At 45.0% G+C, this 144179-nt stretch overlaps 1 protein-coding gene across 1 annotated transcript; it reads right to left on the reverse strand.

Annotated features, from left to right (window-relative positions):
- Window positions 1-31967: 31967 nt before the first annotated feature.
- On the reverse strand, window positions 31968-102051 carry LOC144821904 (uncharacterized). The gene is made up of 3 exons (XM_078679052.1): window positions 101666-102051; window positions 32353-32568; window positions 31968-32265 (listed from the first exon to the last, which is right to left on the reverse strand). Exons 1-3 carry the CDS (start codon window positions 101807-101809, stop codon window positions 32002-32004), a joined length of 624 nt encoding a protein of 207 aa, XP_078535178.1. The 5' UTR covers window positions 101810-102051; the 3' UTR covers window positions 31968-32001.
- Window positions 102052-144179: the final 42128 nt, after the last annotated feature.

Consider the following 144179-nt stretch of genomic DNA (forward strand, 5'->3'; position numbering starts at 1 on the left):
GTCAGCGTGGAGATGCAGGGGTGCCAAGATGTGAAATACAACAAGGCCTCATTAACATGCAAATGGTCTTTTAAAGACCTGTGAAGTGCTCGGGTGCTGGCTGTGTGTGCCTGGGAAGCTGTCTCAGCCCGGGCTGAGGACTGACACACACACACAGGGTGAGATGACAGAGGGAGATAGAGGGAGAGGGAGGGAGGAAAGGAGAAGGAGGGGGGAAGGCGAGGGAGGGAGACAGAGAGGGAGGGAGACAGAGAGAGGCAGTGGGGGGGAGACAGAGGGAGGGAGGGAGGCAGAGGGTGACAGAGGGAGGGAGAGGGAGACAGAGAGGGAAGGAAGGAGAGGGAGGGATGGAGGGGGAGGGAGGTAGGGAGGGAGACAGAGGTTGACAGAGGGAGGGTCCTCAATGTCACAGAAACGAGCCCGGCTGACCAGTCAGCCCTCTTGTCCCTAGATGCCAGGATGGCCTTTGATAGTGTGGATAGTTACTTTCAGATGCCGTAACCCTAGCCTAGAGTTACTTTCAGATGCCGCAACCCTAGCCTAGAGTTACTTTCAGATGCCGCAACCCTAGCCTAGAGTGACTTTCAGATACCGCAACCCTAGCCTAGAGTTAATTTCAGATGCCGCAACCCTAGCCTGGAGTTACTTTCAGATGCCGCAACCCTAGCCTAGAGTTACTTTCAGATGCAGTAACCCTAGCCTAGAGTTACTTTCAGATGCCGCAACCCTAGCCTAGAGTTACTTTCAGATGCCGTAACCCTAGCCTAGAGTTACTTTCAGATGCCGCAACCCTAGCCTAGAGTTACTTTCCGATGCCGCAACCCTAGCCTAGAGTGACTTTCAGATACCGCAACCCTAGCCTAGAGTTAATTTCAGATGCCGCAACCCTAGCCTGGAGTTACTTTCAGATGCCGCAACCCTAGCCTAGAGTTACTTTCAGATTCAGTAACCCTAGCCTAGAGTTACTTTCAGATGCCGCAACCCTAGCCTAGAGTTACTTTCAGATGCCGCAACCCTAGCCTAGAGTTACGTTCAGATTCCGCAACCCTAGCCTACAGTTACTTTCAGATGCCGCAACGCTAGCCTAGAGTTACTTTCAGATGCCGCAACCCTAGCCTAGAGTTGCTTTCAGATGCCGCAACCCTAGCCTGGAGTTACTTTCAGATGCCGCAACCCTAGCCTAGAGTTAATTTCAGATGCCGCAACCCTAGCCTAGAGTTACTTTCAGATGCCGCAACCCTAGCCTAGTGTTACTTTCAGATGCCGCAACTGTAGCCTAGAGTTACCTTCAGATGCCGCAACCCTAGCCTAGAGTTACTTTCAGATGCCACAACCCTAGCCTAGTGTTACTTTCAGATGCCGTAACCCTAGCCTAGAGTTACGTTTAGATGCCGCAACCCTAGCCTAGAGTTACGTTCAGATGCCGCAACCCTAGCCTAGAGTTACTTTCAGATGCCACAACCCTAGCCTAGTGTTACTTTCAGATGCCGCAACCCTAGCCTAGAGTTACGTTCAGAGGCCGCAACCCTAGCCTAGAGTTACTTTCAGATGCCGCAACCCTAGCCTGGAGTTACTTTCAGATACCGCAACCCTAGCCTAGAGTTACTTTCAGATGCCGCAACCCTAGCCTGGAGTTACTTTCAGATGCCGCAACCCTAGCCTGGAGTTACTTTCAGATACCGCAACCCTAGCCTAGAGTTACTTTCAGATGCCGCAACCCTAGCCTAGAGTTACGTTCAGAGGCCGCAACCCTAGCCTAGAGTTACTCTCAGATGCCGCAACCCTAGCCTGGAGTTACTTTCAGATACCGCAACCCTAGCCTAGAGTTACTTTCAGATGCAGTAACCCTAGCCTGGAGTTACTTTCAGATACCGCAACCCTAGCCTAGAGTTACTTTCAGATGCCGCAACCCTAGCCTGGAGTTACTTTCAGATGCCGCAACCCTAGCCTAGTGTTACTTTCAGATGCCGCAACTGTAGCCTAGAGTTACCTTCAGATGCCGCAACCCTAGCCTAGAGTTACTTTCAGATGCCACAACCCTAGCCTAGTGTTACTTTCAGATGCCGTAACCCTAGCCTAGAGTTACGTTTAGATGCCGCAACCCTAGCCTAGAGTTACGTTCAGATGCCGCAACCCTAGCCTAGAGTTACTTTCAGATGCCACAACCCTAGCCTAGTGTTACTTTCAGATGCCGCAACCCTAGCCTAGAGTTACGTTCAGAGGCCGCAACCCTAGCCTAGAGTTACTTTCAGATGCCGCAACCCTAGCCTGGAGTTACTTTCAGATACCGCAACCCTAGCCTAGAGTTACTTTCAGATGCCGCAACCCTAGCCTGGAGTTACTTTCAGATGCCGCAACCCTAGCCTGGAGTTACTTTCAGATACCGCAACCCTAGCCTAGAGTTACTTTCAGATGCCGCAACCCTAGCCTAGAGTTACGTTCAGAGGCCGCAACCCTAGCCTAGAGTTACTTTCAGATGCCGCAACCCTAGCCTGGAGTTACTTTCAGATACCGCAACCCTAGCCTAGAGTTACTTTCAGATGCAGTAACCCTAGCCTGGAGTTACTTTCAGATACCGCAACCCTAGCCTAGAGTTACTTTCAGATGCCGCAACCCTAGCCTGGAGTTACTTTCAGATGCCGCAACCCTAGCCTGGAGTTACTTTCAGATGCCGCAACCCTAGCCTGGAGTTACTTTCAGATACCGCAACCCTAGCCTGGAGTTACTTTCAGATGCCGCAACCCTAGCCTAGAGTTACGTTCAGAGGCCGCAACCCTAGCCTAGAGTTACTTTCAGATGCCGCAACCCTAGCCTAGAGTTACTTTCAGATGCCGCAACCCTAGCCTGGAGTTAATTTCAGATGCCGCAACCCTAGCCTAGGGTTACTTTCAGATGCCGCAACCCTAGCCTGGAGTTACTTTCAGATGCCGCAACCCTAGCCTAGAGTTACTTTCAGATGCCGCAACCCTAGCCTAGAGTTACTTTCAGATGCCGCAACCCTAGCCTAGAGTTACGTTCAGAGGCCGCAACCCTAGCCTAGAGTTACTTTCAGATGCCGCAACCCTAGCCTGGAGTTACTTTCAGATGCTGCAACTTAGGGATAACGTTGCAGTCCAAAACCCGAGAACTCTGTGTGACATGCAGGTTTGCTCTTCTGTCTGAAACCTGAGACTGAATGTTCACCAGGACCCCAGGGCACCTCTGAGTCCTGACTGAGCATGTAACTCTCTACACAGAGGCCTGGCAGATGTGTGCACTGCAGGGGGTATCTGTGGTGTCCTGGGCCGGCGAGGCCCTCTTAAACTGATGACTAGCTCTTCTAAGAGACCTTCGCTGATGTCGTTACCACGAAAGTATGAGTGAGGCGCGACAGGTCTGCCTGAGCTTGTCAACAAGTCTGCGACCCAATGGGCAGCTTCGAAGGACTTTGATAATGACATCATGTTTAAAGCCGGCACTTTATTAAATACGTTTGTCATGTTTGAATTTCGGGAATAGTTGTAGTCCTCTGGTGACAAAAAAGCAGAGCTGGACATCCAATCAGAACGCTCCCTCTGAGGGCTGTAGATCATAATTCAGGTGATGCCATGTGGGGTGACAGGAAGCCTTGTTCCCTCTGCAAACACACATTCATCCCTGTTGCTATGGCACAGGAGCAGAAAGCAGCTCCCACGCTCTGCAGCACGATTCTTTACAGAGTGGCAGAGTCACGAGCTCCGGACAGGGCTGGGTCACGTGCACTAATAGTGGGCGGGCACGAGTGCACGAGCGTCCGGGGCGGGGTCTGCACAGGCCACAGATAGAAGGTTTATTAATTCGGTAATTAGGAGCTCCTGCATCTCAAGACATGCGAGGGCACGTGGAGGAGCGCGCCTGCCCCCTGGTGGAGGAGGGCGCTCACTACACCCCCAGCCAGGGTCACACTCGAGGGACCCACGGGGGCCAAGCAGCAGGGCCTGCAGATTTATTTATTTATTTGTGCGTTTTTATATAGCGCGGACTTTACCCGGAGGTGTCAGAGCGCTTCACAATAGGAACACAACTGATACATGAGAACATTACAAGTGAACAAATTACAAAAGCAAACGTTACATTATAAGAGGCAAAAGTGACAATGGTGAGCAAACAAAATACAAGAGGTAGCAAACGGTGCATTACAGGAGGAAAAAATGACGTGTGCAGGTTACAAAAGCGTACAAAGTAAACATAAAGGTATAATACTGCAATATAAGGAGGGCACTCAAGCACAAGAGCAAACGTTACGTAGGCAATGGTGGTACTTGTGCAGGTATCGAAAATAAACAAATGTAAGAGGTAGAAAACAGTGCGTTACAAGAGAAAGTGACTGGTGCATGTTACACACGAGTACCAAACACAGGTAGAAAGATAATATTGCAATAAATGGCAGACTCTCAAACCACAAGAACAGACTGGGAAGACACTTCCATAGTCATGTAAAGTATATTTTTCTATAATTGAAGGGCTTCCTTCAGATAATAGAGAGGGCATGGATTACATTTGGAAGTGTCTTTGAAGGAGGAGAACTTTGAGGTTAGTTTTGAAGGCCTGGGAGGAGGTGGTGGTCCGGAGCTGCAGCGGAAGGGAGTTCCAGATTCACACTGCGTTGCCTGAAAAGGATTGTGCCATCGTTCTTTCCTTCTTGAAAGTGGGAGGTTCAAGCAGAAGATTTTCCGCATTACGTGATGGTCTAGAGCCTCCAGAGAGTTTCAGTTTATTCGCCAGGTAGCGAGGAGAGGAGGAGTGCAAGGCTTTGTGGGTGATACAAGCAGTCTTGTAGATAGCTCTAGCCTCGATTGGAAGCCAGTGGGGGGTGGATAACATCGGTGTGATGTGGTCGCTTCTTTTGGCCCCATAAATGACCAGCGATTGCATAAGGGTTATAAGGTCCTGCTCCGGGAAGAAGCGACGGATTCCCCAAAGAAGGCGCAGATGGTATCTAGCAGACTTTGCAATGGAATTGATGTGGGGGGTTAGATTGAGTTTTTTGTCGAGAATGACACCCAGGGATTTTGCGCTGTCGGCAATGATGGGTTTAGTGTTAAGTAGATTCAACTGATCCATCCATGATTGCACCGGGGGAGGAGAGATTGAAGAGGAGAAGAGGAGGAATACGGTTTTGGAGGGATTCAGAATCAGTTGATGAGTAAACATCCAGTTATGAATGGAGTCAAGAGTAGGGCTTAGGATAGAGACATCGTGAGTGGAGGCAACCTTGAGGTAGATTTGAGTGTCGTGAGCATAGAGATGATAGTGGATTCCGGATTTACTTAGGAGATTTCCCAGTGGTTCTAAATAGAGATTGAACAATGTGGGTCCAAGTATGGAGTCTTGAGGAACACCTTGACCTACCGCCAAAGGAGATGAAAGAATTTTCGCTATTTTGATCATTTGGGATCTGTCAGAGAGGAAGGATGCAAACCATTTAAGCACAGTGCCCTCCATGCCCATTCTCTGTTTAAGAATGTTGAGGAGGGTGTTGTGATTGACAGTGTCAAAGGCTGCAGAAAGGTCAAGGAGAATTAGAAGACAGGACCCCCCCGAGTCGAGGATCCTCAGAGCGTCATCAACCACTTGCAGTAGGGCTGTTTCAGTGCTGCAGTTTTGAATGAAGCCAGACTGGAAATTGTCAAGAAGATCATTGTCCTTGATAGGACGAGAGAGTTGTTTCGCTACACATCTTTCTGTAATCTTCGCAAGAAAGGGTAAGTTAGTGATGGGGCGGAAGTTGTTGAGGTCAGACGCATCAGCAGTTGGTTTTTTAAGAAGCGGGGTGACCTGCCCAGTTTTGAAGGAGACAGGAAGGGAGCCTTGACAGAGGGAGAGGTTAACCAGAGTGGTCCAATAGGAAAGAGAATGGGTATAGAAGGCAATGGCAGTGGGGATGGGGTCCAGATGATGGTTGGAGGGCTTTGTTTCGCGGATGCACTTGAGAAGGGCATCTTCAGATATGGGGTCAAAGTTTTGCCAAATGGCTAAGGATTTGGACTCCTCTGGAGGGGTAGGATGAGCAACCTGATCCACAAGTGATTTCACTTTTTCGTCGAAGAATATAGCGAAATCCGCTGCTCTCTTTGCAGAATCCTCCAATTTGGAGGATGGGGGAGAGCAGTCAGGAATCTTGATGAGATCAAATAGTTTTTTGGGTCTATTTTTGGCTGAGTCAAGGAGGGTTTTGAAGTGCACCGCTTTCCCAAGGAAGATGTGTTTGTGGTACTTGGATCTTGCGGAGCGAAGCGTGGACAAGTTATCGGTGGAGGGCACTTGCCTCCATTGTTTCTCCAGGAATCTTAGCTGCTTCCTTTCTTCATAGACGGATTTGTTGAACCAAGGTGCTGAGGGGGTGGGCCTTAACCTTTTGCTTTTGAGTGGAGCGACGTTATTGATTTCATCTGCAAGAACTGTGAGGCATTGGGAGGTGAGATCGTCAACATCTAGGTTCGGGTCTAGCCTTGGAAGTGATAACAAAGCTGATTCACAGAGGGGACCGACATCAATATTTTTAACATCACGGAACCAGGAGATAGCCCTCTTGGGTTGGCCAAGTGTTATAGAGTGTGATAGTTGAATAGAGAATGGGATGAGGAGGTGGTCAGACCAGTCTACGTGAATAGGGGTAGCGATAGAAAGCATGCCTGCTTTAGAAATAACAAGGTCCAAGATTGTGCCCTTAGAGTGTGTTGATTCTGTGCAGTGTTGGATGAGATCGTTTGCAGAGAGGAAGGTGGCCAGGGAGTTTGCGGAAGAATCTTGCGGTAAGCCCCAGTGGAGATTGAAGTCACCCACGAAGGTCTGATTGTCACTTTGTGAGTATTGGTCACTGATGAAGTCAGTGAGTTCCTCCAAAAAAGAAGGGCCATTATGAGGCGGGCGGTAAATGGCGTGGAATCTAAGGGGTGAACGGTGGTGCACTTGTAACTCAAGAGAAAGGCATTCAAAGGTGATAGGAGTGGCCTTAAGTTGAAGGGGGTTTCTAAAGATGACTGCAACACCTCCCCCCGCGCTGTCAGTTCTGTCATTCCTAAGTATAGAATAGCCTGTAGGTAATAGGAGATCAAACATAGAATGCGAGGTATCTTTGAACCAGGTCTCTGTGAGGAAGAGCATGTCAATATTGTGGTGGGTGATGGTATCTGAGATTTCAAGTTTGTGTTTTACTGCAGATCTGCAGTTGTGGAGCAGACAGCGCAGCTCTGTCAGGACTGTTTTGGTGACGGGGGCACTTGGGCTCTGAAGGGTGATTAGGATGTTGTGCTTATGTGGGGGTGCTCGGGAGGGTTTAGGTGGATGCTTGGTTCTGACAGAGGAGATGGTTCAAATAGTGTAGAAAGTAGGGTTGCTAGGGTATGCAGGTTGAGGAAGGGCGGCGTTCAAAGGCTTGTGCGAGTTAACGAAGTTTGCAGACGACTGATGGAGCTTGGCTAAATTGAGGTGAGGGGGCGAGGTGCATATCGTGGGAAGTTGGGAAGGAGAGGGGGTGCAAGGAAAGGTGAAAATCTTAGAGCTTAGAAGTGAAATTGCAGCTGTAAGCTGGGAGATGGAGGTGATAAGGGAACCTAGCTTATTTTCCAGCGAGGGTAATGCAGAGCACGGAAGGTTGGGTGGATCGATGGAAACAGGGGGGGTGGAATTGGTGGTGGAAGGCAGGGAGAGGTGGGGGGATAGGAGGTGAGTTGGGGTGTAGGGTTCAAAAGTGGGGAAAGGTGGAGGTTGAGAGCGGGAGTTAATGAATCGGAGGTTAAGGGAGAGTTGACTTTGTTGGTGTTGCAAGAAGGAGAGGAATTAGGGATAACTTTAGGGGGAGAAGGGTGCGGAACACAGCAGTAGGGAAGAAGGAGAGGGGAGGACTGTGTGGAGTCATGGGCATGAAGGAGGTTTGGGAGGAAAAGAGGTGAGGTGGTTGTGGAGGGCATGTCAGGTAGGAGAGGAGGCTGTGAGGGAACAGGCATCTGGCAGAGTGGGGGGGGGGTTGAGAGAAAGGGAAGTTGGGGAAAGGAAGTGGTACTGTTGGACCCGAAGGAGGGAAATGGACTGGGTTACCAGGGGGGGAAAGGGAGTAGCATAGCATTGCTGGAGGAGTGGGAGGGAGGAGAGAGATGCAGTGGGATTGTGGAGAAATCTGGGTGAATAACGAGGGGAGGGGGAGGTGGACGGGAGGTATGGAAGAAGGGATAAGGGGAGCGGAGGGAAAGTTCACTGGGGGAGAAGGTTGGAGGAGAGGTGGGGTGACTGGAAGGAAAATGGGGGAGGAGAAGAGATTGGAGTACCGGGATGATGCAGATTGGACGAGGAGCGCATTAGCTAGAGGTAAGGCTGAAGTGAAGTGGGAGGGGGCATATTGTGAGGGGGGAGGAATAGGAGAGGAGGTCACAGGGGAGGGGGCGGGAAGAGGGCCGACCTGTGATTCTTGAGAGTGCAGCCAATTGAAGTGTAGGGGGGTCAGGGGAGGAGAGAGGGAGTAATGGGTGGAGCTAGGAGAGTCGGGGGAAAACCCAGTCGCAGAGGAGGGGAGTAGGGAGGGGAAGAGGTGGTCAAAGAGCGAGAGACAGGTGTCTTTGCCTTGGATCATGACAGTACCGTTGTTATAGAGTGAGATAGTGAGGGAGCCGTTGAAACCCGCAGAGGGGGAGATTTTTAGCTGTTTCCCATGAGGGATAGAGGAGGAGGAGGTGACGTTAAGGGAATTGTATAAGCTCATGGACCAAGAGGGGGTGTCGTGAGTGAAGAAAATGAAATCATTTTTGAGCCTCCCAAAAAAACTATTGTGAAATTGATCAACAAAAAGGGAATCCGGGAAACGTTCAATAGTGTTATGCTTCAATTGTTTTGTTGCAGCTTTTGTCCGGCTGGGAGGATAAATGATTTTGTAGCAATTAGTTCCAACCTTAAATCGAGTGGTGGCCATGATGGGAAAATGTGGCGGTGGAGGGTGGGGGGGATAAGAGGAAGGTGTTACTGGGAAAGCGGTGGAGAAGAGAAATAAAAGGGCATAAAGGGGCACATAATCCAGATGTTAAGGTGAGGATATCAGAGCTAATGTGCCGTCCGGGACTAGCAAAGCCTAAGTATGCACAACAGCCTCATCATCTTAAGACCACCTGTAGAGGTGCTCAGAACAGGGTGCGGAAAACAAACTACATGAAAAGCAATTTCTAGCACTAACATATATGTACAGGCCTGGCGCCCTACAAACCTTGCAGACTCCCTGGCCAACTGGCCATCTCAGAGGGGGACTCAAGTGCCCTGAAACCATAGTGTCAATGGTGCTGTCCCTGCAGCAGGACTCCAACTTAATCAGACCTGTCCCCACGGAAAAGTAACTTAAAAGGTGCAGCTGGCACTAATAGGCGCGCAGCTGAAAAAGGTCTAAACAATGCAGCTGGAAACAGCTCAACTTGCTGCACATCTGTTAACGGCCTAAACGATGCAGCTGGCACTACTTGCTGCGCAGCTGTAAAAGGCCTAAACGGTGCAGCTGGCACTATTTGCTGCGCAGCTGTGAAAAGGCCTAAATGAAGCAGCTGGCACTACTTGCTGCGCAGCTCTCACTGGTAGTCCGGGGCTCCCATCCCAATGCAAGCCCTGTGCCTTTAACACACATTTTATTTATTTATTTATTACAACATTTCGGGGCTGGTAAGAGGGAGATTTGGAAATAAAATCGGGGGAATCCATTTTCCCCACTGAGGCGGTTTTAGGCAGGACTCGAGGCACCTTAAATAAGGCCATTTTGTGTTTTAAAACATCAGGAGTCTCCCGCCTGTCTGTCGGCCTGCCTGCTTTAGCACCTGCTCTGGATACACCCGGCTTTAGGCGGAGAAGCGTTCTAGTGGCGGACACTGAACATACATGTCTAGTCACTGCTTTAAGTGGCATGAAATGGGTGAAGTTCTCAAAGTTCTCAAAGTTCTCAAAGGGGGCGTGTCCATGAAACAACCAGGACTCCTGTAAAGGGGTATGGCCTCTGTGAAGAAGGGTGTGACCAAATGGAGGGGACTGGAATCCAGTGTTGCATTAAGTCCTAAACAGTTCTTTCACAACATTTTTAACAACAATACTAAAAAAACATAAAAGTCCAGTTGCTCTATGTTTCAGAAAAGCAGGACATTCTCCTTTCGTCTGATCAGCTGAAAACGTGCTACCAGCCATCAGACGCTAACGACTGCCTCAGTGTTACATTTAGAGCCTAACATAACATATACTTTTGTATAGCGCACATATCACCCGAAAGTCTCAAGGCGCTGAATAGCAGATGTATATTGTTACCCACTCAATGGTACTCATTTTATCGACCTCAGATGTATGAAAGGCTGAGTGGACCTGTCAGGAATAGAATCTGTGACCATGAGGTCGAACACCGGCTCCTACAGTGGATGCATTTGTCCACTGCGCCACGAGACCCCTGGCTCTGCCCACCACTTCTCGTGAACCCTGCAGAATTCTCGGTGTGCCCTTTCAGATCACTATCAGGTGATCGTAGCTCCCGATCTGGTTGCATTCAAAGGTGTCTCCTCGAGATTCCATCAAAGCCCGGAAAGGGTGGTACTTCGCGGAGGTAATACGTTTCATCCAGAGGGCAACAGCAACAATCATTGGCAATGCAATAGGTCTCGCTTTTGAAAGACTTTAAGCTATTGGCATTGTAAATGATAATGCCTTTTATTTTTCTGTTATGACAATTAAGACATAAATAAAAGGCATTGTTACTTACAATGCCAATAGCTGAAACTCTTCTAAATGTGAGACCTATTTCATTTCAAAGAAGCGGCCGCCATTGTCCCGGGTTGCTTGGAAAGTTAAATTGCGCATGGCGTGCTAAATGTTGCATGATGGCATGTCTGCCTGTAGTAGGCAAAACTTATTAAAAGAAAAAGTGCTGACAGACTAATTAGGACCTAACGTGTAACAATAGAGGTAAAAGGGCCTGTCCTTATGGGAGGTTACAAATGAAGGCCTATTAACGAATCAGAAGCCAGCATTAACAAAGGACAATGACACAAGCCAATGAAAAATATGGGCGAAGAGAGGGCAGAGCTTCAACTCCATACTCAAATACAGCATGTCTCGCAGAGCAGCGCATGCGCTGCCCAAGCTTAACCTACTAACAAGCATTTTCAATGCAATAGGTCGTGCATTTACAAGACTTTGAGTTATTGGTATTGTAAATGAATTTTTTTTATGTGTTGAGTTGTAAACAAATAAAAGGCATTGTTATTGATAATGCTACTAGTTTAAAGTGTTGGAGAGCGAGATCTATTGCATTGCAAATGCTTGTTTTTAGATGCTGCTCTCATATTTACGTATCGTGAGCAGTGTTTAAACAAAGGGTTGTGGGCAACATTAAAGTAAAAGTGGGTTGGAACTTTTTATTTTTTTAAATAGTTTTTATTAGTTATTATTCATAAAAGCAGTAATTTCAATTAATCCAGAAATCAAAACATTATGACCAAATACAATTCATCATTTTTCCATCTATACATTTACATATATAAATTATTCCAACCATAATTAACTTCCTATTAATTTGCCATATCTATTTCTTCAAAGAACATGGAGGCAAAAAGAAAAGAAGAAACGAAGAAACAGAAGGATAACAAAAAGAAAATATTAAAAGAGGTAGAATTTTTGATGACAAAGCCAGCTCGTCATGGGCGTTACCTGCGCTACGCGGATGACGAGCTGGCTTTGTCACAAACCGCGCATTTTTCAAATTCCAGCGCACAGCGGGGAAACGCGGTAGCGCGGTAGCGGTTAAAGAATGAGACTGAATCATAGGAGGAAACACCTTTCAGCCAGACAAATTAATTAAATATTCCTATTTCCCCTCTTACTCCATCAAAGGCCCCCATACTTGATTACTCCTTTTCTTCGCTCTCCTACCTTTACATTTATACAACATCATATTCAAGTTGTACACATGAAAAAGTCTAGCATACCACTCCTGATATGTCCGAGGGCCTACATCTTACCATTTTGAGGCAATCATTATACGGAAAATTGCTGTTACCATGAAACATAAATATACTTGGGTCAGTTCCATCTGTAAGCTCTCATCAAAGCCAAATAATATCATCGCTGGAGTTAATGGGACCGCCCGCCCTGTAATTTGATGCAAGAAAGTTTCAATCTTCCGTTTCAAGATATGCAATTTGCTACAATTGGAAAACATGTGAACCATATCTGCAGGACCCTGTCCACATCTTGGGCAATAGTTTTCCCTTTCCCCCAAGCTAACACTTTTGCTGGAATAAAATCTAATCTAAATACTGTTTTAAAGTGTTGGGCTTTGAGATTAGCAGATAGAAATTTCATTTTAGACAGCTTTAAAGATCTACACAGATCAACATCCTGATTCTCAAGTTTATCTGCCCAAGCACTTTCTCACCTGAATATGTCATCTTAGTTAGCACTCAACAGCATTGAATACAAATCATTAACACAGGGCTGCCTGTACAATAGACATTCTAACAGCGGGATTGGAGCTAGACTGGTAAACTGCGGAACAACCGATTTAATTGTCTCCCTGATTTGTACATAATTAAAGAATGTCCAAGGGTCTACCCCATATTGTTCCTGGAGTTCTCTAAAGGACATAACCCCGTTCAGGTAAAAAATATATCCTATATTATTAATTCCAGCCTTACACCAATCATTCCAGGCTGCTCTTAGGGGCTTGAAGCGTGTTCTCTTATAATAGCTACCCTCCAGCTGCCTCAATACAATTCCTGGTGCTTCGTCCCCTATGGCTAACTCATAAATGGAAGGGGGGGATCTCCCTATCCTGCCCTTCCAACATTGCTTCCGACCATATTTTAGGTTTCAATAAGATGGTCATTTGCTGCAACGTTATAGCCCAATAATAATATAATAGATTGGGAACGGTCAACCCCCCACGATCTTGTGGTAGAGTAATTAATTTCAGTGATTTCCTAATCTCCTTATAGCCCCATAGAAATTGTGAGAAAATCCCATCTATTTAAAAAAAAAAAACATATTTGATGGTTCAAGTGGTATGCATCGGAGTAGATGCACATTTTTAGAGAACATTGTCATCTTTAAGACATTACATCTACCTATTATGGAGAGATGTAGATTATCCATTCTTTTTAAATCCTCACCTAACTTCTTTATGAGAGGTGCCAAATTGATATCCCAAATAGTCCCAACCTCCGCAGCTAGGTTTATCCATAAGTACGTAGCTACCTCTGTCGTCCATGGATCCTGACATAGAGTGGATTTAGAGCAGACAATCTTTGTTTTATCGTTATTTAATCCATAGCCCGACTGCCTACCAAATTTCAAAGCAAGGTCTTCAATCCTTCCTACAGCTTCTAATGGGTCTGGGGTAATAACTGCTATATAGTCAGCATAAGCTAACACTTTGGTGTTATATCCCCTAACCACTACTGGTTTGAAGGCCTGATCGTTTAGCATTAATCTGATTAAAGGGTCATTATAGAGAGCAAAAAGGATAGGGGAACAGGGGCAGCCATGTCTTGTGCCACGAGCGATCTTAACTCTTTCCGATTCCCTTCCCCATCAGCTGTATCTTCACGTAATATTGTACATACATTGCTCTTAGGGCTGTTAATACGCGTGGGCCAAAGCCATTAGTTCTCAGATTGTTCCACACGTATGCCCACTCGACCTGATCAAAGGTTTTTTGTGCGTCCAGTAGTATCACATCTGCCTCAATAACCTCGTTCATTGAGATATCTTCTTCTAGTTCTTGAATGATTGGGGGCGTTACATTGGTTCCTGTGCGTACTGTCGTTAGAATACTACCCCTGGAGCTATACAAATCCTCATAGAATTCAGTGAATATTTGTAATATGTCTTGGGGCTCAGTAGCCATTTTACCATCCTTCCTATTTAGCCTTGAGGTATTGTTTGCTGCTGCCCTTTGTTTTAACCGGAGTGCCAAATGTTTCCCTGTCATCTCTCCATATTCACAGTTATCCCTAACACAGGTTTGGAACATTTCAGCAACTGTTTTATTGTAAAATCTGTTAACTTTAGCCTTGGTGCTTATGACTTTTAATTCTAGCTGATTTTGTAGCTCCTCCTGCTTTCGAACTATAGCTACCGTATGTTCTTCCTCATATTTAGATAGTTCCTCTGTGAGTTGTTGTAACGCCTCTCTCTGCTTTTTCCTATGAAACCCTACATAGCTGATTATGTACCCCCTAAGCCCTGCTTTGAACGCGACCCACACAATTTCCCTTGAGGTGCTGAACCTATTCACATCGCAGAACTGCCTGGTCCCTCACATGTTCCATAAATCCTTCAGTGGCTAAGAGTTTCCGATTAAAGGACCATTTTGTGAAAGATCTTTCATGTCCCTGAGCCTCAATTTCCAGCAACAGAGGGTTGTGATCCAACAGGACCTTAGGCCATTTCCTGATGTTAGCCCCCTCTATAAGAGAGGCCGAGACAAAAAAGTAGTCAAGCCTGGCATACTTCCAGTGTGGACACGAGAAATAGGTGTACCCTGAGACCCCAGATTATTTATGAGACCACATATCCACTAGCCAATGACTGGCCACCAGAGCTTTTCATGCTTTAAAACATGTGGCTTCCTGCCCTGATACCCTCCCCTAACGGAACCGTGTGCATCTAAATGGGTATTAAAGTCACCACAGATAATAAGGAGGGATGGCCAGGACACCAGTTCGAGTTCTAACAGCAAATCTGGATCATCGAAATTCGACCCGTAGCTCGTACATAATGTTAAACCACTAGGTATTGAGGCACTCGCCCACCTCCCCCATTTATCTGACAGGGTTTGCTTGATGGATGGCTTCTGATTAGAGACATGTATTTCAACGCTTCTTGTCGTGGTAGACTGTGATGAGCTGATAACCTGACAAGCAGAACACAGAGGGAGACTTCACTCTCATATGGCTGATAAGAACATTTTTACCAACCTGCTGAAAGAATACAAACACTCTATTCTTCAAACCAAAATTGATTATTTCTCTAATAAAGTCTTACACTCAGCTAGTAAAACGAAAGAAATCTTCTCAATAGTCAATGAGCTTTCTAAACCTGATAGACTTGTACCAAAACCTTACCCTTCACAATCTTTTTGTGCCTCTCTCAATATATATTTCATGGAAAAAATCACTGCCATTAAGGCTAGTATTCCGACCTCTGATACTCCTGTTAACACTCTTAATATCTCTGGTCTCTCGCCTCAGCTGACCTTGATTCCCACTATCACCTTGGAGACCTTTCTGGGCTTACTTAAGAGAGTCGGCTCTGGCTGTCCGACGGATTGTTGTGCTCCTCATGTCTTCCAGGAAGCCTTCTCCAAATGCCCAGACCCTCCACCCTCTCTCCTCAATAAATCACTTGAGTTGGGCATAGTTCCTGACCTCTTTAAAAGTGCGGAAATCATTCCCATTTTGAAAAAGCCAGGTGCGGACCTGTCTATTCTTGGCAATTACCGCCCGATTTCATTATTACCTTACCTGAGCAAGGTTTTAGAGGCATATGTCCCAACCCAACTAAACACTTTTATTGAACAGTCTCATGTCCTGGACCCCCACCAGGCCGGATTTCGACCCTCTCACTCCACTGAATCTGTCATTCTGACAGTTATGGACAACCTCAGAGGACTCACCCAGGCCCTGGTTCTCCTGGATTTGTTAGCAGCTTTTGACACAGTCGATCATAACATTCTGATTGACCGTGTCAGCAATGCTGGGATCCAGGGCCTGGCCCTTAAGTGGCTCTCCTCTTTTCTTAGTAACCGGTTTCAATCGGTACGTCTTGCTAACTTCTGCTCAAAAAAGATGGAACTATCTTGTAGAGTGCCCCAGGGCTCCTCCCTTTTCCCGCTTCTTTTTAATTTGTACCTCCTTCCTTTAATTTCCTCTCTTCGGGAAAGGAAAGTCCTGACATATAATTATGCGGACGACCTCCAATTAATTTTTGGCATTAACCTTCTTCTGTGTCTCATTTTCAAGACACCATGATTTTTATAAGTGGATGAATGAAAATCAACGGAAGCTTAACCCCGAAAAAACTGAGCTGATCCTTACTGGTGGACTTGCTAACCCTTGGAACTCCAACTATTGGCCGTCCACCTTAGGCAACCCTCCACTTCCGACTAGCTCAGCCAAGAGTCTGGGTATAGTGGTGAGCAATGATCTATCAATGGAAGCTCAGATCAATTCGGTGGTTCTGCTGGGTTTTTTCAAGTACGCAGAATTAAGAAGATTAGCAGATTTTTGCCTTAGGAAGCTCTGACCTTAGTGATCCTGGCCTTGGTCATCTCCCGACTGGACTATTCTAACTCTCTCTATGTAGGCATTCCGGCCTACCAACTTAGACGCCTTCAGCTAGTCCAGAATTAGGCTGCCAGATTGATCTTCCATCAATCCAAATGGCACCGTATTCGGCCCCTGATGAAAAGCCTTCATTGGCTCCCTGTGGCCATGCGTGGCCTGTTTAAGATGGGATGTACAATCTTTAAAGCTCTCCAGGGCACAGGTCCAGCTTTTATTTCTTTCAAAAGTCTACGCTATGTTCCCACTCGAAATTTACGATCTTCCCACCTGAATCTGCTAGCTACCCCAATCTTTAAACGTAAGAAACATGGAGGCCCACGTTTTGCAGTTCTAGCCCCTCAGTTCTGGAACTCGCTTCCGATGGAGCTAAGATCGGTCTCCTCCTATGCACCGTTCAGAAAGCAGCTGACGACATGGCTATTGCATCAGGCATATAATAACTAGGTCTCCTCCCTGTACTGCTGCTTTATGCCTTCCTCAGCGCCAAGAAGCCGTTAGTGAACGAGCGCTTGATAAGTTCTTTTTAACATAACATAACATTTTAACATAACATATACTCTGGGATGACATTGAGCCCTCTGGGTTTCCTGTTGGCATATGATATCAGCACCCAATGTTTGTAGCACTTCACCTGTCCTACCTCTCTTAACCCTATTATTCAAGCCCCCAATATTTCAGTCAGCCTACCCATCCCTAAAATTTGATTGATGCCCGGTTTGCCCCTTGAACCATTCATTCAAATTGAATACAATCCACCTCTTCAAGTTACGACAATGCTTCTTTTCTGAATTTTTTACCCACCTCCCCACCCCCCTTCATCTCTCCCCCTCTCCTCACCCCACCCTCAACCCCTCCCTGCCTTGTGAAGCGACAGACCTACCTAGGTCTGTGGTTGATGAACGGTGGTGCCCTCCTGATGGTGACATGTGTGATACATATGTGTGTCTTTATAGTCCCCCTGTGCCTTTAATATCTCCTAACACTTTTTATCTACTGTTACCTACCCCACCTTACTAAGCGCCGTGAGGAGAAGAAAAAAAGAAAGCAAACAATCAAAAAACCAAAAAAAGACAAGCTGCTTATCACTATATACTTGGAACCCTACTTAATCACGATCCCTCCTGTCCCTAGTCAGGAAGTTTCTGCGTGAAAGACAAAGTTGGAGGAAACAAACAAGAGGAAAAAGTAATCTCCCCCTGCATTTAAAAACTCCTTTGCCTTGATCTCCGACGTGAAGAATCTAGTCTGATTGTTCCAGATTACTTTCAGTCAGGCCGGGTTTAGTAGAAAAGACTGTGCCCCTTTCTCCTGAAAGTGATTGATCCTTTGGCGCAGATGCCAGCGATGTTCCACAGTAATGTGGCAAAAGTCTGGTCTAGTAAAAAATGAAATCCCTTCTGCAACTCGCTGCGCTTCCGATCTCGCCTTTTCAAACACATTTTGTCTCAGTAGGTAATTTCCGAAATAGACCAGAAATGCACTTGGTTTGGCATCTGGGCGAGCTGGCTGTTGGAGAGTAAACGGACCTCGGTACGCCCTTTGAATTTCCTGAGGCCAGTTCCAGCCTTCCAATTCCAGAAAGGATTTTTGCAATTACTGGACCACGTATAATCGTGTATCCGACCACTCTTTTCCCTCCGGACTACCCAGGAAACGCAGATTATTTCTTCTCTGGCGATTTTCACTCTCTTCCAGTTTCCACTGGATGTCCGTAAGTTGTGCTTCGTGGGCTTCTACTTGTTCCTTTGAACCTGCTATGTCCATCTCCAGAGAAGCTGTCCTTGACTCAAAAACCACCATCCGGTTGCTGATGGCATTGGAAGTTCTTGCGACTTTCCTTACTGTTCCTTGAAGTTTATGGGAGGCATTCTGAGATCGATTACTCTCCATACAGGATTTGTCCCGGTGAGCTACTACACACTGCAAAATGAATTCCAAAGTTGGGGGTGCTGCAGAGGATTCTTCACTGGGGGTTTTGTTACTATCCCCCATCAATTGATCTCCAAGGCAATGATCCCATCTCAGATCCTTTTGCCTTTGGTTGTCATTTCTGCCCACTCTGGAGTATGTCTTCCATGTTGTTACAATAGTGTCTTTACCTCCTGTGCCAATGCCCGATGCACTATCTTCCTCACTAGCAGCCTGATTCATGTACGGGCCGTTTTGCGTGTCCCTAATAGCGATTAATAGCGACTCGCTATAGAGGAAATGCAAAACGGCATTCATGTACTTTTCGGGGGAAAAATAGCGACTCGCACGCGGGCGCTAAAGCCGTTAGCGACCTACAAAAAACGCAGAAAAATCGCTATTCCCGGCTACGTGCGATCGGGATTGCGACTCGCAATCCCGATCGCACGGGATTGCGACTCGCAATCCCGTGCGATCGGGAATGCGAGTCGCATTCTCGCGCGATCGGGAAAACGGGGAGACGCATTCCGAGCACCGTGATGACATCACAACCAGGAAGCAGCCAGTTCCCACCCCCAAACACCACAGTGACGCTATCCTTCGAGTGTGCACGACGGAAAGCAGACGCTAAACCACAGTTAGCGACTCCAGAAACGGCAATAATAGCGACCGCCATGTCTGAGGAACCTGTCCCTGGCCCCAGCAACAGCGCTGGACGAAAGCGCAAGCTCAAGTTCTCCGAGCAGGAGCTCGAGAACCTGATTGAAGGGGTGGTGGCCAACCATGACAGGCTGTTTGGCCCCAACTCCAGGAAGGTCCCAGAGCAGGACAAGCGGAGGATCTGGCTGGGGATAGCCTCCAGCGTAAACTCGGTGGGCGTGGCGGACAGGTCGTTGGAGGAGCTGAAGAAGCGCTGGTACGACCTCCGAGGTCGTGCCAAGGAGAGGGTGGCGGAGCGCCTTGGTGAGGCATCGGGCACTGGAGGTGGCGGACCGACTGTCCCACCCAACACACCCCTGGAGGACCAGGTTGAGAACACCTTGGAGAGGGAGGCGTGTGTTGGCGTGACCCCTCTGGACTCCTCCCGCCCCACCCAAGACACCCAAGGTAAGTGGCATGCGACTGCGACCCTGTCCCCTATGACCGTCCCTGACCAAATAGGCTCACTCGTTGGCCCTTAGTCATGCCTATGTTGTGCATCAGGAAATGCCCTGAAGCATTGTGGGAGATGTAGTATGTCCACAATGTAGTAGTACCACAATGCGGCCAGAAAGGTTCCAAAGTGCGCAAATCCACAGCCATCCAGGGAATGACACCCAGCATGCATGTAACATCTGCACGTCTGACAGTCACATGCACCTAATGAGTATCCACTTACCCTCACAGGTGGCGATGATAGCGGTGACAGCGAGAGGCTGCAGATTGATGAGGAGGCCCAGGAGGAGGAATCACTACCCGAAACCCAGCCACCAGCCCCTGCCGCTGCACCAACACCAGCAGCCAGGCCCCCCACCGTACCTGCTCCTGCATCTGCCGCTGCACCAACATCAGCAGCTAGGCCCCCCACTGTACCTGCTCCTGCATCTGCCGCTGCACCAACACCAGCAGCCAGGCCCCCCACCGTACCTGCTCCTGCATCTTCCGGCCAACCGGCTGCCAAGGCCAGGCCCCCCACCGTACCTGCTCCTACATCTTCCGGCCAACCGGCTGCCAAGGCCAGGCCCCCCACCGTACGTGCTCCTACATCTGCCGGCCAACCGGCTGCCAGAGCCAGGCACCCCACCAATGTGCCTCCAGTTCCTGCCGCACCAGCAACACCAGCTGCTACACCACCTGCAGCTCGTGCAACCAGATCTGGGCCTGCCACAGCCGCAACACAGCGGCCGAACAGCAGGAGGGGCAATGGGCATCTCCATGCCTGCATGAGCGTCGAGCGGCGCATGCTCCGAATCCACCAGCGCCAGTCGCAGCAGCAAGGAGCCATCCAGCTCCAGCTGCATAAAATTGGCCGCAATGTGGCGGGAGTTGGAGAGCGGATGGACCGCATGACGGCGGCCATGGACCGCATGACGGCGGCAATGGAGGACAATACTGCTGCACTCGTCAAGCACCGCAGTGTTGCAAGCAGGCACCACCACCAGCTGATGAGCCGGCTGTCGGCCTATAGTAGGTCAAATTATGTGGCAGCAAATGCCACCACCCAGCTGTCGCGGCGCTCCCTCACCCAGCAGCACCAACTGGTCCAGTGCTGCGAGGACATCACTAGGGTGCTGGAGCACCTGACCACCGCCGTGACGGCACTTCATACACCTGTGCTACCGGCCATTGTAGGGGGAGACGATGCCAGTGAGGGTGCCTCCAGCGTGAGCAGCCACTCTGCCACGCAGGTCCCGCCACCTAGGCGCAGCACCAGGGCTACGCCTGGTACAGCTGCCCAGGATGAGGATGAGCCTCAACGGCGCCTGGGCATTACGCGCCGGAGGCGCCAATGACACTGTGTGAGGGACACTGGCGCAGGCTGACGCTAAGCCTGCCATGAACCTTCACATGCAGTATGCAGGAATACTGTAATTTGTAAATAGTTGAAACCATAACCTTTTTCTTGTGAATGAAACAAATACATTTATTTTGCTGCACACATTAGCCTTGTGTAATCATTACATTTTGCATGCAATTGTGATATGTGGGGTGGGGGAAGGGGGTGGGCTAGAAATTGTTAGCTGTGATGTGGTTGCGACGTCTGTGGCCTTCAGCTGGGTTCTCCCCGCGTGCATGGTGCGCATGTGCTGGTGGCCGGTCGTCCCCCTCAGATTCACTGCCTGAGATGTCAACAGGTATCCGGCGCTTGGTTGCAATGTTATGAAGCATTGCACAGACAGCCACAATGCGGCAGCACGCTGCAGGACTGTAATACATGGCCCCACCTGTCTTGTGCAGTATACGGAACCTGCTCTTGAGCAGGCCAAATGTCCTTTCTATACAGTTCCTTGTCCGGATGTGCGCAACATTGTAGCGCCGTTGCTGAGGTGTGGCAGGGTTGAGGTAAGGGGTCAGGAGGTATTCCCGTAGGGCGTAGCCACTGTCACCTGAATGAGAGGAGCAGATGTTGATTGCCTGTGCAGCGCAGTTACTTCATAGCAATGTGACATTGTCGACAAAGTGTACTTACCAAGTAGGTGTCCTTCCCCAAACTCTCCCCTGATCAGTCGTGTGTGGAGTCCGCTGTGCCTGAAGATAAAGGAGTCATGGGTACTCCCTGGGTACTGGGCCACAATGTCAGTGATGATGGTCTTGGCATTGCAGACCATCTGTATGTTGAGGGAGTGGTAGGACTTCCTGTTGCGGTACATATACTCCGTGGCAGCTGGTGGGCAGATGGCGACGTGGGTACAGTCTATGCAGCCGAGGACATGGGGAAAATGGGCGACATAATAAAATTGTAGTTTTGTCAGGTCCAATTCCTGTTGGCTCGTGGGAAATGTGATGTGCCGGTGGAGCTGGCTGAGCATGGCGTCAACAAAAGTGTGGAGGCAGCGTGACATGGTGGGCTGGGATATCCCCCCAGCAGCGGCTACTATGCCCTGGAAACTGCCGGAGGCCAGGAGGTGCAGGCTGCACAATACCTGCACATGTGGAGGCACCAAATTGTTTCGCCTTGTTGGGTGCTGCATGATGGGGTCGAGTTCTTGTATCAGCCAGGTGATCATTTCCCCATTCAGCCTGTATTTAGCATAGATCTGTTCTCTGGTTTGGCCCAGCAAGGTGACCCGCTGCCGGTAAATCCTTTCCTGCCTCATGCGTCTCCTCCGTGCTGCTCGCTGTAGCCTTCGCCGCCTCACCACCATGTACATCCCAGGCATTGTGGAACGCCTAATGCTGCTGCTGAATGTCCTTATGTGTGATTGGTCAGGCCTGGACCTGTTGGTGATTGGCCAACAGTTTTTCAAATTTTACTTAATCATGGCTTTTATGGTTACCACCTGCTTTGAGTTGTCCTTAAATTGCGCCGCGCAAACGTGCGAATTAGCGCTTTTTCGCTATTGTATTTTTTTCATGAATGCCGATTGAGACAATATTGCGTTTCGCTATTCATTTCGCAGATTCCGTGGTTGGTCTCTATTTCCGTATCGCTAATGCTCGAGTACCCGGAGTCTGCGACTATTATAGCGTAATCGCTATTTGAATCGCTATTCTGTGTTTGCGAATTCGCTATTTCGTACTTGAATGCCGATTCCGTGTTTTGCACCCGCAATTGCATTTTCGCAGCCATTGCGGCCGCTATTTAGCTTCATGAATCAGGCTGTAGATTCTGTGTTGGACCCGGAATCTGACCCCGATCCTGACCACGTGGCATCTAATAGCAAGAAATAGTCGTTCGCCTCCGAGTTGAAATCCCTTTCCCTATGATCCTGTGGGGTTCAATGGATCCTTAGGAGTCCCTTGGGTTTTGACTTCCGTCTAGGCTCTTATATGGGAGGGTTCTACTCAGCTGCCCCCGGTAGATCAATTGGGCCCTTATTGAGTCCTTTTCTTCCCAAGATCTTCCCTTTCTTATCTGTGTTCTCTTTTCTTAATTGGGTCACCCGCTAACTTATTTCCTCGTGGTCTATCAGCTGTCTCCTCGAGATTCCATCAAAGCCCGGAAAGGGTGGTACTTCGCCGAGGTAATATGTTTCATCCAGAGGGCAACAGCAACAATCATTTGCAATGCAATAGGTCTCGCTTTTACGAGAGTTTAAGCAATTGGCATTGTAAATGATAATGCCTTTTATTTTTCTGTTTTGACAATTAAGACATAAATAAAAGGCATTGTCACTTACAATGCCAATAGCTGAAACTCTTGTAAATGCAAGACCTATGCAAAGAAGCGACCGCCATTGTCCCGTGCTGCTTGGAAAGTGAAATTGTGCATGGCGTGCTGAATGTTGCATGAAAGCATGTCTGCCTGTAGTAGGTGAAACTTATTTAAAGAAAAAAGTGCTGACAGACTAATTAGGACCTAGCGTGTAACAATAGAGGTAAAAGGGGCTGTCCTTATGGGAGGTTACAAATGAAGGAAAGGCGGGACTATGGAAGGACTAACAAGACTATTAACGAATCAGAAGCCAGCATTTACAAAGGACAATGACACAAGCCAATGAAAAATATGGGCGAAGAGAGGGCGGAGCTTCAACTCCATACTCAAATACAGCATGTCTCGCAGAGCAGCGCATGCGCTGCCCAAGCTTAACCTACTAACAAGCATTTTCGATGCAATAGGTCGTGCATTTACAAGACTGAGTTATTGGTATTGTAAATTATTTTTTTTAATTCATGTGTTGAGTTGTGAAACATAAATAAAAGGCATTGTTATTGATAATGCTACTAGTTTGAAGTGTTGGAAAATCGAGATCTATTGCATTGCAAATGCTTGTTTTAGATGCTGCTTGCATATTTATGTATCGTGAGCAGTGTTTAAGCAAAGGGGTGTGGACAACATTACAGTAAAAGCGGGTATGGAGCTGTTTATTTAAAAACAATTTTTTATTAGTTATTATTCAGAAAAGCAGTAATTTCAATTAATCCAGAAATCAAAACATAATGACCAAATACAATTCATCATTTTTCCATCTATACATTTACATATATAAATTATTCCAACCATAATTAACTTCCTATTAATTTGCCATATCTATTTCTTCAAAGAACAGGGAGGCAAAAAGAAAAGAAGAAACGAAGAAACAGAAGGATAGCAAAAAGAAAATATTAAAAGTGATAGATTTTTTTTTAAAGAAGAGTGGATGAATGAGACTGAATCATAGAAGGAAACACCTTTCAGCCAGACAAATTAATCCAATATTCCTAGTTCCCCTCTTACTCCATCAAAGGTCCCCATACTTGACTAACTCTTTTCTTTGCTCTCCTACCTTTACATTTATACAACGCCATTTCCAAGTTGTACACATGAAAAAATCTAGCATACCACTCCTAATATGTCCGAGGGCCTTTATCTTTCCATTTTGAGGTAATCATTATACTGAAAATTGCTGTTACCATGAAACATAAATATACTTGGGTCAGTTCCATCTGTGAGCTCTCATCAAAGCCAAATAATATCATCGCTGGAGTTAAGGGGACCGCCCGCCCTGTGATTTGATGCAAGAAAGTTTCAATCTTCTGTTTCAAGACATGCAATTTGCTACAATCGGAAAACATGTGAACCACATCTGCAGGACCCTGTCCACATCTTGGGCAATAGTTGTTTTCCCTTTTCCCCCCAGGTGAACAATTTTGCTGGCGTAAAATGTAATCTGAATACTGTTTTAAAGTGTTGGGCTTTGAGATTAGCAGATAGAAAAATCATTTTAGACAGCTTTAAAGATCTACACAGATCACGATCCTGATTCTCAAGTTTATCCGCCCACGTACTTTCTCACCTGACTATGTCATCTGAGTTAGCACTCATCAGCATTGAATACAAATCATTAACACAGGGCTGCCTGTACAATAGACATTCTAACAGCGGGATTGGAGCTAGACTAGTAAACTGCGGAACAACCGGTTTAATTGTCTCCCTGATTTGTACATAATTAAAGAATGTCCTAGGGTCTACTCCATATTGTTCCTGGAGTTCTTTAAAGGACATAACCCCGTTCTGGTTAAAAATATCTCCTATATTATTAATTCCAGCCTTACACCAATCATTGCAGGCTGCTCTTAGGGGCTTGTAGCGTGTTCTCTTATAATAGCTACCCTCCAGCTGCCTCAATACAATTCCTGGTGCTGGGTCCCCCATGGCTAACTCATAAATAGAAGGGGCGATCTCCCTATCCTGACCTCCCAACGTTGCTTCCGACCATATTTTAGGTTTCAATAAGATGGTCATTTGCTGCAATGTTATAGCCCAATAGTAATATAATAGATTGGGAACGGCCAACCCCCCACGATCTTGTGATAGAGTCATTAATTTCAGTAATCTATTAATCTCCTTATAGCCCCAATATAAATTGTGAGAAAATCCCATCTGTTTGAAAAAAAACATATTTGATGGTTCCAGCGGTATGCATCGGAGTATATACAATTTTTTAGGGAACATTGTCATCTTTAACCCTTTGGATGCTGGTGACGGAACCACTCCATCACCAGCCACGGGTGGGCTGTGCTAATGACGGAGTTGTTCCGTCACGGCTTGGCCGTCGCTCCTGCACGGCATTAATATTGCGCCTGCACGGAGCGTTCTATTAGGCGGGCAGGGCCGTGACGGAACCACTCTGTCACAAGCACAGCGTGCCTGTGGCTGGTGACGGAGTGGTTCTGTCACCAGCATGGCAGCGCCGCTCGGCCCCACTCCCCCCCAGCGCCGCGGCGGAATTACCGCAGCGGCCTAGGGGTTAAGACATTACATCTACCTATTATGGAGAGATGTAGATTATCCATTCTTTTTAAATCCTCACCTATCTTCTTTATGAGAGGTGCCAAACTGATATCCCATATAGTCCCGACCTCCGCAGCTATGTTTTCCCTAAGTATGTAGCTACCTCTGTCCTCCGTGGATCCTGACGTATGGGCACATGCATCAAAGGAAATTGCATTCGCAAATTATGCGAATCGCAAAATTCGGCCGTTTGCGAATGCAAATTCCATTTTTGGGATGCAGTAACATTTTTTTATTTTTCGCAATTTAAGAAATCGCAAAATTGCGATTTCTTAAATTGCAATTGCATTTAAGGAATCTCAAATTGAGATTCCTTAAATGCAATGCATCAAACTCCAAAAATTTGCGAATTCACAAATAAGGGGAACAAATTACCATGAAGTTGACCTTCATGGTAATTTGCGAAAACTTTGAAAAATGCACTAAAGTGCATTTTTCAAAGTTCCATTTTACACACACACATGTCCTTGGGGCATGTGAGTGTGCAAAATGTACTTCTAAGAAGATTTCAGGGGTGCCACAGGGTGTCCTGTGGACACCCCTGCACCCATGAAATTGCATTCTTAATTTGCGAATTTCTAATGGTGAATTGCAAATTAAGAATGTCTTTCCATTCATTCCTATGGGCCTCTAGGCTCATAGGAATGGATGGGGAGGTATTCCTTAATTGCGATTCTCAATTAGAGAATCGCAATGAAGGAATTTTAAGAAATCGCTAATTTTATAGCGATTTCTTGATGCATTGCAGTTTGCAATTCCATAATTGCGATTCCTTATTTTTCACAATTAAGGAATCGCAAAATGCAATATTGATGCATGTGCCAGGTAGAGTGGATTTAGAGCAGACAATCTTTGTTTTATCGTTATTTAAACCGTAGCCCGATTGCCTACCAAATTCCAAAGCAAGGTCTTCAAACCTTCCTACAGCTTCTAATGGGTCTGGGGTAATAACTGCTATATAGTCAGCATAAGCTAACACTTTGGTATTATATCCCCTAACCACTACTGGTTTGATGGCCTGATCGTTTTGCATTAATCTGATTAAGGGGTCATTATAGAGAGCAAAAAGGATAGGGGAACAGGGGCAGCCATGTCTTGTGCTACGAGCAATTTTAACTCTTTCCGATTCCCTTCCCCATCAGCTGTATCTTCGCGTAAGATTGTACATACATTGCTCTTAGGGCTGTTAATATGCTTGGGCCAAAGCCATTAGTTCTCAGATTGTTCCACACGTATGCCCACTCGACCTGATCAAAGGTTTTTTGTGCGTCCAGTAGTATCACATCTGCTCTCCTGAAGCTTCCGCTATATCGAATAATGATATTACGCGACGGACATGGTCCGTTGTTCCTTTACCTGGAATGAAGCCAGGCTGCCATGGACTCACCAGGGAGGCAGTTATTTTTGCTAATCTAAGCGCAATAATCTTGAAGTATAGCTTCTCGTCAGCATTTATCAGAGAGAGGGGTCTATATGAAACTGGATCCTCTGCAGCCATTCCCTTTTCAGACAGATGACTTTGTTAGTCTCCTGCCAAGATTGCGGCGGAATCCCCTTCTGCTGGACTGCCAAGAACAGGTCTAACAATTGGGGGGCTAGCTCTATCAGTAAAACTTTGTAGACCTCCATCGGGATCCCATCTGGGCCGGCCGCCTTACCCGAAGCCATTGCCTGGAGTGCCACAATAACCTCGTTCATTGAGATATCTTCTTCTAGTTCTTGACTGATTGGGGCGTTACATTGGTTCCTGTGCCTACTGTCATTAGAATACTACCCCTGGAGCTATACAAATCCTCATAGAATTCAGCGAATATTTTTAATATATCTTGGGGCTCAGTAGCCATTTTACCATCCTTCCTATTTAGCCTTGAGGTATTGTTTGCTGCCGCCCTTTGTTTTAACCGGAGTGCCAAATGTTTCCCTGTCATCTCTCCATATTCACAGTTATCCCTAACACAGGTTTGGAACATTTCAGCAACTGTTTTATTGTAAAATCCGTTAATTTTAGCCTTGGTGCTTATGACTTTTAATTCTAGCTGATTTTGTAGCTCCTCCTGCTTTTGAACTATAGCTACCATATGTTCTTCCTCATATTTAGATAGTTCCTCTGTGAGTTGTTGTAACGCCTCTCTCTGCTTTTCCTATGAAACCCCACATAGCTGATTATTTACCCCCTAAGCCCTGCTTTGAACACAATTTCCCTTGATGTGCTGAACCTATTCATATCACAGAACTGCCTGGTCCCTCACATGTTCTATAAATCCTTCAGTGGCCAAGAGTTTCCGATCAAAGGGCCATTTTGTGAAAGATCTTTCATGTCCCTGAGCCTCAATTTCCAGCAACAGAGGGTTGTGATCCGAGAGGACCTTAGCTAATTTCCTGATGTTAGCCTCCTCTAAGAGAGGCGGAGACAAAAAAGTACTCAAGCCTGACATACTTCCAGTGTGGACACGAGAAATAGGTGTACCCTGAGTCCCCAGATGTTTTATGAGACCACACATCCACTAGCCAATGACTGTCCACTAGAGCTTTTCATGCTTTAAAAATGTGTGGCTTCCTTCCCTGATACCCTCCCCCAACGGAACCATGTGTATCTAAATGGGTATTAAAGTCACCACAGATAATAAGGGGGGATGGCCAGGACACCAGTTCAAGTTCTAGTTCTGACAGCAAATCCGGATCATCGAAATTCGACCCGTAGCTCGTACATAATGTTATTCCACTAGGTATTGAGGCAATCGCCCACCTCCCCCATTTATCTGACAGGGTTTGCTTGATGGATGGCTTCCGATTGGAGACATGTATTGCAGCGCTTCTAGTCGTGGTAGACTGTGATGAGCTGATAACCTGAATATACCCTGGGATGACATTGAGCCCTCTCTTTTGCAAAGGAATCTGGGTTTCCTGTTGGCATATGATATCAGCACCCAATGTTTGTAACACCTCAGCTGTCGTACCTCTCTTACCCCTATTATTCAAGCCCCCAATATTTCAGTCTGCCTACCCATCCCTAAAATTTGCTTGATGCCCGGGTTGCCCCTTGAACCATTCCTTCAAATTGAATACAATCCACCTCTTCAAGTTACGACAATGCTCTGCTTTTCTTACTTTTTTCCCACCTCTCCACCCCACTTCATCTCTCCCCCTCTCCTCACACCGCCCGCACCCCATCCCTGCCTTGTGAAGCGACAGACCTACTTAGGTCTGTGGTTGATGAACGGTGGTGCCCTCCCGATGGTGACATGTGTAATACATATGTGTGTCTTTATAGTCCCCCCCTGTGCCTTTAATATCTCCTCAAACTTTTTATCTACTGTTACCTACCCCACCTTACTAAGAGACTTTAGGAGAAGAAAAAAAGAAAGCAAACAATCAAAACACCAAAAAAAGATAAGCTGCTTATCACTATATACTTGGAACCCTACTTAATCACGATCCCTCCTGACCCTAGTCAGGAAGTTTCTGCGTGAAAGACAAAGTTGAAGGAAACAAACAAGAGGAAAAAGTAATCTCCCCCCCTGCATTTAAAAACTCCTTTGCCTTGATCTCCGACGTGAAGAATCTAGTCTGATTGTTCCGGATTACTTTCAGTCAGGCCAGGTTTAAGAGAAAAGCCTGTGCCCCTTTCTCCTGAAAGTGATTGATCATTTGGCGCAGATGCCAGCGACGTTCTACAGTAATGTGGCAAAAGTCTGGTCTAGTAAAAAACGAAATCCCTTCAGCAACTCGCTGCGCTTCCGATCTCGCCTTTTCAAACACATTTTGTCTCAGTAGGTAATTTCCGAAGTAGACCAGAAATGCACTTGGTTTGGCATCTGGGCGAGCTGGCTGTCGGAAAGTAAACGGAACTCGGTGCGCCCTTTAAATTTCCTGAGGCCAGTTCCAGCCTTCCAATTCCAGAAAGGATTTCTGCAATAACTGGCCCACGTATAATCGCGCATACGACCACTCTTTTCCCTCCGGACAACCCAGGAAACGAAGATTATTTCTTCTCTGGCGGTTTTCACTCTTCCAGTTTCCACTGGATGTCCGTAAGTTGTGCTTCGTGGGCTTCTACTTGTCCCTTTGAACGTGCTATGTCCATCTCCAGAGAAGCTGTCCTTGAATCTAAAACCATCATCCGGTTGCTGATGGCATTGGAAGTTCTTGTGACTTTCCTTACTGTCCCTTGAAGTTTACGGGAGGCATTCTGAGATCGATTACTCTCCATACGGGAGTTGTCCTGGTGAGCTACTACACACTGCAAAATGGATTCCAAAGTTGGGGGTGTTGCAAAGGATTCTTCGCTGGGGGTTTTGTTACTATCCCCCATCAATTGATCTCCAAGTGAATAATCCCATCTCAGATCTTTTTGCCTTTGGTTGTCTTTTCTGCCCACTCTGGAGTATGTCTTCCATGTTGTTACAATAGTGTCTTTACCTCCTGTGCCAAGGCCTGATGCACTATCTTCCTCGCTAGATTCTGTGTTGGACCGGGAATCTGACCCAGATCCTGACCATGTGGCATCTAATAGCAAGAAATAGTCGTTCGCTTCCGAGTTGAAATCCCTTTCCCTATGATCCTGTGGGGTTCTATGGATCCTTAGGAGTCCCTTGGGTTTTGACTTCCCTCTATGCTCTTATATGGGAGGGTTCTACTCAGCTGCCCCTGGTAGCTCAATTGGGCCCTTATCAAGTCCTTTTCTTCCCAAGATCTTCCCTTTCTTATCTGTGTTCTCTTTTCCTAATTGGGTCACCCGCTAACTTATTTCCTCGTAGCCTATCATGGAAAATCCTATATCTTGCTCTTTTCCCCCACTATCTGCCTTGCCTGGAATCTCTTCAATCGGCACTGCCAACCCTGTTTCCTGAGCCCGGTAATCCCCCTCCTGCTGTATTTGTTCATCGTTTAGGTTTCCTGGGGACCGACTTCAGGACGCCCTTTTGTGTGTAAATTCAATGTCTCATCCTCCAGCGACCCCCCTTAGCTCCCCCTAACCCATGTGCGGCTTACTAGCCTGTGACAAATATTGCCCGCTTGCCTCTTCAGTGGTCTCCATCCGCTCGCCCCGCTGAGCTTCTGTGGAGCTGCTCCCTGTTCCCCTGAGCATGTCAATCACTGAAACAGCGGTGCGAAGTGGTTGGGGCTGCATGCCCACGCCCATCCCCTTCCCATCCAGGAGATTCTCCACCAGGGTCCTCTGCCTGCATCCAAGTTTCTCTGTGGGGATCCCTAAGGGCCGGCGCGGAGTGCGCAACTCTGCCTTTTGCGCCTGTCTTTGGACCCATAGTTGGGGATCCGTCCCCCCTGCTCCACATCGAGGTATGGGCCAATTCCTGCTCGAAACCTCTGCAACCGGCAATCAGCTGTTCTGCAATCTCCACCAGCACTGCAACCCAGCACTTTAAACCAGGTAAGGCTCGACCAGTCTCAGCACAACTGCTTGCTCTTATGCTTCACACTTGGGGGTTCGACATTTTAGTATTTCATCTTATACTTTTTTGAAGAATATCACCGTTACCTCGGGAGCCACGTACGGCTGAATCACTCAGCCGCCATCTTGCTTCCCAGGTATGGAGCTTTTACAAAATAGTTTTTAAAAAAAAGACATTTTAAAAGCTGCCTTATTTTTTCTGTCCTAGCTGATGGATTGTGGTAAGTATGAATGAGAACAAGCTAATGGGTGGAAACTATTTGTGTGTACCTGGGAGAAAATACATGTTTTTTTAAGACCCTCACCCACAAACCTAGTTGGTGGCATGCTTCATCATTGGGTCTCACCCAAGGTGCAGAGTGTACCTCGGGTGTGCTTCGACGCCTGATTACAGTGGAGCTGGTATTGTGTTTGTGAGAGTGCACTGATGTGAATGGTAGTGATGCTTGTGTAGTTTGTATGATAAACAATGTGTTGCACTTACTAAGGTGTGGAGTAGTACTGGTGGTGGTATTGGTGGTGGTGGTATTGCTGCTGGTGCAGGTAGTGGCGGTACCGGTGGTGGTAGTGGTACTTGTTGTGGTATATGGTGGTGGTGGTAGTGGTACTGGTGGTGGTTGTGGTATTGTTACTGGTAGTGGTAATGGTGGTGGTGATGGGACTGGTACTTGTGGTGGAGTGGTAGTGGTATTGGTGGTCGTGGTGGTGGTACTGATGGTGGTGGTGAGCAAAAAGTGTTGCTTGTAGTATAGTATAGTAAAGTGTAGTAAATGTTTTGTGAGTTGTGTTAAAGTTATGAGTTGTGTGTATAGCAACAGGCGGTAGTACAATTTTGTTTCGAAATTTTATGTTTATTAAGAATACATGTGTAGTATGTACTATGTATTAGTAATGTAATTAACGTAGATGTGAACATATCTGTTATGTACATTTTTTATTGCATTAGTAATAGGTTAAAGCTGCTCAACAATTTCAGTAATGCATCCATTTGAAAATAGTACATTTAATGTAATTGGTAAATGTGGCATTAAAGCGTCTCCAAAATCATCCACGTCAATACTTATCTTTAAAAAGTCCATTAGGACAGTATTATTGACGTCCATTGATTGAAAATGTTCTGTGTTTTGGACTTGTGCTGTTATTGTACTTAGTTCCTGTTTTGTTTTTTCCAATCCATATATAGTTATTGTTATTTTTTCTTGTGGTGGCTCAATGACCTGTGAAGCAAAGAAATATAAAAATTATTAAATATAGCAGGTAGCATTTTTTTAATGTAAAGTTGTATTTTTATTAGTTGTACTTACTTGAAGTTGTGTATGTTGAGTTGTATTTAATATTTTTTCTCCATTAAACTCATGTAGAGTTAGATGAGTTATTTTTACGTAGTTTCCAATTTGTATTGGAAAGTCTGTTGCTTCTCTCCATAAAGTAATTTTTACTGAGTCTGTGGTATCATTCAATGTGATGGATTTAAATTTTGTTTCTTGCCTTTCAATAAATAGTGTTTTAGTTGTTTTTTCCTGCAATATAACAAAAATTTGTAATTTTTGGTGGGGATTTTTAATAGCAATTAAATGATTTTTTTTTTGGTAATACATTTTGAATTTAATTTGGAAATTTTTACTCGGATATTAGTATATCCACAAAAGTACAAGGTGCAACAACTGATGGGAGTACACATATGTATGTATTACTTATAAAAACATTAATGTAATATCGTATATAACAAAACACGCTAAGAAAAGTAGAATAAGAATGAATTAAAAGCCCTATAAATGTATTAGGTGTTTGATCCATTAGGACTGATGTTGGCATAAAATAGAGTGGGAACCGTTTTTTGTTGTTAATTTTGCAGATATTTTTTCGTGAGTTGAGGAGAGATTTATGAAAATTATTCATATATAGTAAAAAAGCAGTGAGCTCAGATATAGTTTTGCCTTATCCCTTATTTCCGTAGAGTAGAGTGTTATTGAGTGCAGTGGTGGAAAGTGGCATAGAGTGCATTGGTGTAGAATGCAGTGGCATAGAGTAGATTGGTGTAGATAACAGTGGTGCAGAGTCGAATAGAGGGGTATAGAGTGCAGTGACACAGATTATAGTGCAGTGGTGTAGAGTATAATGGTGTAGAGGGATTTGGTGCAGAGTACATTGGTATAGAATGCATTTGTTTTAAGTAAAGTGTCGTAGAGTGCATTGGTGTAGAATGCATTGGTGTAGAGTGCAGTGGTGTAGCGTGCAGTGGTGTAGAGTGCAGTGTTGCAGAGTAGGGTGGCATAAAGTAGAGTGGTGCATAGAAGAGTAGTATGGGTGAGAGTGCATTGGTATAGAGTAGGGTGGAGTGGTGTAGAGCAGAGAGGAATATAGTGGAGTGGTGCAGAGTAGAGTACAGTGATGCAGTATGAAGAGGAGTGGTGTGGTGTGGTGACGGTTTGAGTAGAGGGCAGTGGGATGGAGTGATGCTGAGTAGAATAGAGTGGGGTGATGTGGTGTATGTATGGTATGGTATTATATTGCAATTATAGATAACATCCTGAATTGAAATGTTTATTAGAACATTGGGGACAATAGGGGGCTCCCTGCTTCTAGGGGCCGGTAAAGGCCTGTAGAGCAACATTCCAATGTTTTTCCAAGGCCTCTCAGAGGTTCGAGAAGCCTTTATTTTATTTGTTAGAACATTCTGCCCTCTAGTGGCAGAATGTTCTAATAGCCCTATCGCCCTTAGTAGCAGGGCTATACCTGCTATTAAAGTCCTGTCCCTTGTTAAAGTACCTCGCCTTTGGCTCGGGCCTTTAACACGGGAGGGGGCTTTTAATAGCCGGAATAGCCCACTACGGTGGGCTATAAGGCTATATTAAATTTGCACTTAAATACAGTTTTAAACATAAAAGTTCAGAGGACACGTTAACGATATATATATATATATATATATATTTGCAAAATGTATTTGTCACTCTATGCCTGAAAGGGTATTTTTTGACGTATACTGGGTGCTTCCTTGTGTCTGGACAAAGCTATACCTCGCTGAAGAGATCTAATTAGAGCGAAACACTGTGTCAGGGGTTACTTTTACTCATTTTAGGTTGGCTTGGTCGGTCTTTTACCAATTCAAAGCTGTAATACTGTGCCTGAAGTGGTAAATGGCTTTTGTCATTTTACTGCTAACTAAAGAAAAGAGGATGCCAACGGTATTTTCTTAAGGAAAGTTATTTATAGAGACAGATACTACTAATTATCTGTCTCATCACATCATAAATTGTATAGTATCTATCTATCATCAAATATAACGTTCATCTAGTGGCTATTAACACCAACTTAAAAAAAGGAAAACACACAAACAATAAATCTGATTTGTAATTTTCTTTTAGAAATCCTTTTTCATTTTTTACATCAAAGATACAAATCAGCACATCACACAATATTTAATCTTGTGTGAAAGTACTTTTCAAGATCCAAAAGGCAAAATATCTTATTGTTGTGGACCCTTAATCCAAGGGTTGTGTAAGAAGCCCAATAGTTTATATACAAGGAAAATACTGGCAATGTCTTTTCTTGGCCTTATTTCCTTTTCGAACACCAAAGTAACAAGGAGCATAAGAAGCAAAAAACAGTGTCTTTATGGCTTCTAATCACAATAATGCTCCTAGGGATTATATCCAAGCAATTTCCAAATCAAAAGAGGTGTCGAAATTGGTGATAACTGTCGACGCGTTTCGGCCTGTCAAACAGTTTCAGGCCTCATCAGGACAATGGGCAACAAAAAATCATACAAGTAATCCTAAAACAAAAACATAAAATAACATTATCAATAAATACATCCTTCTAAGGTTTAATGTACAAAAAAGACGGTCTGTTTCACGGACACAGGCACCCAAGGGGGCCACTCCCACTATAAGAAGAGAAAGTTCCTCAAGGTTCTGGTATCATGAACTATTTACACACCGAAAAGAGAAAGTGTTATTAGAAAAACCATCACCATCAATTTATACTCTTATTTGCACACATTCATTGAGAAAAACTCTTTCATCACCGTGCTTACACCACCAGTGTAATGTTACACATGCCAATTAAAACAACTTGACTGGCCATGTAGCCTTAACCTACCACAGAATAGTATTACAAATTTTGAAGCCGTTTTCAACTTGGGTGGTCAGGGGCTGCACATGTAATACCGGAAATCAATAGCCACAGGCAGGAAGAAATTCCTTTACTGGGCACGCCTGTGCTTATCCGAATTTCTTATGTCTCACCATTCAGGTAATCCAAACACCTAAATAACCAGATATCAAAAAGTAATATCATGAAATGCCCTAAAAGCGCTCCAATAAATTCATACAGCAATCCATCTGCCAAACTTATCGTAAGTGAAACTGCTTTAGCAGGCACAAATGGGCCCTCGACAAGGGGAATGAAGACTAACTTATATATCCCCGAGTTTCTCAGGTGCCTCCATCGTAAACCTTACACCCAAGTCCAATTCAGGTAATAGCGTAACTAAGTTCAAAAGTATACCTTGCTCACTGCTTAAATGAATATTCAAGGTTTAGCTGCGTCGGCCAGATGATTTGAGCAACATCGGTATTCCAAAACGAGCCTGAGTCTTCTACTACTCGGCGCTCCTCTCTGCTTCCGGAAAATAGTTAGTCTTCAGGTACCCCCTGCTGTTAATAATAATTTTGTCATTTTACAGCTCGGCAATGACAGCACTGTGCTAGTCCTATGCTTAAAGACTTTGCTGTAGAATTGGCAAAAGACGTTGTCCCTTTCTATCTTGGCATGGATTGCACTGTGCTAATCCTATGCTTAAAGACTTTGATAGAAAAGCAGTCATTTGAGGTGAGCAGATCTAGAGTGCCGCTGGTGTTGAGAGTGCTCTATGCAGGAGCTGCTTTCCACTTAAACTTGAGAACTACCCAGAGTTCTCTGCTTCATTTTTGCATAATTTATTCGTCACTCTATGCCTGAAAGGATATTTGTATATATATATATATATATATATATATATATATATATATATATATATATATATATATATATATATATATATATATATTGCTTGAACTCCGTTAGACGCTGCCGCATCTCAGTCACATCACTCAAACTGCAAAACGGATAAGACAGACCCAGATTTCGTGCAAAATTCAGTGGTTTATTCCATAAAACAGAATAACACCCAGCAAGCCCGCATGACGCGTTTCGCCTCTAGCCAGAGGCTTGATCACATGATACATTGCTTGAAAAGTGAAGAGGGTACTTATAGAGTCTAAACAAACAAGGGCAGCGCTAGGTGGTTCTGGCCATACCTCAATTAACCCTTTAATGGCTGGTACATTTAACAGCTTATTACAAAAGTGAAGGCTTAGTGCCCAGTGTTGTTTTAAAAAACATTTGGTCATGTAGTTGATGCATAATACAAAACACGCAATTGTAGCATAAACGTAGGCCGTGACAAGGGCAACTCCAATCTCAAAAACTGTGCACGCGAGCCAAGCAAAGACATTTCCATAAATCTGCAATATGTGAATATTTGCTGATTACATAAAACGTGATAATAAATGACCTAGTGTCTTTATTTATTATACCATTGCTAGCCCCTCAAAAGAGATTGTTTCTTAAACAGCCTTGTCTAAAATACCTGCATAATGCTTCCCATTTATACTAACAATATAATTCTGTACAAAAAATTCTCAATCAATATAGTCATTGAAATCATTTTGATTCTCACCAGAAATGAAAAAAGACCAATGTATCAACACAAAATTATATTAGAGTTAGGTTAAAGTCCTAATTATTGTCCGTCAATGGTCTAGACACGAAATAAGTGTACATCCTCATATTAAATCCTGCCAATGAAAGTGCTTAAATAGTGCAAATAGTGTGTGATAATCATCTTTAAAAACATTTTCTTTCAACGCCTGGAAGAATTTGGAGGGAGGAATTATAGTTATTAATCATTTCATCAACACCCTTACCCCATGATGTTAAAGAGAGAGTTCATTAAAAAAAACTTGATGTAAATAGAATAAAGTGCATAGTGCAATCGAAAGACTAGATAACCACTGTTGATATAATGTGTGAAGACTGCTAAACAATTGTCATTGATATATTACAGACAGGTATATAGGTCTTCACTCGCATTGAGACATCGTGGTGTCTTGCAGTCCAATTCAATGATATATCTAGTTTCTAATAAACTGAGTTTTGCATCTCTGTCTCCTCCTCTTTTGAGTGGCATAACGCAGTCGATAGCGTAGTATTGCAAGACTGAAGGATCACTGTTGTGACGGATCTCAAAATGGCGGGCCACCGGATAGGCTTGGTCTTTGCCCACGATGGCCCGGATGTGCTGCAGTATCCACTTGTGAACGGGCAAGCGGGTACTACCCACGTACCTGAGCTCACACGGACACTGCAGCACATAGATTGCGAATTCAGTCCTGCATGACATGCGTTTTTTAATTTTGACAGGATTACTTCTGAAAGGCACAGTGTACTGCGTTTTATTGCAGCCATGTCTGCACGCTTTGCAGACAGAGCACTTTTTGAAGCCTCCGCTCAGAGCGCCCCAAGTCGCGGAAATTGGTTTCTCCAGTATGTTACTCACCAGATGGTTCGACATAGATTGGGATTTCCTATATGTAATATCTGGCTTAGTGGTAATGAATTTCCCAATACCCGGGTCCCCGGTTATTAGATTCCAGTTTTTATAGAAAATCCACCGGATTTCCTTAGGCTGTTTATTGTATGTCAGGATGACCCTAGGTTGGATTTTGGTGTCATCCGCTGCAGGAATTCTAGTTTTGTTTTTCATTATAATGCTTGCCTGTCTTGTAACAGCGAGAGATCTATTGATTGCCCGCTGGATAGTCTTGACAGAATATCCTCTGGACAAGAATCGTTGTTTACTCTCCTCCTGAGCCTTGTCACAATCTAGATCATTACTACAGATACGGCTGATCCGCAGCATCTCCCCGAAGGGGATACTGTTGATAAGGTGTTGAGGATGCTGGCTTGATGCATGTAGCACCGTGTTGCCTGCTGTGGGCTTTCTATGGAGCTTTGTATGGAGAACCAAATCTGCAACATACACTTCAGTGTCCAAAAAGATCACTGATTTAGCATCTATATGAGAGGTAAAACTCAAGTTTAAACAGTTATCATTTAGTGCATTTACAAAAACATTTGCTTCTGCAGATGTACCTCGCCACACCATGAATATATCATCGATATATCTAAGGTAAAGCGGAACATGTTGTTGCATTGTTGTCCCATGGATGCTGCCAAGGGTCTGCTCCTCCCAGAGTCCCATGTGAAGACATGCTAGACTCGGGGAGAAGCAAGACCCCATAGCTACCCCTCTAACCTGCTGGTAAATCTGGTTATCGAACAGGAAGTAATTCTGTTCCAGGCACACTTGAATCATAGATAGTAACATTCTATTATGCGCAGAGAAGTTCATTGGTCTCTTGTTTGAATTGAATTCAACAGCCTTTATCCCATCAGCATGTTTGATTGATGTATAAAGAGAAGACACATCAAGGGTTATCAATAAACAGTCAGTGCTCCAAACTACATTATTCACTTTTTTGATGAAATCAGAATTGTCCTGAACAAATGAAGGAAGTCCTTTAACCCATTCCTGAAGGAAAAAGTCAATATATTTTGAAATGTTTTCCGTTGAGCTGTTGATTGCCGATATGATCGGCCTACCCGGTGGTTTATTTAAATCTTTATGTATTTTGGGTATTAGATAGAATGATGGGATAACCGGGAAATCTTTCTTCATGAATTTGTACTCATCATTGGAAATTAGTTTTGCACTTCTCCATGCCAAGAGTTTCTGGTTTTGGTCTTCCCATGATGCTTTTAAAGTTGGCAAATTACTTTTTTTATAGCAAGAACCATCCGCGAGTTGACTTTCAGCCTCAGCTATATATAGAGCACGAGGCCATAACACAATGTTCCCACATTTATCCGCTTGGCGGATGATTATGTTTTTATCCAATTCCAATTTTTTGATTGGATTTTGGTAGCATTGGTTTTTGTTGTTAATCATGACACGTTTTTTATTCGTCGATATATATAGCTGTTTAAGTTCTTTTACAACCAAATCATGGTAAACATCTATATTGTCATGGGTTAACACAGGTTGGAAAGTTGATTTCGGTTTGAATGGAGTGTTACTCATCCCTTGGTCTTCCCTTGAGGTCATCAAAGGCAAATCCAACACCGGTTCCACTTCCTGTTGTAGACTCCAGATCTCATCAAAGGCAGCACGATCCCTGGTTTCCAATAAAGAGGGGCTTTTTGGTATCCCTGCTTGTTTTTTTCCTTTCTTAGGTTGGAGAGCAAAGAATTTTTGTAATTTGAGTTTACGTACGAAACGGTAAGTATCCATTCTTGTATCCACATAATTAAAGTTGGAGGGTGGACAATAGGATAATCCTAAGCCTAGGATCATCTCGTCATTGGTGGACAGAGTGATGTTTGAGAGATTAACAATTGGCAAAAGACGTTGTCCCTTTCTATCTTGGCATGGATTGCACTGTGCTAATCCTATGCTTAAAGACTTTGATAGAAAAGCAGTCATTTGAGGTGAGCAGATCTAGAGTGCCGCTGGTGTTGAGAGTGCTCTATGCAGGAGCTGCTTTCCACTTAAACTTGAGAACTACCCAGAGTTCTCTGCTTCATTTTTGCATAATTTATTCGTCACTCTATGCCTGAAAGGATATTTGTGTATATATATATATATATATATATATATATATATATATATATATATATATATATATTACCTACTGGCGGTCGCCAGTAGGTATATATAGTTAGGATTTTTTTTAATAGGGATTTCTGAAAATTCTATGTTGAATAACTTTGGCGTTGAAGGACGGAATTGGCTTTAAATGGCGGTGAATACTCTGCACTAACGTAACACTGACGAAGCCTGCAAAGGCGAAACGCGTCTGTTAGGGTGAGGGGGGGTTTGGTGTAATAAATCTTTAAACTGGATACCAGCGTGCCAGCCACTTTTTTCTAAAACCAACACATGGACATAGGAACGTGTAGTTATATATATATATATATATAAATATATATATATATATATTACCTACTGGCGGTCGCCAGTAGGTATATATAGTTAGGATTTTTTTTAATAGGGATTTCTGAAAATTCTATGTTGAATAACTTTGGCGTTGATGGACGGAATTGGCTGAAATTTTCAGGAAAATGGCACATTTTGTCTCTGACCGTCCCCTGAAAGTTTGGGGGGGTTTCGTCAAGTGGGGGCAGAGAAAAAAGGGGGGTCCCAAAACGTGTTTTTAACATTGAGTTTTCCCATAGGGTGGTTGGACTCACTTTTAGCCCGAACGGCTGAATGGATTTCCACCAAACTTGGCAAAATTGTAGGGACTGGTACCCCGATGTGCCTTTGCTATGTCTCAAGATATATGCTCCAGTGGTTTTTACGAAAATTAACTTTGAAAAATATATATTGGGCTACATTGGGCTATATATATGTTGGAGCCCAAATGTAGCCCAATGTAGCCCAATGTAGCCCAAAGATGGCCACCAGAGACAAAAAAAACAAATGTAGCCCAAATATCAGCCAGATGTAGCCCAACTATAGCCCAATGACAGAATGTCCCAGAGTGTTCTAAAGAACAACTAGAGCGCTAACAGTCTTACTTTGCCAGTAGGTATATATATTTAGGATTTTTTTGAATAGGGATTTCTGAAAATTCTATGTTGAATAACTTTGGCGTTGATGGACGGAATTGGCTGAAAGTTTCAGGAAAATGGCACATTTTGTCTCTGACCGTCCCCTGAAAGTTTGGGGGGTTTTGTCAAGTGGGGGCCGAGAAAAAAGGGGGGTCCCAAAACGTGTTTTTAACATTGAGTTTTCCATAGGGTGGTTGGACTCACTTTTAGCCCGAACGGCTGAATGGATTTCCACCAAACTTGGCAAAATTGTAGGGACTGGTACCCCGATGTGCCTTTGCTATGTCTCAAGATATATGCTCCAGTGGTTTTTACGAAAATTAACTTTGAAAAATATATATTGGGCTACATTGGGCTATATATATGTTGGAGCCCAAATGTAGCCCAATGTAGCCCAAAGATGGCCACCAGAGACAAAAAAAAACAAATGTAGCCCAAATATCAGCCAGATGTAGCCCAACTATAGCCCAATGACAGAATGTCCCAGAGTGTTCTAAAGAACAACTAGAGCGCTAGCAGTCTTACTTTTGACAAAAGTATGGCACACCTGAAGTCATCTTGATTGGAATAAAGTGTTAACACTTAAAACATTTAATTTGCAAAGGAAGAAAATGAGGGGGTTCAGTTTGCCATAGAAAATATGATTAGTGCTGAAGAAAGAAAAATTAGGGCACATTTTGAGTGACTTCTCAAATCCTCTTATATTTCATTAAAAACATTCTGATATGCAGTCTCCCAAGATGGCCACCAGAGACAAAAGAGCCCAAATGTAGGCCAAATATCAGCCAGATGTAGCCCAACTATAGCCCAATGACAGAATGTCCCAGAGTGTTCTAAAGAACAACTAGAACGCTAACAGTCTTACTTATGACAAAAGTATGGCATACCTGAAGGCATCTTGATTGGAATAAAGTGGTAACACTTAATACATTTAATTTGAAAAGGAACAAAATGAGGGGTTTCATTTTGCCATAGAATATTTATATATATATATATATATATTTTTTTTTTTTTTTCACTCCTCCAATGCCGGTTTGTGCACACAGGCTGTCGTTGCGCGGTCCTGGACAGGCCACCGACAGGCCTCGAATAATTCCCTCCAAATACCTCGATGATTTCCGAAGCAGACCAGGACACACAGAATTCGTTTGCAGATTTATTAGCAGGTGAAAAAGTGCGACGCGTTTCGCCGATAAGGCTTGCTCGCGCTCATCAGAAAAATAGTAACAACCATTTTTAAAGTGCTCTACACACACCCCCAGTGAATCATGTGTTTCATCAGGTATTCGTCGCGGCCATTTTGTACATATACTGATAACATTATTGTGTTCAATAAACACCATAAAATAATGTCAGCATTCATTATACAATCATGTATGTGGAAACCATATTAATGGGACGTAATTGTGCAAAAGCAAATATGATATTTCAAAAATTCGAGTACGCATTATACTCTAATTGCATATTTGTCTCAATTAACAAGAAATTTCAATGTTATTATACACAATTCAATCGCATTTAAAATACTGTAAGATTGCAAGCATTCTCTTTAAATCCAAGTTAACCATGAATGTGTTTCAATATATAACATCGATAGACATTGGTTGATGAATTCAGCCATTTTTTGCTAGATTCAATCTGATTGGTTCGCGTTACCACGGGATGCACACACACCTCCATGTGCTTCTTGGTGTCAATAAAGTTGTTGAAATTATATAAACAACCGAGAGTCAACAAAACCAAAAAGTATTTCAACTGCCCATGTGGGCTAACATGCGGACATCAATCTAGATGTAAACACAAATTATACCCAGCCAAATGTCCATCAAACCAGAAAGTCATGTATCTGCCCATGTGGGCTATCGCGTAGACTTCAACTCTTCATGCTGGTATTAATTCTGATCTATTCCAATCAGTGTGATGCGATTCTGCCCCAGTGGGCATATATATCTCTTCACCTCATCAGGTTAATTTTGAAACAAAAAATGTCCCATAAGTATATGTTCTGGTTCCCACATTCCAATATCTCCAATAGTACCACACAATTCCTGAAAAAACACACAAATGTGATATAGTTCTGTTAAAATTGCAATTAAAATACAGACGGCATATGTTCAATTCAATTTATCAGTTTCATTATTCTTCATACAGATGTACTGATAATTCCTCGCTAGTGTTCAACCCCATAGGTGTCAGACATTGAAAGTCAATTATGTACTTGGACTCAAGTTTTCTCATGGAGAGTTCATAGTTTCCCCCCCGTATTCCCAGATCGACACAATCAATAACCACCATGCGAAGTTTGGTCTCATCTTGCATGTGAAAATCAAAGAAGTGTCTCGCGACCGGATATTGTTTGTTGTGATTCCGTATCGCTCTTAGGTGTTCCAACACTCTCTTTTTGGCCTCATGTTTTGTGCTGCCCACATAAAGTTTGTTGCACGGACAGATTAAAGCATACACACTGTATGGGGTATTACAAGTTAATCGTTTTTTGATGATAAATTCTCTGGATGTACCAGGTATCAACAGAGTCTTGCAATCTCTGCTGTGTTTGCATGCCTTGCATTTCCTACAGCAAGCAAACCCAGCATTGATAGCATGTTTCGATCGACCTACGTCAGTTACATAGTTATTGCTCAGCTCATCTCGTAGGGATCTACCCTTCCTAAACGTAATCTGTGGATTATCTCCCAGATATTTAGAAAGATGTTCGTCAGTGTTTAGCACATGCCAATGTTTCTTGAATACCTTTCTTACATCTTGTGACTGGCCTGAAAACGTGGTTATGAATCTGATTGTTTCAGACTCTGGCTGGGGCAATTTTGGAGCTAGTAATTCATCTCTTGTTTTACTGTTGCTACGTTCTACTGCCTTTGCAATGACCTTGTTCCCGTAACCTCTCTGTCTGAATCTCTGGCACATTACCATTTCTTCCTTCTTGTATCCTTCCTGCGTGCTGCAATTGCGCCTGGCACGCAGTAATTCCCCATAGGGGATGCTGTACACAAGATTCTTAGGATGGCAACTCGAAGCTCGTAGGAGACTGTTCCCTGATGTATTTTTTCTGAACAATTTTGTGGTCAGATTATTATCAACCACCTCAATTTCAACATCTAGAAATTCCATTCTAGATTTGCTGATATGTTCAGTAAGAATCAAATTCAGGTTATTGATGTTCAGTTTATTGATAAACTGTTTAACCGAGTCCTCATCACCACTCCAAATGAAAAAAATATCGTCAATGTACCGCAGCCACAGGGACACATTGTTGAATTCTGCCATCTCCATGACAACCCGCTCCTCCCACCAGCCCATGAATAAATTCGCGTAGCTGGGGGCGAAGCAGGTTCCCATGGCCGTGCCCTGTGACTGGCGATACATGACGTCATTGAAATAAAAAAAATTATTCGTTAGACAGAAGTCTATCATGGATAGCAACATTTGGGAATGTAGCAACAAAGAGATGGATCTTGAGTTTAAATAGTGTCTAACTGCCTCCAGACCGTCCTTGTGCTGGATGCAGGTATAGAGGCTGCTGACATCTAGTGTGACCAATGTGTAGTTGTTATCCCAATGGATTCCATTAATGATACTCAAAAATTGAGTGGTGTCCTTCACATAGGACGGCAATGCCACCACAAAATTCCTGAGATAATGATCGATGTATTTGGAGGTATGCTCCAAAAGGGAGCCAATGGATGACACAATAGGACGACCCGGCGGATTGTCCGGGTCTTTGTGGAGTTTGGGGAGGAGGTACAATATTGGTACTTTCGGGTGGGCACAGTAAAGGTACTGATATTCCTCTATTTCTAGAAGTCCTTTATCCCTCCACTCCAACAGGAGATCTCTAAAATTCCCTGTAGATCTTAACTCATCATCCTTCCCACATCTGCAATAACATGTTAAATCTTGTAGTTGTCTGAGTCCTTCTTTGAGGTATGTCTGTTTATCCAAAACCACAACATTACCTCCTTTATCGGATTGTTGTATCACGATTTCTTGATCTGCTCTAAGGGACTCAATAGACAACAATTGTGTACTTGATAGGTTCTTGTTATTCTGGGGTATTCTTTTAAATCTTAATTTCCCCAGATCTTTCAGTACCCCCCTCTCAAACACATCAATAGCGTCACATTGAACTGCTGGTAAAAACACACTCTTAGGCTTAAATTTTGACCCTGGATTTGTATCCAAATCAAGGCCCCAACTCTCCCAGTCCGGTTCAACACTAGTGTTCTCATCATCTCCAATAATTTCTTCAAGTAAGAAAATGTCATCAACATCAAGATTACTCTGGGTATTACTAGCCAATACAACAGGTCTATCCTTAACTTTGGTGCAAAACCATTTCTTCAATTTTAGTTTTCTGGCAAATAAAAACAAGTCAATGCGAGTCTGGGTAAAGTTCATATTCAGAGAAGGACAGAAGGAAAGGCCAAGTGCCAAGATCTCATTCTCACCTTCCGTTAGCACATGGCGTGAAAGATTCACCACAGTCATGTTCATTTCGTGTTTCTGCTCCTTGTTTCCATTCCCATTGGAGCTTTTGTGGCGTTTGTTCCTCCTGTTTTTGGCTTTCTTGTTCCTCCTGTTCCTCCTCTGCTTCCCCGTCCTCGACCTCTCACAATCCCCTTCTCCCCCTGAAAAGTGTCTGTCCTGTTCTGACTCATCATCTGGAACTGGGCTAAAAAATTCACCCTTTTATTTGCAACGGCAGCAGGTTCCTTCGCTGTACCCGGATTGGAGGCATCCGACAGATTACCATCGGAAATATCACTTTCTACTACCTCAGTGCTTGATCCAGGTTTCTGTTTGTTGATAACTGCCATCCCTGTATTTTTATCAAAAAGATGATCATACTTCTTTTGAAATGTTAGGGTGCGTCCAGATTGGTAATCATTGAAGTCCCTGATAAATTTCCGTTGTTTCTTTGCCGTGATCTCTTCCTCCAACTTCTCCATTCTCCCATTCAATTTCTTTATATGTTCTTCCAGTGCCTCTTTTGTCATCAGAGGTTCGATTTCCGCTAGGAGGCTCTCTATGTTCAATAAGAGCTTGGCACGGTCTTTTAGGGCATATTTGACAAGGATTTTCAACATTATTACCGAACAGGCGGAGGTGTTATCTGACCATTCATTTATCATTTCTGGGTCGGGGTCCTCAAAAGTAGGAATGGTAAAAATTCTCAGACCTCTTGGGACGCGTTTCACTTCGATGTATCTAGATAGTGACTCCGCCTCCCACCACTTGGAGAGTTCTCTCTTGTATAGTTTCTCCAACTGGCTGAGTTTAGCTTGCAAAGTTATTTCTTGGCCAATGCTCGTTGAGATCTGTGCTGGCTCTGCACTCGTGCCCGCAATATTGAAGAATAATTTATCCGCCGTCTGTTTACGACGAGAGTCCAATTCACCTGCCATGGTGATCAAAGTAAAGCAAACAGTTACTGTACGTGTCACGAAGCTTGTAATTGCCTATCAGCTTCGAACACGCTCGCAGACTTCAGTGCAGTAGCGTAGGTAGGCTGGTACCCGTGCTGTGCGAGCCTACGTGAAAGTATCAAGGTGTTCCCACCCTGTGCTCTCCGCTAGCTCGCCTCTCCGGATCCTCAGCTTTCCAATATGCAATTTAAATCAAATCACCGTCTGGGCACACACGTTTTGTTAGTTTTGCAATATCTGGAAAGATCCCCCACACTGGCGTTTCTCCAGCAGGTTCCAAACACGGTGTTTGTGCACAGAAGGTCAGCCAGTGCACCTCATATGCAATTTTCACTCCTCCAATGCCGGTTTGTGCACACAGGCTGTCGTTGCGCGGTCCTGGACAGGCCACCGACAGGCCTCGAATAATTCCCTCCAAATACCTCGATGATTTCCGAAGCAGACCAGGACACACAGAATTCGTTTGCAGATTTATTAGCAGGTGAAAAAGTGCGACGCGTTTCGCCGATAAGGCTTGCTCACGCTCGTCAGAAAAATAGTAACAACCATTTTTAAAGTGCTCTACACACACCCCCAGTGAATCATGTGTTTCATCAGGTATTCGTCGCGGCCATTTTGTACATATACTGATAACATTATTGTGTTCAATAAACACCATAAAATAATGTCAGAATTCATTATACAATCATGTATGTGGAAACCATATTAATGGGACGTAATTGTGCAAAAGCAAATATGATATTTCAAAAATTCGAGTACGCATTATACTCTAATTGCATATTTGTCTCAATTAACAAGAAATTTCAATGTTATTATACACAATTCAATCGCATTTAAAATACTGTAAGATTGCAAGCATTCTCTTTAAATCCAAGTTAACCATGAATGTGTTTCAATATATAACATCGATAGACATTGGTTGATGAATTCAGCCATTTTTTGCTAGATTCAATCTGATTGGTTCGCGTTACAACGGGATGCACACACACCTCCATGTGCTTCTTGGTGTCAATAAAGTTGTTGAAATTATATAAACAACCGAGAGTCAACAAAACCAAAAAGTATTTCAACTGCCCATGTGGGCTAACATGCGGACATCAATCTAGATGTAAACACAAATTATACCCAGCCAAATGTCCATCAAACCAGAAACATGACTTTCTGGTTTGATGGACATTTGGCTGGGTATAATTTGTGTTTACATCTAGATTGATGTAAATGCGATTGAATTGTGTATAATAACATTGAAATTTCTTGTTAATTGAGACAAATATGCAATTAGAGTATAATGCGTACTCGAATTTTTGAAATATCATATTTGCTTTTGCACAATTACGTCCCATTAATATGGTTTCCACATACATGATTGTATAATGAATTCTGACATTATTTTATGGTGTTTATTGAACACAATAATGTTATCAGTATATGTACAAAATGGCCGCGACGAATACCTGATGAAACACATGATTCACTGGGGGTGTGTGTAGAGCACTTTAAAAATGGTTGTTACTATTTTTCTGACGAGCGTGAGCAAGCCTTATCGGCGAAACGCGTCGCACTTTTTCACCTGCTAATAAATCTGCAAACGAATTCTGTGTGTCCTGGTCTGCTTCGGAAATCATCGAGGTATTTGGAGGGAAATATATATATATATATATATATATATCCAACAAATGCAAGAACCCATATTGGAAGAAAGCCACTTGAAGTAAATATTTCCACTTGTTTATTGGCAGCCTGCTGACAATTGCGTGGCGGAAAGTCACATCACAGATCACTTGCCAGACGCGTTTCAGGGGTTAACGAACCCCCTTCCTCAGTGGCGTTGTGTCATGCCTGCTTTAGAGCGCTGAGTGAAAAGTCCAATTTAAGCCACCTGTCGACCTGGGAGTGGCCGGCAGCATGGCCTTCTGGGTGTAGTAGTCCATTTGTTATTCCCCAGTGGGAGCGCTCCAAAGTAGAAAAATTGTACACTTTTAGTCCCCAGTGGGTGGATGTGGGAGACCGTCCATCAACTGCCCCGCTTTTTGGTTGCCAATGTAGATCGAGACAAGCGCTGCCTTGCAACAGCGCCAGCTCACCGTCAATTCGAGTCTGCAGGAACTTGTAACAGAGGCTGCACGAACCCGCCCTTCAGCGGTGAGCTTCCTTCCCCGACCGGGAACAGCCGGTTAACATCCAACAAATGCAAGAACCCATATTGGAAGAAAGCCACTTGAAGTAAATATTTCCACTTGTTTATTGGCAGCCTGCTGACAATGGCGTGGCGGAAAGTCACATCACAGATCACTTGCCAGACGCGTTTCAGGGGTTAACGAACCCCCTTCCTCAGTGGCGTTGTGTCATGCCTGCTTTAGAGCGCTGAGTGAAAAGTCCAATTTAAGCCACCTGTCGACCTGGGAGTGGCCGGCAGCATGGCCTTCTGGGTGTAGTAGTCCATTTGTTATTCCCCAGTGGGAGCGCTCCAAAGTAGAAAAATTGTACACTTTTAGTCCCCAGTGGGTGGATGTGGGAGACCGTCCATCAACTGCCCCGCTTTTTGGTTGCCAATGTAGATCGAGACAAGCGCTGCCTTGCAACAGCGCCAGCTCACCTTCAATCCGAGTCTGCAGGAACTTGTAACAGAGGCTGCACGAACCCGCCCTTCAGCGGTGAGCTTCCTTCCCCGACCGGGAACAGCCGGTTAACATCCAACAAATGCAAGAACCCATGTTGGAAGAAAGCCACTTGAAGTAAATATTTCCACTTGTTTATTGGCAGCCTGCTGACAATTGCGTGGCGGAAAGTCACATCACAGATCACTTGCCAGACGCGTTTCAGGGGTTAACGAACCCCCTTCCTCAGTGGCGTTGTGTCATGCCTGCTTTAGAGCGCTGAGTGAAAAGTCCAATTTAAGCCACCTGTCGACCTGGGAGTGGCCGGCAGCATGGCCTTCTGGGTGTAGTAGTCCATTTGTTATTCCCCAGTGGGAGCGCTCCAAAGTAGAAAAATTGTACACTTTTAGTCCCCAGTGGGTGGATGTGGGAGACCGTCCATCAACTGCCCCGCTTTTTGGTTGCCAATGTAGATCGAGACAAGCGCTGCCTTGCAACAGCGCCAGCTCACCTTCAATCCGAGTCTGCAGGAACTTGTAACAGAGGCTGCACGAACCCGCCCTTCAGCGGTGAGCTTCCTTCCCCGACCGGGAACAGCCGGTTAACATCCAACAAATGCAAGAACCCATAAGGCCATGCTGCCGGCCACTCCCAGGTCGACAGGTGGCTTAAATTGGACTTTTCACTCAGCGCTGTAAAGCAGGCATGACACAACGCCACTGAGGAAGGGGGTTCGTTAACCCCTGAAACGCGTCTGGCAAGTGATCTGTGATGTGACTTTCCGCCACGCAATTGTCAGCAGGCTGCCAATAAACAAGTGGAAATATTTACTTCAAGTGGCTTTCTTCCAACATGGGTTCTTGCATTTGTTGGATGTTAACCGGCTGTTCCCGGTCGGGGAAGGAAGCTCACCGCTGAAGGGCGGGTTCGTGCAGCCTCTGTTACAAGTTCCTGCAGACTCGGATTGAAGGTGAGCTGGCGCTGTTGCAAGGCAGCGCTTGTCTCGATCTACATTGGCAACCAAAAAGCGGGGCAGTTGATGGACGGTCTCCCACATCCACCCACTGGGGACTAAAAGTGTACAATTTTTCTACTTTGGAGCGCTCCCACTGGGGAATAACAAATGGACTACTACACCCAGAAGGCCATGCTGCCGGCCACTCCCAGGTCGACAGGTGGCTTAAATTGGACTTTTCACTCAGCGCTCTAAAGCAGGCATGACACAACACCACTGAGGAAGGGGGTTCGTTAACCCCTGAAACGCGTCTGGCAAGTGATCTGTGATGTGACTTTCCGCCACGCAATTGTCAGCAGGCTGCCAATAAACAAGTGGAAATATTTACTTCAAGTGGCTTTCTTCCAACATGGGTTCTTGCATTTGTTGGATGTTAACCGGCTGTTCCCGGTCGGGGAAGGAAGCTCACCGCTGAAGGGCGGGTTCGTGCAGCCTCTGTTACAAGTTCCTGCAGACTCGGATTGAAGGTGAGCTGGCGCTGTTGCAAGGCAGCGCTTGTCTCGATCTACATTGGCAACCAAAAAGCGGGGCAGTTGATGGACGGTCTCCCACATCCACCCACTGGGGACTAAAAGTGTACAATTTTTCTACTTTGGAGCGCTCCCACTGGGGAATAACAAATGGACTACTACACCCAGAAGGCCATGCTGCCGGCCACTCCCAGGTCGACAGGTGGCTTAAATTGGACTTTTCACTCAGCGCTCTAAAGCAGGCATGACACAACGCCACTGAGGAAGGGGGTTCGTTAACCCCTGAAACGCGTCTGGCAAGTGATCTGTGATGTGACTTTCCGCCACGCAATTGTCAGCAGGCTGCCAATAAACAAGTGGAAATATTTACTTCAAGTGGCTTTCTTCCAACATGGGTTCTTGCATTTGTTGGATGTTAACCGGCTGTTCCCGGTCGGGGAAGGAAGCTCACCGCTGAAGGGCGGGTTCGTGCAGCCTCTGTTACAAGTTCCTGCAGACTCGGATTGAAGGTGAGCTGGCGCTGTTGCAAGGCAGCGCTTGTCTCGATCTACATTGGCAACCAAAAAGCGGGGCAGTTGATGGACGGTCTCCCACATCCACCCACTGGGGACTAAAAGTGTACAATTTTTCTACTTTGGAGCGCTCCCACTGGGGAATAACAAATGGACTACTACACCCAGAAGGCCATGCTGCCGGCCACTCCCAGGTCGACAGGTGGCTTAAATTGGACTTTTCACTCAGCGCTCTAAAGCAGGCATGACACAACGCCACTGAGGAAGGGGGTTCGTTAACCCCTGAAACGCGTCTGGCAAGTGATCTGTGATGTGACTTTCCGCCACGCAATTGTCAGCAGGCTGCCAATAAACAAGTGGAAATATTTACTTCAAGTGGCTTTCTTCCAACATGGGTTCTTGCATTTGTTGGATGTTAACCGGCTGTTCCCGGTCGGGGAAGGAAGCTCACCGCTGAAGGGCGGGTTCGTGCAGCCTCTGTTACAAGTTCCTGCAGACTCGGATTGAAGGTGAGCTGGCGCTGTTGCAAGGCAGCGCTTGTCTCGATCTACATTGGCAACCAAAAAGCGGGGCAGTTGATGGACGGTCTCCCACATCCACCCACTGGGGACTAAAAGTGTACAATTTTTCTACTTTGGAGCGCTCCCACTGGGGAATAACAAATGGACTACTACACCCAGAAGGCCATGCTGCCGGCCACTCCCAGGTCGACAGGTGGCTTAAATTGGACTTTTCACTCAGCGCTCTAAAGCAGGCATGACACAACGCCACTGAGGAAGGGGGTTCGTTAACCCCTGAAACGCGTCTGGCAAGTGATCTGTGATGTGACTTTCCGCCACGCAATTGTCAGCAGGCTGCCAATAAACAAGTGGAAATATTTACTTCAAGTGGCTTTCTTCCAACATGGGTTCTTGCATTTGTTGGATGTTAACCGGCTGTTCCCGGTCGGGGAAGGAAGCTCACCGCTGAAGGGCGGGTTCGTGCAGCCTCTGTTACAAGTTCCTGCAGACTCGGATTGAAGGTGAGCTGGCGCTGTTGCAAGGCAGCGCTTGTCTCGATCTACATTGGCAACCAAAAAGCGGGGCAGTTGATGGACGGTCTCCCACATCCACCCACTGGGGACTAAAAGTGTACAATTTTTCTACTTTGGAGCGCTCCCACTGGGGAATAACAAATGGACTACTACACCCAGAAGGCCATGCTGCCGGCCACTCCCAGGTCGACAGGTGGCTTAAATTGGACTTTTCACTCAGCGCTCTAAAGCAGGCATGACACAGCGCCACTGAGGAAGGGGGTTCGTTAACCCCTGAAACGCGTCTGGCAAGTGATCTGTGATGTGACTTTCCGCCACGCAATTGTCAGCAGGCTGCCAATAAACAAGTGGAAATATTTACTTCAAGTGGCTTTCTTCCAACATGGGTTCTTGCATTTGTTGGATGTTAACCGGCTGTTCCCGGTCGGGGAAGGAAGCTCACCGCTGAAGGGCGGGTTCGTGCAGCCTCTGTTACAAGTTCCTGCAGACTCGGATTGAAGGTGAGCTGGCGCTGTTGCAAGGCAGCGCTTGTCTCGATCTACATTGGCAACCAAAAAGCGGGGCAGTTGATGGACGGTCTCCCACATCCACCCACTGGGGACTAAAAGTGTACAATTTTTCTACTTTGGAGCGCTCCCACTGGGGAATAACAAATGGACTACTACACCCAGAAGGCCATGCTGCCGGCCACTCCCAGGTCGACAGGTGGCTTAAATTGGACTTTTCACTCAGCGCTCTAAAGCAGGCATGACACAACGCCACTGAGGAAGGGGGTTCGTTAACCCCTGAAACGCGTCTGGCAAGTGATCTGTGATGTGACTTTCCGCCACGCAATTGTCAGCAGGCTGCCAATAAACAAGTGGAAATATTTACTTCAAGTGGCTTTCTTCCAACATGGGTTCTTGCATTTGTTGGATATATATATATATATATATATATATATATATATATTTATATATATATATATATTCACAGAAAAAACCATAGGTTTGAGACCATATATTGTTGGGTATTTGCATTTACAAAACCTTAAAAATTCTATGAAAAAACCATAGGTTTGAGACCATATATAGTTAGTTGCACTAACTATATATTTCGCGCACCCGCAATCCACTGCTGATGATGTCACATATTACATCATTCATGACATGGTCAGTGACATCACTGATGACATCTCAAATGACATATTGAAGAATGAGTGGATGTATAAGTGTCTGGATTTAGTAGGTGCGTGGCTGAAGAAGGCTGAAATGCCAGAAACCGGTCCTCGGTAGCTTGTTTCCGGTCCAGGGAAGGCATGGCTTGGCAGTTCGGGCTGGACTGTTCCCATGAGGCACAGGGTCGGACTGATTTGCATATGGCCATGTCTGAACTGGGGTGGCAGAGTGGGCTAAAGAACGGTGATGGATTAAACCCAGATCAGTTGACTGGGGGTGAGTGCTTGTATTGTCAACGCTCCGTCCATCATTTCCTTTGGTTTTTCTTCGTAATATGTGACATCATCAGCAGTGGATTGCGGGTGCGCGAAATATATAGTTAGTGCAACTAACTATATATGGAATTTCATTGGTTTTTTATGATTAAAATATTCACCTAACTATATATGGTCTCAAACCTATGGTTTTTTCATTGAATATATATATATTACCTACTGGCGGTCGCCAGTAGGTATATATAGTTAGGATTTTTTCTCTATGGGATTTTTGAAAATTCTATGTCTAATAACTTTGGCGTTTGTGGACGGAATTGGCTGAAATTTTCAGGAAAATGGCACATTTTGTTTCTGAGCAGCCCTTGAAAATTTGGGGGGGGTTCGTCAAGGGGGGGCCGAGAAAAAAAGGGGGTCCCAAAACGTGTTTTTAACATTGAGTTTTCCATAGGGCGGTTGGCCTCACTTTTAGCCCGAACGGCTGAATGGATTTGCACGAAACTTGGCAAAATTTTAGGGACTGGTAGCCCGATGTGCCTTTGCTAGGTCTCAATATATGTGCTTCAGTGGATTTTGAGAAATTAACGTTCAAAAAAAGATATATATCTGTAACAGCGGACCGGGCAGCGCTCCGGTTCACGGACTTTTCGCGGTACGGAGCTTTGTGAAGCGAAGCTGATTGGTTCTCCGGCGTCTGTGAACATTCCAAACAGTCCGTAGCGGCCGCCATCTTGTCTCTCGGTAGGATCGAGAGACAAGAGGAGGCCAAAGCGAAGGGGCAAATGACCATAAGGGGGCATAGTAGATCCTCGCTGACCCCCTAGGTTTGATGTGGAGGTTTTAAAAGGGCCCCGCGGGGCAAAAAAAAAAAAAATAATAATAATAATCGAACGGCTGAATGGATTTGCACGAAACTTGGTAAAATATTAGGGACTGGTAGCCCGATGTGCCTTTGCTAGGTCTCAATATATGTGCTCCAGTGGATTTTGAGAAATTAACGTTCAAAAAAAGATATATATCTGTAACAGCGCTCCGCTTCGCGTAACGGAGGTTTGCGAAGCTGATTGGTTCTCCGGCGTCTGTAAACATTGCAAACAGTCCGTAGCGGCCGCCATCTTGTCTCTCGGTAGGATCGAGAGACAAGAGGAGGCCAAAGCGAAGGGGCAAATGACCATAAGGGGGCATAGTAGATCCTCCTTGACCTCTTAGGTTTGATGTGGAGGTTTTAAAAGGGCCCCGCGGGGCAAAAAAAATAATAATAATAATAATCGAACGGCTGAATGGATTTGCACGAAACTTGGCAAAATTGTAGGGACTGGTAGCTCGATGTGCCTTTGCTAGGTCTCAATATATGTGCTTCAGTGGATTTTGAGAAATTAACGTTCAAAAACAAGATATATATCTGTAACAGCGCTCCGCTTCGCGGAGATAAAATTATCTCTGTATTACCTAGCTGTTGCTAACACCAGTTAGCGACGGCTAGTAGGAGATAGCGACCATCTTGGGCCCCACTTTGCATGTGAGTGATATTTATCACTAATGACATGCAAAGTGGGCATGCCAAGATGTTAGCGACTGGAAACAGTCGCTAACATCGCTATCTCCTATTACCAACTTTTGGAAATATTCGCGATAAGCGCGAATATCTCCAAAAGCTACCACCTGCCCTGAGCAGTTCTTAGCCATGTTATCCAATGGGAGGTGGATAACATGGCTAAGAGCATTAGCTCGGTAATGCATGAATATCGCTGAGTTTTCAGCGATATTAATGCATTGCGGTCATTTTTTATCGTATTTGCGATAAACCTTGATAATAGCAAGGTTTATCTGCGATAATTTCTGAAGATGCTTAGCGGTAAAAAATTCGTTGCTAAGCATCGTTAGGGATAAATATCGCTTAACTTTGGTAATATGCCCCAACGTCTGTTAACGTTCGATTCGAAGGAAATTAGGAAGTGTTGAAAAACATTGTCTGCGCCATCTTGCCTTTTTTCAAATGCCACACTTTTGTCGTGCACGGCAGTCATTTTAGATGCCTTGACCAGACCCACTCGCTGCACGCTGTCGATCCTTAGCATGGCTCCCCACCCTCGCAAGCATCTCACCCAGGCAGTGGTCACCCCCGCTCTCTCTGTCTTATGCATGGGTAATAAACCACCCCCCATCTGCGCTGCTCTTCCCTGAGAATCACACCCTGTGCCCGCCCGACACCTCCCTTTCGCCCTATTCACTACCGCACCCTCTGACACTCCTTTTCCTCTGTGTCCGATTGTCCAGGCCGGTCCTAGGGTATCAGCTAGCCCTGCAGATGTAGTTTATGGCCCCAGCTGTAAAGAATCACCCCTCTTCAAAGGAGTTATAGTAGATCAAGGCCCACACTCGATGAGATCCGTCACAGCAGACGCGTTCCTATTATCTGAAAACCATCCTGTATTGTGATTGGGGAGGGGACCGAGCCTGAAGCGGAAGATTCCAGGGATGACTCTTTGTACATCAAAGTTTTTACAATTATGTGTCACATTAAAAATATATAGCACTCCAACAAAGTAGTAAGATTATAAAACTTTAATAACTTATAAATATATACAAGAAAACAAAAACAGTAATAACATATAAACATTTTTAGGGAAAAACAACGAAGTAGCGGTCGGCTGTGCGAATAGTCCCAACGCAGCACAACGTCCAGATTTCACTGATTTCGGAATCCGGCGTGGGGCGTCGCGGGGGGTGGGTCATCAGTAGCAAACTGTTGTGCGAATAGTTCCAAGGCAGCAGAACGATGGCACCAAGGTGATGTCCAGTAAGTTGCCGCACTGGTTTTGGTATCCTACAATGCTGCTCCGAATAACGGCGTGGGGCGCCCCGGGGGAGGCGGCGTGAACGGGCCTCTCCAGGTGGAGTCTCGTCTGTTGTAGTGGGGCGCCCCTTTACCGTTTCAGTTGCCATTCCGTCCGCTTTTGGTCCACTGTGTCAAAAGCCGCAATTCAGCTGAGTTGCGCCCACTCTTGCGGTGCAGCGATAGGCGGCTGTCACAGGATTCTCAAAATGGCGGCAGGCTGTTTCCTTTTTGGGCCTGGTCCACTGAAATGGCCCTGGGACACCTTGGAAATCGGACGCTTGTCTGCTAGGTCTTGGACCCCATTCTCGAAAGCGTCCCCTCCGCCTTGAGGATTCATCAAAAGTTTTGGGGGCCCCCGACTCCTGCAGGCTTCTGGTGGGGAGCGGCTGCCATGATTGCTCGCGGAATGACTACGACGGAGCCACGAGATGGTGGTGCTTTCATGGTGACGCCAGCTTCAGTCTGAAACATCCAGAAACAAGGTGGGGCTTTCATCGTTTGGGGAAAAAAATAAGTTTTCATCCAATGAAAAGTGTTGTTTTTAGGTCATATGATCAAGCCTTCCATCATTAGGAAACCAAAAGTAAAATGAACCAATGAAAAGTTTTATAAACAAGTCACATGACCTGTTATGCGGCATAGGGTATAAAATGCGCAGAAAATACGTTGGCACGTGAGGCGGCGTCAGTAGCGGACCGATGTGCGAATAGGCCGAAGGCAACACAACGCGCCAAGATCCGGATGGCACCGAGGTGGTGTCCAGCAAGTTGCAGCACTGGTGTGGCCATCCTACAATGCTGAAAGTCGGCGTGGGGCACCCTGTTGGCCTGTGAGTTCGCGTCAGTAGCGGACCGATGTGCGAATAGGCCGAAGGCAGCACAACGCGCCAAGATCCGGATGGCACCGAGGTGGTGTCTAGTAAGGTGCACTGGTGTGGCCATCCTACAATGTTGAAAGTCGGCGTGGGGCGCCCCGTTGGCCTGTGAGATGGCGTCAGTAGCGGACCGATGTGCGAATGGGGCCAAAGGCAGCGCAACAATGTTTTCTGAATAGAAGACACCACAAGGCGCTGAGATGCCAATATCCGGATGGCACCGAGGTGGTGTCTAGCAAGTTGCCGCACTGGTGTGGCCATCCTACAATGTTGAAAGTCGGCGTGGGGCGCCCCGTTGGCCTGTGAGATGGCGTCAGTAGCGGACCGATGTGCGAATGGGGCCAAAGGCAGCGCAACAATATTTTCTGAATAGAAGACACCACAAGGCGCTGAGATGCCAAGATCCGGATGGCACCGAGGTGGTGTCTAGCAAGTTGTGGCACTGGTGTGGCCATCCTACAATGGTAAAAGTCGGCGTGGGGCGCCCTGTTGGCCTGTGAGATGGCGTCAGTAGCGGACCGATGTGCGAATGGGGCCAAAGGCAGCGCAACAATATTTTCTGACTAGAAGACACCACAAGGCGCTGAGATGCCAAGATCCGGATGGCACCGAGGTGGTGTCTAGCAAGTTGCCGCACTGGTGTGGCCATCCTACAATGTTGAAAGTCGGCGTGGGGCGCCCCGTTGGCCTGTGAGATGGCGTCAGTAGCGGACCGATGTGCGAATGGGGCCAAAGGCAGCGCAACAATATTTTCTGAATAGAAGACACCACAAGGCGCTGAGATGCCAAGATCCGGATGGCACCGAGGTGGTGTCTAGCAAGTTGTGGCACTGGTGTGGCCATCCTACAATGGTAAAAGTCGGCGTGGGGCGCCCTGTTGGCCTGTGAGATGGTGTCAGTAGCGGACCGATGTGCGAATGGGGCCAAAGGCAGCGCAACAATATTTTCTGTATGGAAGATACCACTAGGCGTTGAGATGCGAAGATCCGGATGGCACCGAGGTGATGTCTAGCAAGTTGCTGTACTGGTGTGGTCATCCTACAATGCTGAAACTCGGCGTGGGGCGCCCCATTAGCCTGTGAGATGGCGTCAGTAGCGGACCGATGTGCGAATGGGGCCAAAGGCAGCGCAACAATATTTTCTGAAGAGAAGACACCAAAAGGCGCTGAGATTCGGTTACCACCGAGGTGATGTCTAGCAAGTTGCCGCACTGGTGTGGCCATCCTACAATACTGCTCCGAATAACGGCGTGGGGTGCCCGAAGGGGGGGGGGAGGCTCGTCTGCTGTAGTGGGGCGCCCCTTTACCGTTTCAGTTGCCATTCAGCTGAGTTTCGGCTGCTCTTGATGCTACAGCGACAGGCGGCTGCAACAGGACTCTCAAAATGGCGGCTTGTTCTTTGGATTTGGGCCTGGTCTATTAAAATGGCCCTGGGACACTTTAGAACTCGGACGCTCGATTTTTTTTTTTCCTTTCCTGTACATGCAAAAAAATGTAAATGCCCGGTACGTTACACGCTTCATCTGCCACGATGTACTCTCCAGAGGAACCGAAAAAAAATATAGTTATGGTAACTATACCATGCATCGTCATATGGAGAGGTGGCACCAATTAATTATAGTGCTGCATAAAAGAGAGATTTGGAGGAGAACCCCCGACCTGCCAGTACATTCATCAAAGAAGTGGCACTGACAGCATCAGAGGCAAGGGAAATGGTCCCAAATATTTAGAACTTTGGAAAGATTAAAATGACATGTTTAGATTGTGGCAAATTAATTTCATGTGGACAGATGAGTGTTACTCTAATAAATACAGCATATGAACATCATCATAGTCGATGGTTGGTAGAGACATTTTGACTATATCCTGGACCTGCCCGTCCTCGCCCAAAATGGCGCCGGAATAAATGGGACTCGTAACTCCTTGTTGTGTACTGGTTGCAGAACCTTGAAATCACGAGATACGTATGCAGTTTTGAAGCATATGGCGGGCGGGGACGAGAATTGATTGAATATTTCGACATCCCTATTGATATTAAGTTCTGATGTGTTATTGATTACTGTACTATTGAAAGTTCGAATTAACGTCACCCATTGTACTTGCCCGCAAATGTATATCTAGATAATTTTATTGTAACTGGCCCTGTCGTATTTTAATTATAAAATGTACGTCCACCGATTCCGCAACTGTTAGACACCTTAGTTCTTGCAACCTAATGGCCCGCCCGTTACGTTCCTCTACAGTGTAAATGTCTACTCATCATATACGATTACAGTTTGCTCCGTGGCCGGCCCACGTGGTTATAGGCTCGTATTTGTATAATGAAATTTTCACAATAAAGGTTTTTAAAAGAAAACATGGTAGTAGTATATACATTGGTAAAGTTTTTAATAATAGTCACTGTTTTAGAATCATTAAAAGGCAAGTGAAATAAAGCAGACCAATTACATGAAGGGTAAAAGGTATAATACGCAGGAACGCAGTAAAGATAAATGGTCAAGGGCTGTTGTGTTTTCTACTCCTGCAACATAAAGTGATCGATAAGAATCTCATATTCAGGCGTATCGGCGACTAAGACAGCAGGTCGACCCTCTTTTGCTCAACGGCTCTGTCATGGGACGAAGAAACGCTCTTTTTCTCGAAAAAAGAATATATTTTACTTGCAGGACAGTTGTAAATTTTCCGGGAAAGTACATTAGCCTGGAACATTATAACATATATTTAAGAAAAAATAATGTTCGGAAGTAATAAAAAGCGTAATTTTTAGGTCATATGACCAAGCCTTTCATCATTAGAATAAGAAAAGTAAAATGAACCAATGAAAAGTTTTATTAACAAGTCACATGACTTGTTATGCTTACGTTACGCGCTGCGCGTCGCGCCCCGGATGACTTCCGGATGCGCTAACGCGGCGCGTCATATGACGCATTACGCGACAACGCAGGTCCAGAATATAGTCAAAATGTCTCCACCAACCAGCGGTCGGAACACAACCCCTTTCAGCAGGCTAAATAGTTCTGTTAAATGACAACAGAAGGGACAGGCAACAAGAACCATCAGTCAAAGAGGGGAGGGCTAGTTCTTCTCTACCGGGTTACATTGGGGCGCTACCGGAACTGATCGAATTGGTAGTCTACAGTGTTTCTGGATGTTTCAGACTGAAGCTGGGGTTAGCATGAGAGCACCACCATTTCGTAGCTCCGTCGTGGCCATTCCGCAACCAATCATGGCAGCCGCTCTTTATCGTTATTTTGGGCGGGGTGGGTGGCGGAGCCGAGCTGTTTTGCAGCCATCATTGTGTGGAGTTCAGTTCATCTCACTAGTTTTGTATTTGTCATGAGGGGTTGTTCCTAATGTTTCTATTTTAGCGAGGTCAAAAAGAGATCCCATTAGTGGCCTACTGATTTTGCTCGATTCCTTTTCTTTTTTTTTACACGATTTTTCGTTATCTGCAAAGACTAAACAGAGTATTGCGACTCTGTGTCTGTTTGTAAATAGAGAATGAACCAAAGAGAACCAATTCTAAAACAGTAAATGCTTGGATAACAATCAATCAAATGGAGAGAGAAGCAGGCACGACGTATTACAACGGGGGCAAAGGCCTGCGTTAACTACCTTTCACTATCTGCAAAGAGAGAGTACTCCTAATAGAAATGAGGGGGGGCACCATTCAAAGCAGATCAGTGTGCATAAACACGAAAATGTTTTCACTTACCACGTACTTGACATTCGACAGCTTATGATATTTGCTATTAAAAAACCATTGAAATTCACTGAAAAAACCATAGGTTATAGACCATATATAGTTAGGAATTAGCATTTACAAAACCTTGAAAATTCACTGAAAAAACCATAGGTTATAGACCATATATAGTTAGGAATTAGCATTTAAAAAACCTTATTTTACTCACACAAAACCATTGAAATTCCATATATAGTTAGTTGCACTAACTATATATCGCGCACCCGCAATCCACTGCTGATGATGTCACATATTACATCATTCATGACATGGTCAGTGACATCACTGATGACATCACTGATGACATCTCAAATGACATCACTGATGACATCACTGATGACATCTCATTTGACATCAATGATCACATCACTGATGATATCATTCATGTGACAATACAATGCATCTCCTCACATTTTAATATAACCTCTGTTTCACCCAGTGTTAAATACAGAGTATAATTTTTGAAACCATTGACACACCAATACTAGTTACTACATACGCACTCACTGATTCCTACATCTACACACACATTCACTCATTCACCCATACAATCATTCATACATACAATCACTCATCTTTACAACACTATCATATGCACTCATACACCTATACAGACACTCACACTCTGCCACTCATCCATGGAGTTACTCACACACCTAGTCAGTCCTGTAAAGAATCAATCACACTTCCATTTTCTTGTCTATACAGTTAAACATAGAGCACCTTACATTTTCAAACATATACTAACACATACTTACTTTCTTATACAATCATTGATACAAGTACACATTGATCTGCAGAGAGTCACACACCTCCCAGCCAGCCACACACACACTCAGTCTCCCATACAAATACTTGGACAATCAATCAATAACCCATATAGTTAATTATATAGCTACTGATCAACACATGCAGCAGTTTACAGAACAACAGACATAATGATGCACAAATTAAGACAGTTTAGTCACTAACCCATGCACTCAGTGAGACACATTTAATCACTCACTCATACATTCAGTCATGCACCTACTAAATCCTTCGTCCAGACACTTATACATCTACTCATTCTTCAATATGTAAAACATATTTAAACTTTACAGAAACACACAGTCACTGGATGATGTCATCAGTGATGTCATCAGTGATGTCATTTGAGATGTCATCAGTGATGTCACTGACCATGTCATGAATGATGTAATATGTGACATCATCAGCAGTGGATTGCGGGTGCGCGATATATAGTTAGTGCAACTAACTATATATGGAATTTCAATGGTTTTGTGTGAGTAAAATAAGGTTTTTTAAATGCTAATTCCTAACTATATATGGTCTATAACCTATGGTTTTTTCAGTGAATTTTCAAGGTTTTGTAAATGCTAATTCCTAACTATATATGGTCTATAACCTATGGTTTTTTCAGTGAATATATATATATATATATATATATATATATATATATATATATATATATATATATATATATATATATATATATATATGCATAGATATGTATATATATTCGAAAGAACAAAGGATTCTCTGCACTTCCGCACAGCCGTGTGGCGAACAGAGAAAAACGAACCACACGAAATCTGGCACTATTGTCTATTCGGTCCTCAGATCTGACGTGTTTCGGACAACACTTGTCCTTGATCACAAAATGCATAAATATATATATATATATATATATATATATATATATATATATATATATATATATATATTCACTGAAAAAACCATAGGTTATAGACCATATATAGTTAGGAATTTGCATTTACAAAACCTTGAAAATTCACTGAAAAAACCATAGGTTAGAGACCATATATAGTTAGCTGGACATTTTATTGACATAAAACCAATGAAATTCCATATATAGTTAGTTGCACTAACTATATATCGCGCACCCGCAATCCACTGCTGATGATGTCACATATTACATCATTCATGACATGGTCAGTGACATCACTGATGACATCACTGATGACATCTCAAATGACATCACTGATGACATCACTGATGACATCTCAAATGACATCACTGATGACATCATCTAGTGTCTGTGTGTTTTTGTAAAGTTTAAATATGTTTTACATATTGAAGAATGAGTGGATGTATGGAAGACTGAGTGTGTGTGTGGCTGGCTGGGAGGTGTGTGACTCTGTGCATATCAATGTGTACTTGTATCAGTGATTGTATAAGAGAGTAAGTATGTGTTAGTATATGTGTGAAAAGTATGGTGTTCTGTGTTTAACTGTATAGATGAGGAAATCGAAGTGTGATTGATTCTTCACAGGACTGACTAGGTGTATGAGTGCATATGATAGTGTTGTAATAATGAGTGACTGTATGTATGAGTGATTGTATGGGTGAATGAGTGAATGTGTGTGTAGACGTAGGAATCAGTGAGTGCGTATGTAGTAACTGGTATTGGTGTGTCATGATGTCATCAGTGATGTCATTTGAGATGTCATCAGTGATGTCATTTGAGATGTCATCAGTGATGTCATCAGTGATGTCACTGAAGTATGGTGTTCTGTGTTTAACTGTATAGATGAGGAAATGGAAGTGTGATTGATTCTTTACAGGACTGACTAGGTGTGTGAGTAACTCCATGGATGAGTGGCAGTGTGTGAGTGTCTGCATAGGTGTATGAGTGCATATGATAGTGTTGTAATAATGAGTGACTGTATGTATGAGTGATTGTATGGGTGAATGAGTGAATGTGTGTGTAGACGTAGGAATCAGTGAGTGCGTATGTAGTAACTGGTATTGGTGTGTCATGATGTCATCAGTGATGTCATTTGAGATGTCATCAGTGATGTCATCAGTGATGTCATTTGAGATGTCATCAGTGATGTCACTGACCATGTCATGAATGATGTAATATGTGACATCATCAGCAGTGGATTGCGGGTGCGCGATATATAGTTAGTGCAACTAACTATATATGGAATTTCATTGGTTTTATGTCAATAAAATGTCCAGCTAACTATATATGGTCTCTAACCTATGGTTTTTTCAGTGAATTTTCAAGGTTTTGTAAATGCAAATTCCTAACTATATATGGTCTATAACCTATGGTTTTTTCAGTGAATTTCATTGGTTTTTTAAAAGCTAATATCTATAGCTGTAAAATATATTCTTTATTACGTGACGTATCACGTAGCCACGTGAGACGCCTCATGACGCGTCGCATAACCGTGACGTATCGGCTCTGCAGCGCAAACAAAACCAGTAACGTAAGCGTGCCGGAGCACGCTTACAGATATATATATTTTTTTTAACCTTAATTAGACAAAATCCACACGTGCACATATCTTGAGCCCTTGCAAAGGCACATCAAACAAACAGTCCCTACAATTTTGCCAAGTTTGCTGGAAATCTATTCCCTTAATTTTTTTTTTACTGTTTCTCTTGGTTTTCCCCTTGTTACGCTTACCGGGACGCTACCCGGTACGCGAACCGGACGCTCCAAAAACACAAGATGGCGGACTCCCGTTACGCTGCCGGTTAGCTGCCCGGTTTGCGTACCGGGAAGCGCCTCTACCGCGAAAAATCGCGGGGGACTTTAATATCCCCCTCATCAATCCTAGGGGGTCAGGAGGGGTTTACCTTGCCCCCTTTCCTTCATTTCCCCCTTCTTTTTTCACCACATCTTGTCTCTCGAACCTACCGAGAGACAAGATGGCGGCCGCTCCGGACTGTTTACAATGTTGACAGCTACGCTGCCGGTTAGCTGCCCGGTTAGCTGCCCGGTGAGCTGCCCGGTTCGCGTACCGGGACGCGTACCGGGACGCGCCTCTACGGCGTAAAATCGCAAAATTTTTTTTTTTTTTTTTTGCCCCGCGGGGCACTTTAATATCCCCCTCATCAATCCTAGGGGGTCAGGAGTGGTCTACCTTGCCCCCTTTCCTTCATTTCCCCCTTCGTTTTTCACCACATCTTGTCTCTCGATCGTACCGAGAGACAAGATGGCGGCCGCTCTGGACTGTTTAGAATGTTGACAGACACCGGAGAGCCAATCAGCTTCGCTTCGCGAAGTTCCGTTACGCGTCAGGTACGCGAACCGGGGCGCTAACCGGAGCGCTGTCACAGATATATATATTTTTTTAAACGTTAATTTCTCAAAATCCACTGGAGCACATATATTGAGACATAGCAAAGGCACGTCGGGCAAACCATATCTACAATTTTGCCAAGTTTCATGTAAATCTATTCAGCCGTTCGAGCTAAAAGTGAGTCCAACCGCCTTATGGAAAAATGAATGGGAAAAACGCGTTTTGGGACCCCCCTTTGACGAAACCCCCCCAAATTTTCAGGGGCTGCTCAGAAACGAAATGTGCCATTTTCCTGAAAATTTCAGCCAATTCCGTCCACAAACGCCAAAGTTATTAGACATAGAATTTTCAGAAATCCCATAGAGAAAAAATCCTAACTATATATACCCACTGGCTATCGCCAGTAGGTAATATACATATATAAACATATATAATCTGCATATCTATATAAATATAAATGCATGCATACATATACATATATGCATACATATGCATGTTATTTACATGAAAGTTTTAAAAACACTAATAAAAGCAAAGCTAAAAAGCCACCTCATTACAAACAGAATGGCTTTAACTTAAACGAGGGCGAGATCTATTGCATTTTCAATGCTTGTTTACTTTGGTTCTATCAAGAAGGCATTCAGATGTGTCACACATTTGCCATAAATTCTGAATGTTAGCACTCTAGTTGCTCATTAGATCACTGTAGTAAAGCGAGTGCTCACCAGGGAAGTCTGCTGCTATTCATGGTTTGCAGCCATTTTCCCGCATTTTTTATCCCGCAGACTTTCAGTCCGCATACCAGTATCCCGCAAGGTCATTGTCCTCGCATACCATTATCCCGCATTTTTTCAAAACGCATGTGCATTTATCGCGCATGCCTTTACAAAGAATTACGTTTTAAAGGCATGTATGGTAAATGCATTTGCGTTGTGAAAACCACGATGACGAGAGAGGTAAGTGGGTTTGTGTTAATTTTTTCGTGGGTTAGTGATTGTGTAGTGTAGTGTAGTGTTGTGTAGTGTAGTGTTGTGTTAGTGTAGTGTAGAGTTGTGGTGGTTGTTTAGTGTAGGGTCATGCTGGGGGTAGTGTTTTAGGGTTGTGTTGTAGTGTTTGCGTAGTGTAGGGTCATGCTGGGCGTAGTGTTTTAGGGTTTAGGATAGTGTTGTAGTGTTTGCGTAGTGTAGGGTCATGCTGGGGGTAGTGTTTTAGGGTTTTGGGTAGTGTTGTAGTGTTTGCGTAGTGTAGGGTCATGCTGGGGTGTAGTATTTTAGGGTTTAGGGTAGTGTTGTAGTGTTTGCGTAGTGTAGGGTCATGCTGGGGGTAGTGTTTTAGGGTTTTGGGTAGTGTTGTAGTGTTTGCGTAGTGTAGGGTCATGCTGGGGTGTAGTATTTTAGGGTTTAGGGTAGTGTTGTAGTGTTTGCGTAGTGTAGGGTCATGCTGGGGGTAGTGTTTTAGGGTTTTGGGTAGTGTTGTAGTGTTTGCGTAGTGTAGGGTCATGCTGGGGGTAGTGTTTTAGGGTTTTGGGTAGTGTTGTAGTGTTTGCGTAGTGTAGGGTCATGCTGGGGTGTAGTGTTTTAGGGTTTTGGGTAGTGTTGTAGTGTTTGCGTAGTGTAGGGTCATGCTGGGGTGTAGTGTTTTAGGGTTTTGGGTAGTGTTGTAGTGTTTGCGTAGTGTAGGGTCATGCTGGGGGTAGTGTTTTAGGGTTTTGGGTAGTGTTGTAGTGTTTGCGTAGTGTAGGGTCATGCTGGGGGTAGTGTTTTAGGGTTTTGGGTAGTGTTGTAGTGTTTGCGTAGTGTAGGGTCATGCTGGGGGGTAGTGTTTTAGGGTTTTGGGTAGTGTTGTAGTGTTTGCGTAGTGTAGGGTCATGCTGGGGGTAGTGTTTTAGGGTTTTGGGTAGTGTTGTAGTGTTTGCGTAGTGTAGGGTCATGCTGGGGGTAGTGTTTTAGGGTTTAGGGTAGTGTTGTAGTGTTTGCGTAGTGTAGGGTCATGCTGGGGGTAGTGTTTTAGGGTTTAGGGTAGTGTTGTAGTGTTTGCGTAGTGTAGGGTCATGCTGGGGGTAGTGTTTTAGGGTTTAGGGTAGTGTTGTAGTGTTTGCGTAGTGTAGGGTCATGCTGGGGTGTAGTGTTTTAGGGTTTTGGGTGGTGTTGTAGTGTTTGCGTAGTGTAGGGTCATGCTGGGGGTAGTGTTTTAGGGTTTAGGGTAGTGTGGTAGTGTTTGCGTAGTGTAGGGTCATGCTGGGGTGTAGTGTTTTAGGGTTTTGGGTAGTGTTGTAGTGTTTGCGTAGTGTAGGGTCATGCTGGGGGTAGTGTTTTAGGGTTTAGGGTAGTGTTGTAGTGTTTGCGTAGTGTAGGGTCATGCTGGGGGTAGTGTTTTAGGGTTTAGGGTTGTGTTTAAGTGTTTGCGTATTGTAGGGTCATGCTGGGGGTAGTGTTTTAGGGTTTAGGGTTGTGTTGTAGTGTTTGTGTAGTGTAGGGTCATGCTGGGGGTAGTGTTTTAGGGTAGTGTTGTAGTGTTTGCGTAGTGTAGGGTCATGCTGGGCGTAGTGTTTTAGGGTTTAGGATAGTGTTGTAGTGTTTGCGTAGTGTAGGGTCATGCTGGGGGTAGTGTTTTAGGGTTTTGGGTAGTGTTGTAGTGTTTGCGTAGTGTAGGGTCATGCTGGGGTGTAGTATTTTAGGGTTTAGGGTAGTGTTGTAGTGTTTGCGTAGTGTAGGGTCATGCTGGGGGTAGTGTTTTAGGGTTTTGGGTAGTGTTGTAGTGTTTGCGTAGTGTAGGGTCATGCTGGGGTGTAGTGTTTTAGGGTTTTGGGTAGTGTTGTAGTGTTTGCGTAGTGGAGGGTCATGCTGGGGTGTAGTGTTTTAGGGTTTTGGGTAGTGTTGTAGTGTTTGCGTAGTGTAGGGTCATGCTGGGGGTAGTGTTTTAGGGTTTTGGGTAGTGTTGTAGTGTTTGCGTAGTGTAGGGTCATGCTGGGGGTAGTGTTTTAGGGTTTTGGGTAGTGTTGTAGTGTTTGCGTAGTGTAGGGTCATGCTGGGGGGTAGTGTTTTAGGGTTTTGGGTAGTGTTGTAGTGTTTGCGTAGTGTAGGGTCATGCTGGGGGTAATGTTTTAGGGTTTAGGGTAGTGTTGTAGTGTTTGCGTAGTGTAGGGTCATGCTGGGGGTAGTGTTTTAGGGTTTAGGGTAGTGTTGTAGTGTTTGCGTAGTGTAGGGTCATGCTGGGGTTAGTGTTTTAGGGTTTAGGGTAGTGTTGTAGTGTTTGCGTATTGTAGGGTCATGCTGGGGGTAGTGTTTTAGGGTTTAGGGTAGTGTTGTAGTGTTTGCGTAGTGTAGGGTCATGCTGGGGGTAGTGTTTTAGGGTTTAGGGTAGTGTTGTAGTGTTTGCGTAGTGTAGGGTCATGCTGGGGTGTAGTGTTTTAGGGTTTTGGGTAGTGTTGTAGTGTTTGCGTAGTGTAGGGTCATGCTGGGGGTAGTGTTTTAGGGTTTAGGGTAGTGTTGTAGTGTTTGCGTAGTGTAGGGTCATGCTGGGGGTAGTGTTTTAGGGTTTAGGGTTGTGTTGTAGTGTTTGCGTAGTGTAGGGTCATGCTGGGGGTAGTGTTTTAGGGTTTAGGGTTGTGTTGTAGTGTTTGCGTAGTGTAGGGTCATGCTGGGGGTAGTGTTTTAGGGTTTAGGGTAGTTTAGTTGTTTAGTGTATGCTAAAGGCATATTCGTTCTAAAAGTTTTCGTTATTTTAATTTGCGGCCTAATAGTACATGCGGGATTTTTTTTGCGGACTGATGGTATGCGGGATTTCGTCATATATTCGCTAATCATACTTTCTATGGCAAAATGAACCCCCTCATTTTGTTCCTTTTTAAATTAAATGTTTTAAGAGTTACCACTTTATTCCAATCAAGATGGCTTCAGGTGTGCCATACCTTTGTAATAAGTAGGACTGTTAGCACTCTAGTTGTTCTTTAGAACACTCTGGGACATTCTGTCATTGGGCTATAGTTGGGCTACATCTGGCTGATATTTGGGCTACATTTGTTTTTTTTTGTCTCTGGTGGCCATCTTTGGGCTACATTGGGCTACATTGGGCTACATTGGGCTACATTTGGGCTCCAACATATATATAGCCCAATGTAGCCCAATATATATTTTTCAAAGTTAATTTTCGTAAAAACCACTGGAGCATATATCTTGAGACATAGCAAAGGCACATCGGGCTACCAGTCCCTACAATTTTGCCAAGTTTGGTGTAAATCCATTCAGCCGTTCGGGCTAAAAGTGAGGCCAACCGCCCTATAGAAAATTGCATGGGAAAAGCATGTTTTGGGACCCCCCTTTTTTCTCGGCCCCCCCTTGACGAAACCCCCCCAAATTTTCAGGGGCTGCTCAGAAACAAAATGTTCCATTTTCCTGAAAATTTCAGCCAATTCTGTCCTCAAACGCCAAAGTTATTCGACATAGAATTTTCAAAAATCCCATAGGAAAAAAATCCTAACATTATATACCTACTGGCTATCGCCAGTAGGTAATATATATATATATATATATATATATATATATATATATATATATATATATATATATATATATATATTTTACCTACTGGCGGTCGCCAGTAGGTATATATAGTTAGGATTTTTTCTCTATGGGATTTTTGAAAATTCTATGTCTAATAACTTTGGCGTTTGTGGACGGAATTGGCTGGAATTTTCAGGAAAATTGAACATTTTGTTTCTGAGCAGCCCCTGAAAATTTGGGGGGGGTTCGTCAAGGGGGGGCCAAGAAAAAAGGGGGGTCCCAAAACTCGTTTTTCCCATGTTAATTTCCATAGGGCGGTTGGCCTCACTTTTAGCCCGAACGGCTGAATGGATTTGCATGAAACTTGGCAAAATTGTAGGGACTGTTAGCCCGATGTGCCTTTGCTAGGTCTCAATATATGTGTCCAGTGGATTTTGCTAAATTAACGTTCAAAAAAATATATATATCTGTAACAGCGCTCCGGGTAGCGCTCCGGTTCGCGTACTTGACGCGTAACGGAACTTCGCGAAGCTGATTGGCTCTCCGGTGTCTGTCAACATTCTAAACAGTCCGGAGCGGCCGCCATCTTGTCTCTCGGTAGGATCGAGAGACAAGAGGAGGCCAAAACAAAGGGGGAAATGACCATAAGGGGGCATAGTAGATCCTCCCTGACCCCCTAGGTTTGATGTGGAGGCTTTAAAAGGGCCCCGCGGGGCAAAAAAAAAAAATTCGTTTTTTGCGTGGGGAGCGCCCGGTACGCTTTTGTGCAATGGGCGGTGGTAATCTAAATGATGAGGGGGGGGGGGGGGCAGCGTTCAAAGCACATCAGCGTGCATAAACACGAAAATGTTTTTATCTACCACGTACTTGACTTATCTCTCTGAGATGCATTCCCTTGTGTTTCGGCAACGGTAGTCTGTTCATTACATAGATCGCTCGAGGGCAGTAGTACAGACCGCGCGTAGGAAAGGGTCAAAAGCCAGGGGTATAGGAGTATGTAACAAGCGAGCCATTTAATTGAAAAAAATAAACGTGACAAACGGTTGCAGGATCAGTGAAGGTTGATTTTATAATTGAAAGTATAACAGGATCAGTTACAATAAAATCGTCCATACGCACACCATGGGCGAGTATCATGGGTAACATTACTTCGAAGCTTTAATAATACAATAATCAATAATGAAAAATCGACATCAATAGGGTTGTCCGTATGCCCAGTCAGTACCCTTCCCCGCACGCCATGTGCACAAAGACCGCATACATCCCCCATAACGTCAAGGCTAAGTAACTAGAACATCATAAGGAGTTGCAAGTCGCTCCCATACTGGCGCCATTTTGGTCAAGGCCAGGCAGGTCCAGAGTATAGTTCAATGTCTCCAATAAGTAGCGGCAGGACCAGAATCCCTTTCGGCAGTTCAAAAAGTTCGTTAGCGCCAACAGAAAGAACAGGCAGCATGAACCATGACTCAAAGGCGAGGGAGGCAAAATCTTCGCTACCGGGTCACGCTGAGGTCCCACCGGAGCTGATCAAGTTGGCAGTCTACAGTGTCTCTTAGTAATTCGGACAAAAACTGGCGTCAGCATGAGAGCACTACCATCCTGTGACAATGTTGTGGCCACTTCCGGAGAGCGGGACAGCAGGCGTATCCCTCCGCCGATGCACTGAATTAGCCTCGCTCACGGCACCAGATGTGGATTAGGCGGCGGACACCCGTGGAAGCGGTATATCCATGGGGGATAGTCGAGCAACAGTGGCGGTTGCCCCCATCGGAAGCCCGCGGGAGTCGAGGGCCAACGACTCTCGTAGAACCTTTAAAACTGAGAGGACGTCTTCAAGAGTGGGGCTCATGTCCGAGCAGGCAAGCAGAATGAAATGCTTTGCATTTGTAGACTTCAGTTCGGCGAAGACCCAGCAGAATGTTATAAGTAAATGTCATGGCACGAAGTTCAGTGGGCGGTCTGTCATTGTGAAAGCTTCAATTAAGTTGAATGGCTGCAAGAGCCCCGATTACACCAGCAGCCCTGTTAATATGCCGATCTTGGAAAAAGTTCCTCTGTTGGATTGCAATGGCTGCAGTGATGGTCTTGGGAAACTGCTTCCGAAAACTCTAAAGGCCACGAAAGCTTGCTATGCTGTTCCTTTGGAAATGCGGTGCTGGGTGATGGAAGTTATTGAAAAGTTGGCAGTGTTTTTTTTTTGGGGATTTTGGACGCTCTGCCACAGTCCATTCGAGTTCCAGGGTAGACCAGAGTCGTTCTAGTGGACCAGGCCCAAATCCGGGGAGTCGGCCGCCATTTTGAGCGTTCCGCAGCAACAGCCGCTCTTCACCCTGGCCACCGGAGCGGGTCCCCGGCCATCCAACCGAGTGGAACGCCAATGGCAGTCATGGTGCAGCTGACCGGGGAGTGAAACGCTAAGGCTCGCCCTGCTGCAGCTGACCGCGGGGACGGGCCTTTGCGCGTGGTGTCGCCCCCGGGCTATTTGCACAACGGTCCTCCACCCCTAGGCCGCCACCTATGCTACCTCGACAGGAACAGCGTCATGCATTTGGATCGATGTTGCAGCAGGCTGCCATATAAATAGTTATTTAATAAAAAGTTTTACCGTGTTACTTTGCTGGTGTGTTGTATATATTTATAATATTTGCATAGGGTTTGTCGTTATTTTGGGCGGGGTGGGCGGCGGAGCCGAGCTAACTTCTCTTATTTAGTCAGCACATAAATTGACTTACTGGTGCGCATTATTTTGGGTGTACATTTGGGATATCGGTTGGGGTCGGGTTCGTCGTACTGAAATAACCCTTCAAGTTTCTGGTGTAGGCTACTCTCCCATTCACTAGCTCCAGAGAGAGTCGTTCCTAAGTAAGGAAAGTGCTATATTCTTTTTTGTCCTTCACATGCGGATACCATGTTCGGGCTTATTTTTCTCATTCCATTAACCGTTCGATCAACGCCTCAGTCATACAAAAAGCATTCTTTTATTGACCCAGTCGTGCGCCACACATACGCATTCAAACCGTACAAATCAGGGCCCATGCGCACATTCATACCATACAATCTTTCACGCTCCCAGGGATGGTCTGCACTCCATGCAATATCTCACAGCGCTTGTCTATGTCTTTCCCTACATGGAGCACGGTGCGGTCCATGTCCACTCCATTCTTCAGTCGGAACTCCGATGTAACCTACAGAGGAGAAAAGAAAGGGGGGGATACAGCATTCAGAGCATGTCAGCGCGCGCAAACACGAAAAAGCTTCTACTTATCATGTATCAGACTAGCTGCAGGAACGTGTGATACAACAGATCTTGGCTATCCCTTTCGCATTATTTTTCTGTGTAACATATCCTCCCCTTCTTATGATGCAAAAAAATGTTTCATTTTGTTTGTCTCTAAATTCGAGTTCCCTCTTCGTGTATTTGTTTCTCAAATAGTCGTATTTTATGGGACAAAATACCACACCTTACATTCAGCAGATACCTTAAGCTACGGCCGACCATTTTCTAACAATTCTGGAAAAAGGGCAGGTGTGACGGATACAAATTTCAATCAATCCAAAATTCAGGCAAAGGGTCTGCATTATCTGTCTTCTATTGTTTGGGAATAACAGCCATTATTCAAAAACCCTACCAACCTAGACGATTGTTATGACGCTGATTCCATACTTCCTTTGAAAACTCTTTATTGCAAAAATGTCAGTATACAAATACGGGCCTACAACCACGTGGGCCGTCCACGGAGCAAACTGGAATCGTATATGATGAGGGGACATTTACACTGTAGAAAAACGTAACGGGCGGGCCATTAGGTTGCAGGAATTAAGGTGTCTAACAGTTGCGGAATCGGTGGACGTTAATTTTATAATCAAAGTACGACAGGACCAGTTACAATGAAATTATCTAGATATACATTTCCGGGCAAGTACCATGAGTAACGTTAATTCGAACTTTCAATAGTACAGTAATCAATAATACATCAGAACTTAATATCAATAGGGATGTCCAAATGTTCAATCAGTACCCGTCCCCGCCCGCCATGTGCTCCAAAACTGCATACATATCTCGTGATATCAAGGCTGAGCAACGAGTACACATCAAGGAGTTGCCAACATGTTGGATACATATTATCCAAATAGAAGCAGTCACCTCGAGAATGTTTGTCTGTATGAGGTTCTACAAAATTACATATTCAAGAGGAACATCAAAGAAGATATTGATAAAGGAGTGTATGCTGTAATTGGAAGTGAGGGATGTCTGGTCATTTTGGGCGAGGCCGGGCAGGTCCAGAATATAGTCAAAATGTCTCCACCAACCAGCGGTCGGACCAGAACCCCTTTCAGCAGTCCAAAAAGTTCCGCTAAATGACAACAGAAGGGACAGGCAACAAGAACCATCAGTCAAAGAGGGGAGGGCAAGTTCTTCCCTACCGGGTCACGTTGGGGCTCCACCGGAACTGATTGAATTGGTAGTCTAGAGTGTTTCTGGATGTTTCAGACTGAAGCTGGCGTCAGCATGAGAGCACCACCATCCCGTGGCTACGTCGTGGCCATTCCGCGAGCAATCATGGCAGTCGCTCCCCACCGGAAGCCTGCGGGAGTCGGGGGCCCCGGTGACTCTTGTAGAATCTTCAAGGCTGAGGGGACGCTTTCGGGAATGGGGCCCATGCCCTAGCAGTGAAGCGTCCGAGTTCCAGGGTTGCCCAGAGCCATCCTTGCAGGCCAGGCCCAAGTCTGTGGAGCCGACCGCCATTTCGTGAGCTCCGTGGCAGCCGCCTGTCGCTGTACCGCAAGAGTGGGTGCAATTCAGCCGGATGGCGGGTGAGACGCTGTAGCCGCAAGAGCAGGCGAAACTCAACCGGCCGAGTGAGGCACTGTGCCGCAAGAGCGGGCGTAACTCAGCTGGCCGAGCGAGGCACTGTGCCGCAAGAGCGGGCGTAACTCAGCTGGCCGAGCGAGGCACTGTGCCGCAAGAGCGGGCGCAACTCAGCTGGCCGAGTGAAGCGCTGGGGTGCAGCTGAGGAACCTCCACCTGGGGAGGTGGGGGAGGCTCGTTCGCGCCGCCTCTCCCTCCCAGTGCACCCCACGCCGTCTCCTGGCGCAGGTATATGTGATGGTCGGATCAGGCAATAAGAGGGGGGGTGTCATCAGCAAGGCATTCACCCCCGCCACCCGTGGCTCGCTGGATGCCACCTCAGGGTGCACGAATGGGAAGGCCAGTACAACAACATCGTGGCCGTGGTGCTTCCGGGCCATCCACCCAACGACCTCTTCGGCCGATGGCTGCCAGCAAGGCCCCGCCCTATACGTGCCGGGGGCCTCGTCTTCCGGATGGGCGTAGCCGCGGACCTGCTGCACAAGGAGGGACAGGAACAGCGTCATGCATTTGGATCGATGTTGCAGCAGGCTGCCATGTAAATAGTTATTTAATAAAACGTTTTACCCTGTTACTTTGCTGGTGTGTTGTATATATTTATAATATTTGCATAGGGTTTGTCGTTATTTTGGGCGGGGTGGGCGGCGGAGCCGAGCTGTCTTGCAGACATCATGGCGTCGAGCTCGGTTCCTCTCACTAGTTTCATATTTCTCATGAGGGGTTGTTCCTAATGTTTCTATTTTAGCGAGGTCAAAAAGTGATCCCATCAGTGGCCTACTGATTTTGCTCGATTCCTTTTGTTTTTTCTAACGATTTTTATGTTATAGTTTGCTAGCACGATACAGCTGTTAGTCCGCATTTTATATATATGTCCTTTTTATTAGGGGTGTCCTCCGGTGGAGTCGGATGATCTACCTCTAATAAACGGTCCGGGTTGAACCAACTACCAACAAACGGGGCAGAGATAGGCATGACGGGTTACAAAGGGGACAAAAGTCTGCACTACTTATCCTTCACTATCCGCAAAGACTAAACAGAGTATTGCGACTCTGTGCTTATTTGTGAATAGAGAATCACCCAAAGAGAACCAATTCCGAACGATCATAGGCTATTGGCAGTGGGCAGAGAGGCCATGACACACAAAATGGCTGTCACTTACGTGCATGATGGGGCCTAAAAGGGACTAGATGGCGTGGCCACTGTTTCGCGACTTTCACTTTACTTTCAACAGTGGCTGTGGTGAACATAAATGAACGCCGCTTATGTATACCTAATTTTAGTCATTTTCCACAAAAAAGCTTTTGATATTTGCTATTAAAAAACCATTGAAATTCACTGAAAAAAACATAGGTTATAGACTATATATAGTTAGGAATTAGCATTTACAAAACCTTGAAAATTCACTGAAAAAACCATAGGTTATAGACCATATATAGTTAGGAATTAGCATTTAAAAAACCTTATTTTACTCACACAAAACCATTGAAATTCCATATATAGTTAGTTGCACTAACTATATATCGCGCACCCGCAATCCACTGCTGATGATGTCACATATTACATCATTCATGACATGGTCAGTGACATCACTGATGACATCACTGATGACATCTCAAATGACATCACTGATGACATCTCATTTGACATCAATGACCACATCACTGATGATATCATTCATGTGACAATACAATGCATCTCCTCACATTTTAATATAACCTCTGTTACACCCAGTGTTAAATACAGAGTATAATTTTTGAAACCATTGATACACCAATACTAGTTACTACATACGCACTCACTGATTCCTACGTCTACACACACATTCACTCATTCACCCATACAATCATTCATACATACAATCACTCATCTTTACAACACTATCATATGCACTCATACACCTATACAGACACTCACACTCTGCCACTCATCCATGGAGTTACTCACACACCTAGTCAGTCCTGTAAAGAATGAATCACACTTCCATTTTCTAATCTATACAGTTAAACATAGAGCACCTTACATTTTCAAACATATACTAACACATACTTACTCTTATACAATCATTGATACAAGTACACATTGATTTGCACAGAGTCACACACCTCCCAGCCAGCCACACACACACTCAGTCTCCCATACAAATACTTGGGCAATCAATCAATAACCCATATAGTTACTCATATAGCTACTGATCAACACATGCAGCAGTTTACAGAACAACAGACATATTGATGCACACATTAAGACAGTTTAGTCACTAACCCATGCACTCAGTGAGACACATTTAATCACTCACTCATACATTCAGTCATGCACCTACTAAATCCTTCGTCCAGACACTTATACATCCACTCATTCTTCAATATGTAAGACATATTTTAACTTTACAGAAACATACAGTCACTGGATGTTGTCATCAGTGATGTAATCAGTGATGTCATTTGAGATGTCATCAGTGATGTCATCAGTGATGTCACTGACCATGTCATGAATGATGTAATATGTGACATCATCAGCAGTGGATTGCGGGTGCGCGATATATAGTTAGTGCAACTAACTATATATGGAATTTCAATGATTTTGTGTGAGTAAAATAAGGTTTTTTAAATGCTAATTCCTAACTATATATGGTTTATAACCTATGGTTTTTTCAGTGAATTTTCAAGGTTTTGTAAATGCTAATTCCTAACTATATATAGTCTATAACCTATGGTTTTTTCAGTGAATATATACATATATATATATATATATATATATATATATATATATATATATATATATTATATATATATATATATATATATATATATATATATATATATATATATATATATATATATGACACTGACGAAGGCAAAAGCTGAAACGCGTTTGTTCACTGTGCAATAAATCGAAGGAGATTTAATCTACTGAGAGTGCTGGTCTGGTCAATTTCTTGGCAGTGGAACGAGATATATATATATATATTTATTTTTTTTCACCAAGGTGCCTGCAGCTTTCGGGGAGGCACATGACAGTCCTCCGCCCTCCGGGTTTCTCACTCAGCACACTTCACCACTTTGCAATCTTACGTGTGCCCGACGCGTTTCTGGGAACCTTTCCCTTCATCTGGGGCTGCCATCAAAGGAATGCTCGTACATGCATCAATGTTTGCTGGAACATTTATTTATACAAAACCCGTGGTAGGCAGTGTGAGGCTAGTGCTTCCAAACTGTTTGTAGGTTCGAGCACAGGACTCCTGGTGAAAATTACAGCGCACCGAACCACGAACGCAGCCTACTATAGGCATAAAAATATGCATTACTTTTCAAAGAATACTCGACTTTACTGAAAAGTGAACTATCTTCACATGCACCAAACGGACTACATCTCCCAGAAAACATGGTATGACGATGCACGAAGCACACGCTTACCACGGGTTTTGTGCAGCAAACCCCTTTTGAGGGCTTGCAGATTTGTGCTACCCAAATACTGCAGCCCACAAGGGCATTCTAGCACATAAATTACAAACTCTGTCCGACAAGTGAGAAATTTGGTGATTTTAATTGGTTTCTCACGGAGGGGTGTTGTATAGGTAGTCCTATCGATTCCATATTTACAGGCCTGACAACTGTTACATTTCTTAAATCCATTGCGGGTGGTTAACCAATTTGAGGAGGGTTTGTTTTCAGGACAACTACTAACTAATGCATCTTTCATGGATTTTGATTTTCTGAAAGTTATACATGGTTTCCTTCTCCCTCTGTCTCCCTTTCCCTCTCTCACTCTCCCTCTGTCTCCCTTTCCCTCCCTCACTCACTCTCCCTCCCTCTCCATCCCTTTCCCTCCCTCACTCTCCCTATGTCTCCCTTTCCCTCCCTCACTCTGTCTCCCTTTCCTTCCCTCACTTTCCCTCACTCTGTCTCCCTTTCCCTCCCTCACTCTCCCTTTCCCTCCCTCACTCTGCCTCCCTTTCCCTCCCTCCCTCTCCCTCTGTCTCCCTTTCCCTCCCTCTCTCCCCCTCTATCTCCGTTTCCCTCCCTCCCCCTCCCCCTCTCTCTCCCTCACTTTCCCTCCCTCCCTCTCCGTCATCTCACCCTGCCTGTGTGTGCCCGGCTGAGACAGCTTCCGGGCACACACACACAAAGCCGTACCCGAGCACGTCACAGGTCTTTAAAAGACCATTTGCATGTTAATGAGGCTGTGTTGTATTTCACCTTTTAGCGCCGCAGCTCCACTCTGACTATGGCTGGCCCCCATAGAGCAGCAGAGTCTCTGAGTCACACTGGTAGATGTCTGCAAGGTCCGCGGGCCGCCAGGGAAGGCTTGCCATGCCGCTGGCGGCCTGTGGGCCGTACTATGAGTACCCGTGATGTAGAAGATACATTGGTCTGGTGCCTAAGTAATATTCATCTGCCCTTGTGCCATCTTTGTGGTGGATGCTGGTATATAGGGATGTTACATCCAGCGAGATTAACAGATCATTTTCTTTCCACTCACATTAACTCAAATGTCTTAGAAAATCTCCAGTGTCCTGAATGAATGAACGTCATTTCTTGACAAAATCTTGTAAAAAGAAGTCAATATATTTAGAGGTATTTTCTAATATACTTCCTTTGGCAGAAATAATCGGCCTTCCCAGTGGTTTTGTCACATTCTTATGGACCTTGGGGATGAACTATATGTTGAGCATGACAGGGTGTTCATTTTTGAGACATTTAAGCTCTTCCATACTCAATAAACCTGCACTCCACCATGCATTCAATTTGGAGTAATATTCGATCCACGAAATCTTAGCTATTTGGATGGTACTTTTCTTGTAGCAATTGCAGTCGTTTATTTGTAGAGCCACCTCTTGCATGTAATCCTGTTGTGGCCAAATAACAATATTGGTTATGTCACTAACCATGTCATGAGTGATGTAATATGTGACGCCCTCAGCAGTGCATTGCGGGCACGCGAGTTATAGTTAGCTACAACTGGCGAATTTCTCTGGTTTTATATGAGTCAAATGTCCAACTAACTATAACGTCCCTGAAACCTATGGTTTTTTCAGTTAATTTCTAAGTTTTTTTAAATGCTAATTCCTAACAATAACGTCTGTAAAACCTATGGTTTTTTCAATGAATTTCGAAGGTTTTTTAAATGTTAATTTCATATATTAATATTTATAAAACCTATATTTTTTCTAATTGTTTTTTAATATTTTGCAACTGTATTTTTTTTTAAACTTTTAAAATTATGTAATGTTTATATCTTCCCCCAAAAATATGTATATCATTTTTTGGGGGGGGAGAAAACTACAGTCCGGTAGTCTACTAAGCTCGATCAGCACGCAAATCCTATCCACCACATTTAAATGATGCGCATTTCGTATCCAACGGGTTTGTGGTACTGCGTCCCGCGTAACAACATATACGTATGAGGTCGCGCCAGCTGCTACTTTGGTATGCGATGGGTATGCACTACCAAGCCGCGCGTTACGTCATGTACGTATGGGGTCGTGCCCGCTGCGAATGCGACGAGTGCACGCTGCCACGCCCTTTGTTACGTAGAAGCATTTCATTAGTTCATAACACTTCCCATTGTAACAGTTGGAAAACGCCACCCATTTTAGTCAATATCTGTACTGCATTTGATGAGACACACCTCTTCTGCTTAGAGAGCTTTTTTCTAAACTTTTTGCAATGTGCATATATCTTACACTATACACAACATGCAACCATCATCTTCATCAATATTCATGGTCTGTAAAGTAGCCGTCCACCTGTGATAGCCATACACCTAAAAGTTACATAACCAGAAGTTTTCCCCACTACCAGAAGTAGCATAGTTACATACACTGCCCACAGCACAATGTAATGTAATACGGCCGAGGGGCAGTATCATTCATAGATAATGAACACATGGACACAGATAGATAATGGAAGTGGGTATGGGTATGGGCACGTGCGCTCAACACCTTTTTATTACCAGGGTCACATATCCAGTGACGTCTGTGGTGGATGCGTGTGGAGTCAGTGTAAACCGTTCCTCAAGTAATAGTAGCTGCTATCATCTACTACAACAGTAATCATTGGATCACACACAGACATTCAATAATAAAAGAATCAATAGTTTGTACTGTAGTAAGGTAGGAACAGTAGATGTGAAGTAATACAGAAAAATATTCTATCATAACAGAAACACAACTTATGGTATACTGAGACACAATTAATAGATCAGAAATAATACACAAAAAGATTGTATCATAGAGGGTCCATCAATTCTAGTGTACTCAGATAGCCACATCAAAATCATTCAGCATGTCAACAACCAGCGATGATGTGTGCTGTAGACGGGCAGGCCATACTTGCAGTAATATCAGTTGCCATCAACAGAACATCAATAACGAATAGAACCAGGGGTCTAAAGTCAACCATATCGTCGACTGGCTTTGACTCCTCCAAACAGTGAGTCAGAACACAAGTCACACATAAAGCCCAAAAGAATAAAGCAGAAGAAGTAAAGAGCTAGAATGGAGTGATTAACAGTTAGATCCTAGAGCAAATTATTGGATTCCCATCAATTTATCGCTGTGATCAATATGGATGGTGTGTCTCTTGATCATAGAGACTGCCTTCCATCCAAAGGAGATTTGGCTCAATTGGATCAACCCAAAATCACATCCTATTTACATCACTTATGCCTTATCTTAAAATAAGGTAAATAAGGTAGTTTTGCTATAGTTATTTTTAAGTCTCCACCGTACGATTTGGGCCTTTGCCTGTTGCAGCCACTATGCCTACCCACGCAAGTGAGGTACCATTTTTATCGGGAGACCTGGGGGAATGCTGGGTGGGAGGAAATTTGTGTGAGCCCATTGATGCCACGCTTTCCCAAACAGATATTTGTGAAAAAAATGATTTTTTTCAGCTAAAATTGAGGTTTGAAAGGGATTTTGGGTAAAGGAACGTTGGAGGATCCACGCAAGCCATACCTCTTTGGAAGCCCCTGGGTGTCTACTTTGCAGAAATGTGTGAGTTTGGTAGGTTTCCCTAGATGGCCGTCTAGCACGGGGCCAAAAACCCAGGTAACCCCCCTTGCAAAAGCTGGTGGTTTTGACATTTGGAGTTGCCTATGTCAAAACCACCAGCTTTAGCATAGATGTTGATACCTGAACTATTTTCAAACTGATAACCAACAATCTCTTCAACAGTGTCCTTTTTCTTTTTGCTTGCAATCTCAACATTATCTTTATTTTTTTCCTTCTCTATAACTTCACTACAGATATTCTCATATCTTCTTTTTCGACCTACCACACGCTTTTCAAATACAGGATATTGACCTAAATTGGGACAATACGCTCTTCTTAACCTATTATACTCTTTTACACAGTTTGCATCTGCAGTAATCTTTGTCTCATCAAAATCAATCAAATACAATCCAGATAAAGTTCTGATTGGGACAAAGCAACATATTCCATACCCTCCTTAAACACAGTACTTCCAATGTTCACCAAAGCACTGTCTACACTTAAACCTTGAGATTTATGAATAGTCACTGCATATGCCAGAGAAAGTGGAAACTGTCTTCTACGGACATATAAACCTTTAACAAGCAAAAAACGAACTGAACAACAACCAATTTGTTTTACTTCTTCAATTTGATCAAATTTGATTTTTAAAAATTCAATTCCGGGGGAGGAGCCTAGCCGGGAACCGAGATGGCCGCCTAGGCACTCGGCTCCGCCGACTTCGCTTCTGTGTGCACTGATCCTGCATCTTATCCTGTCCCCGAGCCGCATTCTTGTTGAGGGGAAGTGAGGCGGTCCTCGGTGCTGTGCTCCCGGCCTCTCCATCGGCCGTAGATCCGGAGATATGCTCTCGCCTTCTGTCCGGCCCTCCATGGCTGCTGATCCGGGGTCTTGCGTGCGCAGAACGGCCGACCCCCGCTATCCTGGTGGTGATCGTCTGTGACGGGGCAGAGCTGGCCGTCCGAAATGATCTACCCGACACGTTTGCCTCTTGCTGCGCTCTCCGGTCCACTTTGAGGGTTCCGGGCCGGTGGCGCTTTGAGGAATCCGGGGGGGTAGACTGCCTCTGGGACTTCTCGTCACTTTATGACTCGGCCGTTCCCCGCATCTCTCCCGAGGTACATCTGAGCGCCATTTTGTACACCAGGAGGTCGGTGATTTGAAACTTGTGCGCACTGGTGCGTGACTGTGACTTTCCCACCGCTGACACTGCCCTCGTCTCCTTTTCTGCTCGCATCTTGCAGTTTCCCACCTTTGCATTGATGACTTATTTGGGCTCTGGTGAGGCGCGAGAGGGTGCCCGATTTGGTGTGTGGGTCAGCGACGCCCAGACTAACATGGCGGAACCTGCTGTGGAACCTATGGAGGGGGTGAGCGCCCTGGACCGTGCTCCTGAGACATCGCTTGGGGTCCGGGATGTTCTGATTGCCCTCGGTACCCTTCGTGGCGTCATGATCCGCAGTGCTCGCGATCTGAGGCGCAAATTGGAGGCCATTACTCCCGCGTCCGGACGCACTTTGCTGGACTGTCCGTGCGCTCGGGCCGTTATGCCATACCCTGGACTGGAGCGGTCTGCCGATTTCTTCCTGGTGGATGTGGCGGCTTTCAAGGGCCAGTCTACCGCGACGACCACGGAACTATCTGATCTCGCTCGGTACTTGGGACTGGTGCTGTTTGTGAAACTTTCATTTGTCGCTCTTCACGATACACTGTCGCTGACAGCGGACGTCGGACAACGACCCACTGGCCTCTCTTTGTCGTCTACTATCCTCATCATGCTGGCTGGTTGGATGTACTTGACTGGTGCGCTCGAGCGCACGGGACAGGGCTGAATCTGCCTTACGGATTGATGGTGTTGGTTTACCTGGTGACTAAGATGGACGCGCTCTGTTTTGCCTGTTAATGCTCTCGCTTCTGTGTTTCCTCTGTGATCCTGGGCTCTGGGGATGGATGATCGGGTGCTGTCCTATTGATTTTGTCTCCTCCTCCGCTCTCTCTTTTTCCCCTTTTTTATATTAACTTTTCTTCTATATTTCGGGTTTAGGTACTGGGCGACAGGCACGCTGCTAAAGGGGGGTAGGCCATAGCCATCTACAGTTGTGCAGGGTGGGGGGTTGGGGGAAGGGTTTTCCTTTTTTCTTTCTACTTTGTTTCTATGGCCTTTTTTCTTCGTTCTTTTGGCTTTCCTTTTATTCTTCCTTCTCTGGGTTGGGGGTCGCCGGATGGGTTATTCTTTGTTTTTTTCATTGGATTTTCGTAAACTGTGTCCTAGCGGTTGTTGCATTGTTGGTGTAACTGGGCCGGAGCTTAATTGATATTTGTGATAATTGTATGCATATGTCTCCTGTATCTCTGCTGCATTGCCCAGTTCTTCCTAGTGGTTACCTTCATTCTGCGGGACTTCTTGTTTGGATTGTTCAAGATATGCTTGTTACTCGCGGCTAGACTCCTGATTCCCGTTTCCTTTTCGCTATACTGGAGCTTTCCGTTATAGACGGCATCCTGTGTTTAACATAAAATTAAACCTCATTTATCCGGTATTGTGATTGATGTATGCCGTGATTCCATGTCTTTGAAATGCTGCCGTGCCTCTGGGATGTTCGGCTAAATAGCGGTGTACCTTCTTGCGTAAATAAAGGTTTTACAACAAAAAAAAAAAAAAAAAATTCAATTCCATCTCTATTTTGATAATTAACAAAATCAACAACTTTACCCATTGCTCCATTTACTAAGCCTTTTTCTACATCCAAATTACACCTTAAAATGACCCAACAGTTTACACATGCATATAGATTCTTTTCTAAACCAGCAGTCTTAGCTATCAATTTTCCTAAAGAATCCAATTTTGTTTTCAATTTTTCTGTCAAAATAATAGTGATTCATCCATGCTCTATTTTATCAATGGCTTCCATTTTTATTATTTCTTCATTTTCTAGCTTCAAAAGTTGTTCATTGAATATAGAACACTCGCGCAGTGTTGGCATTAAGCAGATTATAGATTTATTTTCTGCAATTTTCATATATATTTCTCAAGAACTATATTTTCATTTGTAAACAAATTGGAAAGTAATCGACTCTGCAAAGCTTCTTTGCCATGTTCTGTCAGTACTCCAATTCTTATATCTTGAAGAATAGTTCCATAATCAACATCATTTGCCTGTCGCATATTTGTAACGAGTTCTTTGTATTCAAAATATGACCAAATATTAATGTTTCCAAAGCTACCCAAAGACTTTCTGGTGTCTTCATGTGCAAGTGTTTTAAATACTGGCTGTCCTTTTACGGGAGTAAGTTGCAGTACATCTCCAAAAACTATGACATTTTTTCCTCCAAATAAGACATTGTACTCTATTTTAAGAATTTGATGCATTCTTAAATGCACAAAAGCAAGCATTAAGTTTGAAACCATGCTTACCTCATCAATAATCAGAAGTTTCATTTTCTTTAGCACTCTTGAAACTTCATAACAAGCATCTCCTGATAGCTTGTGATATTCCAATTTGTTTTCATGCTCCACCGGTAGCATAAGAAAATGATGCAATGTAATCCCTTTAATGTTGTGTGCTGCCAACCCAGTTGGTGCAGTTACAACACAAGACAAATGTGAGTCAGTTGTTTTCTGTGGATAACTGGCGATTACTTTAATTAAGAAACTTTTTCCTGTTCCAGCTTGTCCACTCACATACATACGGATAGGTTGAAATGATGTGCATGTGCATTCTTTCTTTTCATGAAGAAATTCATGGTCAATCTGTTGTCTTACTTGTGATATATTTCTTTCTGTTCAACATTTAGTTGTTCTTCCAAGTTTGCTAAGTCCATAATATCTTCTTGAGCTTCATGCATTGCTGTTTCCACCTCATTCATGGCGATTGCTGCTTCATTTTCAACAATTGGTTGTCCTAGTGGATCTTGACTCAGTGGAGCAGAACTTTGACTGTCTTGAGAACTGTCTCTAGCAATCTCAGCTGCAATAGTAGCTTCTTGATGAATTTCATCAGTCAACATTTCCACATAATTTGCAAAAACAGTACATTCTATGGTATCTATACAAGCATTGATGGAATCTTCATAGCACTGTAAATCTCCAATTAATTCCAATTCTGAACGCCACGGTTTGAACAGTTGTAAACGGGTTAAATAGTAAAATTTCCTTTTATCAGGAGTGTCCCAACTCAGTTTCCTGTGATTAATCAAATTTCCTTTCGTTTGTTTCACCAAACATCCTTCAGAACCAATCACTGCATATTTTCCATCATTGATGTTTTCTGTAGTATTCCGTTTAAAAAGTGTAGTTTTGCAGCAATTCATAGAGACATATGTTCTCAAGATGATGACTTATATTTGGATAATATGTGTCCAAAATATTTGTTTTTACAATATCTGTACTTTCTGGATCTTTTTCTGCTAAATATTCGATTTCTTGAACAGATTTAAGTACTCGCTTTCGCGTTGCAGCAAGACCTAGACTCGCCCAAATGATTCTTCTTGATTTGGAGTATAAACTTGCAGATGATAACCGATCTGAGCATTCATACGCTCCAATTTCTCTATGGTATAACATCTTCAAACAGAAACTGTATAATTTCTTACTTAGACTCTTCTCGTGAAAAATCTCGTCCCACATTTCTTTCAATTCTGTCTTTTCTGATTTTGTAATATAGGATGTTACATAGCGAGCGACAGCAATGGAATTATCCGCTGTGTACTGCATATCCATGTTAGCATTCCACATAGAGAGAATAACCGGATTGTAATCATTTATGTATTTTGAATCTTCATATCTTCTCAAATTGTAGGTATTTTTTGGAGACTTTCTAGTGATGGTATGTCTCATAGCTGACATAAAACGGATAACTCTTCCTTTGGATATTACAGGACGTGGAAATCCAAAACGACATTTAGTATAAAATTCTTCTTGAGACTTGTGCTTTCGTCGACAATATTTTCCACATTGATGCTTTGGAATCGTAGGACTTGTTGTCTTAAGTTGTTTTCTTCTGTGCTTTTGGGTATGGCACATGTGGCATATTCTTTAATAAAAGACAAAACAGTATCATCGTAATCAGTTCCAAATTTGGGGGCATCCTTGATCCACATCAGCATATGTATATGAGGAGCACCTCGAGCTTGATACTCCTTTCTCCAAAAGAAATCCATAACTTCTCCAACAGGAGGATTCTTTTTATTGCATATAAAAGATATCATAGCTTCAAATCTATGATTGAAATACCTGCGTACATTAACAGGATCCAAAGAGCACAATTCTCTAGGTGTCTTGTATTCAATATTTTTTATATTCGAATTTGCCTCTCGAAGAAATTCAAGTAAATCATCCCAAGCGTATTCAGCACAGCTTGGGGTAAGGAACCACGTAGGAGTTCCTAAGTTCCTTAGCATACATTTAAGTTCTCCATGACGATGGTACCAATACTCATTAGTGCCACGCTCACATGCCATCAGATTAATCAGCTGAGATTCTAAATGATCATCTTTTTGATGTACTTTATCCATAAATTCCTTTGCAGAAACATTTTGAAGATGTACCTCTGTTTTCAATATATGATTGACTGCATATGAAAGTCCAGACAAGTCACTCTCAAAGAAAAGATGAAATGTATATGGGATACATTGTCAAAATCTTGGATCTTCTGCATACAATCTTGTTGTCCTATATTGAGATGCAGGAATCTGCGCAGGTCGTTCATCATATCATCCACCTTTTCCTGTTATGAACAACTGCAGAAAACAACGAGCTTCCAAGCTTTTTTCCCATACACTCATGGGACTTCCCTTTGCTTTTTTCATTTACAATACCTCAATAGTATTCTCCATCACTTCTTTTGAATTAAGTGGATGTACACTGTAATGTTCATAGATTTCTTTACTTCTGGACGTGTCCAGTTCCACTTTTTCAATTTGTCCACTTGGCGTTTCAGTATCTTCTGCTAAAAATAGTTCTTCTTCTCCCACATACACAGTTTTATAGTACTCATTGTTTTTTATCAGATACAATGTTGCCTTTTGCACTTTTCTAACATCCACTAATTCTTGCCAGATTTTCTTACTCTTAGTAGGAACGCCATTAACTAGAATCACTAGTGCTTCATTTTCTACATTCTCTACACCAATAGTTTTAATAGTTTTCTTTAAATCTAGAGGTAATTATACAACTCTTCCTTTTAATCCTCTCTGTAAATCTGAAGGAGGTAATTTACCTGTTTTAGGCTCCATACGAACAATAGCCTGAAATGGGTGCACACATTGAATGAGAATAAACTCTTAGGTATTTAAATCTATCAGTTCTGGAGGAATAGTTACCAACTCTATATTTTTATGCACAGCTCTAGCGGGCATTTTATTCTCATCTAATTTATTATAACAATATTTACAAATACGGTGATCAGAACCCAAATCGAAACAATTCTCTACCAACAAATAAGTTGCAAATTCCTTCCACTTATCATTATTTTCTCTTTCACTTTTGAAATACAGATCAACAGACCTAGTCTTATTTTTATAGTGAGTTCGCCGACAACAAATACAAGAATAATCACCTTAAACTTTTTTATTTGTTTTTCAAATATTTTTGTACTACTATGTTGCACATTCCCTTCAACATTTTCTTCTATTAATGCGTCAGTTTCTGTACTCTCTTGTTCAGGACCAAAGTAACAAAACTGAATTTCATCATAAACCTTTTTCACATTTGATACTGGCCTATGCAAAAGAACACTGTTCAACTCATTTAACATCAGTGCTGGACTTTTTCCGTAATACAATCTTCTGACTAACTTCCGCATTTGAGAAGGATGCACTGCTAACATCCTGAAATGGTGAAAACACTTTGACATACTTTTCTAGAAAGACAAGCCAGGGAATGACCTTGCAAACCAGTATGTTTTCTCACTCTGCAAGGGTCTAGTCCTTGTAATATCTTTATCTTTTTTTAACACTTTTTTACTATATTCTCGTAAGAAATTGCGTAAAATATCAATAGATTCTTGTCATACACTACAAATACTACTGCAATCCCAAGTGTACACCAGGGCTTTAGGACGTCTCCCTAGAGCTTCATCAGCTAACACTTCTTTTTAAAAAAAATATGTTTATTGATTTTTGCACATACGCACAGCACAATACAGAAAGAAAAATCAGAAGAAAGTCAAACGTTTACAGCACAATATTACAGTACCCACCAAAATGCATCAGTAATCTCAACCTAGCCCACCCATAGTCTACCATATTCCTGCTAATTGCGGATTTGATATTTACACAAAATCGGGTCCAATAACATAAAACAACTAAGATAAAGCAATCTACTAGTCTATAAGATCAGTTACCAGCCATACCCTCCTTCCAGGCCGATATTGGCTCCCAGATTTTCTTTCCTAGTCCCCTCGCCCTCCTACCCCTTCTAGCATATATACCTTTTTCTAGATTGTAGACAGCCAGGAGAGTGGTCAGCCACTGTTGCATTACTGGTGGTGTTTTATCCAACCACGTCCTTGCTATCGCAAGTCTCAAAACTTCCATAGCCACAAACAAAAATTCCCCATATAGGCTATCTGATTCTGTGCTGACTCCGAGTAATATCAGAGATGGTGTAAGGGTAGTGTCCAGCCCAAGCGAACCAGACAAAAAGTCTTCAATGCCCTTAATGAGTGCGTGGAGCTGAGGGCAGATAGCAAAAATATGTATACTGTGTGCCTCTGGTGCATTGCATCGCGGACAGGTTGTCCAGGAGGTCCCTCCCCACTGTGCTATTCGTGCCGGAGTGAAATAGAGAGAGAATAGTGTTTTGTAGTGCTGAGATTGGAGAGAAGCGGAGCATAATACTGAGCACCCTAGTTATATTGAGTCCTGAAAACAGCCTGCCTCGATCTCCAACTTATTTGCCTACTTGACTCCATGTTTTTCCATATCGTCCGGTTTATTTGCTGCCAGGGCTGCATACAAACTATGAATTGAACACTCCCCCCCTCTTTCAATGGCCTCCATAATGTTATTTTTAGCAAACCCTATAGCCCCACCTTTCCTACTGCTTAGAAAACTACGCACCTGGAGATATTTGAAAAAACTCCTCCTATTTATATGGAATTTAGCCTCCAGACTTGAAAATTGCTGTAAGCCCCCATCCGGACCCAGCAAATCCCCTATTTTCACGATCCCCTTACTAGTCCACTCTGCCATAGTTGCGTCAGCGAATATCAATGGGGGTAGGGTTCTATTTTTATACAACGGAGTGTATCTATTAAACCTTCCCAAGCCCAATTTCCTTGCAAAGGCGGACCAAATATTATGAGCGGCCCGAATAGTCTTAAACCTCGTCCTTTTGAAATAGGAATAATCGGTACAGCTAAGAAAGCAATTCTCCGTATCTGAGCCGAGACAAGTTGCGTACACATCGGTAGAAGATGATCCCTCCTCTCGCCCTAGGTAAAGACATAAACCTATAACCCGTCCTAGTTTTCCCATGCCCCATATAAACCTATTCAAGAGTGCCTCCAATTTATTAAACCAACTAGCCTCAAATAACAGAGGGATTGCCCTAAAAAATATAAAAACTTCAGAAGAATCAGCATTTTAATTACGTTAGTGCGTCCAACCACAGAAAGATGGAGATTATTCATCCTCACCAAATCCACACTAACCTTAGACATTAGGGGTGCCATATTTCGTTCCACTACCATGTTTAGGTCTGCAGAGATCTCCACCCCCAGATACACTGCCGCGCTAACTACCCGAGAATCATTACACGCAGCGTAGGAGTTTTTAACTATTTGGGTCTTATTGCTATTAAGCCTACAACCTGAAATTCCACCAAACATTCGTGCCTCCAATTCTATTTCCTTGATAGCTAGGGCGGGGTTGGGGGTAACTATTGCCACATCGTCTGCGTATGCTAGTATTTTAAGCTGCCTGCCATTTACGCTTACCGCTGGAATATTTGGGTTCTTTTCTAGTTTACGCAGTAAAGGATCCATATAAAGCGCGAACAGCAGAGGTGACGATGGGCAGCCCTGCCTAGTCCTCCTCCTAATATAAACAGATGCGGTAAGTCCTTTGTTAATCCTGATCCGGGCTGTCAGTTCCCTATATAATGCTTGCACTGCTCGAATATAGCCTTCCCCTAGGCCATACCATCGGGAGACATCCTTTACAACGCAACTTTTACTACGCAGTGCCTTTACGACACAACTATTACAACGCATGTTATTACAACGCATAGCACTGGGGGGTGCTCTAGGATAGGGAATAGATTTAATTTACTATCCAACACCTTCCCTAGTATCCACGGGGACTGGATTTGGAATAGTAAATTAAACTATTCACTATCCAGCACCCCTTAACGCTATGCGTTGTAACAGCATGCATTGTAAAAACTGAGATGTAAAGGCATGCGTGGTAAAACCATGCGGTGTAATGTCATACATCCCATACCATCTTATTACCTCCCAGAGGTAGTCCCAAGAGACCCTATCAAATGCCTTTTCTGCGTCTAAAAATAAGGCAGCAATAGGGTCTCCTGGGACTTCGGCGGCATCAAACAAAGTAATAACGTGTCTAATATGCTGGGTAGTGCCCTTGCCTGGAACGAACCAATGTTGTGAGGGACTAACCATGCCCTCTATTACTCTAGCCAGCCTTTTCGCTAAGATTTTTGAGTAAATATTTGCATCAGAATTCATTAATATAATAGGCCTATAAGACCCAGGAGCTGTAGAAGGCTTACCTTTTTTTAAAATAACTATTACTTCCGCCCCTCCCCATGAATTTGGTATTGAGTGTCCCTTCTGCTCTTGTGTGACTGTTTTTAAATAAATCTATAATCAGCTCCTTCTGGAATACCTTGTAAAATTCAACTGGTATCTGGTCTGGGCCTGCCGCTTTGGCCGAAGGGAGATCCGCTAATGCTGAGGTCACTTCCTCCAGATTGATTGGGGATTCTAATATTACTTTCTCGTCCTCTGGCAATTCCGGTGCTAAATTGTGATTAAGATATTCCTCAATATCCGTAAATCCTCCACCCTCCGCTATGCCATAAAGATCAGTATAAAACTCTCTAAACACCTCTTGGACGCCCTCTGAGTCAGATATCAACCTTTCCTGCCCGTCCAGAATTCCCTTAATTTCACCTGCTGATGCTTGCTGCCTGGTGCGAATTGCCAGGATATGTCCAACCCTCTCACTCAATTTAAAGGATTGTTCCTTCTTAGCTAAATATTTGGCTGCAATCTTGCTAGCGATGTCCTCTATTGCATCAGATTTTAGCGCCATAATTTTTAATAATTGTTGCTCTACAGGCATACCTTGTTGAATTAGTAGGTTGAGGTCTTCCTCTGCTTTAGTTAAAACCCTCAATATTTCCTCCACTCTACACCTCTCGGACTTCTGCTTATGTATTGAGTAATTAAGCGTCTCCCCTCTAACTCCAGCCTTAAAAGCGTCCCAGGCATTGCCTGAGGATGTACTCTCCCTGTTAATCATCCAGAATTCCTTAATCCAATTATTCATGTAGCTGATATAACCACTATCTTTCAGGAGAGCTCTCTCGAATGTCCAAATATTTTGTTTAACAGCTGCGCCCATTAGATTGATAGATAAAATCAGGGGGTTGTGATCCGAAATAATTTGAGGGAGTTTCTCAATTTGGGATCTGGATATTAAAGATTTCGAATTAAAAAAATAGTCTAATCTTACAAGAATTCTGTGTGGGGCTGAAAAAAAGTGCTACCATCCATCTGTGGATTCAGTTTGGCCCATAAATATATCAATGCGTTATGTTGCGCCATAGCTGTTAATGCCCGAATTGATCTCTTCTTCCTTCCAATGTATCCCCCCCCGTCTGGATCTCAGAACCTGAGGGGCTATTAATGTTAAAATCGCCACAGCATATGATTGGTTCAGGCCAGTTGGCTAATTCAGTGTCCATGTATTCAAATATATCTGGATCGTCCTCTGTGGAGCCATAGATCGATACCAGAGTGAATTTCTCTCCCCTGTATACTAGCTCTGCTATAACCCACCTCCTCCACAAATCTTCAGCCTTTCTGATCACTAAGCAATCCCTCCCTTTACCCGATATAGCTACTCCTCTTGTTGTAGAGCCTTGTTTAGTATGAGCTAATAAAGTAAACCCCAGTTGCTCAAGGAAAAATCCCTTCCCTCCCTCAACATGCGTTTCTTGCAAACATACAAAATCCAACTTCATTGTTTTCAATAGCGCAGACACCTGAAGTCCTTTCTGTACATCATTTAGCCCACAAACAATAATTGAAGCAATACGACAAGACATTAAAAAATGGCAAACGGTTGTTCTATTTTTTACGCCGACTCTTCATTTATAAACAACAAATATGTGCTGTGCTGTAAGTGCTGCAAGTGCTGTGCGTGCCCTGACTCACCCTCACCCTCTCCCTCTAACCCGCCTTGCCCCCCTTTGCCCTGCCACCTCTCTGCCCTATACCTCCCCCCCCCTACGGGCAACTAGGTCAACCATGACCTATGTGTGGTCGCTTTAGAATGTAGCTGTCGCCTCCTCCTCCTCCCTCCCATACGTACTACACACCAAAATAACATTGTGATCCTCCTCCTAAAGTGTACCATTTACAAACCTTGAATCCCCTGTGTGGAGCTGCTACCATAAGGCTTTTACAGAGACATTTTTCTCATTATTCTCATTATTCTCATCTACCCCCTTCCCTGTACCCCAACACCTCCACCATGTACTCCTGTGCCTTGATCTCTGAGAAAAATATTTTCATCTGTCCTTTGGTGATCACCTTCAGTTTGGCTGGGTACAGCAAGTAGGCCTCTGATCCCAGGGCCTGTATGGGGGCGATAAGCTGTCTTAATCTCCATCTACGCTCCACCGTAACGTGGCAAAAATCGGGCCTAGTAAAAAAGGTAACATTGTTAAAAGAGCGCTTCGCCTCCGGTTTTGCCTTCTCTAAGATTAATTGCCTCAACTAAAAGTTGCGAACGAATATGAGAATGGCTCTAGGTCTTCCCTCTTGCAATCCAGCTTGCCCCCTCTTAATTGTGAAAGGGAAGCAATGCGCCCTCTGGATTTCTACCTCCCACTGCCAAGAAGATAGCTCCGGAAAAGCCCCTTTCAGTAAGTTCACCACAAACAGTCTGATATCTTGACCTTCCAGTCCCTCCGCCACTCCCAAAAGTCTGATGTTGTTGCGGCGTTGATGATTTTCGTAGTCTTCCAACTTCCACTGCACGTCCTCGGCTACTTTCTGTTGATCTTGTTTAAAAGTATGGAAGCTACTAAAGTCATTCTCCAGCTTCCCTGTCCTTTCTTCTACCTGGGTAACCCTCTCAGGGACCTCATCGTACAGTTTATTCATTTTCCTTAGAGTATTCTGAATCTTCTTTGCTCCTTGCCTCGCCCTCCGGCTTTCAACCCTAGCTTCATTTTGCATGGATTTGAGGGTACTAAATAGCAAGTCTAATGAGACCGGTTGGGGTGACAGATGAGGTGCGGCCTGCCCACCAGGTGGGAGTGAGACGCCATCCGGGTCCTGGTATGTCTGTGAAGTGGCTGAATAGTCCCACAGTAGTTTTTTAGAGGGATCCAAAGGGCTACCTGAAGGAGTAGGTTTCCTCCTGGATCTCCGTTTTTTTGTGCATTTTGGAGCCGTGGAGCTGCTCCCTGAGTCAGTGGTCTCTCCTGTGCTCCCCTCGTCTGATCCCAATGATTCTGAGTCTTCATTAACCGAGTAGAAGCAGTCTGGTGAAGCACTCCCACTACCAGCCCCGCTCTCGCAATGCCTGGCTGAAGTCATTTCCTGCTGTGAGACTGCTGGAGCCTGGTTGCTCCCCCAGGTGCCCAGAGCGCCTACTCCACTTTCACCTTGCCCCCAGTCTGCCCCATCAGAACCCGCAGCTTCGCCCTGGGTTTTACCTGATGTAGGATTATGCTGTAGACTCGGGATGCTCAAGCTGCCTCCGTCACAGCCTCCATCTCCGCCCTGCTCCGTGCTTATAGTACTCTCCATTCCAGTGACATGGAAGTGGCCTGATGCACCTTGCGCCCCTTTTTCTCCTGGGGTAACATCTTCTGCTGAAGCCTCTGCTCCGTACTCCAAGCTTTGCCTCGCCTTCTGCTCAGCCGCCAGTGCCTGCTCCGGTTGCTTGGTTACCGGCGTGCCGGCGTCCTCGAGGACATTCAATGGAGCGAGCTCCTTTCCTCCGCTCCTTGCGCCGCCGACTGCAGCCTCAGCAATCTCCGCAGGTTTGTGCGAGAAACTTTCTGCCACTGTGGGCTGCCGCATTACATTCTCCTTTGGCTTCGGTTTGTTCTGAGTAGACCGGGGGGGAGCGCTGTCACGGGGGGGCACCAGGAGTACGTACTGCATCATTACCAGCCCGCGCCTCCCCGTCTTTTTCCCCAAAGTCCTCTTTGAAGAATTAGCTGCATTACTCTTCTGGACACCGGCGGCGATAGCATTTTTTGAGTCAGTCTCATCCTTTAGACTAGTATCCTTCTGCGCCGCTGGGTCTTTAGCCTCATTAACTTTTGGTGCTCGTGGTGGCATGTTGAAGGCTGCTCTGTAGGCCAGGGTGACAAAAGAGAATATTCTCCTATGGGCTCGGATACGTATTTTCTTAATATACACGCCGGTATACGGCCTCCAGGGTATACTATCCGAGCCGCTGGGATTGCTGCTTATGTTCCCATTCTTAGAACACCAGGATCCTGATCTCATCGCCACAGGAGGAATCACTTTCTATCCATCGAAGCTATGGACGGGAGGAGGAGTGAGATGCGACTTCTTACTACCGCCCGTCAGCGGCCATCTTGCCCTCTTCAGCTAACACTTCTTCTGCCTTTCTGGGAACCATCTTGTCTTTCTCAATTGGACAACCATTTCTAACCTCATAAGCTCGGCCACTGGTATCAACTGCATGCAATAAATTATTGGTCTGAAAACAACTCTCTTCATTAAAGAAAGACTCTGAACTTGAACTGTGTGTCCATTCACCCCCACAAAATCACAAACATTAGTTCTGTTCATTACTCTTTTCCTCTCACTTTTGGCCTTCATTAAATGGATTGGTTTATCTAGTGATCGAATTCTGTTTAAAACTAAAATGAATAATTTCCTTTTTACTTTAACAGCCTTTTGAACAATGGATACAATATGCTTCTTCTTTTTATAAAATAGTGCTCTTTTTCTATATTTTTTCACATCTTTGAGCAAGTTAAAAATCACTCTATTATTTAAAAAATTGTACGGATTTCTTTTTACCAATTTTGCTTTCTTTTACCATACATCCAATCTTTTAAATGTAATTTTTCTTTTTTTCCTTTCCTGTTATTCATATTTGAACCATTCTCAGTAGTTTGCACATTCTGCACACTGTTTCTAGGCTTTGAAAGTCTTTTATTTCCTTTGTTGTCTACAAACACATTCTATATAAAAACAATTTAACCGCTTTCTTCTGTCATCACTAATTTGAAATTGAAATTCAAGGTGTATACATAACTGTACAGGTGATTACAGGTCTGCATGTGTAATGGAAAAGTGTTTGTTCCAGTGTTTGTGTTAAGCCCTGGGACAGTATATGAGTACTTAGGCACTGACTGAATGATTACAGTCTTGCAAGGAGAATGCCTGGATGAATGTATAAATGTTTGGGTTTTGGTGCAGTGTTTGGATTACTACATGATACTGGGTGGCTGACTGGAGCAGTGCATAGGGAGTGACAGGGTGTTTGCTGCAGTGTATAGGTACTGCCTGACTAATTAAAGATGTGAAAAACAAGTGTGTAGATGGTTAGACAACTACATGCATAGTGGACAGGACTTTGTACAATTATATGTGTTAAGGCCTAGCTAACTCTATAAGTACTTTGGTATCAAAACAATAATTAGAGTACTACAATGAGAGTGCCTGGGTAAATTTATAAGTGGTTTAGTTTTGGCACAGGGAATGGATTAATATATGGTACTGAATGTCACTACTGGATTGCAAGAGCAGTGACAGGGTGTTTCCTGGAGTATATGGATACTGCCTGGGTACATTAACATCTGTAAAATAAGTGTATAGGTGGTTAAAAGACTGCATGCACATTGGACAGATGTTTGTAGTAATCCATGTTGTAAGACCTGGATTACTGCATGAGTACTTGGGTACTGACTCAATGATTAGAGTACTTCAACGAGAGTGCCTGGGCGAATTTATAAATTGTTCACTTTTGGCATAGTGAATGGATTAGTAGATGGTACTGAATATGTCACTATAGGATTGCAAGAGCAGTGACAGGGTGTTTGCTGGAGTGTATGTATGCTGACTGGGGCATTGTAGGCATGAAACACAAGTGTGTAGGTGGTTAGAGGACTACATGCTTAGTGCATAGGAGTTTGAAGCAGTCCACGTCCTAAGGCCTGGCTCGCAGCAGGAGTACTTGAATACTGACTGAATGATTAGAGTACTAGAAGGAGAGACACTGGGAGAATGTATAATTGGTTGAGTTTTACTTCAGTGAATGGATTAGTACATGGTGCTGAAAGGCTCACTAGAGGTGCACAAGGGGAGTAACAGGGTGTTTGCAGGAGTGTATGTATGGACACTGACTGGGGAATTGTAGGCTTGAAACACAAGTGTGTAGGTGGTTAGAGCACTATATGCATAGTACATAGGAGTTTGAAGCAGTCCATGTCCTAAGGTCTGGCTCTCTGCACAAGTACTTGGATACTGATTGAATGATTCCAGTATTACAAGTAGAGACACTGGGTGAATTTATAATTAGTTGTATTTTACTGCAGTGAATGGATTAGTACATGGTGCTGAAAGGGTCACTAAAGGAGTGCAAGAGGAGTAACAGTGTGTTTGAAGGAGTGTATGGATACTGACTGGGCAATTGTAGGCCTAAAACACAAGTGTGTAGGTGGTTAGAGGACTACATGCATAGTGCATAGGAGTTTGAAGCAGTCCATGTGCTAAGGCCTGGCTCGCTGCATGAGTACTTGGATACTGACTGAATGATTAGAGTAGTACAAGGACAGACACTGGGTGAAATTATAATTGGTTGTGTTTTACTTCAGTGAATGGATGGTGATGTAAAGGTCACTACAGGAGCACAAGGGGAGTAACAGGATATTTGCAGCAGTGTATAGTTACTGATTGGAGAATTGTAGGCCTGAAACAGAAGTGTGTAGGTGGTTAGAGGACTACATGCATACTGCATAGCAGTTTGTAGCAGTCCATGAGCTAAGGCCCTGGATCAATGCATGAGTACTTAGGTACTGATTGAATGATTACAGTACTACAAGTAGAGACACTGGGTGAATGTATAATTGGTTGTATTTTACTGCAGTGAATGGATTAGTACATGGTGCTGAAAGGGTCACTAAAGGAGTGCAAGAGGAGTAACAGTGTGTTTGCAGGAGTGTATGAATACTGACTGGGGAATTGTAGGCCTGCACACAATGGATTAGTACATGGTGCTGAAAGGGTCACTAGAGGAGCGCAATGGGAGTAACAGGGTGTTTGCAGCAATGTATGGATACTGACTGGGGAATTGTAGGCCTGAAACACAAGTGTGTAGGTGGTTAAAAGACTACATGCATAGTGCATAGGAGTGTGTACCAGTCCATGGCCTAAGGCCCTGCATCACTGCATGAGTACTTAGTTACTGATTGAATGATTAGAGTACTACAAGGAGAGACAGTGGATGAATTTATAATTGGTTGTATTTTCCTGCAGTGAATGGATTAGTACATGGTGCTGAAAGGGTCACTAGAGGAGCGCAAGGGGAGTAACAAGGTGTTTGCAAAAGTGTAAGGATACTGACTGGGGAATTGAGGGCCTGAAACACAAGTGTGTACGTGATTAGTGGACTACATGCATAGTGCATAAGAGTTTGTATCAGTCCATGTGCTAAGGCCCCGAATCGCTGCATAAGTACTTGAATACTGACTGCATGATTAGAGTAGTACAAGGAGACATGAAGTTACAAAATGCTTCTCTCACAATGGTTGCCCAAATGCACACGGACTCACAGTGTGATTCTAGACAAGCAACATTATTCACTAGTCTGGAAGGGGTAAGGTGACTGCACACATTCTATGTATTTCAGAACTACACTCTAGTGTGAAAGCCTGACTCATTTTGCAAATGCATAAGCAATGACTGCGCTTCTAATACTAGTAAAACTTGACAACATGACAGGTTTTAAAGCAGTTATGTGTCTGCAGAGACATGAAGTACCCAAATGCTTCTCTCACAATGGTTCCCCAAATGCACACAGACTCACAGTGTGATTCTAGACAAGCAACAATATCCCTTGGACTTTACCGAAACACATTCACTATTTTGGAAGGGGTTACACATTTCAACCCTTTCCAATTGACATAAGTTTGAACCCTACCCCCAATCTGCTTACTGCCTTTTACCATAGTAACAGTTCATGGAACACTCAACTGAGCACACAGGTCACAAGTTCAGCACACAATGTTGCTAATCCAAACAGTAAGTGTGCTTGACTTTTCAAAATATCACCTTATCCTATGTAATGTTCCTTTCAAACTGTTTTTGTTAACCAATAAGAAACATGCTTTTAAAAAACAGAAACATGCACCCTACTTTACAGTCTAGAATGTTCTCAAACAGCCAATCATTTCTTTTCTTTTTTCAAAACTGCATCTTATCCACCATTTTAGAAAAATCTTAGTTCTCAAATTGCCATTTCACATACAGACACCTTCTGAGTGCATCCAGACCTCCCATCAAGATGCTTAGAGTGTGGATTGTGGGACACAGCTTTATTTTCTGGAGCCAAAGGTATGCAGAAAACAGAGGCATTACTTTGCCAAATGTAGACATTAAATGGATTGGACAAAGAGGATTAAAGTGGCACCAATTGATGCCATTGGTTAAATCCCTTTTGCATCTCCAACACCCTGAATATTCTCATCTTCAAATATAGCCTTCAGATTGAGCTCAATCTGAAGGCTATATTTGAAGATGAGAATATTTGGAAATTGAAACTGAAAAAATTTGAAGAAAATACATCGATTTGAATACTAATCAGAACTGGACATATCTTTTCTTCACGCGTTGGCGCTCGGGAAATTGTGGTGACTACTTATGAGTTCGTGTGTTGTTTCCTTCCCTCGCGGCCGGGCTTAGCTCCGCCCCCCGCCCTCACTGACCGGCCGGGCTTCGCTCCGCCGGTCCAGCGACCCAGACCACTTCGCCAGACTGCAAGCCCCAGGAGCCACAGGGGCACATCGCGCATTTCCCACGCGCCAGGAGGCGCTTAAAGACTCTCCTGCTGCAGAGTCCACTGGTGTTCGTGTGTTGTTTCCTTCCCTCGCGGCCGGGCTTAGCTCCGCCCGCCGCCCTCACCGACCGGCCGGGCTTCGCTCCGCCGGTCCAGCGACCCAGACCACTTTGCCAGACTGAAAGCCCCCAGGAGCCACAGGGGCACATCGCGCATTTCCCACGCGCCAGGAGGCGCTTAAAGACTCGCCTGCTGCAGAGTCCACTGGTGTTCGTGTGTTGTTTCCTTCCCTTGCGGCCGGGCTTAGCTCCGCCCCCCGCCCTCACCGACCGGCCGGGCTTTGCTCCGCCGGTCCACCGACCCAGACCACTTTGCCAGACTGCAAGCCCCAGGGGCCACAGGGGCACATCGCGCATTTCCCATGCGCCAGGAGGCGCTTAAAGACTCGCCTGCTCCTTCGTCCCGCGGGGACGCGCCGGGCTAAGCCCGGGCAAAGGGCGGGCTCTCAGAGGCCTGAGGAGGACGGGACGGGCCACCCCCCTTGGCATTTCATGAGGAGGTAAAGCTACTGATTGACTTTTTCGTACTGGACATTAGCATCTGCCTTATAAACTTTATTAACCTGACTACCTCCATTCCATACTATGATCCGCAAGGGTCTTACCACTAAAACTGCTCTCTGGTCGGACTCTTGCCTTAGGACGAAAGATATGAATACTATTAGTACACTGTTACCTACGCGCAGAGAAGTTGAAGACATTTCTAATCAGACTGTAGACACCCTAACCAGTAATCAATTCTCATCAGAGATAACCAGTACAGGGTGTAGCCTCTCACTGTTGGAGGAACTAAACAGTCTATGTAAGACTAGGTATGCCCTAGCAGAATTACCCTCCCCGCCAAACAACATTAACCTGTTAACCCCAAATGAGAGTGTGCTGGAACCCTTCTCTATTTTCACAAAAGCCAATACACAAAGTATAGTACCCGCACGGGCTACATCTGCCAAAAGGAAACATGATGGGGACAAATATTATGAGAGTCAACCTAAAATACAAAAATTACAAAACGGACCCTCTAGTCCTACCTTGTCTCCTACTAACTCCCCCCCAAATCCAGAGGTGGCTAATAAATCAGACGAGCTAGCACTCATTTCCCAGATGGCTTCATTGTCTATGATCGAACAATTGATCAAATCTATCATATATCCCCTGATTGACAAAATTAACACCTTGGGGGATAGACTGACAGGGATTGAGGAAACAATTAAACTTAATTTGTTACCCTCTACCAAAGTTATAACATCTAATCATCCCTTGACAATTGCCCCACCCGAACGTACCTAAACCAACTATACAAAACAAAGCTGCCCAAACCCAATTAATAGTTTCCTCTTCTTTGCCCCCAAATGTTCCTAAAGCCCCTCCTAAACCCACTATAGTGCACAATATTGTTAACAGAGAATACCGCAATAGGGTGTCTCGAATTCATCTACCTCCAGAGGCCGCTCCATTCGTGTGCATCCTCTCGGGAGTCCCGCAACTCAAACAGGGAAAAACAGAGAGACAACATGACCTGTTAAATAAGGTCAAGTTTTGGCTAACAAAAAATAGACCCCTGCCCCATGATCTTGACGGAAGGATCATGAGTGCGAGGAGAGTGGGCTGGTTAGGTCCCCTCCCAAAAGACATCACTGGTGACCTGGTACTAATAAGATTTAGGAGTAGACATATTGTTCCTTACCTTCAAACTTGGACTCCCAGAGAAGGTGATGGCCCCATATCTATCTGGGACCTTCATGATTTCTACCCAAGCACTTCATATATCCCAGCCCCCAACCCACGGCTGAGGATAATACCAAGATGGGCAGAGGAGTCTGCGTACCGCAGTATCGTAGTGTCCCCGCGCTTAACAGTATTGATTTAACGTATAACAATTCTAAGTACTGCAACCCCTATTAACTTTTTTTTTTACTGTAAAGTATGCTATTACCAAGATAGTCATTTCTACAGGGTGAGCAAATGTTTTTAATTGTTTTAACATGCAGATTATTTGATACTTCAAATGTATGTTTCTTTTTAATCATGATTGTATTTTTTAAACTGTACGCTTTTATGATTTTAAACAAAAATCGAATAAAGCAATTTGAATTGAAAATTGAATTGAGTTATATAAGCAGCTTCTGAAAGTGATATTGTTATTTTCTGTAGCATAAAGTTAAACTGATTTACACAAATATATTATCAAATAATTGTTAGTTTTTGGTAGCAACTTACCTCTGATATTGTTCCAGAAACGCTCATCAGTGTTTTTAAGTTAGCTCCTCTGACGGCCTTTATAGGAGAAAGTGGTGGAGTTGGTGGCTGCAGGATATATTCAGCTTCTTGAATTATAGATTGTGGTATTGTAATTGCAGGCATTCTTGATATTTTTGTTTGTTTTGTTAGGATCACAATATTGTCTTTGATTAAGAAATTGCAGATGATAATTCCATTTTGTTCTTTAGTTTGATTGTAATAATCATCATTGTAACACGTAGCTTTGATCGATCCTGTTTCGTCTGCCAGAGCAAGATGATATAATATTTTGCTTTCCTGTTTTGCATTTCTATAATACGTTTTGCTTGAACATTTAATAATGTTGGCGCCAATTGCTTTTTGATATGGTTTTGTTTCTTCATAATTGGTTTGTTTAAGTTCTTGAATAGAAATCATCTGAAATGAGAAAAGTAGAAGGTAACATACACATTTTTAGTTTAAGTTGCTATCCATAAGGCTTTGTGATCACTATAATGAAATTAAATGGTTTTTATATAGAGCATGGCTACCCGGGAGCATCCCAGCGCGGTTGTATGTCAATACAATGCGGGCTTTTACCCCGTATGCCATTACAACGCGGGGATTACAACAAAAGTCGTTACAACAACTTTCGCTGGAGGGCGCTGGATAGTGGAATAGTTTAATTTTCTATTCCAACTCCAGCCCACGTTGACAGTAGGGAAGGTGTTGGATAGAAAATTAAACTATTCCCTATCCAACAGCGCCCTCCAGCGGAAGTCGTTATAACGACTTTCGTTGTAATCCCCGCGTTGTAATGGCAGTGCGGGGTAATCCCCGCGTTGTTATGGCTGTTCTCTTCCCAGCGCTGGTAAGGTAACTAGAGGGTTGGCAACCTACGGGAAAAGCCATGTGTTTAACTGTTTACGGAAGGTGAAATGGTTGGATTTACTACGGAGTGACAGTGGCAAGGTGTTACAGTCTGGAGCCGACCACTTCTGGCCTTCTTGATCCTAGGGACCAGTGGTAGATGGACTTTGTCTGAGCGAAGTTTCCTGTCAGCCCTATATGGGCGAATCATGGATTTATTAATAGCAGGTCCGCTCCCTTCCAGAGATTTGTAGGGCAATGCAGAGGGCTTTAAAATCCATCCTTTCCTGCACTCTGAGCCAATGGAGGGAGCTCAACGCGGGCCTTGCTGAACAGTGATTGGGGGTCCCCGTAAGCAGTCTTGCAGCACAATTCTGTACAATTTGCAATTTTGTGCCCACTGAGTTCGGGGTACCCAAATAAAGGGCATTGCCATAATCTATCCTTGACAGAATTAGTGCCTGGATCAGCATTTATCTTGCCTGAAACGGTAAAAGGGGAAGGACTTTGCGGGTCTTTCTAAGCAGGCCATAACATGAGGCAGCAGTCTTTCTTGCCTGTACTTTCAAAGTGAGGTCCTGGTCTAGCCAGATTCCCAAACTTTTTATCTCTGTTTTGGGTGCTGGCACAGGGACCATGCTGGATGGCCACATCGTGCTTGATTTAAAGCATAAGGAGTTACCAAGAATCATGAGCTCAGTTTTGTCACCATTACGTTTTAGGTGAGACAAGCTCATCCACTTGGAGACTTCCTCCAAGCAGGAATGAAGGTCCTGAGACATCTGGTCAAAATGGTTCAGTGCCACAACCAGCTGGGTATCGTCAGCATAGGTTACTATATGGATCCGAACACTCCACTGAAACTGTTGTTCTGGCAGTCTTGGACGAGTTACGAAAGGGAGCGGATCAGGGTTCTACCCAGGCCCTGGTACTCCTTGACCTATCAGCTGCTTTTGACACGGTCGACCACCAGATTTTGGTTGACCGTGTCAACTGCGCTGGGCTTCGGGGACTAGCAATGAAATGGATTACCTCTTTTCTCAGTGACCGCTCTCAATCTGTTCGCCTCGCCAGTTTGATGGGAAACACAAACTAAACTGACTTGCGGGGTCCCACAGGGCTCCTCTCTATCGCCCTTACTCTTTAACCTGTACATCCTCCCTCTGATTTTAGCCTTGCGCAAGAGACAGCTCGTGGTGTTCAATTATGCGGATAACCTTCAGCTGATCTTTGACTTCGATCCCTCGACCTCATCCATCACTAACTTTCAATCTACAATGAACTTTATAAGTGGTTGGATGAATGTTAATCAACTCAAAATACATCCATATAAAACAGAGTTGATTTTTACTGGTGGTGTGGCTAACCCGTGGAACTCCAGCTTTTGGCCTCTCTCTTTAGGGAGCCCTCCTGTCCCGGCCCCGCCAGTAAAACGTCTAGGAATTATGATCAGTAGCGATCTTTCTATGAAGGCTCGGGTCAGTTCAGTGGTGTCTGCATGTTTTTTATATCTGCGTAGAATCCGGAAAATCAGCAGATTCCTTTCCACTGAAGCTCTGACCCAAGTGGTTCTTGCCTTAGTCATCTCGCATATTGATTATGCCAATTCCCTCTATGTCGGTATTCCAGCGTATCAAGTGCACCGTTTGCAACGGGTTCAAAATCAGGCAGTCAGACTCATTCTTGGACAGCCAAAGCACTCTCACGTGAAACCTCTGCTGAAACGTATGCATTGGCTACCTATTCTCCAACGCTGCCTGTTCAAGCTGGGTTGTACTATCTATAAAGCTTTGTCAGGTCATGGCCCCGCTTTTATTGCCTTAAACACCCTGCGATATCTTCCTCCCCGTGATTTATGTTCCTCCAACAAGAATTTGTTGGTTTCCCACTCTTTCAAACGTAAAAAAACATGGTGGTCTTAGATATACTACACTGGCTCCTCAATTCTGGAACACTCTCCCCCCGAACCTCCGCGCGTTGGATTCCTATACCCGTTTCAGGAAATCACTTAAAACCTGGCTTTTTTCCCTCGCTTATAATTGATTGACACTCACTCTTTGCCAAGTACGGCGACCGCTCCTGCTATCAGCGCCAAGAAACCGTTTGGTGAATGTGCGCTCAACAAATACCCTATAACATAACATGACATCCCGAAGGGGGAAACAATGTCCGCCAAAGGGGCCATATGAACATTAAAAAGGGTAGGGTCGAGGGAAGAACCCGAAGGGAACCCACACTGTAAGGGGATGGGATGAGAGATGGTGTCACCTTCAAAGACCTGGAATAATCTTTCTTCTAGGAAAGATTTTAGCCACAATAGGGCTCCTACATTCCTGAGAAGGTGAACCAAGATTTGGTGGTTCACCGTATCGAAGGCTGCGCTCAAGTCAAGTAGAATTATAGCCGCTGATCCTCCTGAGTCAACAATTCTTCTTGATTCTTCCACCACTGCTAGAAAGGCAGTTTCGGTGCCTAAGCGTGGGCGGAAGCCCGTTTGGGAGAGGTGAAGCAAATCATTAGACTCAAGGAAGGTAGAGAGCGAATGACTAACATACTTTTCGCTATCTTGCTAATTCCAGGGAGGAGCGAAATGGGGCGATAGTTGCCCAAGTCAGCTGGGTCCAGGCTAAGTTTTTTTCAGCAGTACTTTGACCTTTGTCCTTTTCCACTCAGGGGGGACCATACCTTTAATAATGGGATGTTAATCAGGCTGGTGGCCGTAGGAACAATTTTATGTGCAACTAGTTTAATAATATTAGGTGGGGCTGGGTCAAGTGGAAACCCACTTTTTACCGATGTCAGGGTGGCTAAAAGTGATTCCTGGGTCATAGGAGTGAAATTCTCCAATAGATGTCCTATATTGTGCTCTCCTGCAATCGTATACTCTATTGAGGGATCATTATCTTTTTGGGGAAGGGGAATATGATTCTAATGTTCCATAGTGTTGTAAATTTTCATTAGTGTATATACGATCTAGTAATGAATTGTAGTCGGTTGTGTATTTGTATATTTTTTGGTTGCAGTTAAATTGCGTGTACATATATTCTAACAGTAGAGTAGTGTTTTGTGATTTTTTTAAGTCTATGTTAAATTCGCCCATGATTATATATTTATAACTAGGATAGAAGTTTAATATGTTTGTTAACAATTGCACTAGTGTTTGTATTCGTACATGTGGTAGTTTATATAATATTACAATTTAGGGGCCGATTCCGATCCGGGTCGGAAAGTGTTCCGACCGACATGGACCGGGAATGAAGTCCGACCGACTCGTACAGGCGCCGTCTGACCTGGCAAGTACAATACGTCCCAGTCGAAATCCAACCGACTCGTACGCGGTCAATCCGGACTGACCGAAACATACGGAAAACTGTGCCCCGCTCAGAAACTGACCCAAAACCTTCTGACCGAGACGAAACGGCTATAGTTCCGACACATGCGGCATACAACCTGCCAAGTATGATGCAATGCGTTGCGGACGAAAGCAAGTCGCACGGAGTCCAAGCCGTACAACCGATTCATACGGCACAGAGAGATTAACAAGAGAAAGAGTCCGTCGCGACCAGCTCGTACATGAAACATGCAACATAGCACAATGTCAGTGTGACCGACTCGGATCACCCCGCAAGTGACACCAAAGGCGTACGACCCGGTCTACTCAACTTCTCCATCAGGCCCTAAAGAAATCATGGAATTGACACAGAAAAAGGCCAAACAGGAAGTTAGAAAACCAAAAAAATGCAATATTCAAACCAAGACACACCCACAACTCCACCTATAAAAAGGGCAAACATACAGACCATGATCCTTTGTAAATCACACAGACCTGCAAACAGACAACACCACCACACTGAGACACACAGCCACAACCTACACACTACACACAACTAGCACCACACAATAAGCACACTTACAGACACCCAGCCATACACATACTCACCAACTCTCACTACCATACCAACCACCCACCCATCTCCGCCACGACCCATCACCATGCCCCCAAAGAAGAATCCAAAGTTCACAGACAGTGATTTGGAAGTCATGATAGATGAAATCATCAGTACAGTCACTTTTATTTGGCTCTTTGGTCCAACAGAACCCCCTATCCCAGAAAAGCAAGCTTTGGGCAAGGTTTGTTGACAAGGTGAACGCACTAACACCTAGCATGCGTACAATGGACGACATCAGGAACAGGTGGTACGACATACGCCAGAGGGTCAAGAAACTCATCGGCAAAGAACATACCCTGAACGACCGCACTGGTGCGGCCCTCCTGCCAAACCGGTGCATTCCACTTCCTGGGAGGAGAAGGTGCGGGCCATCCTCCCACAAGTTGGCCTTCATGGATTGATTGGAATATCAGAGCCTGGTGAGTACACAAACAACTATTCCAAATTGTGATGTAATAGCAATCTGCACCCACAGACATTAATCTCAGGGGGACAGTGAAAACATGCACTGTCATCAAGCCACATCAACCCAAAGATAACTATCCTCTCATGTGTATGCCACCTAGAGAAACACAATACCTGCAATGTCCCAGTAACATGTACCTAGGCCAATACATGTACAAATCCTCTGAGAAATACACAAGGGGTTTGGCCCCAAACACCACGAAACACAGTCACCCATCATACCACCACAGTTACACACAATCCCAGGGAAGCGGAGTCACAGGAAGGAAAGTGTGGTGAGACGGGAAGGTGGGTGTAGCTGAAAGCATGAAGGGATTTATAGTCCCAGCACATAGTCCCCATCCCACATGTACCAGGAATATCCCCCTGCACCATGCTCACCTCACAGGGAGTGGCAAAGTACTGCCAAGATTGCTGACACTGGCCTCTGGTGTGGGGAGCACACGTCCTTTCAGGAACTTGGGCTCTACCAAACATCAGGACACCACTGTCAGACAACCTGAACATGTACTTAGGCTCACTGTCATGGAAGCATGGCCCATGAAGGCCTATCTCGTCCAGGGGGGAGGAGGAGTGCAACCTCAGACTACATCTCCCAGCAGGCCCTGTCACACCCCCCCCCCCCACCAACACCAAACAACACACCTGTGTGAGGCACGGGAGTGCACATATCGCAATGTCTATGTAAGTCAATTAAACTATACATGAGCTGTCCATGCAAACAGCTCCATGTGCTCACAAAACGCATCAGGTCATCAGGACAATGTTCCAAACCCACATTGGCATTTGCCTGTGATAATTGAGGACAATGCTATGCATATACACTCATCATGAAGCATAGTACCAATGTTAATGTGTGTAATACGTTGATGTGTGCTGAACTACAACATACATTGTGTGTCTCTTCCACCAAAAGGGGCAGCTGGGGAAACTGCAAGAACAGACGAGGAAGATTACCAGTCCCAGACTCTGGTTGACACAAAGCTGGCCGGTGTGGATGCCTCTCACTCCTCTGACGACGACCACGAACAACCTGGACCCTCCGATGTGGATCAGCGTGCAACAGAAGTAACATCTGGACCCCCTGCCACCACTCCTGCTACATCTGAAAACACCCAGATGACCCCTACTAACACGGACAGACCAAGCCAACACAATACCGAGGGCACAGCAACACAGGGCACCCTGGAGGTGGCTGCCAATACCACCAGTGCTATCACAGGAGGAATCCCAGTGTCATCTGTGCCTGCAACAGAAGGACCTGCTCGTGGGGGTAGGGGTGGTGGGAGTGGAGACAGGCTGAGGCTCCGTCACCCCAAGCTGATCCCCAGTTGGGACGCATCATAAATGCGTACCAGCAATGCACCGGAGACTTTGACCAGGTTGTGGGGCACCTCAAGGACATTAAACAACAGCAGGCTGAACCTCATGCCAGATTGGATGCGTTGGATGATGTCACAGCGGTGCACAGAGACATACTTGGATGCCTACGTCAGATTGCAAACAACATGGCCCCACCTCCCTATGTGCCCACTACATCAGTTGCCCCAACATCTGCAAATGCCACAGGTAGGGTGGTGGACTCTGACGGAAACTCCTGCGTACCACCCCAGCCTGCACCTGAGGGACCCCCCCAAAAAGACGAGGTGTTATCCAAAGAAGGACAAGTGAGAGGCAGCTGGCCATGTTATGTTATGTTATATGAATTTATTTCGCGGGCGGATACTCGACAGAGTGTCCCGGCGCGTACTTGGGAAAAGGAGACATAAACCAGGGCAGCTTCTAGAAGAGAAAGGTTTTTATTTTTTTTAATTTTTATTGCATGATCTTGAATGCTGCGCAGGACCAAGGGTAAAGCATTCCATGCCAAAGCGGCTTTCCGCACAAAGGAACTCCCACCGAGCCTTTGCCGTTTGAACCTAGGGGTCTGCACCAGAAGTTGGGAAGAGGACCACAACTGCCTGACTGGATTGCAGAAAGCAAACTCTTCTGTAGGTAGGCAGGACCCGAACCATGAAGAGCCCTATGGGCAATAGCAAAAGTCTTAACTTTTATTCGTGACTCCACCGGGAGCCAGTGTAAGGAGCACAAATATGCTTGCACACTACACCTGCTAGATAACCCCAGCAACAGTCTGGCAGCCGAATTTTGGACAACCTGTAATTTATTCAAGAGGTAGCCGGTCAAGCCTGCATACAATGCGTTGGCATAGTCCAGGCGGGACAGGATCAGGGCATGAACAACCATTTCTTTAGCAGGTTTTGGAAGGAGAGGAAGAAACTTCTCAGAGCTTTCAGAGTGCCAAAGCAGGTCCTAACCAGCTTCTTGAATTGGGGTGAAAAGGACAGGTTCTCATTGAACCAAACTCCCAGATTTTTAGCAGCAATACCCATAGCACTAGGCAAGGGGAAACCGGGGGGGGGGCCATAACCTCTCTCTGTCGTTATCAGGAAAAACACCATACAAGAGAACGTCAGACTTCTCTTCATTAATCTTAAGCTGCGCCTGAGCAAGCCAGCGGAAAACAGAGAACAAACAGTGCTGAGCCGAGAGCACTGAGTCGTTATCCCTTCCCCAGGAGAACAGGATCTGGGTGTCATCAGTGTAGGTCATCACCTTAGCCCCTAATGACTCCGCCAAATAAATCAGCGGAGTGACATAGATGTTAAAGAAAAGGGGACTAAGGGATGACCCCTGTGGGACCCCGATGTCTACCCGTTGAGGCACAGAGGCACAAGGAGGCAGCCAAATCTTCTGCGAGCGGCCTTCCAGGAAGGACCTGATCTAGCCCCAGGCAGACCCGGTTAAGCCAATCTCCGAGAGGTGATCTAGGAGCAGAGAATGGGGCACAGTGTCGAATGCCGCCGAAAGATCTAGCATGACCAATGCGGCATCCAAGCCGGGACAAAGACTTCCTGCAATGACATTTTTACAATTTGGTTAACTTCAGGGTTGATGGTATCCGCTGCAGCGGCCACAAGTCTAGCAGCACAGGGATCCGTTGGAGCTCCCGACTTCAAGGTTTTAAGAATTTTAAGGGTACAGGCAAGATCTATTGGCTCAAAGGCTGACCGCATATTGGCAGGACCAGCTACAGACTGGCCCGTTGGGGGGCTATAGGCGTTGTAGTGAAGGAAAAGAAAGAGGCTTGTATAATGCAAATCTTGTCCAGAAAGAACTTAGCAAGGGTATTGCACCAGGCTCCGAAACTGGCGCAGCACGAGCCTGGGCACTGGGAGACATAAAACTTTGCACAATAGAGAAAATGTCTTTAGAATTATTGTTGGCCTGATCGATACGTGAAGTGTAGTAACAGCTTTTAGCAGCCGCTATAGCGGTGTAGTAGCTTTTTTGTTTGGATCTAAGTGTGTGTTTCGCCATAGGGCAGTTACTGCTAGATCACCATGCCCTCTCCAGTATTTTACATTCATGTTTCAAGACTCTCAGCTCTGAAGGGAACCACAGTTTAGAGGGAGTCTCTCTTGCCAGCTTAGGCCGGCCAGGTGCAGTAAGAGCAAACACCGAGTCAGAGATCCAGTCCGTAAACCTGGACACATTTCCCTCCAGGTCTTGCTGAAGAGAGGGCCGAGAAACAACCAGAGAGCTGACAAACTGGAGAGGGTCAAATTTACTAAAAGTAGGGGGCGATGACAGCCAACCAGCTTGGCAGGCTGGGTAACTTCCCAGGAAAAACATATGAGGAAGTGGTCCGACCAGGAGACAGGCGAAGGCTTGTCCACCTGGATAGGGCAGTTAGAGCAAATGGGGTCTAAGATGTGGTCCCCTTGCTGGGTGGGATGGGTGACCCATTGAGGAAGCTGAGCCATTTGAAGAGAGCCAAGGAAGTCAGCTGAGTCTCCGGCCTCAAATTGATCGAGGGGAAGATTCACATCACCCAGAACCAAATTGCGAGAAAAACGCAGTGCTCGCTCAGCTACCTCGTCCCCACAAGATTTAAGAAAGGGGTCAGCCGGACCAGAGGGACGGTAGATGAGGGGGCCACCTAATGTGAAATGGGCCAAAAACTGAATGCATAAGTCCAAAACTTCACACTCGCCCCAAATGCTGGAGGGTTCGCTATGAAGAACCCAGTTATCCCTATGTAAAATGGCCAGGCCACCCCCTCTACCTGTAGGGCGGTCCACACAGTGAATTTTATAGCCAGCAGGTGTCGCCAGCGAACCAATGGGGTTGGATGAAGAGTCCAGCCAGGTCTCGGTGACAAACAGTAAATCTAATTAATTGTCAGCGACCAGGTCGAACACGTCCATATAGTGCTTCCTCAATGATCTAGCAATAATAAGAGCAGCTCTAACGAACGAAGCCCTCAAAGGTTCAGTAGGTAAATTGCTAGAGTGGTGCACAGGCGCCAAAGTGAAACCATAGTCCAAGCAAACAGAGTCCAAATTAAAAGGCATGGCGCAGGCACTAATTGAACGGCATAAGGAAGGCCGCAGTGATTTTAAAAACTCACCCAATAGTTGTATAACATTACTAGCTAACGACCCAACTCGGGCAGCATAACTGGCCCTAGCTGCTGACTTGGCGCTGACGGGCGCAGACAGGCTTGCCTTAGGCGCGTCCACTGCGCGTCCGAGTGTAGGCCACTAAATAGGGTTGATTGGGGACGGCTTGCAGCGACTAGAGCGCTGACCGCGAATGGCGGGAGGCACACCAAAATGGCCGCTAAAACTAGGCTGGCCTCAGAAAAGTGCAAAGAGCAGATAGGACGGATTAAACACTCCAGACGTAAAATATGCACATCCCTCAGAAGTGAACACCTGTTCCTCATGTTCACCATTGTGTGCAAACCCTTCACCTTGTTGACTGTCCACAACTCTCCCACATGTGATGGAGGGTCTGATTTGAACCAGTTGATCTAATGACTGTGGACTTTACTCTGGTAATTTCATCTACCAACACTACGTTCTCCCCTGTGAACTTTGGATTCCCATTGCACTGTACAGCACTTCATGTCACCTATATCATTCACACACATGTATGTAAATAAACACTTCACCTCACAATTGTAGCCTCTGTGTTAAACTTAACTGGGTTTGTCACATATAGGTGATGATATGCTAAAGTAAGACTGTGCAGGAAAACCACTATAGCAATCTAAACACTGAAATGTGATTTATGCTGATGTGACACATATGAGAGGTACACACAACTAGGTCAACGCAACACAAATTCGCCATGCCCATCATATTTTTTGCCTCAGACATTATGAACTACAAGTACGCACAAATGCTGAAGCAGTGGCAATCAGCACACAGGTACAGCATGCCAAGGATTTCCAGATGTGTGGACACAGAGGAAGCACACCACAAACTGGTGCACATCTTTGTTACACATACACAACAGGTAAATTAAACATCAGATGCAAGATACCCTCACATGACAGTGATCAAAATATAACCAAGAATGGCAGACATGCCAGCACCGGGGTGTGTGGGATGAGTATCTGGGAACCATGAAAGGTTGCACTCTGTGACCGTGTAGTGCGATTCAGAGGTAACATGTCACCAGACAACAGCCAAAGGACCCTGTGAATGACAGACATACAACAGTAGTGAAATAACTAAATCTATTGCATACATCTACAATACACATTACAAACACTTTTTCAAAGAGTTGTGAAAAGATACGAAGATTCATGGCAAACCTGATTGGGAGGACATACTGACTCAAGGGCACATCGATGCAACAATCATGACACAGAGCATGCAGAAACACATATGCTAGAATTGTTGACAACACCTCACTGTATACCGACACTTAGCAGAAGAAATTGTTAATGAGCTGAGTCTGGACATCACCCTCACCCTCATCGTCACTCGCAACATGTCCCAGGCTTGGATCCTCCCATGCTGGTGGCTGATGGCCTTCATCATCTTCGATGAGAGGCACCTCCTCCCTCACTGCCATGTTGTGTAGCATGCAACACACAATAAATATCTTGCACACCTTTTCTGGTGCATATTAGAGGGCCCCTCCTGTCCGGTCCAGGCAGCGGAATCAGCTTTTCAGGAGTCCAAATGTCTGCTCAATCACTCGCCTGGTACGCCCATGTTCTTCATTGAAACGTATCTGCGCTGGTGTGACAGGGTTCCTAATAGGTGTCAGCAACCACAGCATGTTGAGGTACCCGGAATCACCTGCATACAAACAGCCAAATATGTCATGGGCCAGGAAAGAGCGTGCAATCCCAAGATACTTAAAACACACAAGGTAATGTGCAATTACCCTCCGACAAGCCAGGCACGCTGGTTATGCAGCTGAGACATCATATGTGGTATCCTTCTATTCCGCAGGATGTAGGCGTCGTGTGCTGAACTAGGAAAATGGACACAGAGTTGTGAAATTGTCATGTCCGCAAGACATACCACTAGGGCATTAATAGAGAGAAAATGTTTACAGTTGCGGTAAGTCTGCTCATGGGACTGTGGTGGCACCAAAGCCACATGTGTCCCATCAATTGAGCCGATGACATTTGGCATCCCTCCCAGTGCATTAATATATCTCCCTTTATGCCTGGCATTTGTTGTTGGTTTGGAAATCGGATGTATCGATCCAGATACAACAACATTGCTTCCAAAACATCACGAAGAACACGACTGAACATGATCTGTGACATCCCACCAGCACCAGCCACTGTGTATTGGAATGTACCGGTGGCAAAATAATGTAGGGCGGCCATCACCTTCACCTTGGGGGTCAGCACAGTTGGATACGCCTACCCAGGTTGTAAATGTGGGGACAACTGCTCCTCCAAATCCCCAATCAGCTAGCTTGTGAAGCGGTACCGTCGGATGCAGTCACGTTCAGCCATGGTTGCAAGGTCTGGGAAGGGTATGTGGACATTAGGTCTCGTGCAGTACATAGGAAATCAAAGAAAGTATTTCAGTTCCCCCACATCTGTGGCTATGACCATGCCAAATACCACATGCTACATCCCATGAGGACACAATTAAGTCCTGCATGGACACATATGCCAGCCATGTGCCCCTCACCTAACATGTCATCTCCACATGGTGACACTACAAGTGCCATCCTCTGCTGTCGACAAAGTGTTGGCCCTGTCACAGTACATTTGAACATACGTCACATACCAAACACACACCTCAATAACTAGTGAGGATAGTTGTCTTGTGAAAATGACAGAGAACTGGCAGTCACACACACGGGGAACATGTATTGCAACATGGACACAGTCACCAGTAACATCTGATGTACACATTCCAACACAACCATTACACACACAGGATGTGCAAACAGGCTTGTCTGCATTACAAACGTGGATGTCTGTGACACACAGACACAACACCAAGTTACATGCCCAAAAACGGTTGGAGGTTGGGAGGATTAACAACTCCCAGATAAAAATATGTCCATGTGCCTAGCACTATATGCAAATACTTATGATGTACCACACAAAGCAAGCCCAGGGTCACACATGACATATCATATGCAATGTAGGGTTCATGTAACATGGCAATACACAATATGCCCCTGTAACTGTGCCCAGGCCACGTGTGTTGACCAGCAAAGTCCTCAAGCACAGTAGTGAGGTGCATTACATACAATGGCTTTTTGTGACCATGTATCATGGCACATCCTGGTAGTGTATACCACATTGTGCACATCAAATAAGACATGTGTAGGCATGTACCCACACATGTAATGAAGCATGAATAGAGATTGCCTGTACTGTGTGACAGACTGTCACTGTGTTGTCCAGTCCACCAGTCCATGTCAAAATCATTTAGGTTGGCAGCTCCTGACCATCGAATGTAATGATTCAGAAAAGGGGGTGGTGATGAACAGAGTGTCTGAATTAAGCAGACCACTCTTACCCAGTCCAAAGATCAGGGCTTGATCCATCACCATTATTTAGCTCAGTGCCCCATCCCAGCTCAGAACCTGGCTATATGCAAATTAGTCTGTCCCTGGCCCAGTGCATCATGGGAACAGGGCAGACCAAACTACCAAGCCAATTCTTCACCAGAAAGAATACAAGCTACCGGGGACCGGTTTCTGGCATTTCAGCCTCGTCGGCCCGGCTTGCTTGAATCCTGATGGAGCAGTGAGCAAGGGACTCATGTCTGAGTATACCCTGCCACACCTATAGTGGCCAAAAACGATTCAGAAAAGGGGGTGGTGATGAACAGAGTGTCTGAATTAAGCAGACCACTCTTACCCAGTCCAAAGATCAGGGCTTGATCCATCACCATTATTTAGCTCACTGCCCCATCCCAGCTCAGAACCTGGCTATATGCAAATTAGTCTGTCCCTGGCCCAGTGCATCATGGGAACAGGGCAGACCAAACTACCAAGCCAATTCTTCACCAGAAAGGATACAAGCTACCGGGGACCGGTTTCTGGCATTTCAGCCTCGTCGGCCCGGCTTGCTTGAATCCTGATGGAGCAGTGAGCAAGGGACTCATGTCTGAGTATACCCTGCCACACCTATAGTGGCCAAAAACGATTCAGAAAAGGGGGTGGTGATGAACAGAGTGTCTGAATTAAGCAGACCACTCTTACCCAGTCCAAAGATCAGGGCTTGATCCATCACCATTATTTAGCTCACTGCCCCATCCCAGCTCAGAACCTGGCTATATGCAAATTAGTCTGTCCCTGGCCCAGTGCATCATGGGAACAGGGCAGACCAAACTACCAAGCCAATTCTTCACCAGAAAGGATACAAGCTACCGGGGACCGGTTTCTGGCATTTCAGCCTCGTCGGCCCGGCTTGCTTGAATCCTGATGGAGCAGTGAGCAAGGGACTCATGTCTGAGTATACCCTGCCACACCTATAGTGGCCAAAAACGATTCAGAAAAGGGGGTGGTGATGAACAGAGTGTCTGAATTAAGCAGACCACTCTTACCCAGTCCAAAGATCAGGGCTTGATCCATCACCATTATTTAGCTCACTGCCCCATCCCAGCTCAGAACCTGGCTATATGCAAATTAGTCTGTCCCTGGCCCAGTGCATCATGGGAACAGGGCAGACCAAACTACCAAGCCAATTCTTCACCAGAAAGGATACAAGCTACCGGGGACCGGTTTCTGGCATTTCAGCCTCGTCGGCCCGGCTTGCTTGAATCCTGATGGAGCAGTGAGCAAGGGACTCATGTCTGAGTATACCCTGCCACACCTATAGTGGCCAAAAACGATTCAGAAAAGGGGGTGGTGATGAACAGAGTGTCTGAATTAAGCAGACCACTCTTACCCAGTCCAAAGATCAGGGCTTGATCCATCACCGTTATTTAGCTCACTGCCCCATCCCAGCTCAGAACCTGGCTATATGCAAATTAGTCTGTCCCTGGCCCAGTGCATCATGGGAACAGGGCAGACCAAACTACCAAGCCAATTCTTCACCAGAAAGGATACAAGCTACCGTAATGTAATGGTCACACAGGCGTGTGTGATTCTGAATGACGCGTCGGACACTTAGGGACCAAGGCGTACGCAGTCTTGGTCATAGACTGTAATGGCTATATACGTGGGTGTGATTCTGAATAACACGTCGGACACTTAGGTACGCACGCCTTGGATTAGACTGTAATGGCTATATACGTGGGTGCGATTTGAGAAGACACGTCAGACACCTAGGATCCAAGGCGTACGCACCCATTGGCTATTGGCAGTCGTGGAGACGAGCCTTGTGTTTTGCTACGTGTATGACTTGTGTGCTGCCCGAATCAGTTGGCCCACTGCAACAATGCTGCAAATTCAATGGTGTCATAATGCAGAAAGGTTTGAATGGCGCTGAAGACGTGTCCGATGCATTCAAAGTCATGGATTGGGCAAATTCTGATAATGCGAACGAGTCTGACCTTTCTTTTTGGCCGCACCGACGGATACTGCCTCTGTAACATAGATATAAGGCTGTCTGTTCCCCAGAGACTGCACTTGCTTGCATTACATGCCACAGGACTGCATTACATCACACCGCTGCTGCTGTCTCTGCATCCTCTGTATCCTGCAATGGCACGTACTCTGGAGAGGGCCCCAGCATTCAATGAGGAGGAGAACCAGGCCCTGCTGGACAGCCTCCTCCCACAGTACTGCAAGCTGTATGGGAAACCAAGGGAGCAGGTGAGTGTAGAGTCCACTGCCTTGGCATTTGTAAATGATATCTAACTGGCACTACTAGCATTGTGCTCACCAAGGGCAAGCATGCACACTGAGTAAGTTTATGTTTCTGAGTGTGCTGATGCATGCACACAGCTGGCAATGTTTCTGATTGACTTACTGTCCTTTTTTCCTTATTTAAATGTGCTTTTGTGTGACATACAATTGACTAATAGTGACACTTCCTGACATGCAAAACCTAGCAATGATGAAGAGGGGAATGTGACAATGTCTGCCATTCCAGCTATTTCAGCAACCAAAAACTGTAAGGGCAACTATGAACTGCTGCAATTACACCAGACATGTACCAATCTGCAGGAGGGCGTCATGGTGGTTTGGGAATAAGAACTTGCAGGTTCATTGCAGTGAGATAGTTGGTGAGGAGTTGCACCACAGCTGCAGACCCTAGACTCCAGCTCTCCTCATCAGCTGTGTTGCAGATACAGTGCTGTATGGTTGGCTGCAAAAGTTAAGCGAACACTGGTAACCCCCTGGTTGCAAATTTGTTGACTCAATTGATATGTTGTTGTTGTCAGTGTTCACTAACCAATGTGGGTCATGCAATCTAGAGAGAGGCTGGGGAAGGGGTGTGTGTCAGATCCTCGTTTGCTTCCTGGATTTGATGCGATGCACACAGGGGTCCACCTCCCGACGTCCCCCACTCTGGAATATATACAGAGTAAGGAGGCAATCAGGTGAGGGAAAAAAAGAGAAAAGAATGAGCCGGAACCGCTGGGAGGAGGGATACCTAAAAAGAAGAACACAGGGTAAATACACAGGTAAAAACAGTCTACACTCAAATTGTCTCGCTAGGACTATACTAATACCTGGGGCTGTCCTGCAAACGACCAGAACCAATACTATTCTTCCTGGAGATACTTCTCTCCAAGATCAATAAACGATAATCTATAACACAAGAGAACATACCACATTAATCTCAGGAGCATACCGGTCAACCAACCAACACTCAGTGAATATCTTACATACCATGAACAACCGTTCACTGCTACCAAAGAAATCAATCCAAACAAACTAAGGAATCTTCATGAATATGAATGAACGAAACCCAGAAGAAATAGGATAGCAGTATTTCCAGAATTCACCCAGCTTAGCTCACAAAAATAAGAAGCTCAATGTCCATAGAATTCAGACGAGTAATTACTCCCAGCGCCCGACAATAGCGCGAGTATCCAAGTATTTAATCCCTCAAACAAATCCAAGATATGAAACACCCAAAGTCTCTTATCCGATAGGCAGAGTCAAGGGGAAAAAGAAGATAGCGCCTACCTGCGCTTGCAACTGCTCAGACGTTCTCAGCTCCACGCATCTGAATGCGTACATGAAGATCAGGAAACCAATGTTTGTTTCCCTTCCAGAACAAATACCCCAAGGAGCCGGTTCCGCTCTCTAACGCTTCCTTCAGCGTGAGAGGCACCAGGATGGGTCCGAGGAAGATACAAACAGCGCGGCTCTGGAACGAGAGTCCTAGCGCTGTTTACTATTCAGCCTGCATGAGCGGAACGCCGCTTCCAGCAAAAACAACACCGTCCCTCAGAAAGGCTGAACACAGGAACAGTGCCAAACAGAATCCAAAAACGAAATCAGGAAACAATCCAAGGCGGCGTGGAAGGTAGAAGAAACAAACCAGCAAGACTTTCAAACAAGACAGGATTACGCGCACAGGTGGTGCGCCCCGGATGACCTATATAAGTTAAGCTCCTCCCTCAATGTTGAGCATGCTGGGAGATGTAGTCCAATACTAGGTTGGCGCCGGGATCACCTTCTGACAGTGTGAGTGGAGTGGGCAATGTGATTAGTCTACCCGTGCTGGTACACATCCTGTGCAACTCTGTGCCTCACAGTGTCCGGTCTGAGCAGTCAGTGGGTGTCCACCCTGAGGCCATCGGTCTGACGGCACTGCCATGTCGTGAATTGGTGCTTGCACACAGAACAACTGCCCATTACCATAGTTGCACTACCTGTGTACATGATATGCACTGCAAAGTTCAACATGTGTGTACAACTGTGTGTTTGGGGACATGGGGCATGTGTAGTGATGTTGTCTCACATTGTCATCCTCACAGGTCACTGCCCGTGAGAAGAATGAAATATGGCAGACCATCGCCCAGGAAGTTAGGTCGGTGGGGATCTACAGACGCCGCATCCGCCACTGCCAGAAGAGGTGGCAGGACCTTTTTTGTGGCTGGACCCGGAGGATAGCAAGGGTTCAGCTGAAGCTGTCGCCAGATCGCAGGAGGGGCAGATGCCAGAACCTGACCACCCACATGCTACGGATCCTAGCGGTGGTCTTTCCAGACAGTATGTGCAGTTGAAGGCCAGACAGCAGCAAGGAGGGGGTAAGTCCATGCCTTGTTGGTGTATTTGTTTTAACCTGCAGTTTGCACTCCTTCAGCCACGTTACACTCCCACAGTTAGTCTGTCTGCTCAGACAAGTCCCGTGTGGCTATATTTGGTGATGCCCCATTCACATCTGATGCCCAGGTGTGTCCCTTCCACTCTTTCACATGTGTCACTTGGGTTGTGTATATTTACTGTTGTCCAAGGGAATGTTGACAGCAACATCAGCAATATGTACATTGACTGGAGCTACATGGGTGAGGCTAATCTGGAACATGTGTCAGATCATTTACGGATTTAATTAACCTGTGCTCTGTGTGTACTCAACATCTCTGCACTAATTGCTGTTGTGGGTCAGCATAGAAGTGTGAGGTATTGACCACATAGCCATGCAGCAGGCATGCCCAAACGTAAGACCTCAGACATATGATGTGTATGAGTTCCAGAAAATTCAAAGTCACCTGCATTGTGCTCCTGCTAATCCCATGTATCACATGGCCCATGGACAGGTCTGCCTTCTCCGGTCATCTGAGACACTCTGGCCCCCTAATCAAGTGTGTCAGCCAACACTTCGACCATTGTGGACGTTTATTATCTTGTGTCTGATTCTGTGTCAAGCTGGCCTGCCATTGCTTTTTGTAATTCAAAGGTTTGTTATATGTTTGTGTGTAGTATAGGGATAGTTTGCAGAAGACATTGTGACGCGAAGGGTTAATTAGTTTGAACAGGGTAGATGAGCGATAATACATGCAGAAAAACGTGAGCAGTACAGAAGGTTCACACGGTCGCATCTAAGCTTGTTTTTCAGCATTCCGCAAAGATGACTGTCTGCAGTTGGTGTGATAAGAAGGTACGGGAAGCGGTAAGTGTGGGACAGTATATTTGGAGTATATTTGTGCTGCATTTAGTAGAGTGTAATTATGTAGTGTGAAATTATGTGGTACTGAGTGGTATTTGATGTGTATTTATGTTGCATTGAGAAGAGTGTAATTATGTGGCACATAACTGATTCAGACTGAGTGGTATTATGTGGAGTTTTTTATGTTCCTTTGAGTGCAGTGTAATTATGTGGCACTGAGTGGCATTATGTTGAGTGTTTTGTGTTGCATTGAGTAGAGTGTAATGATGTGGCACGTAATTATGTAACAGTGAGTGGTATTATGTGGAGTGTTTTATGGTGCATTGAGTAGAGTGTAAATGTGGCATGTAATTGTGTGAACTAAGTGGTATTATGTGAAAACGCCATTAGAGGCTGGGGAATAAGAGCTATGCACATTGCCTCTTTGCCTCATATGCTGCCTGTTTGCACAATTTGTAAGTATGTTAAGTGCTTGTTACTGATATTTGGTGTGTTTTGAAGGTGGTATGTTGGTGAGGCGAACTTAATCAGATGAGGTTTAAAAGTTAAGGACTGTTATATTTGAGAATAGTAACACCTGTGTTGTATATGAAAAAGGTGCCATGCGTGTAGAAGAAAAAGGAAACCATAATGCATGTATACTGTGGTGTACAATGGGTGGACTGCGGGTATTGAAGGGCAAAATAAGTAGGTGGTTGTTTTGTTTATTGCAGTATGGAGGGTGGTGGAGGTGTAGTGTGAGGGAGGGACTGTATTTTATAGCGGGCACGTAGTGTACTACAAGGGGGATGTATTGAAATAATTCACCTTTTTTAAATGCAATGAATTGCCATTGCCATTTGCCATTAGTGGAGAGGTGTGGTGCAGCTGCCAGGGCAGTTGACTTCCGAGCACAGGGTTCACAGTTCGATCCCGGCTCCTGCGGCAGCTCAGCACCATGTGACTCTGGGCAATAGCTCACTTAATTTCCACGACGGCCCCAAGAGCCTTGAGACCCATAAGGGTGAGTAGTTTGCGCTTTACAAATACGGATTTACATTTACATTGGACTAAACATGAATGTTTAATTGTCCATTAAGGTAGCATTAAAAAGATATAACTGTCCTGACAGTATACGTGATTGTTGAACAGAATTACCTTTACTATATGTATACAGTGTGTGGGGGATACTCGCGGCTTGCAAGGTCATTTCTCCCGGGTGGCAGTAATATGTAGTAAATGGCCATCCAGCTTTATGCTGAGCAGGTTTGTTAACATTTTGGCACTTCACAAAATACCAGGGCTTCATTTCTTTTTTAAAATGCCTATGGGGATCCCTGGTTCGCTTAGCCCGACGGGAGGCACTTTGCAATATTAACCCCTTCGCCGCGGCACGAATTCCGCCGCGGTGCGAGGGGGGCGGGGTTGGGCCGTGGCACTGCCTTACTCATGGCGGCTCCTGGCCGTCATAAGTCACGGTGGGCGTGTGCTCATGACGGCCGGGAGCCGTCAGAACTCCGCCCACTGATTAATTCTCTTGCGCAGGAGTGAATTACACAGTGTGGGCAAAGCGGCAACGTTCTGGCATCTCCCGGCCGTCAAGCGCACACGCCTACCGTGACTCAAGACGGCAGGGAGCCGTCATGAGCACTGAAGGAGTTAATCTTGTGTTTGCTACGGTCCACATGCACTTTCAGCAGTCTCTCGCCCTGGCGGACATAGGTAAAGGGCACAGAACCCCTAACTATGGGGCCGATTAGGATGGCGACGGACCTGCGTCCGTCCGCCACCCCCGAGGTTGAGGGACCGACCGCAGGGGCAGCGGCGGTCCCTCCGTTGCAATTAGGATGTGACCGCCACCCTGGCGGTCACATCCTGTATATTTTACATAGCGGCGGGTGCTGCTTTAAGCAGCACCCGCCGCAATGTAAAATATGCATGTTTACCTTTGGCATGCACAACTTTGCAGGCACCGCGTGGTGCCTGTCTGTCACCTTGTGCATGCCAAAGCAGGGGGGTACCATAAGTACACCCCATGTGCACCCCCCACTCCCCCAACACCCTGGGGGCTCGCAATGGGCCCCCAAAACCAAAAGACCACATGCTTTTCCACGGCGGAAAAGCCGCCGTGGAAAAGCATGTTTCCGCCTGCATCGTGATATGGCTGGCGGTGTCTTGCAGACACCGCCACCATATCTGCGTACAACCACCGCGGATCAGCGGCGGATGCGTGTAGAAGAAAAAGGAAACCATAATGCATGTATACTGTGGTGTACAATGGGTGGACTGCGGGTATTGAAGGGCAAAATAAGTAGGTGGTTGTTTTGTTTATTGCAGTATGGAGGGTGGTGGAGGTGTAGTGTGAGGGAGGGACTGTATTTTATAGCGGGCACGTAGTGTACTACAAGGGGGATGTATTGAAATAATTCACCTTTTTTAAATGCAATGAATTGCCATTGCCATTTGCCATTAGTGGAGAGGTGTGGTGCAGCTGCCAGGGCAGTTGACTTCCGAGCACAGGGTTCACAGTTCGATCCCGGCTCCTGCGGCAGCTCAGCACCATGTGACTCTGGGCAATAGCTCACTTAATTTCCACGACGGCCCCAAGAGCCTTGAGACCCATAAGGGTGAGTAGTTTGCGCTTTACAAATACGGATTTACATTTACATTGGACTAAACATGAATGTTTAATTGTCCATTAAGGTAGCATTAAAAAGATATAACTGTCCTGACAGTATACGTGATTGTTGAACAGAATTACCTTTACTATATGTATACAGTGTGTGGGGAAAACTCGCGGCTTGCAAGGTCATTTCTCCCGGGTGGCAGTAATATGTAGTAAATGGCCATCCAGCTTTATGCTGAGCAGGTTTGTTAACATTTTGGCACTTCACAAAATACCAGGGCTTCATTTCTTTTTTAAAATGCCTATGGGGATCCCTGGTTCGCTTAGCCCGACGGGAGGCACTTTGCAATATTAACCCCTTCGCCGCGGCACGAATTCCGCCGCGGTGCGAGGGGGGCGGGGTTGGGCCGTGGCACTGCCTTACTCATGGCGGCTCCTGGCCGTCATAAGTCACGGTGGGCGTGTGCTCATGACGGCCGGGAGCCGTCAGAACTCCGCCCACTGATTAATTCTCTTGCGCAGGAGTGAATTACACAGTGTGGGCAAAGCGGCAACGTTCTGGCATCTCCCGGCCGTCAAGCGCACACGCCTACCGTGACTCAAGACGGCAGGGAGCCGTCATGAGCACTGAAGGAGTTAATCTTGTGTTTGCTACGGTCCACATGCACTTTCAGCAGTCTCTCGCCCTGGCGGACATAGGTAAAGGGCACAGAACCCCTAACTATGGGGCCGATTAGGATGGCGACGGACCTGCGTCCGTCCGCCACCCCCGAGGTTGAGGGACCGACCGCAGGGGCAGCGGCGGTCCCTCCGTTGCAATTAGGATGTGACCGCCACCCTGGCGGTCACATCCTGTATATTTTACATAGCGGCGGGTGCTGCTTTAAGCAGCACCCGCCGCAATGTAAAATATGCATGTTTACCTTTGGCATGCACAACTTTGCAGGCACCGCGTGGTGCCTGTCTGTCACCTTGTGCATGCCAAAGCAGGGGGGTACCATAAGTACACCCCATGTGCACCCCCCACTCCCCCAACACCCTGGGGGCTCGCAATGGGCCCCCAAAACCAAAAGACCACATGCTTTTCCACGGCGGAAAAGCCGCCGTGGAAAAGCATGTTTCCGCCTGCATCGTGATATGGCTGGCGGTGTCTTGCAGACACCGCCACCATATCTGCGTACAACCACCGCGGATCAGCAGCGGATGGACTTGCCATCCGCCGCTGATTCCACCGCCATCGTAATGTGGCGGGTGGTGTTTTCACAAACCAAGGCGGTGAATCCGCATCCTCCAGGCCGGCGGTGGCTTCCGCCGGCCCGGAGGATGCGGATTCACCGCCATCCTAATCGGCCCCTATATGTTATCTCTGTGATATATTTGACTTCTGAGGAATTTCACCACTCTGGCAAAGGCAGCAAAGCCTTTGAATGATCACGTGTTCCCTTCTTCAGCCCACTATGCACTCCTAACACTAGTGTATTCATTATTTTATTTATATTTTGCTATATGTAAAAAAGCGTTCTGTGTTTGCACAGTTTGTAAGTATGTTAAGCAGTAGTTACTGTCATTTTGTGTGTTTTGAAGGTGATATCTTGGCGACAGGAGGTTTTGAACTCATGTACGGTTATATTTGAGAATACTAATACTTGTGCTAATGCTGCAGAAAGGAGCACTCGGGCAGAAACCCTAAGGAAATATCAAATATTTGTTGTATATTTTTGTAGTATGTGACAGGTGGCCTGCGGGTATGTAAGGGAAAAATATATTACTGGCTTGTTTTATTGATTGCGCTTTTGGGGAGGAAAGAGGGGGGCGGTGAGGCTGAGGAGGGGCTGGTTTTTATAGTGGGCACGGAGTGTACTTCAAGACGGAGGTATTAAAATAATTCGCCATTGTAGAATGATCTGCTTTCATACTAAACATTATTGTTTGATGGTCCGGTAAGCTAGCGTTGAACAGATGTGACTGTACTAACAGAGTATGAGTGAATGTTTGACAGAACTGCTTATCTATATATATAAAAACGAATGAATGTGTGTCTATCTGTCTGTCTGTCTGTTTGTCCTTTCTGCATTACTACACCATTCATCCGATCGCCATGAAACTTTGGGAAGTTGTTGAGTAGACTCCCGCAAAGGTTTCTGGCATACTTTTCTTTTAAGTATCGGCCCCCCAGGGCCCTCATAATCTTTCAAATACTGATGTATGCACCAGACGGAAAAACCACAAATCGTGTATCCACAAGCACTCGAATAAATAAATAGAATTAAAACGACACTTTGAAATGTTTTCCATATTAAAATGAATAAGTTTCAATAAAAATGACACAATGTAAATTGAATGTTATCATAACGAGTTTCCTTGAATTTCCTTTCTTCGGAGATCGCAGCAACGCGCGACGGGTAAGCTAGTGGTATATATATTTTATGTATGGGGTGAGGAGTTGGTGGGGATAGAGCTTTTAGCTTTGTTGCTTGTGCTGTGCCTGCTGTGTGTGAGGGTTATGTGCCCTGATCCTATCTTTGGTTGTTTTATCAGGGTCCCTGAAGCTTGCACTGCTCTGATGTGATGATTACAAGTGAGCCGGAGAAAATACCTAGGGGCAGATTTACAACTTCTGGCGCATCTCTGCTAATCAGCAGGGATGCGCCAGATGAGTTGCGACGCATCTGCCCACCCATGTGCCACCACTGATGCACTGCATTTACAATGCGGCGCACCGTGGCGCAAGGATGGACAGATGCGTGTCACATTCCCCGGCGGAAAGGCGGCGCATTGCTGGAGTCGCGTCGCAAGCGCGACACAGCTCCAGCAAGGCTTGCGGTGCCCCTATTCCTAACATGCTGCGTCAATCCTTACGCCTGCTTCAAGCAGGTGCAGGGTTTTGACGCAGCATGGCCGTAAAGGTGACTGAGCGAAATCTTGTAGACTTCACTCAGCCACATTTCGGAGGTGTTTCTGCGCCGGAACACCCCCCCCACCCCCCGTGCCCTAATGCCCACATGTGGCGCAGGGCTTTACAACGTGACACATCTCCCTAGATGCGTCACGTTGCAAATACCCCGCAGCATGGCGCTGGCTTTGCGCCGCCGTTGTATCACAAAAGTGATGCAACGGCGGCGCAAATGTGGCATAAGGGGCTTGTAAATCTGCTCCTACTGTTCTATGAAACAACGACTTTAATTTATTAGCTACTTGTACCTTATTAGGCTGTGGCTGCAATGCCTCTGTGAAAGCATTTTTTTTTTGCCCATGGTTAATTATTTTGATTATTATTAAATCGACCCCGTGGAGCGCTGCTGTAGGGGGAAAGAGTGCAGGAGGGGTTGAGGGTGCACTAGCATGTCCATGGCGTGAGTGATTGGAATTGGATCAGGAAGTGGGGGGGGGCTCCCCATATGTACTTTGTTGTGGTTCTACCTAAGTGTGTAATGCTACTGATAATGTACGTGTTAGAACTATGCAATATCTATAGAATAGTAATATTAGTGTGTATATGTTCGAAATAAAAAATCTATGTAAACTTTAAAACAAGACGAGCTATTTATCGAAAGTATACAGGATATGAAGTAAACAGCATGCTATAACACCACAGTGGATGGGTGAGATAAAAAAATATTCGCAAAATAGCAACATTGTGATACGAGGATTGAAAACAGCTAGTAAAACTATCAATAAACCAAAATGAAACTTGGAAGGCAAACTCGATGTGGTGGCATGAAGGGTTACAGGTATAAAAAAAGCAGTAGGCACACAATAGCAATATAACAGGTTTTTTTTAACTTAGAAGTCAAACTCCATATGGTGGCATGAAGTTACAAGTTTTTAAAAAAGCAGTAGCCACATAATAGCAATATTAAAGTATTTTTGTTTTGGAACTTCGAAGTGATGGTATGAAGGGTTACAGGTTTAAAAAAAAACAAGAGGCACGCAATAGCAATATAATATATATATATTTTTTTGCATAACGTGCAGCTAAAGCCAAATGTTTTGGTGGGAGTGATAAAGAAAAAAATAGGTTGGTGGATCTAATTCTTCCATAAATAGAAGAAAAGAGATGCAGATGTTTTAAGAAGGGGTGGAAAAACGACAAAGTTTTGTTAAGAAGTAAATGGGATTACAAAGACTGTAAGGTGCTGGGGTGTGGTTGCAAAACCACGGACGTTATATGAGCCAGCCAGCTTACAGCAGCTAAACAAGTATCTAAGTGTATTTGGGAAACTATAAGCGTTGTTTAAAAATGTGGAGAGCGTGCATTGTTTATGTAGAAAAGTTTTAAGGAATATTTTTTTGGCGTGCAATATATTTTTGGGCATATAAGAAAAGCCAAAAATAAAGCTGCAGAAGAAGTTATAGGCAAAAGAGTACATTTTGATAAAAATTAAAATGTATTAAAGAAAGCGTTAAGGCGGCCCCCCCAAAAAACATTTCACCATTGTAATATTGGAAGTAACTTACCGTTTATTTGGGCAATAGAAGTAGTCAGGCTTTCAGCTTTCAGGTTGTGTAGGAATGACTTTGTCTGAAGAAATGTTTGTAAATGCTTCCTTGTTTCTATTTAAGTAGAGGGACAGGTAATAAAAGATAGTTATCTGATAGGGATATTAAAGGAGTATGACGCGTGGTGTTTCAGAAATGCGTGGAGATGGTGTGTCAATGTCTAGCTGTATGTGAATTACCTGTGAGTTTTATTTTTTATTTTTTTATCCTCATCCGACTCCAACCGCAGTAAACAGAAAAGTAGGATGTCGTCACCGTTACTCTATTTCTAGAGAGGTAGGCAATCGAGGTAGGGAAAGGGTGGTCGCACTCCCCTCTGGTTGATCGTAACCAATGGCTGAAGCTGCTGGGCCAGCAGAGAGAAAGCAGGACAGACAGAGAGCTTCCAAAGAGGCATAACCCTAGGATCAAAAAAAAGAGAAAAAAAGAAATATTCCAAAGTGATAACACCCCAACTTAAACCCCTAGAACAACAATACTCAATTAAAATCCCCCTACACTCATGAGGAGACCAGCTAAGCAAACAATCCCATAGTGCCTTCTTTCTACTATTCTGCAATCTGACCAAATCAGTTTTGGAGGTCTAAAATAAGGAGGTTAGCCAATCTAGATGGGGGGGGGGGGGGGGTGGTGGCCGCTACCCATCTCCTACATATTTCTCGTCTAGCCAGCAGGATTGGCGTAAAATAAGAACCCCCTGGCCGGGGCCTGTAATTTCTCCAGCAATACCAAAAATGATCAGGGCCAGAGAAATATGGGCTGTGGTCCACAAGATGTCAGCTATGGTTGCCCCCCACCCTCTACCAAAATTCTGAGATAGCTGGGCAATCTTTAAACATGTGAATGTCTGAAGCGCTTACCACATCACACTTCTTACAGCTAGCAGGAGGGCCCTTTGTTATTTTAGAAAGTCTAGAGGGAGATAAATAGGCCCTGTGTGTAGTGAAATAGTGGTTCCTCCTGAGCCAAGCTGGTTTTACCACTGCAAACAAAGGGGCCGATTAGGATGGCGGTTTTTCCGCATCCTCCGGGCCGGCGGAAGTGTCCGCCGGCCTGGAGGATGCGGAAAAACCGCGGCGGAGACTCCAAAGACCCACCGCCAAATTAGGATGGCTGGTGGGTCTGGAATTCCGTCCGCCGCTTTTCCGCCGCGGTCGGCTTCCGACCGCGGCGGAAAAGCTATAACATGGCAGGCGGTGTCTATGAGACACCGTCCGCCATATTATGATGTTGGTGTAAATATGCTTTTCCACGGCGGCTTTTCCGCCATGGAAAAGCATACGGACATTCACTTTGGGGGCCCGTTGCGGGCCCCCTGGGTGAATGGGGGGTGGGGGGTGCACATGGGGGGTACCTATGGTACCCCCCTGCATTTGCGTACACAAAGCAGCAGGCACCGTGCGGTGCCTGCCGCTTTGTGCATGTAAATGCAACACATGCATTTTTAACATTGCGGCGGGTGCAGCTTGAAGCTGCACCCGCCGCAATGTAAAAAATAGAGGATGTGACCGCCACCCTGGCGGTCACATCCTAATTGCCATGGAGGGACCGCCGCTGCCCATGCGGACGGTCCCTCCTACTCAGGGGTGGCGGACGGACGCAAGTCCGTCCGCCATCCTAATCGGCCCCAAAGTGTTGAAAGAGGTTTGCCACAAGTCCTGACAGTCTACATCTGATATAAAAGCTCCCCACAGTTCTTCGGCAAATTTAAAATCCCCATCAATAACTTCCTCTATGGACCAGTAAAAGAAAGACACCTCTTTCCTCGCCGCCGGTCTTAATACCAGTTGCTCCTCTAGAATGTTTCCTTCACCTGTAGGTTTTTTCAAATTCTGTGACCAACTCTGCAGTTGCAAATATTTAAACCTGGACATGTCCTTCTCTAGTTTGTCATTGAGCGCCGCCCAGGGCAGGAGTGAGCCCTCAGCAGCTGGATCACCCCACACCATCAGCCCAGCTGTTTTAAGTGGGGCTGCCAGTTTATCTTTCAAGCAGTCTGGGGCCCCCGGAGAGTCCCACAAAGGGGCCAAACTTGGAAAATAGCTTAAGCCAGAACTTTGCTTAATTCTGGCCCATGTAGGAGCCATACCCAGTAGGACTTTCAGTCTGATGTTCTTAAAACACTTCTGGTCTCAATACTTAAAAAGTAACCCCTCCTGAAAATCCAACTCCATCCAGCATGGCCGAAAACATGACCCCCCTGTCTGACAAATCTGGGAATTTCAGCAGCATCCTTGAGTGTGTTAATTGGAAGGCCCAGGCATAATACTGGAGATCCGGGAGTGTAATACCTACTTTCTCCCTCCTCTGCCTTAGTTTCTTCCATGATATTCTCGTGGCTTTGTAAACCCACACAAATGAATAAATTGATTGCTGCAGTTTGTCAACGGCCTGCATCTCAAAATATCAAGGAATAGAATTAAAAAGAAAAGTGATTTTTGGCAATATTACCATTTTAATTAAATTGATTCTGCCCATAATATTCAATAGGAAATGGACTCACGATTTCAAGAGTCTCTGGCATTCCTTGGAAACATTTGCACGGTTGGTCCGCGAGATTTTGTCTATGTTTTGGACAACCCTAACCCCCAAATATCTCAAACTGCTTTTGGCTCAGTGTTGGCACTCCGGCAGATTCCATACCATGTTGTCGTTTTTTTCCACGTTGACCTCGTAGCCAGACACTTGGCCAAACTCTTGTGCTAACCTAATGACATGAGGGAAAGACAACTCTAAGTCAGATGTAAGGAGCAGGACGTCATCCGCATGGATGTACGTTGTTACAACGCATGCTTTTACTACGCATGCCTATACAACGCAGGTTTTTCAACGCAAGTTGTTACAACGACTTGCGTTGGGGGGTGCTGGATAGTGAATAGTTTAATTTACTATCCAACTCCAGTCCCCGTGGATAGTAGGGAAGGTGTTGGATAGTAAATTAAACTATTACTTATCCTAGAGCGCCCCCCAGCGCAATTCGTTATAATGACTTGCGTTGAAAAACCTGCATTGTAAAGGCACTGCGTGGTAAAAGTTGCGTCGTAAAGGATGTTTCCCCATCCGCATACAGAGCTACCTCCCTCTCCCATACTCCAAACTTAAATGGTGTGATACCCGTCTCATCCCTGAGACGTTGAGCAAAAGGCTCAATGTACATATCGAATAGGAGAGGAGAGAGGGGGCAGCCCTGCCTGGTTCCCCTAGTGATCTTAAAGGGGTTAGTCAATTTACCATTGACTAATAGTCTTGCCGAAGGGCCACTGTAAATAAGCTGGATTACTTGGCGAAATTTCACCCCAAAGTTGAACTTTTTCAACACTGCCAAGAGATAGTTTCAGTTGACCCTATCGAAAGCCTTAGTAGCATCTAGTGTCATTACTGCCAGAGGTAACGAAAAGGGGGAAGCGCAGTCAATGGCTCCAATAAAATCCGAAGTAAGATCGAAAAGATTCCTACCTCTCAAAAAATCCTTTTGATCTAAATGCAATATACCACCCGCCACCGCACCCAATCTATCTGCCAGGATCCTAGTGAAGACCTTATAATCTGTTTTTTAGAGGGAAATGGGTCTATAAGACCCGCAGTCCGCCGGAGATTTCCCTGCCTTTGAAATTAATGTTATGGTTCCTTTGATGAAGCAAAGCTTCGCATATTTTGCGGCTTGCCGAAGTCAAGAACCTCGTTTATGTGTAATAAGGTAACAAAACGTATGTTTTACTAACGTTTATTTTTGTTTAGGCAAAGTTTGCGAAGCTTGCCTACGTGTATTTCTAATACATTTAACCCGTGTACTTTAAAATGGCCGCCGCTTGTATTTTAGTTACTGCGCATGCGTCAGCCACACTCACGTGTCCTGACGCGTCTGCAGAAGTGGAGGGAAATTTATGCGCATGCGTAATCCATAGCTGTGCCCATCATGTGGTACTGCTCGTGCCACTGCTCTTGTGTCTGTATCAATGTAGCTAACATTTAAACTGCATAAGTATATTTTATAATGATAAGTAGAAAGTACAAACCCCGTGATGTGTTTTCATGATGACATTATTATGTATTAATTTGTTTTCGCTTACTTTTCATGTACCGCGGGGAATGGGGGTCTGAGTGAAAGGAGAGCCATATTGGAGGTCCCTTCTGCGCCTGCGCAACTTCGGCAGAACAGTAGACCTTGACTGATGGAACATAGCCAGTTGGCAGTGATGTGCAAGATGTTCCTGAGAAAGTCACCTCTGCCCCGCGAGAACAGCGAATGTGGCTCCTTATATGTTACATTGTAATATTGTGCTACTGTTTGCCGTGTAGTTTCTCATGGGAACCCCAATCTAGCTAGGCGGTACCCAAGCATGCAAATACAGGCTTAGAATGTTGTATTGTGATTGGTGTGTTACCCAAATCCTACCTTAGGACCAATCCAAATTGAGGGATTCTGACACTTTGCAACATGGGGGGGTGGTACACTGTCCCCAAACTGTATATCTACCCTGGGTTCACCTAGGGAACCGTCCGACTTGTCTGGTTTAGCTGACCTGTCACTGACCCATCGTACTCAATAGGTGACTGAAGATACAGAGCGTTGCGGAGCACTCTGTCCGAATTTGACCATAGACTAAGGTTCTACTGAACCTTAAAGTGCTGGCGAAGCACTTTGCTGGGAGTTCGCTGACCCAATCGGGGTCTTGATCGATAACTGCAGGGCGGGTGGAGCGCAGGCGTTGCTTCCGAACTGTGGGTTCCGGTCCTGTCCTGAGCGGTCCTGTCCTGAGGGTTTGCTGTCCTGTCCTGAGGTCCTGTCCTGATTCCTAATCCGAGGGTATCCTGTCCTATCTGGGGTGTCCATTCTGCACCTGCTGTCCTTTGAGGGGTATCCTTCCTTGAGGGTTTCCTGTCCTTAACTGACCCGTGGCCAGGGTTTGGTTTCCACACCTTTCTAGGTAAATATTGCTCTGAACCTCTTAAATCTTGCACCTTCTGAATTTCTAACTTTTGCTTCAATAAAGTTTACCATTGCACATGTTATTTTTCCATGTCTTTCCGCAACTATTGAAAGTAATTTGCATTTTTCCATAAGTTTGTTCCTATGTCTTCTCACTTGTTAGAAATTATATTTTGCATTGCAGTTTGTCATTTTCTGATATGGTCTAGAACCTCATTGCCTAGATTGTTTAAAGGCCCGTTCACCTTAAGTGAAGCGTGTTACTCTTTATAGGCCCTCCTGTAGTTATACCAACATAGTCCGCCCATGCTTAAATATTATTGAATAGCATAGTATCTTCTCGTTACATTTTATATCAGTATTTCAATGATTACTCTGTCGTTATTTCTTACAGTTTACATCATTTACGTTATCTTGGTTATTGATTGCCTTATATTGATGTACCTTATGAATGAAGCAAATGAACTTTAGATAAACATTTTAAAACTTCCCGTTGTCCGTGGTCATTTCAAACAGTATTTTGAATGTTATTGGTTGGGTTTGTATTTTGCTGCCTTTCCTTTTACAGCTAGCTCCCTGATTCATTGTGGTCATTAGGTACCCGCATCGGTGGATGGTAAGTCGGGTGCACTGAGAAATAATAGTAGGGAACTCACTCACAAATTGGTAGAGCTCGTGAAGTCACCTGATCGATGTATATGGTGATTTGAAAGTATATGGGCCCTGAAGCCGGAAACGGCGAAAACTATTGGTCGGGTGGCCTCGCGCGCTCTATCAGTTTTACTGGTAGCCAGAGGATGGTTAGGGACTAGTTGAGAGTAAGGCAGGGATTAGTTGGTCTAGTCAAGTCGGAAGCTGCTAGTACATTAATGCTGCTGGAAGAGCGGCTGTTCTAAGAGACCTGATCATTCTCTTGTGAATACGCTGTTTTGGAATTCATGAATTGCTGTATTGTTATTATTCTTGTTCTTATATTGTTATATGTATTAATCCATGCATTTGTCAACCGTTTAGTTCTGTGTTGTCCGAACTCCCCGGGGAATTGAAAGGGCAAGTGGTGAATAGAATCCATTGTCCTGAGGTCACAGGCTCGAGGAAAGTTAGGTGCAGGTTTAGATAACCGGGAAGCACTAACTAGGGTTTTCTGAATACATGTGTGAATAAATGTCAGTAACGGGGTTCATTGGCAAAATTCCCATAGTGGCGTAACCTAATAAGGGTCACATCGGAAGAGTAGCAGGTTCCTCGGAGCTAGCGTGAAAGCAGAGGGGTCCGCTGGGAAACCTTAAACTCGGAATATATCCCGGAAAGAAGTGGATGAGTTTAGGGGAATAACAGGTTCACCGATGCTAGAGTGAAGGGTAGGCGGAAGAGATCTACCCGCAGCGAGTGAAAAGTAAATGGAAGTAGTTTACTTGCAGTAAAATAATTCTTTCTCTGTCTAGACACTTGAGCACTGTGGCGAATGTGTATTTGTTGTAAAATAACCAAGCACTGAGCACTTTAAAAGAAAGAAAGTTTCCGTTACCTTGTGAAGGGAGGGAGTCAGTCGCGAAGCGCCTCTGACGTCACTCTGTGCCGCGCTGGGATTGGTAGAAGCAGCGGGCGGGTAGCGGAGCTGAGATTGTAAAGGAGGGGTGAGCGCCAGAGCGTGGGAACTGTCTCACGAAGGGGCCGCGCACCCATTGGCGGAGATTATTCAGAGCCGCGCACCCATTGATTGCACGGATTTCTGAAGCGCGTTCTGATTGGAGGTAGTTTGTAAACAAAGTTTAGAGTAGAAGTCGTATGTGGCACTCGCAGACTACAGGAACTCGACCTGATCCAAGGCACCTAGGGTTTGAAAGGGTAAGGGAATACTAATTACTTATAACGATATTATGTACGGAACCAAGAGAAAAATGTCCCTTGTAAGTAAGGTGAAAAATTATTTTAAAACGGACAAACCGATTAAATCTAGAGAAGGTGTTCTTGTCCCACCACCCAATACTCCTGCCTCATTCATGATGTTTGACCGAGGGTACAATACCTGTGTGTGGTTGGAGAATTGGGTGAAGTACACAAAAGATGACGGAGTATTGGCTTTTCCGTTAGATGGTACTTTCAATGGTAGGATCTTATTTAATTTAAGAACTCGGATGAATGAACTGCATCCCAGACCGAGACTAACGCAGTATGAGGCATTAGAGGAATGGGAAATTGAGGCTTTTGAAAGAGAAAGACCCCGAATGGACAAGGGTTTGACCAAGTGGTACCCCAGGCTGAAACAGGAGTCCAGGGATAAAAGGATGAAACAGTGGAGGCAGAGCATGATTGTTGAGGGTCTGTTTCCCATGATGCCGGCATGTCATAACCCTGCAGCGGGTGAGAAAAGTACCGAAAAATGTAAGCATTGGGGGGCCCCTGGGGAGTCAGATGATGAATTGATAGATGACATCTGTACCAGAAGTCCGCCACCTTATAATGAGGGAACCCGACCTTCCAGTGTAGGAGATGCTCCCCGACGCCACTTCCTCAAGGAAGAAGACAGATCCCTAGGACTGGGAGGGGGTGGTCAAGTATTGCCCTATTTTGAGAAACCCGAACCGGCGGAAACAAGGGATATATATCCCAAAGTGCCCGCAAGTCAGGAAGAAAAATATTCACGTACGAAAATTTTCTTTCCCAGACCCCTGTATGAAAACGAAGAGAAACCATCAAATTCAGGACTGCCTTTTGTTCAACCTCCATATGAGGAAGAGCGCAGGTCCTTTAACACTGGAACTTTATTCCCGAAACCAAATTATGGTGGGGGACCAAGTGAAACGCATCCTACTGCCCCGAGTTTTACTCCTCCATTGACCTCACAGATATTACATGACACGACTTTAAGAAGGATACTAGTGGAAAAGGAGCAAGAGGCCCTAGCTAGACAAAGGACAGAAATAATTCAGAAAATCTCCCAGTTAAATACCAGTCCTGAGGCATTGACTATTCCAGTAACTATTGGACCAGTGGTCCCGTTATACGGAAATGGTCAGGGAAATCCGATTACTCCAGTTATGACCCCAGTCATGGCACCCCCGAGACAGGAACCGATAATCATAGATGATCAGTCCAGTGAGTGCGAGTCTGAAGTTGCGTTCTTGGACTTGCCAAACAAACCGACCGGAAAGGGAATGCAGCAGAGGCATAACCCTTTTAATGCGAAAGAAATTAAATTAGAGTCAGCAACAGGCACTAGGAATGTCTCTCTGGTAACTCCGGATGAAATTGAGAGTTGGAGTCGTGAATTAGAGAAACAGACTCCGCAAACGAAACCTTTAGACCTCTACAAGCTGAGGGTAGAAATAGAAGAATTAATGGCAGGAAATGTGGGGTTGGATCGATTGAATACCTACTCTGAAGAAGAATTGTCGTTTATATGTAAAAGCTTTACAAGGAACACCAGAGTGCTCCACGAAAAACTGACCGAAACCGCAGCTAGTATGGGGGTAGATATCTCGAAATCCAAGCCCTTACAGAAACCGTACAGAGCAGACTTCTCAGACAAAGATATAGAGCACCTGAATGTGGCGGGGAAAAAGTTGCAGATTAAAGAATTATTGGGGGTACTGCAGAAATGGGGAGATGTGGAAAGATGGAGAAGCAGGTGGGCGAAAAAGAGGGAAGAGGCTCGCTCCCGACAAGTGACTCCTGAATTTGCTTTAAGGGAGGTAGAAAAACCTGAGCAGTTATGCCCCATGCGCGAAGTACCTGGAGGGAAATATGTGCATGTCCCCTGGTCTAGACAGGATATTGTGTCCTTTACGAACGATTTTCCAAAATTACGAGAGAAACCAGTAGACTGGTACAGGCAGGTGGAAAGGTTCGTGAAGGTACAGAAATGTCTGTGGAAAGACCTGGATGGGTTTTTCGACATTGTGGTTCCGGTAGATTTATGGACCCAGTGTAAAATAGCCATAGACTGGCCTACTGAAGAGTACCCAAGAAATAAGGAAACAGGGGAGCCATCAAAGGATGTCATGCGAAAATATGAGCAGGTAATTCAGCATTTGAAAGAAAAGGTGCCCGCAAAAGAAAATGATTGGACAAAAATAGATAGAACAACACAGGAAAGGGACGAGACAGTGCACTCCTTCTATGAGAGGTTATTGCAGGTATTTAAAACATACAGTGGTATTGATAACATCGATTTGAAGGACATGACGCACTTTATTTACAGGTTTGTAAATGGTTTAAGGCCTGAAATTTGTCAGTGGATAAAAGATAATAAAATCTGTTGGCATACAAAGAAAATGGATGAGGTCCTACGGTACGCTAAGTACTGCGAGGACGAGATGGCAGAAAAGAAAAAGGCCCTTAAGGAAAAAGTGATGTGGGCTCAAGTAAAGCTCGCAGAACAGCAGGAAAAACAATTGAGTAACATGCTTAAAAATGCTGAGAACAAAAGTCCTGGGGGAGGGGGTGGAGGAAAGCCCCGGCCCAAATTTAGCAGGGAAGAGGCTATGAAGAAATTTCCCTGCCATCAGTGCGGCGAAATTGGACACTGGCGAAACGAGTGTCCCCAATTGACAGATGATAACCCCAAAACACCTGATTTAACTCCACAGACGCAGAAAGAAAGACCAAGAAAGACTCAACCCCAGGTAAAAACAGTTCAGGTGCCTCGAGCACCCAAGCAGGTATACAGGGGAAAACAGGGAGAGGGTGAGGAGATAGAAGTTTGGGAAAGCGGTGAGAACAGAAATACAGCAACTTCGCAGTATCTGCTAAATGATACCTTCCTTTGTAATGATCAGTACTGACGGGGCCTGAGAGGGGAGGACGAGGAGTGCGTACTTGGCGCTTCCTTGCCGGTAGACCAGTCTGGACCATACATTGAAGGAAAGGTTGACGGAAATGATGTCACCTTTCTGTTGGACACTGGCGCTACCCGTTCTACTGTAAGAACAGTGGACGTTCCAAACCTACCCCTCTCGGGAGAAAATATCCAAGTAGTGGGTGTATCTAATCAATTGATTAGTACTCCTGTTACCGAACCAATGGAGATTTCAATTGGAAATTTTAAACAAATGCATAGGTTTGTCGTCTGTGACACCAGTCCAGTGAATCTACTGGGTCGTGATTTGCTGTGCAAGATGAACTGTACCATCTTTTGCACACCAAAAGGTGTTGAAATACAGACCCCGGATGAAGATGGCATTTATAAACTATTGTTACTTAGACCTGACTCAGAAATTAAAAGATTGACCCTGCAGGATTTGCCCCAAGAACTCCAGGAAGCGGTAAAACCAGAGGTGTGGGATTTCACTGGAAAAGATGTGGGATTAATGAAAGATGTGGACCCCATACAGATAGCCATCAAGAACAATGCAGTATATCCTAACACTAAGCCCTACCGAATGAATGCTGAGATGAAAGCAGGTGTCACTCTGGAAATTCAAAAATTATTAGAAGGAAACATCATACAGGAAGTGATGAGCAGCCCATGCAACTCACCGATTATGGGCATCAAGAAGCCTAGTGGCAAGTATAGGGTAGTGCAAGACCTGAGAAAGGTAAACAAAATTGTAGTTCCTTGCTGCCCTATTGTCCCGAACCCAGCAGTGATATTGTACCAGATTCCTTGGGATGCTGAGTGGTTCACTGTGATTGATTTGTGTCATGCATTCTTTTCGATACCCCTGCACCCCGACAGCAAATTTCTTTTCTCGTTTGCCTTCGAAGGTCACGTGTATTGCTGGAACCGGGTCCCTCAGGGGTATACAGAGAGCCCTTCTATCTTTAATCAGATCTTGAAAAAATTTCTAGAGACTTTGATCTTACCTGGGAACTCTGTCTTAGTGCAGTACATAGACGACCTTCTACTGGCGTCTAAAAGTCATAGGGACTGTGTAGTTGACACCATTGCCCTCCTAAATCATCTGTGTGAGAAAGGGCATAAAGTGGCCCCTGACAAACTACAGTTCTGTGCAAAATCAGTGAAATATCTAGGACACCAGATAGAAAAGGGTGTCAGAAAAGTCACATCAGAAAGAGTGAGAATAATTCAAAAGATGCAATTGCCCCGTACTCAAAAAGACGTCAGAATGTTCCTGGGTGTACTAGGATACTGCAGGCAGTGGATTCTGGGATTTGCAGTCTTAGCCAGGCCTTTGATAAAAATGACCACGAGAGGAATGCCAGACATTGTAGAATGGGACGATGAAAGCCTAATGGCTTTCACAAGACTGAAAAACTGTCTGTGTACAGCCCCTGCGCTGGGAATGCCAGATTATTCCAAAGAGTTTGCCCTATTCTGTGACACTCGCGATAATTGCGCATTGTCAGTCCTGACTCAAGAACATGGCACGACCAGAAGGCCTGTGGCCTATTTCTCTGCCACCTTGGACCCAGTAGCTGCTGGGTTACCAGGCTGTCTGAAAGCAGTAGCTGCTACCTGTGCAAGTTTGGAACAGAGTGAGTCCATAGTCATGGGACATCCTGTGACTGTGTATGTTTCACATGGAGTGGTAATTCTATTGACCAGAACTAAAACGCAGTATCTCACCCCTAGTCGGCTGACTAAATACGAGAGGATTCTTGTGGGTGCAGCAAATGTAAGCATTGTTAGGTGCGGTATTCTGAACCCTGCCACTTTACTCCCCGACTCCCTGGAAATGGAAGGTGGGGATGATGATGAACATGATTGCATTGATCTGACAGAGTTCAGCACCAAACCACGCCCAGACATAAAAGAAACGCCATTGCCTGAGCATGATAAAGAGCTGTTTGTAGATGGTTCCTGTCTAAGACATGAACTAGGAGGCCTGAGTGCTGCTTATGCAGTAGTCTCTTTAACAAAAATTGAAGAAGCAGGTTACCTATATAACATCAAGTCTGCACAAGTAGCCGAATTGATTGCTATGATAAAAGCTTGCAAAATTGGGAAGAACCTACGCATAACAGTGTATACTGACAGTCAGTACTGTTATGGAGTTGTGCATGACTTTGGCCAATTGTGGCTACAGAGGGAATTCCTGACTTCCTCAGGTACTCCCATTCGGAATGCAAAAGTTGTTCATGACCTTTTAGAGGCCATCCAGTTACCCAAGGAACTGGCAGTGGTAAAATGCGGTGCTCATAAGAAGAGCATGGACAAAGTATCACTGGGAAACGATTATGCTGATCGAGTGGCCCAATGGTGCGCCAGAGATCGGTATATCGTAAATCCAAAACGAGGGGGGCCAGGAACCAGCTGCCAACTTCAGGTGTTTGAGGAAGTGCCTACTTGGGATGAAGTGAGAGAGTGGCAGGAGTCGGCTCCTTGGCAAGAAAGAGAGAAATGGAAGGAGGATGGGTGTAGACCGAGACGTGTGGATTGTGTCATCTTGGGCCCAACTGGTATGCCTGTATTACCCCGACACTTGCTTGGCACAATGGCAAGATTAATACACGAAGGGTCACACATTGGTAGGGATGCCATGATTCTGGTATTTCAACAGACTTGGTACAGTAAAAAGTTCAGGAAGGTAGCAGAGTCCCTCTGCCAGAGGTGCCTGTCATGTCAACAGATGAACCCAGGCAAGAGGACAATGGTTGAACTGAGCAAAATTGGGAGATCAGGGGGTCCCTTTGTAAAGATACAGATTGATTTCATCACCATGCCCCGTTGTGAAGGGAAACGATATGTCCTTGTCATTGTTTGCGTATTTTCAAAGTGGGTAGAAGCTTACCCTACTCCCCAAAGTGACGCACTGACAGTAGCGAAGTGTTTACTAAAAGAACTGATACCTAGATTCGGGGTGCCATTCATTATTGAATCAGATAAGGGTGGACATTTTCAGAATGAAATACTGGCTGAACTCTGTAAGGCCTTTGGAATAAGGCAGAAACTTCACTGTGCATATCATCCAGAGGCTTCTGGAATAGTGGAACAAGTAAATGGAACTATCAAAAACAGACTAGCAAAGCTGACTGATGCAACTGGCATGACCTGGGTGAAGGCCCTGCCCCTGGTCCTGATGGGACTGAGAAGTGTTCCTGACCGCAAGACAGGCCTAAGTCCCCATGAAATCATTATGGGAAGAGTGATGAGACAAGCATGGGTGCCAGGAAGCAAACTGTTGAGTATTACTGATGATTTGGTGCTTGAATACTGCAGAAGATTGGGTGACCAAGTGCGTTCTATCTCTCGCCAGATTGGAGACGACGGCATCCTCAATCCAACGACTCCTCTCCACAGCTTGGTTCCAGGAGACTGGGTCAAAATAAAGAAGCACACTCGATCAAGCTGTCTGGCACCAAGGTGGGGAAAGAAACGCCAAGTAATCCTGGTAACAACCACTGCAGTGAAGGTCGCAGGTATTCCCCAGTGGATCCACGCTGGCCACACCCAGAAGGTATTACCAGACAAGGAATTTGAAGAAGAAGGGCATCCAGCAGAGGACTCTGCAGGAGCCAGACCAGAAGCAGCTGACAACGAGCAGCCCAGCACCAGTCAGGCTGCAGGAACAGCAGACGTTGGCCCAGGAGTAGTTGACTACGAACTGCCAAGAATCCAGCCTGCTGAAGAGGTCCAGGAAGCTGAGCCAGGAGTAGCTGATGACGAGCTGCCAAGCATATGGCCAGAAGAATGGATACCGATGATTGATCTGACCGAAGATCCCATCAGAACAAGAGAGCGACTTTGTGAAGGTAGGGAGTGGACTAGTCAGGAAAAGCAAGGCACAGGCGAAGAACCTCAGCCGCTTGAGATTCACATTAAAACTGAGGAAGGAGAAGGTCAGACAGGGACAGAACAGGTGTTCGATACACCACCGCTAACACCTGATGTGGATAAGGGACAGCTTAGAAATAGAGTAATAGTTCGAGCAGAAGAAAATCAAGAGATCGAAGTGCTTGAACAGGATCAGATAGGGTTAGAAGAACGGGTTCAGGAAACAGAAACAGAAACAGAAACAGAGACAATCGAAAGCCAAAAACCAAATATTCCTGAACAAGGCCAGATTAGTAACCAGGCAGAAGAATTTGATGCTAGCCCTGGAACTAGCGAGATAAGAGAAGAAGAAGAAGAAAGTGAAGCAGAATTGCCACAAGCTAAAGAGAATAAGAGGATAAGAGAAGAAAGCGAAGTCCAAGTACCAACTAAGAGATTAAAGAAAAGAAACAACCTTGAGCCTAGGTTCGTAAAGAGACTAAGGCTAAGGATAAAGACGGTGGAAGAAAAACGTGCAGAAGCAAGGAGAAGTGCGCGGATAGCAGAGCAAGAAGAAAACTCTTCCAAAAGAAGGAGTGAACGAATAAAAAGACAAAACAAGAAGTACAAGTCTCCTGAATGGACACTCGTTTTGGAAGAACTTGAAGATCTTGATATAACTGACGTAAGCGACGGAGAGCCCGTCCCTGAGTACTCTGCTGAAGAAGAAGACGAACCACCGTGAATTTGCACAAAGTAAGCTAGTTGTGTAAAGACACAAAGAGGGGTCGAGAAACTTCTTCTGAGCCGAAATGTCTGATTCAACTGTGAATGGTAGACCTAGTTGCAGTCGTTGCAAAACGTGCTGCAAGGTGTGTATATGTAGTATAGTAGTACTGATAGTAATTTGGATAGGACTAACAATCTTTATACCTTTCACTGTAAGTAAAGATACTAACATTGTCCCTACTGAAATTGTAAATACAGACAGTGAGGAGTTGACAACACAGAGTGTAGCAAGACATGAGAGAGCACTGAGACAAACAAAACGAGACTTAGAAGCATCAGATGAGGGAGGACTACATTATCATGGAATTAAGAACAGGACACACTTAAATGTTTTTGCAAACTTGTTAATACACTATGTAGAGACTATGGAAATTGAAGATTGCTATGTCTGCATGAAGCTACCTACTTCTGTGGCTGAAGGCGTGACATACCATCACTTGCCATTGACATATGGAATCTCCTGTAGCATTTTAGCTAGTTTATTTTACAAAAGAGGACCGTTACAGTACTATTACTCTAATAATGACGTAATCTTTTCTGAACTTCCTATACGTGGGAACTTGAATCCTGTACATACCAAAAGCGACACCATAAGATATATGGGAGACTACTTCTTGACTATAGGTAACATTGACATAGCTGATGCACACAGAGATAACTTGACTTGTTCTTTGCGTGAACAGGAAAAGATGTTCCTGAACATGGCAGAGAAAAGAAGAATTAAAATACAAAAGAAGGCTAATGACGAAAGTCAGAAAAAGCCAAAGTGGGCAGAGAACATGGAAGGCACCTCAAATGGTGGGGCGGGACCTGCTCTGTTGCTGGATTTTGAAAAGAAAGGCAAGCTATGTCTTCACCGCGAGAAGACTAGCTATTATAATAATGTTTTCATTGGTTCCAGTGAATGCGAACATAATTACAAGGTAATTGGAGGTTGGGGTTTCAAAAATGGGTCAGAGCCTGTGTTTCCTGGAATTTATTATATTTGTGGGGACAAGGCTTATTTCAAATTGCCGGATCACTGGTATGGAAGCTGCTATTTTGGCATTGTCTTCCCGAAAATATACCATGTGAATGGAAAAGCTGGAAGCAATGAAGATACTAATGGCTTAGTGCGTAGTAAAAGAGAAAGTATAGGTGAAATTATGGGTAGTATTTTCAGTGCACTGATACCTGGAGTGGGAGTGGTTCTGAACACTCACAGAATTTGCAAATTGTCTACTATAGTGGATGTGCTGTCTACTGAAACAGCTCATGGATTTCTGCTGGTCAATACCGAAATGGTTGCGATCAGATCAATGGTTTTGCAGAATCGACTTGCTCTTGACACCTTATTAGCGAAAGAGGGCGGAGTCTGCCGGATGTTGAAGGCGCAACATTGTTGCACTTATATTCCGGATAAAAGTGTACAGATCAAAAGATATGTGAAAAACATTACTAATTTGACAAAGGAACTCAAACCACTCGAGGTTGATAGTGCCTGGAAGAGACTGGTAGATGGTCTCTCAAATGTAGGTCATTGGCTTGCTAGCGTAGGTAAAAGCTTATTGTTCAAGATACTGATGCCAATTGGTATTATATGTCTTATTATATTTCTCATTTTTATCTGTTGTAAATGCCGTAAGAGCACCAAGAAGCACGAGGTAAATGCAAGAGGGTTGAAACGGAGTGTGGATGAGATTGAATTGGAGGAAGTGAATGATCAGATATACAACAAGCATTGGAAATGCAATAGGTCTCGCAGCATTAGAGTTAGTGCTTTTAGAATTGTTTATGGGTTTTTTTGTAAATCTTTAGCATTTTTGTTTCCTGTAGCCAATGCTAAAGAATTAAAAAAAAAAAACCATAAACATTTCTAAAAGCTCTAACTCAAATGCTCCGAGACCTATTCCACTGTGTGAGGGTGAGGGGTTGAGGGTGAGTGAGGGTGAGTGAGGGTGGGTGAGGGTGAGTGAGGGTGAGGGGTTGAGGGTGAGTGAGAGTGAGAGTGAGGGTGAGGGGTTGAGGGTGAGTGAGAGTGAGGGTGAGGGTGAGTGAGGGTGAGTAAGGGTGAGGGTGAGGGTGAGGGTGAGTGAGGGTGAGGGTGAGTGAGGGTGAGGGGTTGATGTTGAGGGTGAGGGGTTGAGGGTGAGTGAGGGTGAGTGAGGGGTTGAGGGTGAGTGAGGGTGAGGGTGAGTGGAGGGGGGGCATTGTACGTGATCTCACCAAGACCGTATAATGGCATTTGTAAGCAGCAGCCTCAGTTGCTTGGTAGCAAGTGTGATCTTGCACAGATTGGCCACTTTAGAAGCCTCGCTGTAGATATCTTTATAAACCCGTTTAGCAGCAACGATGGGAACAACAGAGCGCTGCAGCTCAAATAGCAGAAACATGAATATTCCACAGTGAC

The sequence above is a fragment of the Lissotriton helveticus genome, chromosome 2_2 (assembly GCF_964261635.1).
Source record: "Lissotriton helveticus chromosome 2_2, aLisHel1.1, whole genome shotgun sequence".
Lineage (NCBI taxonomy): Eukaryota > Metazoa > Chordata > Amphibia > Caudata > Salamandridae > Lissotriton > Lissotriton helveticus.

What these genes read in the sequence shown, in the direction of transcription:
- LOC144821904 (XM_078679052.1), bottom strand. Translation starts at nt 101,809, where the DNA reads ATGCCTGCAATTACAATACCACAATCTATAATTCAAGAAGCTGAATAT. An exon ending in TTTCTGGAACAATATCAGAG is followed by an intron (nt 32,569 to 101,665) that starts GTAAGTTGCTAC and finishes GTTATATTGCAG; the next exon opens with GAAAAAACAACTAAAACACT. An exon ending in CTCAACATACACAACTTCAA is followed by an intron (nt 32,266 to 32,352) that starts GTAAGTACAACT and finishes TTTGCTTCACAG; the next exon opens with GTCATTGAGCCACCACAAGA.